General features: G+C 34.7%; 1 protein-coding gene and 1 long non-coding RNA gene across 2 annotated transcripts; both read right to left on the bottom strand.

Moving 5' to 3' along the window:
• Nucleotides 1–9,994: 9,994 nt before the first annotated feature.
• On the bottom strand, nucleotides 9,995–81,604 carry LOC132741590 (uncharacterized). Its single transcript, XM_060729798.1, has 7 exons — nucleotides 81,440–81,604; nucleotides 57,214–57,382; nucleotides 54,143–54,224; nucleotides 49,966–50,096; nucleotides 31,714–33,212; nucleotides 22,625–22,746; nucleotides 9,995–10,958 (listed from the first exon to the last, which is right to left on the bottom strand). Exons 2-7 carry the CDS (start codon nucleotides 57,315–57,317, stop codon nucleotides 10,824–10,826), a joined length of 2,073 nt encoding a protein of 690 aa, XP_060585781.1. The 5' UTR covers nucleotides 57,318–57,382; nucleotides 81,440–81,604; the 3' UTR covers nucleotides 9,995–10,823.
• Nucleotides 81,605–87,470: 5,866 nt separating this feature from the next.
• On the bottom strand, nucleotides 87,471–95,400 carry LOC132741586 (uncharacterized). Its single transcript, XR_009627296.1, has 3 exons — nucleotides 95,009–95,400; nucleotides 94,026–94,194; nucleotides 87,471–93,253 (listed from the first exon to the last, which is right to left on the bottom strand). It is a non-coding gene; the product is annotated as an uncharacterized LOC132741586 (long non-coding RNA).
• Between the last annotated feature and the right edge of the window lie 13,313 nt (nucleotides 95,401–108,713).

The following is a 108,713-nucleotide window of genomic DNA, read 5'->3' as shown; positions in this document are numbered from 1 at the left end:
AAGTAGCACGGAAACGATTATTGCTTTCTGGTTGTATACTGAATAAGTTATCAAGGGCCATAACTCAAATTAAAATGTCTGACCCGAACAAGGGCGACGATATGCGCATCTCCTCTTGGTATTGAAGGTTCCAATAAGTTTCATTGAATTCCAGCCAGTAGTTGCAGAGAAGTAGCGCAGAAACAAATATTTTTCTAATATGCATACTGCATAAGACTAATCAAGGGCCATAACTCTGAGTTAAAATGTCATGACCCCAACAAGGCAATGATATGTGCATCTTCTCTTGGTATTGAAGGTTCCCATAAAGTTTTGTTGAATTCCAACCAGAAGTCTGCAGAGAAAGTAGCGCGGAAACGATTTTTTTGCTCTATTATGCATACTGGCCATAACTAAATCAAGAGCCAAACTCTTGAGTTAAAGTGTTCGACCAAACAAGGTAATGATAAAATGCGGTCTCCTCTCACTTGCGTATTGAAAATTTCCCATAAAAGTTTTGTTGAATTCCGAGCCAGTAGTTAGCAGAGTAGTAGGGCGGAACATGGAGTTTTTTGCTCTATATGCATACTGCATAATAAATCGAAGGGCCCAATAAACTCTGAGTAAAAGTGTCTGACCCTAAACAAGGGCGAGAATATGCCGCATTTTCCCTCTTGGTATAAAGGGTTCCCATAAAGTTTTGGTTGAATTCCCCAGCCAGTAGTTGCAGAGAAAGTAGGCGCGGGAAACAATTTTTACTCTATATGCATACTGCATAACTAATCAAGGGCTATAACTCTGAGTTAAAGGTCTGACCAGAACAAAGGGGCGACGATATGCCCCATCCCCCCTTGGATTAAAGGGTTTCCCATAAAATTTCGTTAAATTTCCCCCGGGGCAGTAATTTGGGCCAAGGAAAAAAGTAGGGGGGAACCCCTTTTTTTACTTTTTAGGGGAAAAATTGCAAAATTTAACCCCAAGGGCCCATAAATTCTGATTTTAAAGGGGGTGTGGGGACCGAAACAAGGCAACGATATTGCGCATCTCCTTTTAAATTTTGATGATTCCAAAATTTTTGTTAAATTCCAGCAGTAGTTGCGAGAACTTACCTTCCCGGGGGGAAAACAAAATTCGGGGGGAAAAAAGGGGAAACGGGCCCGGAAAAAAAAAAAACCCCGCCAAATAAAAATAATCCCCCCTCCCGATTTCCCAAAATTTGGAAAAAAGGGATTAAAAATATCAAAAAAAATTATTTTTATTGAAAAAATTCAAAAGAAATTGTTTTGGGGAAAAAGGTTTTTGTAAATTGAAAAAAAAAAGGTTTAAATAAAAATTATTTATTCCCCTTGGTTAACGTTTCGAAACCCCCGGGTCAAATTCCAAAACTTTAATTAACACTTCGGGAGAAAAAAAAAATGTTTTTAAAAAGCCCCTTAAAAAGTTTTGAAGCCCAAAACCCAATTTAAAAAATTTATTTATTTTTAATGGAATTTCTATGAAAAATTTTTGAAAAACAAAATTTTTAAAATTGGTTTAAAAAGGTTTTCATTTTTGCTCGGGGCCGCCATTTTTGGCCAGCATTCTAATTAAAAGGGACCCCCCCCAACAACCCCAAATTTAAGGTTTTTTTTATTTTTAAATTTGACAAAGCCCCAATTGAGGGGTGTCAGGCCCCAAACAATTGCCCCTTTGTTTAAGGGAATTAATGTCCAAGTTTTTGGGGAGAAAATTTGTTTTCAGGGAAGAAAAAGAAATGTCGGATTGACAACATATTTGCCCCACTTTCTAGCCCCCCTTTGACCGTACTTTTGGAAAAAATTTTTATAAAAATGCCTAAAATTTTTAACCATGGAAGATTTTCAGTTAGGAAAAAAAAATTTAAAAATTTACCTTTTTAGGGTTTTTGGGAAACCGAATAAAACGGTTCATTACAAATAAACGGTTTTTTCCATTTTTGCCCCATTAAAATAATTAAAATTTAATTGGCCCCCCTTTTAACGCCCCAAAATGAAAGGCCCCGCCCACCCAATTTTGGGGTAACAATCAAAGTGAAATTTAAGGGACTGTGTTTTGAGAAACCACAAAAATTAATGAATAACCCCACCCCAAACCCCCCAGGGGAAATTACCCAAAAAATTAAGAAAATTTCAATTGTGAAAAAAAACAAAAAACTTTTGTTAATAAAACCCCTTTTCAATGGGTTTTAGGGGAAAACCCAGTTGACATTTAAGGGCCCCTGTGACCTTTGACCTTTGAAAACTAGTTGACACAAAATTCAATAGGGGTCACCTACCTACATATAAAGAGCCAATCAATATATGTGAAATATGAAGACTTTGTGATAAAAATTGTTTTCAAAATAATAAAGCTGAAACACAACCTGACATTCAAAGGCCCCTGTGAACCTTCGAACTTTGACCAGTGACACTGAAATCGATATGGGTTTCCATCTACTAGTTAGCATGTGAAATGTGCAAGTGAAGAAAATATGGATATTTTAAAAGTAATTGTACATTTAAAATGGTATGAATGTAAAAGTTATGAAAATCTATCAAAGAAAAATGAAATTCTTTTTGGGTTGATTTTGTATGATCTTTGACGGAAAATTGGGAAAATAAATGGAGGACTGCTAACGTGATGCACATTTTCTGTAACAGAAATATGCCTTATATGTCAATCAAATCAGTCATTTATTAGTATTTTCTATAAAAACATAAAAGTATTTATGGCAAAAGCATATAACCGGTAACAGGATCTACTTTTTGTATAAATCTTCAATATAAAGACTCAAATTTCACCACACTTTGAATCCCTGGGGCGAGCCAATTTTGAACCCAGGGCTAAAATTTGAACAATCTTGGTAGAGGTCCACGACACAATGTTTCATGCAAAACAACTAACTTCTGGCCTTTGTCAATTCAGAACAGATGATTTTTCAAAGTTTTTACTATATAAATAAAAGGAAAACCTATGACCCCACCCTCCCTCTGGGGCAGGGCAAATTTTTTTATCAGAAGATGTTTCATGCTTAATATTTATAATATCTAAGTTCTAGTTCTTTGGGTCTTTTAAAAGAAGATTTACTTAAAGTTTTTACAATATATGTATTTATTCTTGGTAGAGCTATTAAGTTACGCTGTAATATATAGTAATTGTGTAAAGATTGTGTTGCACGAGATTTTCGTGCATCAACTAAGCGTATCAGATTTCTATATAAAGTATCGAAAGGTATTTTTTCAAATCACTCGAGGGTAATTGCATTGCTTTTTCGCATGTTTATTTTCCCATCCCATCCCTCCCACCCCTACAATTTGATTGAGTACACTGGGTTCATATCAGGTTATTGTTTAAAAGAAAAATAAGCTCATTTCGATGGTTATTCATGTTCTGTTTATATTCAACAGGTGATGCTTTCATTCAAGTATGGAGTGAGAAGAGGCAAACTTCAATTAATGATTTATATTTGAATTTATTTCTGTATTTCTGATATAATAAAAGCAATGCAATTGGCCAATCCTAATTATGTCTTGTTGTGTATTATGCTTAATAGCTTTTAAAGAGAATAAATAATTTATTTTCGTTTGAGCAAGCGAATTAGAAAATAAATATCATATATGTACTTATTAGAAAAATCAATGACCCCCTCGGACGGGTCCAATTTTGATCCCAGGGCTTTATTTGAGTAAACTTGGTAGATACCCACTAAAAGAAGTTCCATGCTAAATATCTAAGCTCTAGCCCATTGGGTTTTTTACAAAAAAAATTATTTATTGTTTTTATTTTATACAATCAAAATAAATTACGCCCAGGGTGGTGACAATTTTGACCCCAGGGCTTTTACTGAACAAATTTGGTAGACACTAGAAAATGTTTCATGCCAAATGCTCTATGGGTTTTTTAAAAGATGATTTTTTTTAAAGTTTTTCCTTTCCATTACCATGGCAACCAGAGTGCTGCATTGTACAAATTTTAAAAGTGACCAGCAAAGTAACATTAATGTGAAGTTTGGATAAAATTGGCTTAGCAGTTAATGAGAAGATGTAATTCAAAGTAAAAGTTCAGGAACAGATACCAGACGGACACCAGACGAATTGTGATCACAAACAAGAGGGTCATGATGGCCCGGAAATCGCTCACCTGTATATAGGCCATTGGGGCCGGGCTAATTTTTTACCCCAGGGGCTTTTCTTTTAACTAACTTGGTAGACACCCATTAGAAGATGCTTCATGATAAATATCTAAGCTCTAGCACTTTGGGATTTTTAAAACAAGATTTTTTAAGTTTTTACTACAGTGGAAATTCTGAAAACCGAACACCCATGGGACTTGTCAAAAAGTTCGGATTTCAGAGGTTTCCGGAAATCAGAGATTTAGGATAATGTGGACAAGACTAAGCCACTAGATGTCACTGAATGTCAAGAAAAATGTAGCCATTACTGTAATATCATATATAATAGTCTTTTAATCAAGATAATGATGTGAAGGAAAAGAAAACATTTATATTTGACACTTTATTTAATACTTAATTATAATGCAAATTTCTAAAAAGACCATTATTTAAAGATTGTTCTGTCTTCATTTTAATCAATGTTGTTAATTGCATAAACTTACATATTGTTGTGCTAGTTAATTCATTAGTACAACAAATGCAATAAAATCCCTAAAGTCCCAATTAATTGTCATTTAATCCGCTAATAAACACTTCAAATTAACTGACCGCCATAAATTACTTTAATTAATCGCATCACTTCAAACATACCATTTCACAGTTTGTGATTTTAACGTGTGTCAAATTACACGATCACCGCTAAAAAGTAAACAATCGATAGGAGATTAAATCTTCCTGCAGGGTAAACATTCTCGATTTACAATGTATTTCACTCCTTTGGATATTTCCGGATTTTGGAGGTAAAATTGCATTGATTTGACTCTAATTTTACGAAATATCGTCTGTAATTCAGAATTTAGAAGTTCCGGAATTTAGAAGTATTATATTAATAGAAAATAGAAGGGAAAAAATCGGGACCGAAAAAATTGTTCGGTTTTTAGAAGTTTCCGGATTTCAGAAGTTCCGGAATTCGGAAGTTACACTGTATAGACATATACTGAAAATCAGACCCCCTGGGCCAATTTAACCCTGTAGCTTTTACTTGTACAAATTCGTAGACACTCACTAGAAGATGTTTCATGCTTAATATCTAAGCTCTAGCTCTATGGGTTATTTAAAAGAAGATTTTTTAAGTTTTTACAACAGACATACCGTTACTTGAGGTTTTTTTAAAAAAAGATTTTTTTTAAGTTTTCACTATAAACATAATAAGGAAAATTAATAAGATCAAGGGGCTGAGCAAATTTTTGACCCCTGGGCTAGTATTTATACAAACTTGGTAGACACTCACAAGAAGATGTTTAATGCTAAATATCTAAGCTCTAGCTCTATGGGTTTTTAAAAAGATGATTTTTTGTTTTGTTTTTACTATATATATAATGAAAATCAATGACCCCCTAGAGCAGGGCCAATTCTGACCCCAGAGCTTTTATTTGAACAAACTTGGTAATCACTTAGTAGAAGATGTTTCATGCTTAATATCTAAGCTCTGTTTTTTGTTGTTGTTCTTTTTTAATTTTTACTACACTTAACGAAACTTATAAGTACCCCAAAAACAAACTTGCATTAAACACGTGTTATTTTAAAAATATGCACATTAGATAATGATTATATGTAATGCCCCAATTTGTCGTCTGCTCAAAATGAATTTATGCAAAATTAACCATGCAAAACCATACTTTGAGAGTGGTCGTTGAAAATCGAAAACGAGCACTTCGTGCAACTGACCATAATGTGCCTAACATAAAAACACAAAACATGGCTCGTATGTCATTGCAAGAACGTGCAATCGCTATTGGACTTTAAGAAGCCGGATCGTCTCATGAGCAGGTATGTGGTTCAATACCCATTGTTCGTTTTATTGCATTTCAGTGCATGCATTCTACGACAAGCCTGTTGCATATCAGTATTATGAACCTTGTAATCCTTTGTTTTTTTTCTAGGTTGCCCGAAGAATGCGTGTTACAAAGAAGTCTATTACTAGACTGGCCTCAAAGTACAGACGTACCGGAAGTGTCGCCAATCTTCCGAGGAGACCACGTGGTAGAGTGACAACACGCAGACAAGACCGGTTTATGGTTTTATCGCACCTCCGCCAGCGGAAGCGAACAGCAGTAGAAACAGCAAGGGCAACATTTGGGACTCATGGACGGCCAATCAGCAGCAACACAGTCCGATCGCGCCTCAGATCCGTTGGTATTCGTGCCAGATGGCCGTATCGGGGAATTGTACTGCGTGGACACCACAGTCGTGCACGTGTCCGCTGGGCGAGGACTCATCTGAGATTCACACGTGCGGACTGGGCACAAGTCTTGTTTACCGATGAGTCCCGTTTCAATGTTCAGGGAAATGATGGGAGAACCCGTGTGTACCGCAGACATGGTGAGCATTATGCGTCGTAGAAAGAGATCAGTTCGGCGGCGGCTCCGTAATGATATGGGCTGGAATTTCACTCCACGTGAAAACACCACTTGTTGCAATTCAAGGGAACTTAGATGCAGCTTGTTACCAGAACGAAATTATTCGCCCCGTTGCCATTCCCATTATTCAACAGAACAGGGGCATGACAGTAATGCAAGACGGGGCAACGAGCCACACTGCACGCACAACACGGCACTCTTGCAACAGCAGAATGTCAACGTACTGCCCTGGCCATCAAAGTCGCCCGATCTCAACCCGATTGAGAACATATGGGATGAATCTGGCCGGCGTGTCTACAGAGGCCCGAATGCACCCACCAACCAAAGAGAACTACACAACCGACTAATGCAAGAATGGGCTAATATTCCAGTGGCTTATTTTAGAAATTTCATTATGTCAATGTGATCACGGTGCTTAGCAGTAACGCAAACGGTTGACATACGCGATATTGACTTCATAAGACTCTGGTGCGAATTTGTGTTCTGGTAGTGATCTCGGTTTATGATCTTTTTTGTTAAGTTTGAGTTGTTTATAAATGAATTTTTTGTTATGAAATGTTAAAAATATGATTAAACTTTACACAACATAAGTTTTCAATATTTGCGTTAATCATATCATAATTTATGCTGAAAACTATAACTGGGGTAAGTTTCGTTAAGTATATATACACATAAGGAAAATCAATGACCCCTGCCAGGGTGGGGCCAATTTTGACCCCAGGGCCTTTATTTGAACAAACTTGGTAAACAGACACTAGAAGTTGTTTTATGCTCAACATATAAGCTCTAGCTCTTTGGCTTTTTCAAAAGAAGATTTTTTTGTTTTTACTATATATGTATAAAGGGCTTTTATTTAGCAATCTTGGTAGACACTTACTACAAGACCTTACATGCTTAATATCTAGCTATTTTGGTTTTTTAAAAGAACATTTTTTTTAGTTTTACTATTTACATAAAAAATTATAAGGAAAATATCAATGACCCCCCCCCCACTCCCCAACTTTGCAACTTTGACCCCAGGAATTCTATTTGAACAAACTTAGTAGACACTGACCAGACAATGTTTCATGCCAAATATCTAAGATCTAGCTCTTTGGGTTTTTTAAAAGAGGAGTTACTAAGTTTTTTCTTTTGGTTGCCATGGCAACCAGAGTTCTGCATGGAATTAAATTCTTTGAACAATTTTTAAAGTTGACTATCAAAGGAACATTCCTGTGAAGTTTGGATGAAATTGGCTTAGTGGTTTATGAGGAGATGTTGTATAAAGTAAAAGTTTACGGACATGAAAACGATCACAAAAGCTCAAACCAAAGGAACATTCCTGTGAAGTTTGGATGAAATTGGCTCAGCATTTATAAAAGCTCACCAAGTCACTGTGACAGGTGAGCTAAAAAGAAAGTTAAGTATCCTATTGTTCCTCTAGCCATGTAGGTATATACAAATGTTAGCTCAGAAGGACTAACCAACTGCAGTTCAATTTACTTTATAAAAGTTATCGCTCACCTGTATATAGGCCCCCCAAACCTCCCCCCCCCCCCCAACAGGGCCAATTTAACCCAAGGGCTTTTATTTGCACAAACTTGGCAGACACCTATAAGAAGATGTTTCATGCTAAACATCTAAGCTCTAGCTCATTGGGCTTTTTAAAAGACGATTTTTTTAAAGATTTTACTATACACATATAGTTAAAAACAATGACACCCCTGGGGCCAGGCCAGTTTTGACCCCAGGGCTTTTATTTGAACAAACTTTGTAGACACTTACTAGAAGATGTTTCATGCTTAATATCTAAACTCTAGCTATTTGGGTTTTTTCAAAGAAGATTTTAAGTTTTTGCTATACACATATAAAGAAAATCAATGACGGGGCGGGGCAAATTTTGACCCCAGGTCTTTTATTTAACAAACTTTGTAGACACTCACAAAAAGATGTTTCATGCTTAATATCTTAACTCTAGCAATTTGGGTTTTTTTCAAAGAAGATTTTTTAAGTTTTTGCCATACACATATAAGGAAAATCAATGACCCCCGGGGCGGTGCCAATTTTGACCCCAGGGCTTTTATTTGAACAAACTTGGTAGACACCTATTAGAACATGTTTGATGCTAAATATCTTAGCCATAGCTCTTTGAGTTCTTTAAAAGAAGATTTTTTAAGTTTTTACTATATCAGATAGGGAAAATCAATGACCCCTGGGGCGAGGACAATTTTGACCCCAGGGCTTTTATTTGAACAAACTTGGTAGACACTTATTAGAGAACATGTTTCATGCTAAATATCTTAGCTCTAACTCTTTTGGTTCTTTAAAAGAAGATTTTTTAAGTTTTTACTATATGCATATAGGGAAAATCAATGACCCCCCTGGGACGGGGCCAATTTTGACCCCAGGGCTTTTATTTGAACAAACTTGGTAGACACCTATTAGAACATGTTTGATGCTCAATATCTTAGCCATAGCTCTTTGAGTTCTTTAAAAGAAGATTTTTTAAGTTTTTACTATATGCATATAGGGAAAATCAATGACCCCCCCGGGCGGGGCCAATTTTGACCCCAGGGCTTTTATGTGAACAAACTTGGTAGACATCCATTAGAAGATGTTTCATGCTAAATATCTTAGCTCTAGCTCTTTGGGTTCTTTAAAAGAAGATTTTTTAAGTTTTTGCTATACACATTTAAGGAAAATCAATGACCCCCGGGGCGGTGCCAATTTTGACCCAAGGGCTTTTATTTCAACAAACTTGGTAGACACCTATTAGAACATGTTTGATGCTAAATATCTTAGCCATAGCTTTTTGAGTTCTTTAAAAGAAGATTTTTTAAGTTTTTACTATATGCATATAGGGAAAATCAATGACCCCCCGGGGCGGGGCCAATTTTGACCCCAGGGCTTTTATTTGAACAAACTTGGTAGACACTTATAAGAACATGTTTCATGCTAAATATCTTAGCTCTAACTCTTTTGGTTCTTTAAAAGAAGATTTTTTAAGTTTTTACTATATGCATATAGGGAAAATCAATGACCCCCTGGGCGGGGCCAATTTTGACCCCAGGGCTTTTATTTGAACAAACTTGGTAGACACCTATTAGAACATGTTTGATGCTCAATATCTTAGCCATAGCTCTTTGAGTTCTTTAAAAGAAGATTTTTTAAGTTTTTACTATATATATGCATATAGGGAAAATTAATGACCCCCCGGGGCGGGGCCAATTTTGACCCCAGGGCTTTTATTTGAACAAACTTGGTAGACACCTATTAGAAGATGTTTCATGCTAAATATCTTAGCTCTAGCTCTTTGGGTTCTTTAAAAGAAGTTTTTTAAGTTTTTACTATATGCATATAGGGAAAATCAATGACCCCCCGGGGCGGGGCCAATTTTGACCCCAGGGCTTTTATTTGAACAAACTTGGTAGACACTCACTAGAAGATGATTCATGCCAAATATCTAAGCTCTAGCTCTTATGGTTTTTTAAAAGAAGATATTTAAAAGTTTTTCTTTCGGTTGCCATGGCAACCAGAGTTCTGCATGGAATTAAATTCTTTGAACAATTTTTAAAGGTGACCACCAAAGGAACATTCCTGTGAAGTTTGGATGAAATTGGCTTAGTGGTTTATGAGGAGATGTCATTTAAAGTAAAAGTTTACGGACGGACGACGGACGGACGGACGCCGGACGGACGCCGGACGAAAAGCGATCACAAAAGCTCACCCTGTCACTTTGTGACAGGTGAGCTAAAAAGTACTCATGTACATTTGGAATAATGCTCAGGATCTTGTTTAAAGTAAATCTTATAAAAGGGAATAACTCTAAAAGAAGGTATGGTACAGTTATTGTTCTTGCACACTGCACTTTCTACCAAATTGCTCTGTCAGTGTATGAATGTATCATGTACTTTTGGAGTTATGCTCCTGACAAACTTTTTCAAGTAAATCTGATAAAGGGGAATAACTCTTAAAGTAGGCAAGAAAAAGTAATTGTTCTTACACACTGCACTTCCTACCAAAGTACTATGTCAGTGTATTAAATTTGAAGAAATTCTCTAGTACTTTTTGACTTATGCTTCGGACAAAGTTTTCATGTAAACCTGATAGAGGGAAATAACTGTAAAAGAAGACAAGGTATAGATAAAATTGCACACTGAACTTCCATCCGATGTGCTCTGAAGTTTGTAATTTTGGAGTTATGCTCTGGACAAATTTGGATCGACGCACTAACGCATGGATGCACTAATGCACAGACAGAGACCATTTCTAATACCCCCTTTGCCTTCTGCACACAAGTCTATGACTATATGCCATTGCAAATGGTGTTAATGTTCTTAAACATCCATTAGCAGTTCACAAATATAAAACAATTTACCATTTATTTTAGTCTTGTAGTCTGTGGTCTGAGTATCTGTGACATCAGGCTGAGCATGCCGTCTCACTGTTCCATCTCCAGAACTACCATCAACCTAACAAATATATACACAAACAAGAGGGCCATGATGGCCCTGAAATCGCTCATCCATATACAGGCCCCTGGGCCAAGGCCAATCTTAACCCATGGGCCTTTAAATGAACAAACTTGGGAGACACCCATTAGAAGATGTTTCATGCTTAATATCTTAGCTCTAGCTCTTTGGGGTTTTTAAAGAAGATCTTTTAAGTTTTTAAATAAAAAGGAAAAACAATGACCCCCTGGGGCGGGCCAATTTTTACCCCAAGGCTTATATTTGAACAAACTTGGTAGACACCCACTAGAAGATGTTTCATGCTTAATATCTAAGCTCTAGCTCTTTCAGTTTTTTAAAAGATTTTTTTAAGCTTTTACTATATACAAATAAGGCTATCATTGACCCCAAGGGCGGGGTCAATTTTGACCCCAGGGCATTTATTTGAACAAACTTGGTAGACACTGGCTAGATGATGTTTCATGCCAAATATTTTAGCTCTAGCTCTTTCAGTTTTCTAAAAGAAGATATTATAAGTTTTTCTTTCGGTTGCCATGGCAACCAGAGTTCTGCTTGGAATTAAAGTCTTTGAACAATACTTAAAAATGACTAAATAAGGAACATTCCTGTAAAGTTTGGATGAAATTGGCTAAGCAGTTTATGAGGAGATGTTGTTTAAAGTAAAAGTTTACGGACGGACAGGCGCCGGCCGAAAAGCCATCACAAAAGCTCACCATGTCACTTTGTGACTGGTGAGCTTAAAAAAAAAACACACACAAAAAAAAACACATATCAATGGAAGAAAATATAACATGTAAAAACAATAATTAAATGGTAATCACAATTTAAACATATATCTTAACACACAAACTTAACATTCAAACAATTCATTTTATCAATAACTATCATTAAAACATCATTTCAATCTGCAATTTACAACGTAAATCAAAGCACAGAAGGGGCTGAATTGTTTGGGTCTCAGAATATTAGAAACATCAAGGTTATAATAATAATAATAATTATAATAATAATAACAAGAAATGTCCAACGACACATATGGCCCCCTTTCTAGCTCTTGACTCACATTATTGGTTATTTTGTTATAGAAACTTGCCATAAATGGGTACATGGAAAAGTTCAGTTATGGAAAAAAGAAAAATATGAAGACTTTGTGACAAATAGTTTTCAAGATAATGAGCGGCAACATTTCTGACATTTAAGGGCCCTGTGACCTTGACCTTTGAACTAGTGACCCAAAATCAATAGGGGTCATCTAATAGTTATGACCAATGAATATTAGAAATATGAAATACCGAAAAACAGAATCCCTATAGAAAGCCCAACACGGCAAGATTGTTGCAGGCTCGGTTTGATTGAGCCTGTTCATGGGAGGGTCCAGAAAAGTGCAAGTTACCGTCCACGCCCTCTAGCACCGGCTTAGCTAGCACCGGCTTAAGCAGAATTCAACATTTAAACACGAAAATGGTGAAATTATGATTTTAGAAACATCCGCAGATGTGTTCATACAGCGGTTATCATGGAAACTTCGATGTGACACAGTAGTGTCATTCCATGAAAAGAGGGGTATGGTCCCTAAGTAAAAGAATGCGTGTGCCCTAAACAAGAAAACAATGGGCGGAACTACATAAAATGGAATTTTGACAGGGGATCTGAGGTTATGAAGCCTGCATATCACAGACAAGACGTCAAAAGACAAATTTAACAAGAGCACCGCTAGGCGAAGCATTATATGCCCTAAAGTGTTTAATTTTTGTTAGTAAGGATAAAACATTTGTAAGACATGGTAATTAAATACAGTATTACCTCCTTCAACAAGAGCTGTCGGTAGAACAGCAACGCTCGACTATTCTTAGTGCTTGATAGTAAAAAAAAGATGCTTGATACAGTTACCTCCTCCTGTTTACAGGTTGGGGTAATGATGGTGAACAAGTGTGCAAAGTTTCAAAGCCATATGTCAATGAACTTTGAAAATATTTGAGGTATTACAAAAACTTTAACATAAATTCTAAGTCGAAAAAGGGGCATAATTCTGTCAAAATGCTTGATAGAGTTACCTCCTCCTGTCTACAAGTTGGGGTCATGATGGTGAACAAGTGTGCAAAGTTTCAAAGCCATATGTCAATGGACTTGGAAAATGTTTAAGGTATTACAAAAACTTTAACATAAATTCTAAGTCGAAAAAGGGGCATAATTTTGTCAAAATGCTTGATAGAGTTACCTCCTCCTGTCTACAAGTTGGGGTCATGATGGTGAACAAGTGTGCAAAGTTTCAAAGCCATATGTCAATGGACTTTGAAAATATTTGAACTATTACAAAAACTTTAACATAAGTGGTTACGCCGACGCAGACGCCGACGCTCGGGTGACTGCAATAGCTCTACTTATTCTTATCGACTAGTCGAGCTAAAAAGCAATCCTCCTTTATAGCTGAAGAACCTTCATATATATACAGTTGCTGTTTTCAAAACACCACCATCAAGTTGTAGTTATGCTCCAGAACCACAACTTTCAGTGTAAAGATCATTGTGACCCTGACCTTCGACCTTATGACCCAAAAATCAATAGGGGTCATGTATTGAACATGGCTGCTCTGATAATCGTAATAAATTTTACAGCTGTAGGTTAATAAATACTTAAGTTATTGAGCGGAATCTGTTTTCAGTTTTAAGGTAAAAGTGACCTTGACCTTTGACCTTGTGACCCCAAAATCAATAGGGGTCTTCTACCCAATATGGACAATCATCCTATGAAGTCTGAATACTGTGGGCCAAACAGAACTTAGGTAATGCTCCAGAAACCATTTTCAGTTTCAAAGTAATAGTGACCTTGACCTTTGACCTTGTGACCCCAAAATCTATAAGGGTCTTCTACCCAATATGGACAATCATCCTATGAAGTCTGAATACTGTGTGCCAAATAGAACTTAAGTAATGCTCCAGAAACCATTTTCAGTTTCAAAGTAATAGTGACCTTGACCTTTGACCTTGTGACCCCAAAATCAATAGGGGTCTTCTACCCAATATGGACAACCATCCTATGAAGTTTGAATACTGTGGGCCGAATGGAACTTAAGTTATGCTCCGGAAACCATTTTCAGTTTTAAGGTAATAGTGACCTTGACCTTTGACCTTGTGACCCCAAAATCAATAGGAGTCTTCTACCCAATATGGACAATCATCCTACGAAGTTTGAATACTGTGGGCCAAATAGAACTTAAGTTATGCTCCGGAAACCATTTTCAGTATAAATATATAAATACACATACTAAGTATTTCTTGAACTTATTTTTAAATACTGTATTCCTAGAAATTATTTTGCGATTTTTAGTATGGGCTTTTTTGCGGTTGATACATTTCTGAAAATTTTTGAAGGAGTTGCCTGTAACAAATCCGCAAACATTTGAAGCTCTAACCACATAGATTTTCATTATGTCATTATGAAGTACTCTGATAAAGTATACATAACTTTAACCTATGCTTAACTGATACACATTTCAAGTTTAAAGTTCTGTAGCCATTATTTATAGATTAAATTAGATCATATAATACATGTTATTTACAGTTTGCATACTTTGAATGAAAGTTATTTTACTTGCTTAAAAGGAATGTGTTATTGTGTACAAGTACAATAGCAAATAATACCAATATGAATAAATGTTTTCTGTTTATTTTTAACTGTTAAAATTTATATAATTCAAACAATAAATTTGTTTTCAGAAAGTAGGTTATTATAAATCATATGATTATTTAACTCGATGTTCAGTTTTACATGCAAATATAACTGTTGTCATCTGAATGCATTTTTATTTTTCTGGTATCCGAGAATTATGTCAAAATTGAATTCCATATACATGTAGATTGTTTATAAGTAAAATTTAAATATTTAGTCAATATCGTATGCTTTTAGTCTTGTCTTGCAGGTTTAGACAAATACTGAAACCTAATAGTGATATTAGTAATATATGCTCCAGTGACTTAATATTCGCGAAATTTGCGGTCACTATGATTGTGCAAGAGTTTATCCCCGGGGAAAGTCCCGGACATAAGGTGTCTGTCCTGGAGGTGTTCCGGAGATGTTTTATGTCCCAGTATTTAAAAATCTAAAATAATCTACTTTGTAGCCAGAAATTTTAAATTTTCATATAATCTTATTGTCCTGTTTTTATAAACTATTCTAGAACGCTAATGACGAACGATTATCCCCTTACAGCATTACAATGGTGACACTAATCCTTTGATTGGTATTTATCTATGTGCCCCTTCCAACAAACAATTATCGGCAATAATTTTGATCAATTAAAAAATTAATTGTTTACTCCCTGTGGCTTCCTGAGCGTAGGTGTCATACACTGTAATCAACAACTGGCAAGTATAATTTTAATCTGCCTGCAGGCAGTATTAGTGGTCAAACACCGTGAAGATTACCGCTAAATATAAGGTATGAAATCTTTAGGATTCAGCGAATATTTCAAGTAAACGACATGGCCAATTGTCCTTACTTAACATGGCTTAATTCTATTCTGTGACTGATTGAATTTACAATGCCTAAATACTTAAAACAAGAGGGCCATGATGGCCCTGAAGTCGCTCACCTGTATATAGGCCCCTGGAGCTGGGCCAGTTTAAACCCCAGGGCTTTTATTTGAACAAACTTGGTAGACACCCATTAGAAGATGTTTCATGCTAAACATCTAAGGTCTAGCTCGTTGGGTTTTTTAAAAGAAGATTTTTCAAGTTTTTTCTTTACACATAAAGATAAAAACAATGACACAGCTGGGGAGGGCCAGTTTTGACCCCAGGGCTTTTATTTGAACAATCTTTGTAGACACTTACTAGAAAATGTTTCATGCTTAATATCTAAACTCTAGCTATTCGGGTTTTTTCAAAGAAGATTTTTAAGTTTTTGCTATTCACATATAAGGAAAATTAATGTCCCCCGGGACGGGGCCAATTTTAACCTCAGGGCTTTTATTTGAACAAACTTGGTAGACATTCACTAGAAGATGCTTCGTGCTTAATATCTTAAGTCTAGCTATTTGAGTTTTTTCAAAGAAGATTTTTTAAGTTTTTGTTATACACATATAAGGAAAATGAATGACCCCCAGGGCGGGGCCAATTTTGACCCCAGGGCTTTTATTTGAACAAATTTGGTAGACACTCACTAGAAGATGTTTCATGCTTAGTATCTAAACTCTAGCTATTTGGTTTTTTTTTCAAAAAAGCTTTTTAAGTTTTTGCTATACACATATAAGGAAAATCAATGACCCCGGGGCGGGGCCAATTTTGACCCCAGGGCTCATATTTGAACAAACTTGGTAGACATCCATTAGAACATGTTACATGCTAAATATCTTAGCTCTAGCTCTTTCGGTTCTTTAAAAGAAGATTTTTTAAGTTTTTGTTATACACATATAAGGAAAATCAATGACCCCAGGGCTTTTATTTGAACAAACTTGGTAGACACTCACTAGAAAATGTTTCATGCTTAGTATCTAAACTCTAGCTATTTGGTTTTTTTTTCAAAAAAGTTTTTTATGTTTTTGCTATACACATATAAGGAAAATCAATGACCCCCCGGGCGGGGCCAATTTTGACCCCAGGGCTCATATTTGAACAAACTTGGTAGACATCCATTAAAACATGTTTCATGATAAATATCTTAGCTCTAGCTCTTTCAGTTCTTTAAAAGAAGATTTTTTAAGTTTTTACAATATGCATATAGGGAAAATCAATGACCCCCTGGGGCTGGGCCAATTTTGACCCCAGGGCTTTTATTTGAACAAACTTGGTAGACACCCATTAGAAGATGTTTCATGCCAAATATCTAAGCTCTAGCTCTTAGGGTTGTTTAAAAGAAGATATTTAAAGATTTTTCTTTCGGTGCCATGGCAACCAGAGTTCTGCATGGAATTAAATTCTTTGAACAATTTTTAAAGGTGACCACCAAAGGAACATTCCTGTGAAGTTTGGATGAAATTGGCTCAGTGGTTTATGTCATTTAAAGCAAAAGTTTACGGACGGACGACGGACGGACGCCGGATGAAAAGCGATCACAAAAGCTCACCCTGTCACTTTGTGATAGGTGAGCTAAAAATGACCCATTTCTAAAAATAGGAAAAAATGACCCAATTTCTAAAAATAGAATCTAAAAATGAAAAAAAAATGACGCAATTTCTAAAAATAGAAAAAAATGACGCAATTTCTAAAAATAGCAACAATGACGCAATTTCTAAAAATAGAAAAAAAAATGACGCAATTTCTAAAAAAAATGACGCAATTTCTAAAAATAGAAAAAAATGACTCAATTTCTAAAAATAGCAACAATGACGCAATTTATATATATATATATATATATATGTGTGTGTGTGTATTTATATATATATGCATATATATATATTTTATATATATATATATATATATATATATATATATATATATATATATATATTTACACACACACACACACATTTATATATATATATATATATATAATACATATACTATACATACACACACACCAATAATGCACAATCTGAGAAAATTCAGTAATAAATGCACAATCTGAGAAAATTCAGTAATATAACCTTCAAGGTCAAGGTCATTAAAGAGCCCAAGCAAATTTGGGTTTGATAACAACAAGGTCTGGTCCTTAAGAATGTTCTGTTATAATATGAAGTCGATCCCTTCAATAATAGCAAAGTTACAGTCAGTTACCGCTAAAACAATGAAAATTTCAATAATTTGACCTTCAAAGACAATGTCATTAATGAGTGAAGGTCAAGGTCTTTCGGTATATTTTTAACAGTTATCTTTGAAGATTATTATGTTCAAGTTTGAAGACAATCCATTCAAAAATAACAAAGTTACAGCCAATAACAGCCAAAAAAATGAAAATTTCAATAATTTGACATTCAAAGTCAAGGTCATTGATGAGTGAAGGTCAAGGTCTGACTGGTTATTTTTAAGGGATATCCTTGAAGATTATTATGTTCAAGTTTGAAGACAATCCATTCAAAAATAACAAAGTTACAGCCAATAACATCATGAACAAGCAAAAATTGGACTTTTAACCTTGAAGGTCAAGGTCATTTATGGATGAAGGTCAAGGTTAGTGTGGTCTACTGAAAGGTCTTGTCCCAAGGGTTGTTGTGGCCAAGTATGAAGACAATACACCAAGAAATAAAAAAGTTATGATCCAGGTACAAGTTTTCGGACGGCAACGGCAACGGCAAAGGCAACGGCAACGCCGACCTGACTATAACAATACCTCTACTTTTTTTATCAAAAAAAAAAAAGTCGAGCTAAAAATAGAAAAAATGACGCAATTTCCAAAAATAGCAACAATGGCGCAATTTCTAAAAATAGAAAAAATGACGCAATTTCTAAAAATAGCAACAATGATGCAATTTCCAAAAAATAGAAAAAATGACGCAATTTCTAAAAATAGAAAAAATGACGCAATTTCTAAAAATAGCAACAATGATGCAATTTCTTAAAATAGAAAAAATGACGCAATTTCTAAAAATAGAAAAAATGACACAATTTCTAAAAAAAGAAACAATGACGCAATTTCTAAAAATAGCAACAATGACGCAATTTCTAAAAATAGAAACAATGAGGCAATTTCTAAAAATAGAAAGAATGATGCAATTTCTATAAATAGAAAGAATGACGCAATTCTTTAAATAGAAACAATGACCCAATTCTATAAATAGAAACAATGACCCAATTCTATAAATAGAAACAATGATGCAATTCTAGTTGTTGTTGTTGTTGTAAATATATATATATATAGACACACACACACACACACACCAATAAATATATAATTATGGTCATTTAATGCACAAATCTGAGAAAATTCAGTAATTTAACCTTCAAGGTCAAGGTCATTAAAGAGCCCAAGCAAATTTGGGTTTGATAAACAACAAGGTCTGGTCCTTAAGAATGTTCTCTTATAATATGAAGTCGATCCCTTCAATAATAGCAAAGTTACAGTCAGTTACCGCCAAAACAATGAAAATTTCAATAATTTGACCTTCAAAGACAATGTCATTAATGAGTGAAGGTCAAGGTCTTTTGGTATATTTTTAACAGTAATCTTTGAAGATTATTATGTTCAAGTTTCAAGACAATCCATTCAAAAATAACAAAGTTACAGCCAATAAAAGCCAAAAAAATGAAAATTTCAATAATTTGACATTCAAAGTCAAGGTCATTTATGAGTGAAGGTCAAGGTCTGGCTGGTTATTTTTAAGGGATATCCTTAAAGATTATTATGTTCAAGTTTGAAGACAATCCATTCAAAAATAACAAAGTTACAGCCAATAACAGCATGAACAAGCAAAAATTGGACTTTTAACCTTGAAGGTCAAGGTCATTTATGGATGAAGGTCAAGGTTAGTGTGGTCTACTGAAAGGTCTTGTCCCAAGGGTTGTTGTGGCCAAGTATGAAGACAATACACCAAGAAATAAAAAAGTTATGATCCAGGTACAAGTTTGCGGACGGCAACGGCAACGCCGACCTGACTATAACAATACCTCTAATTTTTTTTTCAAAAAAAAAAAGTCGAGCTAAAAATGGTATGCATTACACCCCAGGCGGTACAAATGCAATATTAACCAGGGTTTCCACTTAAGGCTGCTATATACTAAGTTTGATTACAATACCTAATTTCAAACTCTAGTTATCATCCGGAAACCATGATTTGGACCGCCCGATGGACGGATTGACCAACTGACAAGCTGACACCTATATACCCCTCTAAACTTCATTTGTGGGCGTATAATGACATCAAAGAAAAAGCAGTTACCTAATGTTCCTATAGTCCCCTAAGTACACTAATGTATGCACAGACTGATGGACAGCCGACAGAGAAGTGATCCCTTTATGTCACTGCAACTCTGTAACAGGCTACACAAAAATAACAATAACTCAAGTAGGGTTCAAACCCAGATTAAAAGGTAAACACTGTGCCATCTCTATTACAGTTAAACTCCGTTTGCTCGAATACCTCCCTTTGCTCGAACTCATCGCCAAGTCCCGGAATAGTAGAATTTTCGTCATTTGAGCTTGCTTGTAACCATTCATATAAATTTTAAGTTTCAAGTAAATAGCTGTTCTGGTTTAAGAAATATTATAGTAAAGAAATTTAAAGACATAAAAATGGACTTAACTATGTTAAAATACAATACAAAGTTATCCCCCCCCCACACTTTTTTTACTTATGAAACATGACCTGCATATCTTACTTGCGTATATATTTCAAGTTTCAAATGAATTTCTGTTCTAGTTTTAGAAATATTCAAGTACATGTTAAAATTTCAGAACATTTTCTAAGTCAATTTTTGACCTTTAATATCTTGACCTTAAGCCGGCAAAAGTGTAACATGGGTTCTGCACAATATCTTGTTGAGCCAAGATTGAAGAAAATCATTCAATAAGTGTAGGACTTACAGAGCCAACACAACATACTGTCTTATATTTGACTGTTTGATATTTGACCTTCAATTGTGACCTTGACCTTGAGCTGACATATGGGAAACATGGGTTCTGCACATCCCCTTGTTGAGGTGAACATTTGAGCCAAGTTTGAAGAAGATCCTTCCACTGGTATAGGATTTATAGAGCGGACACAATAATGGAGACAGATGGATGGACGGACGCGACAAAGGGAATCCATTATAGCCCCCCCCCCCCCATTTTGTGGTGGGGGTATAATCAATACAAAATTAGAAATGTTGTAATCAATTTGTTTGTTATGATAATATTGTTTAATATTGCCGTTTTAAGAAACGATAAAAAAAAAATATCTTGTGACATAAGTGAAATGTGCAAATGTAAATAAATAAATAAATGATGTTTACACTGACGGTTTAAGTTACAGCCGTGAAGCATGTAACGTGTTATCTTTTTATAGAATGATATTGTATGTGTGTTAATTTTAGTAAATGACTTCAAATAGATGCTGCTGTAAATTTTTTTTAAATATTTTATTGATCTTTAAAATAAAATTTATCCTATAACATATTGTTCAACAAGTTTGGAAAACTATTGCCCAATGGAACTCAACCAATTACAAAATGGATTGATTAACACAGTGTACCATTTATTAATACTCATTCGTAAACACTGGAATAATAATTCTTAACATTTAAAAGAATTGACATATTCGACAAACTGATAAACAATTGTAGCGACATATTTATCAATCGACTGATGTAAGCTGGAAAACGTTTAGCCTTTGTCCAACGTGATAATAGTTCAACCTCGGTTTAAGCGCGAACTACCGATCTCTCGAAAAAAATTGCACAGGCCCTCAGAGTTTGAGCAAATGAAGTTTGACTGTATATAATGACTATAACAAGCAAATTCGTTGAATTTATATCCCCCGCCGAGTACTGGTTATTATTAACACAAAAATTAAAGACATAAGGCTTTATTTATATATTAATCATGGCATAAACTGTAAAATTCTTTGAACTTGAAGCCTTGTACCTTCAAACAAGAAGAGTTTTTAAGTTTTCACTATATACATATAAGGAAAATCTATGACCCCTGGAGTGGGGCCAATTTTGACCCCAGGGCTAAAATTTGAACAATTTTGGCAGAGGACCTAAATGTTATATCATATACCAAATATCAAAGCTCTAGGCCTTGTACTGTCAGACAAGATTTTTTAATTTTGCATTTTTGAAACTCCTTTTCTGGCCCCGTGTGACTGATGATTGTGATTGAAAATTACAAAATTTTACTAAGTCAAGGGCAATAACTCTAAAAATACTAAAAATATCCAGGCGAAAATACCCAGGTGCACAACTACACATACTGATCAACATTCCTGTAAAGTTTCATGACTCTAGGTAAAATACTTTTTGAGTTACATGCGACACAAGTTGAAAATTACAAAATTTTACTAACTCAAGGGCAATAACTCTAAAAATACTAAAAATATCCAGACGAAAATACCCAGGTGCACAACTACACATACTGATCAACATTCCTGTAAAGTTTAATGACTCTAGGTCAAATACTTTTTGAGTTACATACGACACAAGTTGAAAATTACAAAATTTTACTAAGTCAAGGGCAATAACTCTAAAAATACTAAAAATATCCAGACGAAAATACCCAGGTGCACAACTTCACATGCTGATCAACATTCCCATAAAGTTTCGTTGAATTCCAGCCATTAGTTGCAGAGAACTACTCCGGAAACGAAATTCGGACAAAATTTTACTGAGTCAAGGGCAATAACTCTAAAAATACTAAAAATATCCAGACGAAAATACCCAGGTGCACAACTTCACATGCTGATCAACATTCCCATAAAGTTTCGTTGAATTCCAGCCATTAGTTGCAGAGAACTACTCCGGAAACGAAATTCGGACAAAATTTTACTGAGTCAAGGGCAATAACTCTAAAAATACTAAAAATATCCAGACGAAAATACCCAGGTGCACAACTTCACATGCTGATCAACATTCCCATAAAGTTTCGTTGAATTCCAGCCATTAGTTGCAGAGAACTACTCCGGAAACGAAATTCGGACGGACGGATGGACGGACGGACGGAAGGACGGACGGACAACGCCAAAACTATATCCCCCTCCCGATTCCATCGGCGGGGGATAACAAAACAATGTTTGTAATGAATAAATAACATACTGTTGCGTATAAATTGTCCACTTCTGATACATATTCGTATGTATTACTTGCTGCTCGTGCATTCATACTAGCCAATGATTCCCGTACACTTAACTTGTTATAAGGTGGCTCTTTCTTTGAACCTAAGTAAAATAAAAACATCATGATCATTATAGAAATGTAATTGTTTGCATTTTTGATCATTAACTGTAAGGCCTTACAACAAGTAAGCAGACATACTGCCATCAACCAAATTGTCTGGAAGAAACAAAGAGCAACAACCCCAAGTTTCAAAACTGTGCTAAAAAGATGTTATAAAAATGTACTAAAAGCGATTCAACCCCCCCCCCCCCCCCCCACCATTTGAACTCGACCATCAATAATTATTACAATTAATTGCCATGTTAAAAGAGTATAATCATCTTTTTCCCGTTGTTTTTGTAAAAGAAGGAGAGAGGTAGAAAAAGTGTGATAAATATGTAGAAAAATTAGCAGAATTTGAATTAAACCTGTTAATAATTATGTAACATTTATGTAAAAAAAAAATATAACAATCCATGGTTAATTTACCCCAAACCAATATGCTTTGTTTGTTTTGAATTTTTTTGCATAATACATTATCATAGATAATTGTTATACTTATTATATGAAAATTGATTGAATGTTTAAATATAATGTATATTGTAATTATAACTTTTATAGATGAAAAAATACAAAACAAAACAAAACAATCCATGGTATCATTATAATATATTTTATATTAAGAGCCACCTCGATGCCAGGGGGGGGGGGGGGGCAACACTCAATTATTTTTTATTTAAACAAATCTTGAAAAAAAAAAATTATGGAAAAAAAAAAATCAGTTTTTCCTTTTTTTTTTAAATTTTAATGTAGGTCTAGTCAAACTTGTTGTTATGAAACAATGTCATAATGTTCAGTTTTAAATCTGAAACTGCACATGGTCCAAATTATGAGCTGTACAACAAAGGAAAAGAAAGTAGGTCACTTAGTCAAATTATCTAGGTCAGCAGATATCAAAGTTCAATTTTTAGATGTTAAACAGTTCACATGGTTCACATTTCATACCTGTACATAAAAGGACAAGATAGTACATGTAGGTCAGTTGGTAAAATTATCTACACAGCTGATAACAATGTTCAATTTTAGGTGTCAAACTATACACATGGTCTGAATTTTATAGCTGTACATCAAAGGACAAGAAAATAGCTGCCCTTGGGCAGGGCAAAATTTTGACCCAAAGGCTTTAATTTAAGCAATGTTTCATGTTGAAAATTAAGCTATAGCTTTATCCTATTCAAAAACTTTTTTTTTTTAGTTTCTGTTTTTACTATATGCACATAATGAAAATCAACAACCTACTTCTTGGGCGTGGCTAATTTTGAACCCAAGGCTATAATTTGAGAAATCTTAAAAGAGGTCCATTACATAATGTGCTGAATATCTAACCTCTAGCCTTTGTCAATTCAGAAAAGAAGGTTTTTTATGTTTTTTACTGTATAAATATAAGGAAAACCTATGACCTATGACCTGATATTTTATAATACGTATGCACATTTATAACGTCGGTTTTCAGTGGATAATCGTGACGTATATATAGTTTTATATACACGGCTGCTGTCGATTTATAAAGAAATCTCCCTTTATTCCTCTAAAAATGATGCTTGCTGTATTATAAATTCGTTATAAAGATATTTGACAGGTTATATGACCGTATATAAGCGGTTGTTTGCAATATAACCCTCGCCTAGCGGCTCAGGTAATATTTACAAACAGGCGTTTATATAGGGCCATATAACCTGTCAACAATCTTTATAACTAATAATATACCAAATATCAAAGCAGCTCTAAGACTTGTACCTTCAGACAAGAAGTTTTTAAGTGTTTAGAAAACCTATGACCCCCTGGGGCGGGTTTAATTTTGACACTTGGGACAAAATCTGAACAACTTTTGCAGAAGACCTACAGATGATATCATTTACTATGTATCAAAGACTTTTTAAGTTTAAACTACATACATGTAAGGAAAACCTATGACCCCCCAGGGCGGGGACAATTTTGACCCTAGGACTATAACTTGAATAACATTGGTAGAGGAACTTTAGGTGATATCATATACAAAATGTCTAAGCTCTAAGCCTTGTACATTCAGACGAGAAGATTTTTTAAAGTTTTTTATATATATACATAAAGGAAAACCAATGACCCTCAGGGGCTTGCCAATTTTGAGACTAGGGACAAAATTTGGACAACTCTGGTATAGGACCTTATCCTATTTGATATGATATATCAAATATCAAAGCTCTGGGCCTTGTACTTTCAGACAAAAAGATTTTGCATTTTTGAAACTCCTTTTCTGGCCCTGTGACCTATTTATGCAACAGACAAGAACCATTTGAACAACTTTGAAAGGGGACAACCTAAGGATCATTCCTGTAAAGTTTGGTTACTGTGCAATCATTGGTTTCAGAGGAGATGTTGTTAAAACAAGATTGTGAATAATGCTATGCCACCCGCATTTATACAACACTAAACAGACTTTTTTCTATACAATTGAACATTGCCATAATGTATAAATCCTTGATCTATCTAATTCTTATTATCAGATAAGTGGATACAACAAAAATTTCACCACAACCTATTTGTCAACAAAAGAGCACATGTCAATGTTTGTGGTTAAATCTACTGTTATTCTAACCAGAAATGTGTCCATAGGACACAGGTGCTCCCACACTCCACTGTTTTGTCAATCTTATGACTCTAGGTCAAATATTTTTGGGCTACATGTGCCACAAGTTGAAAACTAAAAATCTTTAACTAAGTAAAGGGAAAGAACTTTACAAATACTGAATATACCCACAAGCGAACCCCAAGGTGCATAAATACACATGCTGACCATTCTTGTAAGTTTTCAGGCCTACAGGTCAAATACTTTTTGAGTTATGCATGAACAAGCTGAAAATTGCAAATTTACTAAGTCAAGGGCAGTAACTCTAACAAAACTGAAAAAAATCAACATGCAAAAATCCCAGGTGCATTGCTTCAAACTGATGTTGATCATTATTCCTGCAAAGTTGACTGATTCTAACTCAACCACTCAAGGAACAAATAACACAACATAATGAAACGGTTTTTACTAAGTCAAGGGCAATAACTCTACAAATACTGGATAAATCCACAAGCAAAATCCAAGGTATACAACTACATATGCTGATCAACAAGTTTCATGACTAGATTACATACATTTTGAGGTACGCATGACACAAATTGAAAATTGTAAATAAAGGGCAATAACTCATCAAAGGACAAAACATATCAATTAGCAAGCGAAACCCCTGATGCAACACGTCACATGCTGATCAACATTCCTGTAAAGTTTCATGACCCTATGTCAAATACTTTTTGAGCTACATGTGACACAAGTTGAAAATTGCAAATTTTTACTAAGTCAAGAGCAATAACTCTAAAAATACTAAATAAATCTAAACGAAGATACCCAGGTGCATAACTACACATGATGATCAACATTCCTGTAAAGTTTCATGGCTCTAGGTCAAATACGTGTTGAATTACATGCGACACAAGTTGAAAATTGCGATTTTTTTACTAAATCAAGGGCAATAACTCTAAAAATACTTAATATATCCACAGGAAAATACCCCGGTGCACAACAACACATGCTCATCAACATATCTGTAAGGTTTCATGACTCTAGGTCAAATACTTTTGAGCTAATTTTTTTTTTTTGTGCGACATAAAAGAGAATGGACGGACAGATGGACGGACGTACTTACGAAATGGTACTTAGGTGACTTTTCCTTTGATCTTTTCAGCCATTTTTAGTCCCACAAGGCCCAAAAAAAGACACACAAGTAAAAACAGGATCAAAGGAAATGTTCCGTTACCCATTGTTCTCCAAGTCACACAAGTACCTCTTGGTTTGTACGGAGGGACAAGGGTAAATCTAAATGCCCCCCTAAAGAGGGTGCACAATAAAAGGTCAGAGTAGGGATCTATCATTAACAAAAGAACAAAATTGATAGATCCCTAATCTGACCTTTTATTTGAATAACAATACATTTAACCACAAACATTGACATGTGCTCTTTTGTTAACAAATGGGTTGTGGTGAAATTGTTATTGTATCCACTTATCTGATAATAAGAATTAGATTAGATATGATCTATGCATGCAGTTGAGTCTATTGAATTTGGTGGTGAAGGTCATATTTCACATGGCCTAAATTTCATTACTGTACACCAAAGGACAACACAGTAAAACACTTTGTTAAAATTTACTGATTTCAAAGTTTAATTTACATCTTAATCTGTGCACATGGTTCACATGGTTCAAATTTCATAGCTGTACATCAATGACAAGAAAGTAGGTCACATCATCAAAATCTAGGTCATCTGATATCAAAGTGGTCCAAATTTCATGGACAAGAAAGAAGGTCAATGTCCCCTTGGGCAGGGCAAAATTTTTACCCAAGGGTTTAATTCAAACAATCTCAGACCCACTAAACAATGTTTCATGTCAAATATCTAAGCTGTAGCTTTCTCCTATTCAGACAAGAATTTGAAACAGAGTTACCAACGTCCCCCGCCTCGGGGAAGTTTTATATGAAGCATAAAATTGTGCTATTTCAAAAGAATGAGGTATGGATTTCAGGACTTTCAGTCCAAAATTATGATCAATGCTAGATCTGCAAATGCAACAATAAATTTATTAAAGAAATACCCTGTAATAGACTACGTTAACATTTGTCCTCCAAGTGTGACCTTGACCTTGGAGGTAGGTGACCGGTTGTTGCGCATGACACATCGTCTCATTATTGTGAACAATTGTGGCAAGTATTTACAAAATCCCTTCAAAGATAAGAAAGTTATGGACCGGACACGACATATACCATCAAATAGACAATGTTGACCTTGAATGAGCAAGTGCGACCTTGACCTTGGAGGTAGGGGTCTGGTTGTTGCGCATGACACATCGTCTTATTATAACAAAGATTTGTGCCAAGTTATTTCAGATTCCTTTGATAATTGACAAAATTATGGACTGGACACTAAAGTGTGACGGACGGACGGACAGACGGACATACCAACTTTTGATGTTTATGAGGCAAATCAGCTCATAAACACCACCTGGACCAACGTCCATAAGCAAAATAAGCTCATAAAAAAAAAAAAAAATAGCTCTTAATTTGAATTTTATGAGTTTTTGTTCTTTATTTAACTACGGAATGAAGCTCATAATAATCAAATGTTTGCTTGGATGGACAGACGGACGGACGTACCAACTTTTGATGTTTATGAGGCAAATCAGCTCATAAACACCACCTGGACCAACTTCCGTAAGCAAAATAAGCTCATAAAAAAAAAAAAAAATAGCTCTTAATTTGAATTTTATGAGTTTTTGTTCTTTATTTAACTACGGAATGAAGCTCATAATAATCAAATGTTTGCTCGGACAGACGGACGGAGCCTATTTCTATATCCCCTTTTTTCTTCGAAAAGGCGGGGGACAAAAACATTTGTTTTAGTTTCTGTTTTACTATGTGTACATAATGAAAATCAATGCCCCCCGGGCAGGGCCAATTTTCACACCAGGGGCAAAATTTAAACAACATTGGTAGAGAACCTATAGATGATATCATATACAAAATATCAAAGCTCTAAGCCTTCAGACAAGAAGATATTTTACGTTTTTACTATATGTACATTATTATATTTAAGTGATTACCAATGACCCTACAGTGGGACCAATTTTGACCCCATGGTTATAATTTGAACAATCTCCTTAGAGGTTCACTAAGCAATGTCTTATGCAAAATATCTTGGCTTTGTCAATTCAGAAAAGAGGATTTTTCAAGTTTTTACTATATACATATAAGGAAAACTATCACCCCCAGGGGCGGTGCTAATTTTCACACTAGAGACAAAATTTGAACATTTTTGGTACAGTACCTATAGATGATATCATATACCAAATATCAAAGCTCTAAGCCTTGTACCTTCAGACAAGAAGGTATTTTAAGTTTTTACTGTACATACATAGTAAAAATCAATGACCCCCGGGGAGGGGCCAATTTTGACCTCAGGGCTATCATTTGAAAAATCTTGGTAGAGGTTCATTACACAATTTTTCATGCAAAATATCTATGCTCTAGGCCTTGTGGGTTTTTACAAGAAGATTTTTTAAAATTTATTCTTATAATTCCTTTTGGTTGCCATGGCAACAAGATTTCTGCATGGAATGAAATTCTTTGAACAACTTTGGAAGCCCTAAAAATATACAATATACACTGTAATATACAATAAAGCCAACATGGAGATGTAAGTCATGTAAGTCATGTAAACAGCACCACTTTTGTCTTTGAAAAGCAGAGCTAATATTCTCTCCATTACAAAAAAATACATACATGTATAATTATGCTTCGTCTATTTTGAGATCTTAACAAAGAAAATTTAAGTTAAATTCATATTGAAACTTAAAATTCAATGTATTTAAACTAATATACTACTCCATGGGCCACTGTTTTCTCTGTTGATAGACAGCCTTGCCAATAAGATGAGCAGGGACATAATCTAAACCCCAAAAATATTATAGCCATGGAAGAGATTTATTGATTTGTACAAGTATGATGACAGATGAAGCTTTTGACAGCATGTATACTGCGTGTACAATTGTCTGAATTTCTGGACTCTTTGTGTAAGCATTCAATACAATGATTCAAAATCCAAGATGGCAGCTTACACTTGATAAATAGGGGAGAAGGTTTTTTGCAGACTGGTATTTCTTAGAGGCAGGTTACCCATAGTGTTGTTCAACTAATGTGAAATCATATACTTTTTATGGGCACCTTGACAGCAGGAGGTATTTCACAAGTTTGTTGACGTACATCTAGGTGTGCATTGCGGGTTTTATTCTAATGCAGGACATTTTTATGCTGGCACGCCTCACTACCTAAGACCTTGCAAGCTCTTGCTTTGGCCTGCCAGATTCCCAGAGCTTTATCAGATTTAAAAAGTGTGACACATGCTTCAGAGGGCCATTCCTTGTCCCCTTGTGCAGCCTGTCTCTCATGCAGAACTTCATGCTGCCTTACAAGAGGAGTGGAACAGAATTCTACAATCAAAAATGAGTCAGGGGTTGAGGGTGAATTCCCTTAATTATCAGTCCAAGGTAGTTCCTGATCAAATGGTCCATTACAGCATGCCAGGTTGTTATATAATGCCTGTGGACACTGTACAAGATACTGAAACTAATATTCCAAGCAGTCTTGATATAATCACTTTTACAAATTTCCAGAAATTTATGAATTTTCAAGTTTTCTAATTTTACACTCCTGTTTCAGTTCAATAATTCAACTCAGATGACTAATTCATACATTTTATCATATGAATAAAGAATACAAACAAACAAAATTAATGTGTTCCATGTGTTAACCTAAATAATAATAATAATTAAAGACTACAAAAGTGGCCCTTATCAAAAAGTAGTATAGATTAATTCACAGTTGTGTGCATGTCATATCGAAATTGAACATTTTCTTATGAAAAATTAGTTTCAAATTCAATGTTTATGAAAACAACATAATCAAAACAAGATATGTTTGTAAAACATGTATGCCCCCTATCAGCAGCCAATTAGTCATGTGATAAGGTTATTATGCATGACTTCTGACCCAGTGATCAAACAATTAAAAAGGATTATCAAGTATCTACTGGTCATGACCTTAACCTTTGACCCCTTGACCCAAAACTCAATAGGGGTCATCTGCTGGTCACGACCAATCATCATACAAAGTTTGAAGTTCCTAGGCCTAAGTTTTTAGTTAATTGATCGGAAACCGTTTTTCCTACAAGGTCAATGTGACCTTGACCTTTGACCCCTTGACCCCAAAATCAAAAGGTCATCTGCTGGTCATGACCAATCACCATACCAAGTTTGAAGTTCCTAGACCTAAGGGTTCTTAAGTTATTGATTGGAAAGCATTTTTACCTACAAGGTCAATGTGACCTTGCCCTTTGACCCCTTAACCCCAATATCAATAGGGGTCATCTGCTGGTCATGACCAATCACCATACCAAGTTTGAAGTTCCTAGGCCTAAGGGTTCTTTAAGTATTGATCGGAAACCGTTTTTACCTATGAGGTCAATGTGACCTTGACCTTTGACCCCTTGAACCCAAAATCAATAGGGGTCATCTACTGATCATGACCAATCATCATATCAAGTTTGAAGTCCCTAGGCCTTAGGGTTCTTTTGTTATTGATCGGAAACCGTTTTTACCCAAGAGGTCAATGTGACCTTGAACTTTGACCCCTTAACCCCAAAATCAATAGGGGTCATCTGCTGGTCATAACCAATCACCATACAAGTTTGAAGTTCCTAGGCCTAAAAGTTCTTTAGTTATTGATCGGAAACCGTTTTTGCTTACAAGGTCAATGTGACCTTGACCTTTGACCCTTGACCCCAAAATCAATAGGGTCATCTACTGATCATGACCAATCACCATACCAAGTTTGAAGTTCCTAGGCCTTAAAGTTCTTTAGTTATTGATCGGAAACCATTTTTCCTTACAAGGTCAATGTGACCTTGACCTTTGACCCCTTGACCCCAAATCAATAGGGGTCTTCTACTGATCATAACCAATCACCATACCAAGTTTGAAGTTCCTAGGCCTTAAGGTTCTTTAGTTATTGATCGGAAACTGTTTTTCCTTACAAGGTCAATGTGACCTTGACCTTTGACCCCTTGACCCCAAAATCAATAGGGGTCATCTACTGATCATGAACAATCACCATACCAAGTTTGAAGTTCCTAGGCCTTAAGGTTCTTTAGTTATTGATCGGAAACCGTTTTTGCCTACAAGGTCAATGTGACCTTGACCTTTGACCCCTTGACCCCAAAATCAATAGGGGTCATCTACTGGTCATGACCAATCACCATACCAAGTTTGAAGTTCCTAGGCCTAAGGGCTCTTTAGTTATCACTCGGAAACCATTTGGTCTACGGACCGACGGACCGACAAGTGCAAAGCAATATACCCCCTTTTCTTCGAAATGGGGGCATAATAATGTTTACCTTGTGAATTAGTCGACACCTCTCTAGAAACTAATGATACTATGTTATAATGATCGCCATCTGTATCCCTCGACTCATCATAATCTCTAGGAGGCTCTGGAGGTGTTAATGCACTAGCACCACTTGTGTTTGCTATCTCTGTAGGAACAATACTCCCTTGTGATATCACATTAACTGTATTAGTAATACCTTCACCTGTGGAAATGCTAGCACCAGCAGATGAATTTCCAGCACTTAATTTCCTCACTTTTACAACTGTAGCATATTCATCCTGAATAATTTCTTCTCTTGGAGAGGGTGGAGTGTGTGTCATTTGTCCACTATCACAATTGTTCAATTTACCTGATTTGTTCACTTTGGCATACTCAACCTCCCCTGCTTTGTTCACTGTGGCATAATCGTCATCCCCATATTCAGGTATAGGATTAATATTTCTAATACTTTCATTTACATCAACATCTTCCACAACCTTATTATATGGATCATCAAGTTCACTTTCTGTATCACCAACTCTAGCATATGGGTCAGTCTGATTTGACACATTTCTTTCTTCATCTAAAACCATAGCATAAGGATCATAAACTTGTCCTTTAAAACTAGTGCTTCTTGGTTTCTTTCTCCCACTTGACCTTGCACTACCTGACCCATCATTGACTGTATTATAAGGGTCAAGGTCATCTAAATCATCTTTTACAGTATTATATGGATCATCTACTTTTATCTTATTATATGGATCATCTTTAATCTTATTATACGGTTGGTCACTTTCTTTAATCTTATTATATGGAGGATCATCTTTGATCCTGTTATATGGTGTATCATCTCCTTTAATTTTGTTGTAGGGATCTTCAAAGCTATTTGTCTCAGTCACTTTGTGTGTTGGTGATTTTTGTAAGCTTTTATTGTGAGAGGTACATGATGGTTTAGATACTGGTATAACCATGACATCTTGTGTAACTTGCTCATACATTTCATTGTTTTTCACTTCTGCATAATCATTTTCATTGAGTTTATCTTTGGATAACAATATTTTCTTTTCACCACCTTCAATCACTACATGATCATAATCTGATCTTGGGCGAACTTTTTTCTTAGTTGCTTCCTCAATGTGATCATAATCATCCATTCCACTTAACTTTTCTCTCATTGTTTTACTGGAATCTATTGACTTTGCAATATTTTCATTCTCTCTATGAACTACTGGTGAAGAACTTAAACTACCATGGGTGGTTACTGGAATATCTGGCAATTGTGAATGAGAATGTGCTCCTTTTCTTTGAGGTTCTAAAGAGTTAACAGGATTTCTCAAATTTGGTACATCTGGTAATGTAGAGTGATCTCCCTTTTGATGGCTTTCAGTATATGCTGGTATTTCTGGTAATGCAGAGTGATGGCGATTTTCTTTGGTCTTGTGTATTGGAATGTCAGGAAGTTCTCGACTTAAAGTTGTTGGACGAGGGGAAGATCCAGAGCTTGTACCACTTCTCCTGTCTGCTTTACTGTAATTGTAGACAAAAATAACAATACTAATTTGTCCTTTAATCAATTATTAGATGGTGTATAATGCTACTCTTTTGTAAAATAACTTCTAGACATATGCACCAGAAGCCAAAATTATGATAAGAACATGTTTAACCTTTTCACTGCAAATGAAGGCCATGGTTATATGTATATAATACCTGTATATAATATTAGTATGATTGCAAAACACATGAGCCACTGCTGAGTGGGAGCAACACTACATTTTTTTTACTTTTTCTAAAAGCAAAGAAATAAAAGGTTTAACCAAATCTGTAAAAAATAAATAAAGACAAAAATCAGACTTGTTGTTTTGTCCAAGTATTTTACATCTTAAACTGTGCACATGGTCCTAATTTCATAGTTGTACATCAAAGGACAATAAAGTAGGTCACTTTTCCTCAAAATCCAATTCAGCTGATAGCTCCAAGTTGACCTAAAAGGGCCATAACTCGGACAAAAATCATTGAACCAGAAATGTTGATGACATGCACAGACTAGCCTCAATACTGACCATTCCTGTAAAGTTTGGATGAAATTGCACCAGCAGTTTTTGAAAAGTAGTCCAGACAAATGTTTTGACAGACAGATAGACAGATTACATAGAGGTGATCAATATGTCACTGCTACTTTGTAACAGGCAAAACAACAAGAACTGTCGGAGGACACCGACGCTCGACTATTCGAAAAAGTTGTCACAAGGGTGTTTCATTGACTATAATAATGCTTAACAATATGAATACCGTAAAATTCCTATTAAACGCCCCCGGGGGCTAAACATTTTCCAAAAGGGGGGCTATTATTACAACACAGTTTTTCCTAAATCCAAAAATCATTGTAAATACATTTAGTGTTAGCAAGTGTTGGTAATAACATTAAAAAGTGTTAAGATTTTAAAGTTCATACTATAAAATAAAATGGATTCTGAATGATTTGAATGAAATTATGGATTTACTCATGAGTTCAGCACTGATGAGTAGATTGTTTTTCTTATCAAAAGGCCTGGGGGCCTTTATTAGGGGAGGGGCGTTTATTAGGAATTTTACGGTACATAAAATTGTCCGAAAAGGTACAAAGGCTTGTTATTAAGATGTTTTATTGAGTAAATCACTGCTTTATTATTATGAATGCATAAAATTGTACCAAAAAAGGCACAAACCCTTCAGTAGTTATGGAGATACCTGCTTACATACAAAAATTTAACCAAGGATTTCTAAGTTGAAAAAAGGGCATAATTATGCAAAAAAAGCAAATCAGAGTTATGGGACTTGTGCCAATCATGTAAGATAATCACAGAGAACAAGTGTGTGAAGTTTCAATCCATTCCCTTCAGTAGCTATGGAGATACCTGCTTACATACAAAAACTTAACCAAGGATTTCTAAGTTGAAAAGGGGCATAATTATGCAAAAAAAGCAAATCAGAGTTATGGGACTTGTGCCAATCATGTAAGATAATCACAGAGAACAAGTGTGTGAAGTTTCAATCCATTCCCTTCAGTAGTTATGGAGATACTTGCTTACACACAAAAACTTAATCAATAATTTCTTAGTTGAAAAAGGGGCATAATTATGCAAAAAAGCAAATCAGAGTTATGGGACTTGTGCAAATCATGTTAGATAATAAAAAAAAAACAAGCGTGTGAAGTTTCAAACCGTTCCCTTCAGTAGTTATTGAGATACTTGCTTACACCTAAAAACTTAACCGAAGGGACGCCGACAAATGGGTGACTGCATTAGCTTGATTATTCTGTTCTGCGAATAGTCGCGCTAAAAATGTAACAAGAACACCATAAAGGCTGGGGAATATATGCCCGAATTTAAATTTGTTTGAGTTATCAAAAGTAAACTTTCAATTAGGGTAAAGACCAAATCAAGAATCTTGTCTGATAAATGATTTATCATAAATATCCTAACTTTTAAACTATCTGACCTTCAAGTTGGAGGCATTTTTCACACTAAATGCATGATTCATAAAACTTTTATAGAGGTCATCTAGGCAATGTTATATGCATAGTGACACGTGGTGGTGGTGACACGTGGTGATGGTGACACGTGGTGGGTGGTGACACGTGGTGGTGGTGACACGTGGTTGTGGTGACATGTGGTTGTGGTGACATGTGGTGGTGGTGACATGTGGTGGTGGTGACACATGGTGGTGGTGACACGTTGTGATGGTGACATGTGGTGATGGTGACACATGGTTGTGGTGGTGACACTGGTTGTGGTGGTGACACGTGATTGTGGTGACATGTGGTGGTGGTGACACATGGTGATGGTGACAAGTGGTGATGGTGACACGTGGTGGTGGTGACACATGGTGGTGTCACATGGTGGTGACATGTGGTGTCATGTGGTGGTGACACGTGGTGGTGACATGTGGTGGTGACATGTGGTGGTGTGGTGACATGTGGTGTCATGTGGTGGTGACACTTGGTGGTGACATGTGGTGGTGACATGTGGTGTCATGTGGTGGTGACACGTGGTGGTGACATGTGGTGGTGACATGTGGTGGTGACATGTGGTGGTGGTGGTGACATGTGGTGGTGACATGTGGTGGTGACATGTGGTGGTGACATGTGGTGGTGACATGTGGTGGTGGTGACATGTGGTGGTGGTGACATGTGGTGACACATGGTGGTGACTCATGGTGGTGACACGTGGTGGTGACACGTGGTGGTGGTGACACGTGGTGGTGATGACACATGGTGGTGATGACACATGGTGTTGGTGGTGACACGTGGTGGTGGTGACACGTGGTGGTGATGACACGTGGTGGTGATGACACATGGTGTTGGTGGTGACACTTGTTGTTGTTGCTGCTGTTTGATAAACAACCAGGTCTTGTCCTTAAGTATGTTCTGTTATAATATGAAGTTGATCCCTTCAATAATAGCAAAGTTACAGCCAGTTACAGCCAAAACAAAAATTTCAATAATTTGAACTTCAAAGTCAAGGTCATAAATGAGTGAAGGTCAAGGTCTGTCTGGTTATTTTTAAGGGTTATCCTTGAAGATTATTATGTTCAAGTTTGAAAACAATCCATTCAAAAATAACAAAGTTACAGCCAATAATAGCCAAAAAATTGAAAATTTCAATAATTAGACCTTCAAAGTCAAGGTCATTTATGAGTGAAGGTCAAGGTCCGTCTGGTTATTTTTAAGGGATATCCTTGAAGATTATTACATTTTGTATGTTCAAGTTTGAAGACAATCCATTCAAAAATAACAAAGTTACAGCCAATAACAAGCAAAATTTGGACTTTTAACCTTGAAGGTCAAGGTCATTTATGGATGAAGGTCAAGGTTAGTGTGGTCTACTGAAAGGTCTTGTCCCAAGGGTTGTTGTGGCCAAGTATGAAGACAATACACCAAGAAATAAACAAGACGATCAGTGATCACATGTGTCGCCTCATGATGGCCAATTTCATGTTGGGACAAGTTTTGTGACAGACGGACAGACAGACAGACAGTGCACAACTAGACTTGGTACTGATCATTCCTGTAAAGTTTAGATAAAATTGCACCAGTAGTTTATGAGGAGTAGTCCGGACAAGCTTTTGTGTATCTGGCAACACACAGAAAACAAGCAATTATCATAGTATTGCAAGCAATCCATAAGTCCCCTACCGGTTAGAACCCCATCAACATTCTGAAGGGCATTGGCCATTCACTTATGTTTCAATTTTTCTCTATTTTAAGTAAACTTGTTGGAAAAGTTCTTTAAAAGTGATCACAGGAAACAGTTTTTATGAACAGACAGACAGACGGACTGAGGGACACTCTAAAGTTAATATTTGAAACATCCCTGTTACCAAAATATAACATTTTAAAAGCAAAATTCTTAAATAGGAGATAACTCTTGACTTAAAGATGCAATTTCATAAAATTTTCAGCTCTTTTTGACTTATCACAAATATTGTTATATTTCCCATGTATTAAGCCTATTTGTTGCCAAGGCAACTGATATTTTTTCAAAAAAGGAAGAACAGATAAGACATGCATAATATCAAGACTGCTATCTACCCATATGTCAAGTTTCATAAAAATATTTCCAGTACTTTTTGAGTTATCACTGGATTCAGTTTATGTGTAAAATTTGCCATATTTTCAGTATATGTGTTGCCATAGCAACCAGAATTTTCAACATAGGAAGAACATAAAAAGACGTGCATAATCTCAAGACTGCCATCTACCCATATGTCAAGTTTCATAAAAATATTTCCAGTACTTTTTGCTTTATCACTGGATCCAGTTTATGTGTAAAATTTGCCATATTTTCAGCCTATTTGTTGCCATAGCAACCAGAATTTTCAACATAGGAAGAACAGAAAAAGTCATGCATAATTCCAAGACTGCCATCTACCCATATGTCAAGTTTCATAAAAATATTTCCAGTACTTTTTGGGTTATCACTGGATCCAGTTTATGTGTAAAATTTGCCATATTTTTAGCCTATTTGTTGCCATAGCAACCAGAATTTTCAACATAGAAAGAAAAGAAAAAGACGTGCATAATTCCAAGACTGCCATCTACCCATATGTCAAGTTTCATAAAAATATTTCCAGTACTTTTTGCGTTATCACTGGATCCAGTTTATGTGTAAAATTTGCCATATTTTTAGCCTATTTGTTGCCATAGCAACCAGAATTTTCAACATAGGAAGAAAAGAAAAAGACGTGCATAATCTCCATACTGCCATCTATCCATATACCAAGTTTCATAAAACTATTTTCAGTACTTCTCAAGTTATCGCGGGATCCAGTTTTGTGGACGGACGGACTGACTGACGGACAGACAGACGGACGGACGGACGGACGGACAGACGGACGGAGGGTAAACCTAAAGTCCCCTCCGGTAAACCGGTAGGGGACTAAAAACACCTTTTTATCAAAGGGCCATAACTGGGCCAAAAATTTATCAACCGAAAACCCTCATTCCTCTTAAGTTTCATGACTCAAGGTCAAATACTTTTTGAGTTACGTGCCGCACAAAAGAGAACGGATGGACAGAAGAACGGACGGACAGACAAGGGTAAATCTAAATGCCCCAACCTAAAGTTGGGGCACAAAAATCACAATACCTCTCCTTTTTTTATTAAAAAAAAAAGTTGAGCTAAAAAGGGGGGGGATAAACACAATACAACAAAAGAAAATTAGGCAGCATGAAATTTCAGAAAGACCAGTAATGTAACATATTTATTTTCTATTACTACATATCATAACTAAGCTTAAATAAATGACACAGATAAGCTGTTCATTGATCATAATTTATGACCACAAATATATATATGAAGTTTCAAGTTTGTATCTTTAATAGTTTCAGAGATATGCAAAACTTGCATGTTAAACTTAACCAAGAAAAAGGAGATTTTTTTAGTACAAAAGGGAGCATAATTCAGTCAAAATACATGGCAGAATAATGAATTTTGAGATATGACCTTCAATTATGACCCTTACTACATGTTTAAAGTTTCAAGTAAATATCTTTGATAGTTCTTAAGACCTTTAACCAAATTTTCTAAGTTTCAAAGGGGCATAATTCTGCAAATATTGCAGGCAGAGTTATGCAACTTTGCAAACTGATGTACATTGTTACTATAAAAAAGTATTGTAAATTTTTCAATTGAATATTTCAAGCAATAATTGAGATATTTGACTTTACAAAGAACTTTAGCCAAAATTTCTAAGATCAGTGATCACATGTGTCGCCTCATGATGGCCAATTTCATGTTGGGACAAGTTTTGTGACAGACAGACAGACAGACGGACAGTGCACAACTAGACTTGGTACTGATCATTCCTGTAAAGTTTGGATAAAATTGCACCAGTAGTTTATGAGGAGTAGTCCGGACAAGCTTTGGTGTATCTGGCAACACACAGAGAAAAACACCTTTTTATCAAAGGGCCATAACTCGGCCAAAAATCATTCAACCGGAAAACCCGTGCAATATGCGCAAGAACTTGAGCTACAGATCAATCCTGTAAAAGTTCATTGAAATTGCATTAGTGGTATAAGAGAATTAGTCCGGACAAACTTTAAAAATAAAAATTATTTAAGGGCCATAACTCGGCCAAAAATCATTCAACTGGAAAACCCAACTAGACTTGGTACTGATCATTCCTGTAAAGTTTGGATGAAATTGCACCAGTAGTTTATGAGGAGTAGTCCGGACAAGTTTTGTGACGGACGGACAGACGGAGAGACAGACAGACGACGGAGAAGTGATCCCTATATGTCGCCACTACTCCGTAGAGGCGACACAAAAAGTTATGATCCAGGTACAAGTTTGGGGACGGCAACGGCAATGCCGCCTCGACTATAGCAATACCTCTACTGTTTATTTTTTTTAAAAAAAAAAAGTCGAGCTAAAAAATCACTATTTTGCACTGTTTTTTTCCCATCAAAACTGATTTCAAAGTGCTGCAACTTCTCAAAGGATTGAGATAAAGTAAAAGGCTTTTCAGCGTTGGTTACTAGTTAGCCTAAGATCAACCTGAGGCCATTTTTAGCCTGTCACATGTCCAAAATTTTCTTGGCGATGAGGGGGACTTCAACACCCCCCACCCCCAAACATTTCTGGCAACCCCTTGATGCACCATTTTGATGGGGGGGGGTGCCAAAAAAGTGACAACATATCTGAAACAAAAAGGGCGGGGGTTGGGGTGGGGGAAAGCCGTCAAAACACGTCTATGTGAGGTAATGGGTTAAGTGAAGGGCAATTACTAAATAAATCCACACGAAAATGTGCACAATTACACATGCTGATCAACATTCCAGTAAAGTTTCATGATCCTAGGTCCAATACTTTTTGAGTGAAGATACAAGTTAAAAATTGCAATTTTTTATTCAGTCAAGGGCAATAACTCTTAACAAAACAAAATTAATCCACAAGCTGAAACCCAGGTGCTTAATTTTACATGCTGATCAACATTCCTGTAAAGTTTCATGACCCTAGGTCAAATACTTTTTGACTTATGCGAGTACACATGTTAAAAATTGTCAATTTTTACTAAGTCAAGGGCAATAACTCTAAAAATACTAAATATATCCACATGAAAATACCCAGGTGCACAGCTACACATGCCGATCAACATTCCTGTACAGTTTCATGACTGTAGGTCAAATACTTTTTGAGTTACGTGTGACACAAGTTGAAAATTGCAAATTTTTACTAAGTCAAGGGCAATAACTCTAAAAATACTTTATTAATCCACACAAAATACCCAGGTGCATAACTTCACTGAGGAAAATTCCTGTAAGGTTTCATGACTGTAGGTCAAAAACTTTTTGAGCTACATGTGACACAAAATGAGAACAGACGGACAAGTGTAAATGTAAATGCCCCCCCCCCCCCCCCTAAAGTGAGGGCACAATAAGACACACAAGTAAAAACGGAATGAATAGGGTCAAAGAGAATTTACTGTTACTTATATTGTTCTCCAAGTCACACAAGTACCTCTGGGTTTGTACGGACAGACGGATGGACAGACAGACGGCAAAGGCAAAAACAATGTGTCTCAAAAAAATTTGGGAGACATAATTATAAGTCTGAGATGTTTATAACATGTCTATTACTTTTAAAAGTGACTTTGTTTTTAGTGTAGGTTTTTGCATATTAGTGTGTTATAGCTCATACACAACTTGAGCCAATTGAAAACAACAACATATATATACGTTACAATTTTATTTGCCCTTTCATTTTCAAAGGAGGGCTTGTCATGTTTGTATGGGAGGGATTTTGTCCCTAAGAGCTTAAGTCAGTTTCCCCTCAGACAGACATGGGGTCAACAAGCAAATTCGTTGAATTTATATCCCCCGCCGAGTACTGGTTATTACTAACACAACAAATGAAGACATAAGGCTTTATTTATATATTTATCATGGCATAAACAGTAATATTCTTTGAACTTGATAAATATTCAGGGCAATAACAGAGCCATAACTCTGTGTTAAATAGTAATATCTGGAAATGCCAATGAGATGTATGCATACTGCATAACTAATCAAGGGCCATAAATCTGAGTTATAAGTGTCTGACCGGAACAAGGCGACTATATGCACATCTCCTCTTCGTATCCCATAAAGTTTCATTGAATTCCAGCCAGTAGTTACAGAGAAGTAGCACGGAAACGATTATTGCTCTGGTTGTATACTGCATAAGTTATCAAGGGCCATAACTCTAAGTTAAAATGTCTGACCCGAACAAGGCGACGATATGCCCATCTCCTCTTGGTATTGAAGGTTCCAATAAAGTTTCATTGAATTCCAGCCAGTAGTTGCAGAGAAGTAGCGCAGAAACGAATATTTTTCTATATGCATACTGCATAACTAATCAAGGGCCATAACTCTATATGCATACTGCATAACTAATCAAGGGCCATAACTCTGAGTTAAAATGTCTGACCCCAACAAGGCAAATGATATGCGCATCTTCTCTTGGTATTGAAGGTTCCCATAAAGTTTTGTTGAATTCCAGACAGTAGTTGCAGAGAAGTAGCGCGGAAACGATTTTTGCTCTATATGCATACTGCATAACTAATCAAGAGTGATAACTCTGAGTTAAAGTGTCTGACCGGAACAAGGCGATGATATGCCCATCTCCTCTTGGTATTGAAGGTTCCCATAAAGTTTCATTGAATTCCAGCCTGTAGTTGCAGAGAAGTAGCACGGAAACAATTTTTACTCTATATGCATACTGCATAACTAATCAAGGGCCATAACTCTGAGTTAAAGTGTCGGACCGGAACAAGCGGACAATATGCGCATCCCCTCTTGGTATTGAAGGTTCCCAAAAAGTTTCGTTGAATTCCAGCCAGTAGTTGCAGAGAAGTAGCGCGGAAACGATTTTTACTCTATATGCATACTGCATAACTAATCAAGGGCCATAACTCTGAGTTAAAGTGACGGACCGGAACAAGCCGACGATATGCGCATCTCCTCTTGGTATTGAAGGTTCCCATAAAGTTTCGTTGAATTCCAGCCAGTAGTTGCAGAGAACTAGTCCAGAAACGAAATTCGGACGGATGGATGGACAGAAGGACGGACGGACGAACAAAGCCAAAACTATATCCCCCTCCCGATTCCATCGGCGGGGGATAATTACTTGAACAAGTGGGCTAAGATGGCCCTGGATTGCTCACCTGACCCATCAAACTCATCTGGGCAATTACCAGGCAAGCGGGGAGCGGTGGCCTAGTGGTTAAGGTGTCTGCCTCTAAACCTAGAGATCATGGGTTTGAGCCCTACTTGGGTCACGACCATGTTTCTTCATATGACACCAGTAGTGGTTGGTTCCAGGAAGCGGACTCGAAGTGATTAATATAAGTTGCAAGAACTTGTTTTGCAATCAAGCTTAAGTAAATACAATGTATGTTTATACCTATACAAGTATCCTGAAAAAGTTTGATGATGATTGAGGAAAAAATGTGACTACTAGAGTGTCAACAAGGTTTTTCCATATTTGGATAGTGTGACCTAGTTTTTGACCCCAGGTGACCTATATTCCAACTTGACCTAGAAATTATCAAAACAAACTTTCAGACCAATTTCAAGGATATTCGGATCAAGAACAAGATTTTAAACAGTCTTACGATATGTTAAATCGATTAGACAAGGCAGGTTGTGTTAATTATGTTAAACACTTACTTTATCAAAACAGATTTGGCTTTGTTTGAATTGCAAACAAAGTAGGCAATCAAGCGTTTTTTCTCGGAACATTCAAACAGAGACTAAAGAATTGTGCATACAAGAACATTTTTAGTGAGATCGAGAACTCAACACATGCAAAAAACACATGCTGGCTAATTTTCCTTGTTCAAGTCATACACTCATGATAGAAAAGGGAATACACTTAGGTCTTGATAAAGATTATAAGTTTTGTACATATTGCCGTTTATTCTATTGAAAACGAAGTAAAGTCCATTGTACAGTGCTATAAGTAATAGAAAGAGCATCGAAACACAAGGCTATCTGATTTGTACGAGGGGGGTAGCCCTCGAGTATTAACCAGATTGCCGAGTGTTTTGATGATCTTTCTCTTTTATATCATAGTCAAACATAAAAACACTTTCCCTGTTGTCACAATTTGAAACCCCGGCAAAAAGGAACCAATGAACGAACATCTGAATTTCTGTCGCTTTCCCTTTCTCTGCAGTCACAATATGTAAACCCCAGCAAAAATGAGCCAATCAATGGGCATGCTCTGGAGTGCGGGTAACTAATACCTGCACTCCAGTTAACGCACTGTGCATGTATATGTATACGATTTAACTCTGACACATTTTCAACAGAAAGGTCCCCAAACTATGATACAAGAGAAACTTATTTTAAAGCAGAATGGTTAGCTGCTCCAGTAACTAATGAGTTATTTACCCGTATTATGAGTGATAATGAAACTGACAGCATTTTTTCAATAACAAGATTTTTAATGAAAGCTTTTGAATTGAGAGAATCATTTAATTCAAACAAACCTACATATACACCAATAATCTTCCTAATTAAAACACATGGATATGGATTTTTCTATATATGATATGTACATTTTCTATATAATATGTATGATATGATGTTGATTTAAAACGAGAGGGCCATGATGGCCCTGGATCGCTCCCCTGACCCATCAACCGCATCCAAGCAATGTCTTAGACAAGCATCCTAGCCAAGTTTGATGACAATTGAGTCAAAAATGTGACCTCTATTGTGTTAAAAAGGTTTTCCATATTTGGGCAATGTGACCTAATTTTTGACTGGAGACGACCCATATTCAAACTTGACCTAGAAATCATCAAAACAACCTTCCTGACTAATTTCCAGGATATTTGGATCAAAACTGCAGCCACTAGTGTTAAAAACATTTTTCTATTTTTAGCTTCTGTGACCTAGTTTTTGACCGAAGATGACCCATCTTCGAACTTGACCTAGAAATCATTATAACAACCTTCCTGACAAATTTCCAGAACATTTGGATCAAAACTGCAGCCACTAGAGTGTTAACAAGCTTTTTCTATTTTTAGCTCCTGTGACCTAGTTTTTGACCAGAGATGACCCATCTTTGAACTGGACCTAGAAATCATCAAAACAACCTTCCTGACAAATTTTCAGAATATTTGGATCAAAACCGCAGCCACTAGAGTGTTAACAAGCTTTTTCTATTTTTAGCTCCTGTGACCTAGTTTTTGACCGGAGATAACCCATCTTCAAACTTGACCTAGAAATTATCAAAACAACCTTCCTGACAAATTTCCAGAATATTTGGATCAAAACTGCAGCCACTAGAGTGTTAACAAACTTTTTCTATTTTTAGCTCCTGTGACCTATTTTTTGACTGGAGATAACCCACCTTCGAACTTGACCTAGAAATCATCAAAACAACCTTCCTGACAAATGTCCAGAATATTTGAATCAAAACTGCAGCCAGTAGAGTGTTAACAAGGTTTTTCTATTTTTAGCTCCTGTGACCTAGTTTTTGACCGGAGATAACCCATCTTCAAACTTGACCTAGAAATTATCAAAACAACCTTCCTGACAAATTTCCAGAATATTTGGATCAAAACTGCAGCCACTAGAGTGTTAACAAACTTTTTCTATTTTTAGCTCCTGTGACCTAGTTTTTGACCGGAGATAACCCATCTTCGAACTTGACCTAGAAATCATCAAAACAACCTTCCTGACAAATTTCCAGAATATCTTGATTAAAACTGCAGTCACTAGAGGGTTAACAAGCTTTTTCTATTTTTAGCTCCTGTGACCTAGTTTTTGACCGGAGATAACCCATCTTCGAACTTGACCTAGAAATTATCAAAACAACTTTCCTGACAAATTACCAGAATATTTGGATGAAAACTGCAGCTACTAGAGTGTTAACAAGGTTTTTCTATTTTTAGCTCCTGTGACCTAGTTTTTGACCGGAGATGACCCATCTTCGAACTTGACCTAGAAATCATCAAAACAACCTTACTGACAAATTTCTAGAAGATTTGGATCAAAACTGCAGCTACTAACAAGGTTTTTCTATTTTTAGCTCCTGTGACCTAGTTTTTGACCGGAGATGATCCATCTTCAAACTTGACCTAGAAATCATCACAACAACCTTCCTGACAAAATTTCAGAATATTTGGATCAAAACTGCAGCCACTAGAGTGTTAACAAGGTTTTTCTATTTTTAGCTCCTGTGACCTAGTTTTTGACTCGAGATAACCCATCTTTGAACTCGATCTGTATTTCATTGAGACAAACATTCTGACAAAGTTTGACAATGATCCAATCAAAACTGTGACTGCTAGACTGTTAACAACCCAATTGTTGACGACGCACGACGCACTACGCACAACGACGGACAAAGCCCCATCACTATACCTCACCTTGACCACTTCGTTGTCAGGTGAGCTATCAAGAGCTGTCGGTAGGACAGCGCGCTCGACTATTCTAATTGCTTGATAGTAAAAGAGCCTTGATAATGTTAAATTTTTTAAGTTCACAAAAGGGCTAATTTTTTTTATAAATTCATGTTATAGGCCTTAGAGGGAGTCTAATTATACAGTATTGGCTTGACTATTCAGAAGGTAATGTCACAAGGGTGTTTTATTGAGTATAATAATACTAATGACCTATGAATACATAAATTTGACAGAAAAGGTACAAAGGCTTGTTATTAAGATGTTTTATCAAGTAAATCACTGCTTTATTATTATGAATGCATAAAATTGTCCCAAAAAAGGCACAAACTCTTCAGTAGTTATGGAGATAACAGCTAACAAGCAAAACTTTACCATGAATTTCTAAGTTGAAAAAGGGGAGAAAAATCAGTCTAAATGCAAGATAGAATTATGGATTTTTGTCAGTGACCTACAATTATGACCCTAAATGCATATGTGAAGTTTTAAATAAATATCTTAAATAGTTATTGAGATATGTAAAACTTGCATGTAAACATTAACCAAGAGACTAAGTAGAAAAGGGGATATGAATCAGCCTTAATGCAAGATAGAGTTATGGAACTTGGTCAGTGACATACAATTATGACCCTCCAATTATGACCCTAAGTGCATGTGTAAAGTTTCAAGTAAATATCTTTGAAGACCTTTAACCTTTCACCAAAATTTTTAAGTTTCAAAGGGGCAAATAATTCTGCAAATATCGCAGGCAGAGTTATGCAATTTTGCAAACTGATGTACTTTGTTACTATAAAAAAGTATTTTAAATTTCAATTGAATATCTCAAGCAATAATTGAGATATTTGACTTTACAAAAAAACTTTAACCAAAATTTCTAAGTTAAAAAGGGGCATAATTCTGTCAATATTGTAGGCAGAGTTATCCAACTTGTCAATCTGATGTACCTTGTTACTATAAATAAGTATTGTAAGTTTCAATTGAATATGTCAAGCAATAATTGAGATATTTGACTTTACAAAAAACTTTAACCAAAATTTCTAAGTTAAAAAGGGGCATAATTCTGTCAATATTGTAGGCAGAGTTATCCAACTTGTCAATCTGATGTACCTTGTTACTATAAATAAGTATTGTAAGTTTCATTGAATATCTCAAGTAATAATTGAGATATTTGACTTTACAAAAAACTTTTACCAACGCAGACGCCGACGCGGACGCTGACGCCGACGCCGGGGCGACTACAATAGCTCTCATATTTTCGAATAGTCGAGCTAAAAATGAATAAAAACGCTACTCTATAACTAAAGTTGATGCCATTTTGATTGTAATTTAAGCTGGAGGCCTTATAATGCAATAAAACGTTGTCGTTGTAAATTTTTATAATTTACTTCAAGTGAATGATAAACAAGGCAGTCTGAAGGACTGCTAAATCCCCTTCCACAGAGGATATGTACTTCTTGACCTTCCATAAAGTCAAACAGTTATAGAGAACATATAACCTTGACCTTAGGGGTAGCAACTTGAATATTTACTTGAGGGTAGCAACCGTGATGTTGTGCTCTGCAGATTGTGTCATGGTGGGGATCATTTGTGATAATTAATTGATAAACCTTTGAATTGCCAATAAGTTATAGAGCAGGGCATGAAAAATAGATGATTTTACATTGAACCTTTGACACGGGGTTGGAACCCCATATGGATCTCAAAAATGAGCATCAGTAAAAAGTTTTAGTGAATTTCTGCTGCACTAGATGTGAAGCATAGCACCAGATAAGACAGTGAAATCAGGTCAATCGCAGGGTTAGTTTTCAACTTTTTAAACAGTTATATAAAATTTAAACCCTTTTTTAAGAAAATCGAAATTTGATTCTACCCTCCTGACTCTCCTCTTTATTACCCATTTTTGTATTGAAATTCTAAGCAGTCTTTATCGTGATATCCTTTCTGTCGTAGGTTCTGGTGTGGCCAAAACATGCAATGCATATGAAGAGAACTAAATGGACTCAAAATACAAATATTTTACGGATCTCACCACAGACTGAAACTTAACATTTGTGTCTTTAATCATTTCAATTGCAGGGCTTACTAGCTTATGCTGGCATTAGAAAAGCATATTCTTTTATTCCGGGAATACACATATTCTTTTTACAGATGCTCAATTTTGAGATCCATATGGGGATCCACCCCCCTGTTAGTGTGACCCTGACCTTGAGGGTAGTGATTGATTGTTGTGCTCTGCACATGGTGTCATAATGGTGATAATTTCTGCCAAGTTATCTTAAAAACATTGCAGCGGTTTAAATGTTATGGAGCGGACACAAAATTTAGACTTTTAACATTTGACCTTTAAGTGTCACCTTGACCTTGGTAGCAATCAATTATTGCGCTCTGCACATCATCTCATAATGGTGATCACTTGTGCAAAGTTATTTCAATTTTTTTCAGCAGTTTAGAAGTTATGGAGTGGATACAAATTAATGTAGCCTTTTAAACACTTGGCCTTTAAGTGTGACCTTGACCTTGGGGGTACCTACCCAGTTATTGCACCCTTCCTATGGTTTCGTGCACTTAAGTATGACGCAATCTCCAAGGACTGCACGCTCCGCACACATCCGAATGCTATTCAAGTAAAATTAGAAGTTTGCGTTCTTCCATTTTCTGTTTGGTCACGTGACTGAAACACTGCCAAATTAACTTTTTATATAGGTCACTTAGGTGTTAGCTCTTTTTGGTTCTTCTTAACATTGTTGTGTTCTTATATAATAGTTATATTATAAAAGTTCTGTGTTTATTGTTATTTTCCTTCTTTCTTTTCAACTCTTTCATTACTCTATACTAGATGGACCTAAACTTCACTATTTCCACTTGTGCCCATGTCAGACAGGGTCTCATTTAAGCCTCATTCTGGTCAACCTATGAGAATGCACGAAACCATAGGAAACGTTCAGTTGAGTCAGACTATTTACATAGCATTGTATAGAGGTCATAAACTATGACAATTAGTCGTACAAACATCAAACCAACTGTAAAGAAGTTGAGAGCACATATTTTCTCAACTATATGAGGTACAACACTCCCCCACTGTTAGTGTTTCATATGTATAGACAGTCATCAAACTGTAAGTGCACGAAACCATAGGAAAACAGGCAACAATTATATAAGGATTTTGAATGAGTCAGTGTGACCTTGACCTGAGGTACCCAAAACTGCGCTCTGCAAATCATCTCAGTAATATAAATATTTCTGCCAAATACATTTAATTTCATGCTATTGATTTAAAAGAAACAGAGCAAACACAAAATTTTGAAATTGATACAAAATGACTGTGACCTTGTTTTGAGGAAAGTCAAACCTGCACTCTGCATATTGTCTCATTATGGTTAACATTTCTGCCAAATAGTTTCAATTTCTTTCCACAGGTTCAAAAGATACAGACCGGACACATTAAAAACTCCTATGTAAGTCTATATAATGAATTAATCCTGTAGCTGGGCCAATGTTGATCTTAGGAAGTCCAAAGTTGTGTTCTGCACACCGTGAGTCTTAATATAAGTTATAATCCTGCCAAAAAGTTTTCATTTCTTTCCATCGGTTCAAAAGTTACAAAGCTGACACAAAATTTTGATATTGCTACAAAATGAGTAAGTGTGACCTTGACTTTAACCTGAGAAAGGTCAAACTTGTGCTCTGCACATCTTCATTATAGTTTACACTTCTGCCAAGTAGTTTCAATTTCCTTCCACCAGTTCAAAAGATAAGGACCAGACACAAAATCTCCTATATAAGTCTATATAAATCATTTAAAGCCCTGGGCAGGCCATCTTTAATCATAGAAAGTCAGAACTTGTGTTTTTTGCACACAGTCCCAATGTAAGATATATTTCTGACAAAAAACTTTAATTTCTTTCTTTCAGTTCAACTTTAATTTCTTTCTTTCAGTTCAAAAGATACAGAGCAGACACTAAAATTTGAAACTTAAACAAAATGACTGTGACCTTGACCTCTGAAAGATCAAACCTGCGCTCTGTACATTGTCTCATTATGGTTAACATTTCTGCCAACTAGTTTCAATTCCTTCCACCGGTTCAAAAGATACAGACCGGACAAGAAAACCTGCTAACAGACTGATAGACGGACAACCAGGTGCATAACAATATTCGCCAAAATAAAAAGTACAGACTACAGTTAACTATTGTCCATATCACCACATTAGTTACCTCTCATAAATGTGGCAGATAGACCATATGCTCAAGGGAATAAAAAGAGAAGTTATCAAGGAATTATAGCAAATATTATGCACAAGGTGGCATTTGATTTTAGTAAAACAGAATAAGGATATATTTACTTGAGATCAACTGAGTTGCCTCGACTGTGCAAGGTGCCATTATGTGACCCGATAGATATGTTGAGTGGAGTTACACTTGTTTCTACATCAACATGCCCACCTCCACCACTTATATCTGTTTGTTCTGACATCTGAAATAGAAGGAAATTTTAGTGATTATTACACTCACACTAATGAGGTATTAAACAAGAGGGCCATTTCTGAATGAAAAAAAAACAAAACATGAGGAAGTTACAATTAAGTACTTACAAATCAATTATTAAAGTAGATGGCAAACTAAAATTTTGAATGATTTGAGTGATAGAGTTTAGCATCAATTATATTTTATATACTATAAATACAAGTGAATACAAAAAAATTCTGTTGTCATGTTAGGTTAGGACGTCACAAATATCTTCAAGCCTGACTTGCCTTGCAAGAACTTTGCACACAACTTTACTCATTCAGTTAGTGAAATGATTAAATGGCATTATCATAAAATTATGTCTTCTGTCAAATTGTTGGCAATGTTGGTATGACTACTATCTTGTATGACTTACAAACTTATATCTTGTATGACTTACAAACTTATATCTTGTATGACTTACAAACTTATATTTTGTATGACTAACAAACTTAAATCTTGTATAACTTACAAACTTATATCTAGTATGACTTACAAACTAATACATTACAGCCTCATTATAATACTCATGTTGGGGTCCAATGTGATTATGTCTCAACACCGCGTTCTAACGAGGCTCTCATTAGAATGCTCATTGCAAAATTACCGCATTACCCCACCCACCGACTATACATAACGCTGACGATTTTTACTTACTGTTCAATGAATATCAACATTATCTTTTTCTAAAACAATTCAATGATGTAAACATATATTATATTCACAAATAATACTAATTATATTTAAAAGAAACAAAAAACTTTCGAAAGAAAAACATAAATCATGAATGTAGTGTAAACAGTTGGCCATTACAGTCCAGCTTTAGTTGTGTCCCCTAGTTAATCAAACGCCATTTACTTCCTGTCTCGGCCGTTCTATATACAGTGCAGGATTTTAAATTGATTTTGGGCTTGTGTGGGTTATTTAATTCAGCAAGGTTTGCATGTCACAGATATGTGTGTGAATTTTAGTTTATTTATACTCACCACCGGTTGCCCATGTCACAGTTATGATATGAATTTGAGATTTTGGAAACAATTTGATGCCTAAATGGTGGACAGGTAAAACAACAAAAGAGCGGATAAACGCTAACCTGTGCCTATTTTTCACACCTTTGGCGCCAGTAAATGTCCTAATTACAATTGTTTATTGTACTTGAATGTCAAATTGAAGAAGCATTATAGCGGATATGGCGCCCTAGAAATCTAGAACTACATGAATTTTTTTGGGGGGGGGGGGGAGCCAAGGTCTATGAGCGCTATACTGAGATTAGCATTATAACTTTTATCTTAATCAACTATTTTTTTTTTGAAAAAAACAACAACATTTTTTGTTCACTTTCGTTTCTTTGTGCAATTTCATACACAAAAAATTGTGCCAGTCATTGTCAAGAACCGAAAAATTTTACAATTGTATTTCCGAAATGACACAGTCTTCCTTTCTGATGATATTACGAAATTAATGGAAAAATCCATTATTGAATGGGGAAATCAACTTCACTGTAGCTCTCAAATTTGTGCTATTCTGATCGACTCTGTTTTGAATTAACATTCACATTCAACAAACTTTTCATCCTTCTTATGCTTTAAAAGAAAAATCTTCATAACACTGTCTGTTGAGACAAAAATTACAAGATACACTGTCTCAATTTATCCATACAAAGAAAGTCTATATAACCTTGCAATAAAAAAAACCCTTTAACTCCCAAAATAGAGACCAATTTTCAGCTTTAGCCCATAATTTGAATATACTTTGTAGGAACTAACAAGCTAATGCCTTGTGAGAAATATCTAAGCTCTAGCCCTTTCCATTTTGAAGTATAAGAACTTTTAAGTTTTTTCTTTTAGTTGCCATAGCAACCGGAGTTTAGCATGGAATGGCATTCTTTGAACAATCTTGATAGAGCTTCATACAATGAGTATTTCTGCCAAGTTTCATTAATATTGGCCAAGTGGTATTGTAGAAGATGTTGTTTGAATAAAATGTGGACGGACACCGGACGACAGACGCATTTGACAGCTCACCTGCACTTTGTGCAAGGTGAGCTAAAAATCCACATGCAAAGTCCCAGGTGCATAGCTTCACAGTGATGTGAATCATTATTCCTGTAATTTAGTGATGTTGATCATTATTCCTGTAAAGTTGGTTGATTCTAACTCGAGTCAAATACTTTTTGAGTTACATGCGACACAAGTTGAAAATTGCAAAATTTTAATACATCAAGGGCAATAACTCTAAAAATACTAAAAATATCCAGACGAAAATACCCAGGTGCACAACTACACATGCTGATCAACATTCCTGTAAAGTTTCATGACTCTAAGTCAAATACTTTTTGAGTTACATGCGACACAAGTTGAAAATTGCAAAATTTTATTATGTCAAGGGCAATAACTCTAAAAATACTTAACATATCAAGACGAAAATACCCAGGTGCACAACTACACATGCTGATCAACATTCCTGTAAAGTTTCACGACTCTAGGTCAAATACTTTTTGAGTTACATGCGACACAATTTGAAAATTGCAAAATTTTACTACGTCAAGGGCAATAACTCTAAAAATACTAAAAATATCCAGACGAAAATACCCAGGTGCACAACTACACATGCTGATCAACATTCCTGTAAAGTTTCATGACTCTAGGTCAAATACTTTTTGAGTTACATGCGACACAAAAGAGAACGGACGGACGGAAGGACAAGGGTAAATCTAAATGCCCGCCACTAAAGTGGGGGCACAAAAACAAGAATCTGTGTTTGATAAACACAAATGCCCCCGCGCTCACTGTTGTCAATAATTTAACTTTAGTGAGTGAAGTAGCTAATTTGTATGGAAGACCTTGACCCAACTGACCCCTAACTCCATCCAAAGGAAGAATATCATGCAACTTATTTTCCTACCAAATATAATACAAATCTGTCAATAAATAAGGGTGTATGAGAAAAGTGTAAAAATCTATTTTTAGCACTGGTGACCTTGACCCAACTGACCCCTACAATGAGAATACCTCAATTTTATGTTCCTACAAAATATACAAAACATCTGTCGATAGAATAAGGTTAATACATCTGTAAAAGTGTAAAAAAATATGTTTTTGACATTGGTGACCTTGACCCAAATGACCCCTTACTAAAGGAAAAGGAAGAGGACCTCCCTTGGTATGACTATTATAAACATGAAAGACATTAACTTAAAAATAAAGGCTGTATGAGCAGAAATGTTTAGATTTATTTTTTTACACAAGTGACCTTGACCTAGAGACGCCTAACGCCACAAAATTAGAGGACCGTTAAAGGTATCCACCTACCAAATATGAAAGATATCATAAAATAAATTAAGTGATTAGGTAAATTTTTTTGATAAATCCAACTTGGCGGAATAGGTTAACCATACTATTTTCAAAGTGATAAAAAGGGAAATTACTGGGAAAATGGATGGCACATTTATATAACTTGGCAATATCATGTACATTGTATTGATAAGTAAGTGTGAAAATTATTAAGCCATTAGTTCAGATAGAACATAAGATATTTCCAACTTGCCGGTTTAGGTTAACCATTATTCATTTGCTAAGTGCTGAAAAGGGCCATAACTTGGTGCAAATGGAAGCCATAGTTATGTAACTTGCCCAGATCATATTTGTATGGATTAGTAAGTGTGTAAATTATGAAGCCATTGGTACAGGTAGAACTTAAGAAAAATCCAACTTGCCGTTCTAGGTTAACCTCGTACGGACAGACGGACGGACAGACAGTTCAATTACTATATGCCCGGGGGCATAAAAATAATATTTTTCAAGGAAAATTCAAGGGGAGATAATTCTGAAAATATTGCTTCTAGAGTTATGACACTTATCACAGACGCCGGGGTGAAAAGGTCAGCTCTCCATATTCTTTGTATAGTCGGGCCAAAAAAAGGAATTTAAATATTGAAGATTCAAATCGGAATATTTGGCATATTTTTTATTAGTCATATATTCATTCCCATCCCTACAAATAATAAAGGCAGACCTTGCACAAAGTGTCAGCATCCAGATATGTAGAAGCATGTTTAGACTGTGCTTGTGTCAGCTTTGGTTCAGAGTTATCTTTCCTGAAATATATATGAATTATTTTTCTTTAATAAGTTATTTCCTGAAATATAAACAGTACACTCTTGTTATCTCAAAGTCATCAGGACCGTTCAAAAAATATTGTGATAACGAAATGTCGAGATAAACGTATATGGGTTTGAACAAGGCAGTAACTGATTTTTACAAATGTATGTGCATACCTCCTTAAGTATGATACCTCCATGCCTTGTTTTCTTGAGCCTAATATCCTAAAGTCAATATTTAACAAAGGTGAATTAGCGGATGGTTACCAGCGGAAATACAGGAGTCTGTGATAAAAACACATAGTGAGGTTTACTCAGTAATACACCACTATAGTGAAGACGTTTTCAGCTTGGTCGAGCTAGATATCCTCCTGGGTTGGTTATCTTCCCTTTTTGAGATTGTTCGACTGCTGATTGATATTTTTTTTCCAATGTTTCGAAACAATATTGCAACGATAATGTTTCTATACTTTCACTATTTCATTTGCATCTAAAGTCATAATGAGTTTAATAGTTTTCAAATATTTTATAAATAACGGAAGATTCACTCATTTCAGACATAAGTCAATCAACACGTTAATTAGATAAACTTTTATAACAAGCAATTATCATAGTATTGCAAGCAATCCATAAGTCCCCTACCGGTTAGAACCCCAGCAACATTCTGAAGGGCCATTGGCCATTCACTTATGTTTCTATTTTAAGTAAATTTGTTGAAAAAATTCTTTAAAAGTGATCACAAGAAACAGTTTTTATGTACAGACAGACAGACAGACTAAAGGACACTGAAGGAGTTTGAAGAAAATCCTATAATGGTTGAAGAATTTGGAGTAAAAATTACCAATTTCTCGAAAAAAAAGTTCAAAAGGGGCATAGTTCTGGAAAAAGTCTTGCTAGAGTATTAACCTTTCTCACAAATGTTGAGTGATAATAAGAAACATATATTTGAAGTTTGAAGTAGATACATTCAGAAAAAAAGAAGTTATTAAAAAAACAATATTTTTTTCATGAAAATTTTAAGTTCCAGGGAGGTAATTCTGATAAATTTTGTGCTAGAGTTGTAAACCTTGTCACATATGATGTGGTTGATGACTAGCAACTTATATTTAAAGTTTGAAGAAAATACCTTTAGAAATAAAGAACTTATAGTGAAAAAACTTAAAAACTAGAATCAGAAATCTTGAAATTCAGTCTATTTGATGCCATAGCAACCAAAATTTTCAACAAAGGAAGATAAGAAAAGGATGAGCATAATTTCCAGACTGCCATCTACCCATATGTCAAGTTTCATAAAAGTATTTTCAGTAATTTTTGCTTTATCACTGGATCCAGGTTATGTGTAAAATTTGCCATATTTTCAGTCTATTTGTTGCCATAGCAACCAGAATTTTCAGCATAGGAAAAAAAGAAAAAGACGTGCATAATCTCCATACTGCCATCTATCCATATGTCAAGTTTCATAAAAATATTTTCTGTACTTTTTGCGTTATCGCGGGATCCAGGTTATTTGTAAAATTTGCCATATTTTCAGTCTATTTGATGCCATAGCAACCAGAAATTTCAACATAGGAAGAAAAGAAAAAGACGTGCATAATCTCCATACTGCTTAAAATATTTTCTGTACTTTTTGCGTTATCGCGGGATCCAGGTTATTTGTAAAATTTGCCATATTTTCAGTCTATTTGTTGCCATAGCAACCAGAAATTTCAACATAGGAAGAAAAGAAAAAGACGTGCATAATCTCCATACTGCCATCTATCCATATATCAAGTTTCATAAAAATATTTTCAGTACTTTTTGCGTTATCGCGGGATCCAGTTTTGTGGACGGACTGACGGACGGACAGATGGACGGACGGACGGACGTTCTCACAGGACAGTAATTATGTGGCTACTCTATTGTTCTCTCTATTGTTCATTTAGCCACGCAAAAGAAAAATAGCCACATAAAAGCATTACGGAATGAATGACATCAAAGAGAACCTATTGTCCCTCTAGCCACATAATTACTCTCCTGTGAGTGCGGACAGACAGACAGACGGACGGAGGGTAAACCTAAAGTCCCCTCCGGTAAACCGGTAGGGGACTAAAAACAGCTGGACTTGTTACAAACATAATCATCATTATGACACATGCTATTAAGCGATAATTGTCTGGTTTGTGTTTCCCACACATCTGTCCAGGAGAGACGAAAAATTATCAGTCGAGATAAACAAAGGATAATAGCGTGAAAATGACTGTTGGGCCTGAAATTTTACTTCAAGATACTGAAAGTATCGAGATAAAAATATCAAGATAAACAAATATTTCCAATAAAGAGAAAGAAGGAAGAAAATCGGGACTTTCAAAATTTCATCAAGATAATGAAATATATGAAATATCGAGAAAAGCGATGTCGATATAAAGATCGTTGACTGTAGATGTAAAGGGGCAAAAGTTCTAGAATTGTGTGGTAACTATCCAGTTAGCTTAAAGTTGGTGGTCGCTCATTAAATACACATCAGAGTGTCTTCCTCCACCAGGTACCATATGACCATTACTGTGTCATCTGTGAGACTTAAAACAACAAGAACAATGCAGCTGTCTCCTGAAATAATGTTAACTAATTCCCAACATTCACTACAAGAGGGCCTCACTAGACTGTAAACATTCCAAGGTCAACTTATATCAAAGTTCAAATCTGCATCAAAATCAATGCCAAGCTTTCTGAACCTTGGGTAGTGAACTTAATTTATGGTCACAAAGTCATGTATTTACATTCAAATGAATACCTTCAGTACTTTCAAAGATTAATGTTACATGCAAAACTTAAACAAGATCACAAAACGCTATAATTCAGTCAAAATCCATGCTAAAGTACCGGCTTTCTATAGCATCTGGCAAAAGGAATTATGATCCAGCAGACTAGTACTTCAGTTGAACATGCTGAAATAGATTAACCATATGGACAACTGAATTTCTATATGATGGGGGCATAAAAAACTTACCTTTTCCCACAAACGCACTGTAACAGAACAATCACCACTGCAACCAGGATTACTATGGAGACAAGAAGAACAGGAAGTGATATCAAATATTCTGCTGACATCATCCTTCTTATATGTACATGTATGTTTGATTCCTTTCACTATAATTATACAAATCTTAGGTCACGATCTGAAATGTTTATAAAGTACATTGTATTATTGTCATGTTTCTTTTTATTTGTAAGTTTAAACTAAATAAACAATTAAAAAGAAGTTTTTTTTAAATGTTTGTAAGAAATCCTACTTGAATGTTATACCAACCGCCATATCATCTTTATTTCTTTGTATTTTGGTATTTTCTTTTCTTTTTTTTTCATGGTAAAATTTCTCTAAATTTCTACTTTTTTTCATCTACATAATCTAGTTATTTATTTGCCTCAATATCCATATTATCTAGTATGCATACATGGATGTAAAGAAACAAAACTGCTTTCGTTAATTGCAATGCCACCTTCGCACAAAATATACCGTAAAATTCCTATTAAACGCCCCCGGGGGCTAAACATTTTCCAAAAGGGGGGCTATTATTACAATACAGTTTTTCCTAAATCCAAAAATCACTGTAAATACATTTAGTGTTAGCAAGTGTTGGTAATAACATTAAAAAGTGTTATTAGGGCATTTATTAGGAATTTTACGGTATATCACTTCACAATGATCAATGTCTAATTAAATTTGAGGTAAACATTATGTGAAATAATACATCATTATTATTTGTGTGAATTAATTTTCATGGATTTCATGGTTCAGGTCAACCGCTTATTAACCAAATTTTACTCAATATGAAATTAAGTCCAAACAATCAAATTTTGTCCAAGATGAAATTAAGTCCAAATGACCATGCAAAATTGTGTCTAAACACAGACAAGCTGTGTGATTATCTGTGGCTTTTGTGTACTTTAATATGGAAGTTCAATGAACTCGCAAACAACGAACTTTAATTTTATTTAAATGATTTAACAAATTTATAATAATCTTAGAATGTTACAATATACATAATTTGTATTATGCATTGCATTAACACATGATAAAATTTAACAGGCTTGGAAATTTAACTAGTAGCTGGTGTTTATATGAACTTCATTTCCAAATATACAAGTCATACCTTAAGGCTTAATCAATAATAAAGTATGACATTAATGACAATGGTTAAATAAGGTTCAAGGTCAAATTTCAGCATATCAAATGATGAGGTTGCTGGGTGAGGCCAGCAGGAAGTTTGCTTGATGAGGCCAGAAGGAAGTGATGATCTATCTTAATCTGGACAACATAAGAATGTAAATAATTTATGTCCCTATATAATGAAGATATTTTTAGCTAAATTAAGTTATCAAAAGTAACAAGATCTACCTCTGGGCGGGCAACGCTCGACTTTTTACTTTTTTTAACAGCAAACAAATAAACGGTTTAAACAAATCTTAGGGAAAAAAGTTATATTTTCATTTCTATAATTTATTAAGGGCTGTCAAGTCACACTAGTTTTGTCAAAGTATGAATCCTTTCCATAAATAAATAACAATGTTAAGAAAATATAATCAAAATTCAATCATTTGACGGTCAAGAATATAAATACACCAAAATTTAAAAAGTTATGATCAAGGTACAAGTTTGCGGACATCAACAGTAACGCTGCAAGGACTAAAACAATACCTTTACTTTTTTTTTAAAAAAGTCTAGCTAAAAAAGGTTTATTAGTTTGACCTACAGAACCCTGGGGTGAGGCCAATTTAAGGGCCAATTTAAGGGCCATGCTTTCAACAAACTTGGTAGGGGCCCACCGGGGATTTGCTTCTTGCAAAATAACAAAGCCACACCCAGTAGCCATCATTAGAAAAATTTGGTTTATCCCGACACACTGACATAATTATTGAGCACAAATGGCAGCCTAAACCTGTATTTATATAGCCATAGTAATACCACATCTCCTCTTGGTATTGAAGGTTCCCATAAAGTTTTGTTGAATTCCAGCCAGTAGTTGCAGAGAAGAAGCGCGGAAATGATTATTGCTCTTTACTGCATAACTTATCAAGGGCCATAACTCTGAGTTAAAAAGTCTGACTGGAACAAGTCGACGATATACACATCTCCTCTTGATATTGATGATTCCCATAAATTTTCATTGAATTCTAGTTAGTAGTTGCAGAGAACTAGCGGGGGAAACGAAATTCGGATAGATGTTCCTACTGAGTTGACATTATGTTTTTTTTTCTTTGATCTCTAAAACCCCATAAGCAACGTATTTGTACCCCATAAGCAACCTTTTCCCCACAAGTACAGTCTGTACGGAATGAACATGGATATTCACCCAATAACGTCACTTGAGGTCGTACGGACAGACGGAAGGAAGGATGGACGGACAACGCCAAAACAATATCCCCCTCCCGATTTCATCGGCGGGGGATAATTAAGTTAAAAAGAGGCATAACTCCTTATTAGAGGGCCAATGATGGCCCTGAATTCCTCATCTGAGATACACAGCTAAAAAAGGTCACAATTTCATAAATGACGTCATATTTTTTTAATCATTCTTTACCAAAGCATCATAATTTTTAAAATATTTGTGAAGTTGACTCTCATTATAACCAAATTTGTATAAATTTTCATCCATTACAGAGAATAATTTACATCTTCTTAATCTTTATTATTTTTTTATACATTTTTGCAACTTCTTTTTTGATTAACATAACAATTTTTGATATCATGTATACATGTATCTGTAAAATTTCTCGTGTCAAACATGGTCTCTGAAAATCTCACAAAAATGTGATAATAAATCCTTGGTACAGATATTTAGTGTATGACATCATAGCTTCCTCTACATTTAAATATAGCTCTGTGTTAAAAGTAGAAGTAAAAGTAGAAGTAACACTGTTAACTTATGGTATTTTCCAGCAGTATTCTAACTTTTTCAAAAATAATAGGCACGGGTATATAGGAGCAACAAAATTTAATGGCTTTTTATTATGTGTATGATGGTTGCCCTTTATAAAGACTGATATCTGTGTAATATCAGTTTGTAAAATCAGTCGCTCTTGCAGCAGATATATTGTGACTAGGAATTGTTGGACAGGTACCTATCTGCATTCTTTTAAAGTTTTTTACTCATCCATTGACAGATTCTTATTTATTTGTTAACTTCTTCTCAGAGCATGCACAGCGCTGAGAAGGCACAAGGCATCGGCAGGACATTTGAAGACTTGGGATGGCAAAAAAAACAACAGAACTTTAGCTCAGGACCAGCTGCCCTTGTTTGACTCATGCCAATGGGAGTGGCCCTACAAAGTAGAGCTGTCATTGATTCAGTGCAAAATATACCAACAATATATCCATATCGGATGACAAATATCAACAATACATCGATATCTATAACTACCATAATAACTTGTTTGTCATTCACTTTCATACCTGTTTAAATGACTTCAAAATGACTTTAAAAACATGTTCTGGTCACTTTCTTGTTTATAAAAACCCATTGCATGATTTTTTTCCAGACCATATTTTTTATGTTATTTAATTGCTGTGAAATATTTCCACTTTATAACAACAGCATAATGTTAGACATAGATAACTGATTCTGCATAAGTTTTGGGTGAATTTTCATAATTTCTTGACACTTAATTAATAAGTCAAAATTATCGATTTTTAAAAATGTTTGTGTTTTGTGAAAAATGCTGCACCACGCATTAATACAGATTTTTTACAGATTAATACAAACAGATTTTTTTTGTTTCTATACAATTGAAGATTGACATAATGCATAGATCCCTGACCTATCTTATTCTTATTATCAGATTAGCGGTTAAATCTATTGTTATTCAAATAAAGATCAGAGTAGGAATATATCAATGCAGTTGTGTCTAGTGAATTTGGTGGTGATGGTCATAGTTCACAAAGCCTAAATTTCATGACTACATCAAAGCCTGAAGGACAACAAGAGTAAGACACTTTGTCAAAATCAAGGTCAGCTGATATCAAAGTTCACTTTACATCTTAATCTGTGCACATGGTTCAAATTTCATAGCTGTACATCAAAGGACAAGAAAGTAGGTCACTGTCCCCTTGGGCAAGGCAAAATTTTGACCCAAGGGTTTAATTCAAAACAATCTTGATACAGGTCCACCAAACAACATTTCATGTCAAATATCCAAGCTGTAGCTTTCTCCAATTCAGAAAACATTTGTTTAAGTTTCTGTTTTTATTTGTTTGGGTCGTCAGACCAAACAAATAATGGTAGCGAAATTTCAGAGTCTAATGTCGTTAATTGCAAATGCCGAAAGTAGTCCACTTTTTTGAAGCGGTTACTTCCCTTTTGTATGTACACTAACGCCGAAAAATTCAGGGGAGATCACTGCGTAAAGATGGTCAAAGACAGGCGCGTTAATTTTCAAGCAAAGTGATTCCCGAATGGTCGAAGATTTCTAATATTGTTTTATTGTATTTTCTGATCGAAAATAAGTAAATACAAAGCGGACATTCAATCTCTGACACAGAAGTTTACGACAAACCTAACAACAAGTAGTTCTCAAAACAGCTAAAAACTAGCGATTTAAAAGAAAGAAATATTTTATTTTGTTACAAGTATCCAACAAATTACAACGCATTCAAAGTTAAACAATGGCATTGGCTTATAGAATTGTCAATAAATGCACAATCACAAATTACGCGGATGAATATGATTTTATCAATGATAATATTATTTTTAGCGATGTGGATTACCGAATACTACACAAACCGAGTAGTGGAATATATAGATTCTACATGTCGGACTGTTTGGGCGAGAAGATTTTCGCTAAAATATTTACTTCAATTTTAAACAACAGGTTTATCCTGAACAAAATACCTCGAAATTAATAAGGATTACAAACCCGAAATGCAATAGAAGTTCTAAAGTTAGAATGACTTGATGTTATTCAGTCTGTGTGTGTATAACTTCTCCGTGGTATAGTGGTAACGCGCTCGCTTAGAGAGTGAGAGGTCTTGAGTTCGAATCCCAGTCGAGGAAACTTTTTTTTTGTTAAATTCTTTTTTAAGTGTCTTTGTTAAGGAAGTAGCCATGATATGCAAGGATAAAGTGTGACTGTCGTAAAAAATGAACATAAATGATTTTTTGATGCAACTCTAGTTATGCAGAATTCCGTATGTATCAAACTCTGGTGCCTTGCAAAATGAATTATAATACATAAAAATAAACTTATACAGGAAAATGCATACAGATATACAGTACGATTTAGATTGCAAAGATCAGAAAATACCACAGGACTTGCAGCCCTTTGATTCTTTATAAATATACATGCTTATAGTAAGCTCCAGGATTATTTACATCTGTGTTAAACAACAGTTTAAGTCGTTACAAGCCCTAATTTAGAATTATATGGTTTTCTTCAGGCTGTTCACATATAAATTCACCGTGGCTCTCGCTTACGAAGCGAGAGGTCTGGAGTTCAAATCCAAGTAAAGGTAACTCATTTTTTTTCAAATTGTTAAAGTCAAATAAACATTGGATTGAATATCAGTGTTGAAATTAGTCTTATAGCCAATTTACTACAATTAAAACGCTGGAAAGCATTGGTGGCACTATACATATAATCTCACAACCTGCAATTTTCTTACATTCTGAGACCCAAACAAATTCAGCGCCTTCTGTGCTTTGATTACTATGTGTACATAATGAGAATCAATGCCCCCAGGCAGGGCCAATTTTGACACCAGGGGAAAATTTGAACAACTTTGGTAGAGGACCTATAAATGATATTATATAGAAAACTCTAAATTATATATCAAAGCTCTATGCCTTGTACATGTACCTTCAGACAAAAAGATTTTTTATTTTCTTACTATATGTACATAATGAAAATCAATGACCCCCCTGGGTGGAGCCAATTTTGACCCCAGGGCTATAGTTTGAACAATCTTGGTAGAGGTTCACTTCGCAAAATCTCATGCCAAATATTTAACCTTAGCCTTTGTCAATTCAGAGAAGAAGATTTTTCAAGTTTTTACTTTATACATATAAGGAAAACTATCGCCTCTGGGGCAGGGCAATTTTAACACTAGGGGCATCATTAAAACAACTTTAGTAGAGGACCCATAGATGATATTATATACCAAATATCAAAGCTCTAAGCCTTGTACCTTCAGACAAGAAGATTTTAATTTTTTACTATATGTACATAGTGAAAATCTATGACCCCGGGGGTGGGGCCAATTTTGACCCCAGGGCTATAATTTGTACAATCTTGCTAGAGGTTCACTACACAATGTTTCATGCAAAATATCTAACCTCTAGCCTTTATCAATTTAGAGAAGATGATTTTTTAAGTTTTTACTATATACATATAAGGAAAACCTATGACCCCCGGGGCGGGGCTAATTTTGTCACTAGAGGCAAAATTTGAACAACTTTGGTAGAGTACCTATGGATGATATCATATATGAAATATTTAAGCTCTAAGACTTGTACCTTTAGACAATAAGATTTTTTTATTTTTTACTATATGTACATATTGAAAATTAATGACCCCCGGGGCTGGGCCAATTTTGACCCCAGGGCTTTGATTTGAACAATCTTGGTAGAGGTTCACTGCACAATGTTTCATACAAAATATCTAACCTCTAGTATTTGTCAATTGCTAGAAGAAATTTTTTTAAAGTTTTTACTATATACATATAAGGAAAACCTATGACTCCCGGGGCGGGGCTGATTTTGACACTAAAGGCAAAATTTGAACATCTTTGGTAGAGTATCTATAGATAAAAACACATACTAAATATCAAACCTCTAAGCCTTGTACCTTCAGACAAGAAGGTATTTTAAGTTTTTAATATGTACATATAGTGAAAAACTATGACCCCCGGGCCGATTTTGACCCCAGGGCTATAATTTGAACAATCTTGGTAGAGGTCTACCAGACAATGCCTTATGCAAAATATTTAAGCTCTCGGCCTTTTAGGTCTTTACAAGAAGATTTTTTAATTTATTCGTATAATTCCTTTTGGTTGCCATGGCAACCAGATTTCTGCATGGAATGAAATTCTTTGAACAGCTTTGGAAGCCCTTCACCCAAGGATCAATCCTGCCAAGTTTGGTTTAAATTGGGAGTAGTGAAAAAATTTTATACTTATATACGCCCGTTTAAAAAACGGGTTGTATTATAGTTTCCCCCCTGGCGGGTGTGTGGGCTGTTGGGCCGCCCAGCCGGCAAGTGTCGCATGCAAAATTTAGGTCCCTGCAACCAAGGTCAAGGTCACAAAGTTCAGATAAAAAATATGAAAATGTGTATAGGGACCATCAATTTTAGTCATCATTAATTGAGGTATTGAAACACAAGTGGTCATTATCATGACTACTGGTGTGAAACATGTAATTTAGGTTAATATATGCAAGGTCAAGGTCACTAAAGATGATTGTCAAGGTCACAGGGGAGAGGGGGGATTTTTATCAAAATGTGAGAATTTATAACATTTGTTGATCTTTTTCCTTCTTTCTCTTTGTAAAATTTTCCCCCTGCCTCTGAAAATATAGGGGGGAATTCTCAAACAAGAGGGCCCTGAAATCGTTAACCTGTATATAGGCCCTTGGGGCGGGGCCAATTTTAACCCAGAGGCTTTTTTTAACCAACTTGGTAGACACCCATAAGAAGATATTTCATGATAAATATCTAAGCTCTAGCTCCTTAAGGGGTTTAAAAAGAAGATTTTTACTATAAACATATTAGGAAAATCAGACCCCCGGGGCGGGGCCAATTTAACCCTGGGGCTTTTATTTGCTCAATTTTGGTAGACACTCACCAGAACATGTTTCATGCTTAATATCTAAGCTCTAACTCTTTGGGTTTTTAAAAGAAGATTTTTTAAGTTTTTACTATATACATAAAAGAAAAAGCAATGACCCCCCGGGGAGGGCCAATTTTGACCCCAGGTCTTTTATTTGAACAAACTTGATAGACACTCACAAGAAGATGTTTCATGCCAAATATTTTAGCTCTAGCTCTTTCGGTTTTTAAAAGAAGATATTTTAAGTTTTTTCTTTCGGTTGCCATGGCAACCAGAGTTCTGCATGAAATTAAATTCTTTGAACAATTCTTAAAGGTGATCACCAATGGACCATTCCTGTGAAGTTTGGAGGAAATTGGCTTAGTTGTTTATGAGGAGATGTCGTTTAAAGTAAAAGTTTACAGATGGACGGACGGACGACGGATGAAAAGTGATCACAAAAGCTCACCATGTCACTTTGTGACAGGTGAGCCAAAAATATGGATGAATCCCCCCATCCCCCCTCCTAGAATAGACACTGAAAATATAGCAATTTTGTCCAGAGCATATCTCCTACAAATACGGAGGGATTCTTATGAAACTTTAAACCAATGTTCACCACTATGAGAAGCCATGTGGCGCTCATGCACCAGGCTTCTAGGTCAAAGGTCAAAATCACACTAAGAGGTCATAGAAAAACGCTTGTCCGGAGCAAAACTTCTACATGCATAGAGGGATTTCAATATAACTTGGCACAAATGTTCATTATTGTGAGGCTGAATGTCACATGCAAAATTTAGGTCCCTGCGACCAAGGTCAAGCATAGGGGTCAAAGTTCAGATAAAAAAGATCACTAAAGATGATATATCCAGATATTTTCCGGATATTGCCCAGAGAATATCTCCTATATGCATATCTATAATGCCCACATCTCTGTCAAAAGCCTCTGTGACGGGTGTATATTGTGACAATGTTGCCCTTGTTTAATCATAATATAGGCCTGAAAGTAACACCTTTCCTCTAACTTTTATTCAAAATTTCATAGCAGTTTTTCAGACCTTTTTTATTTTGAATATAATTCAGTACCAGTAAGAAATATTAAGATGATTTCATCAAAGAAATAGAACTACCCAACCTTTTGCATGTCGTCTGCAAATATATTGTTTAAAGCTATTGATTTATCTTGAATTGGGTCTAAGTTATTGCCCATGTGCGTTCAACTAGATTTGAACGATCAGTACCAACGCATTTACCTTTCAATAAGCTAGGTTTGTATACATTCTAGGTTTAATGAGGGTCCATCCTCCCTTTCAGGCACTGAGAGTACGGACCCCAGACATGTCATCATTCATGTCCTTAAATGTTATTATCTACCAAAATACCTATAAATTTTGAATTCAGTAATTCACTGAATGAGTTATGAATAAGTATGCAAGTCAATTTTCGTGATGATACAATTTTGATGCACGGGTGGCCAATGAATCATGGAGAACAAGAGCCATGTCAACATGGCCATCCCCCGCCGAATGTGTTTGCTCATTGGAAGAATGTATATGTAGTAGAGCAGAATAATTCCATTTTAAGAGGTCTTTTGGTAATGAAAACTGATGGCTATAGTGATTACAGATTTGAAACCTATGTGAATACTGATGGCTGAAAATAACAAAGGGCAATAAGTGAAAAATAATGCAGGGTAGGTTATCATTCTTGTGTGCTGCATCCCTCCTCAGTAAAATCTATCCACCTATGAAGTTTCAAGTTGATACCTCAAATACTTTTTGAGAAAAAAATTGAATTGAAAAATTAAGTATGAAAAATAACAAAGGGCAATAACTCAAAAATTATAAAAGGTAGAGTTATCATTCTTGTGCACTGCACACCTGAGTGAGATCTATGCACCTATGAAGTTTCATAATGATATCTCAAAGGCCTTTTGAGTTATGCTCTGGACAAAAATTAATTTTGAAAAATAAAAAAAGGGCAATAACTCAAAAAAAATGCAGGGTAGAGTTATCATTCTTGTGCAATGCACTCCTCCTCAATGAGATCCATCCACCTATGAAGTTTCAAGTTGATGAAAATTTTTGAGATAAGCTCCGGACAAAATAGCATGAAAAAGAACAAAGGGCAATAACTCAAAAATTATGCAGGGTAGAGTTATCATTCTTGTGCACTGCACTCCTCCTCAATGTGGTCTATCCACCTATGAAGTTTCAAGTTGATAACTCAAATACTTTTAGAGATATGCTCCGGACAAAAAATGTCGGACGGAAGGACGGACAGACGGAAGGACGGAGACTATTTCCTTTTCGGCGGGGGATAAAAATGAATCATGAGCTTGACTGACTGATAAGATTATGCAACTCAGACTGATACCGACACATATTTTCCGTATGTATGACCGACATGCACGGGCATTCTTTCCAGGTTTTTAAAAGTGAATTTGCCAAAAATTGGTTTCTTTTTCAATATGTATAATAATAATAATGAGAATATCCCAAAACTGGTGAAATATTAAATACATAAAAGCACATAGTTAGTTTCAGCAAATGATAGAGAGCAGATCATTTTTATACTTTTTTGCCTTTTTATTGAGGGTAGCTTTAGTAAAAGGTGGTCTTGACTCAATTCTATATCATTCTTCGCAGACAATATGAAGTTGGCTCATATGACTATATTTGTTGAGTTGGTGGCCAGGTATCTTTCATATTCTTAGGAATATATCTCATATGGGGTTGTGATGTGAAAGGACTGTATTTTTTGGTTTAATGGCCTTGGCTTGTCCAACTTTTTGTTAAGTTGGCTCATATGGGACCTGTAGGGCTTTATATGAAATTATGTATTGGTCTGTAGGCATACTTAAGGGCCTTAAAGTGTCCAACCTCATATTATCCCTTAGCTTCTTCCTACAAAATTAAAAGTAAACTTTAAATTACAACAAGAGCCCGGTTTGAGCTGGGTGATGCTCCCCGAATAGGTTTTGGACACAGGAAAGTACACCTCTTGTAGTTTCAGAGTTATGTCCCTGGAAAAAGTTCAAAGTGCAATAATTCCAAAATAAGGCAAGGCAGAGTTATTGTTCTTTGCACTGCACTTCTAATCAATGTGATCTATCAACCTACAAAGTTTCTTGTTGATATGTCTTATGGTTTCAGAGTTATGTCCCGGACAACTTCAAAAAGTAAAAATAAACAAAGGGCAATAACTCCAGAATTAGGCAAGGCAGAGTTATGATTCTTGTGCACTGCACACTTACCCATTGAGATACATGTATATTTACCTACAAAGTTTCATGTTGATATCTCTTATAGTTTTACAGCTATGTCCTGGACAAGATTTTTCTAAAAGGGGAGATAATTCAAAAATGAGGCTCAACAGAGTTATTGTTCTTTTGCAATGCACTTCTACTCAATGAGATCTATCTACCTACAATGTTTCATCTTGATATCTCTTATAGTTTTAGAGTTATGTTACAGACAAAGTTCAAAGTGTTAAAATTAACAAAGGGCAATAACTCCAAAATTAGGACAAAAAGAGTTATTGTTCTTATGCACTGCACATCTACTCATTGAGATCTATTCACCTACAAAGTTTCATATATCTCTTATAGTTTTAGAGTTATGTCCCGGACAAGATTTTTTTATAAGGGGAGATAATTCAAAAACCGGGCAAAATAGAGTTATGGTTCTTTGACGCTGCACTCCCCCTCAATGCCCTCTACCACTGTATGAAGTTTAAACAAATTATCTCCAAGGGTTTTCAAGTTATGCTCCGGACAAGACAACGGATGGACAGAAGGACGGACAGACGGACAAGGCCCCGACTATATGCTCCCCCGAAATTTTTCGGGGAGCATAAAAAGCATGTTATTTTGGGTTGTAAATGTTTTCATCTAAAGAGTAAATTACATGTACTTATTCCAAATGATAAACTAGACTGACAGAGTATCATGCTATAACATAGGAAAACAACAAGCTACTGAATGAATAAAATAAAATATAAAACTCATGATCCCGTGTCAGCCTTTTACACCAAAATGACTATCATCTCTGCCTGTTAGCCATCCTGGTGCATTATTTCACTATAAATATTTTTAAGTAAATTGAATATGTTTTTTAGCTAATTACTGGTGAAATATTATTCAACAGTCTCCCAAGCATGCAAGATTATAAGAAAAAGAAAAAAAAAGAAGAAAAAAAGAGGAAAAAAACAAAAACAAAACAAGAACACCGCTAGGCGGAGCATTATATGCCCGAAAGTGTTTTTTTTTTTAGTAAGGATGAAGCATTTGTAAGACATGGGAATTAGCTGTTGATCCTATAAAATTTTACAGATGTAGGTTGATTAATACTTAAGTTATTAATAATGACCTTAACCTTTGACCTTGTGACCCTAAAATCAATAGGGGTCTTCTACCTTATATGGACAATCATCCTAAGGAGTTTGAATATTGTGGGCCAAATGGAACTTCAGTTATGCTCCGGAAACTGTTTTCAATTTTAAGGTGACCTTTGACCTTTTGACCCCAAAATCAATAGGGGTCTTCCACCCAATATGGACAAACATCCAATGAAGTTTGAACATTGTTGGTCAAATGGAACTTAAGTTATGCTTCGGAAACTGTTTTCAGTATCAAGGTAAAAGTGACCTTGACCTTTGACCTTTTGACCCCAAAATCAATAGGGGTCTTCTACCCAATATGGACAATCCTCCTATGAAGTTTGAACATTGTGGGCCAAACGGAACTTAAGTTATGCTCCGGAAACCAAATTGCTAACGGACAAATTGCTAACGGACGGAAACTGTTTTCAGTATCAAGGTAATAGTGACCTTGACCTTTGACCTTTTGACCCCAAAATCAATATGGGTCTTGTACCCAATATGGACAATCATCCTATGAAGTTTGAACATTGTGGGTCAAAAGGAACTTAAGTTATGCTCTGGAAACTGTTTTTAGTTTTAAGGTAATAGTGACCTTGACCTTTGACCTTTTGACCCCAAAATCAATAGGGGTCTTCTACCCAATATGGACAATCCTCCTATGAAGTTTGAACATTGTGGGCCAAACGGAACTTAAGTTATGCTCCGGAAACCAAATTGCTAATGGACAAATTGCTAACGGATGGAAACTGTTTTCAGTATCAAGGTAAAAGTGACCTTGACCTTTTGATCCCAAAATCAATAGGGGTCTTCTACCCAATATTGTCAATCATCCTATGAAGTTTGAACATTGTGGGTCAAATGGAACTTAAGTTATGCTCCGGAAACTGTTTTCAGTTTTAAGGTAATAGTGACCTTGACCTTTGACCTTTTGACCCCAAAATCAATAGGGGTCTTCTACCCAACATGGACAATCATCCTATGAAGTTTGAACTTTGTGGGCCAAATGGAACTTAAGTTATGCTCCCGGAAACCAAATTGCTAACGGACGGAAACTGTTTTCAGTATCAAGGTAATAGTGACCTTGACCTTTGACCTTTTGACCCCAAAATCAATAGGGATCTTCTACCTAATATGGACACATCATCCTATGAAGTTTTGAACATTGTGGGGCCAAATGGAACTTTAAGTTATGCTCCGGAAACCAAATTGCTAACGGACAAATTGCTAACGGACAGAAACTGTTTTTCAGTATCAAGGTTATAGTGACCTTGACCTTTGACCTTTTGATCCCAAAAATCAATAGGGATCTTCTACCCAATATGGACAATCATCCTATGAAGTTTGAACATTGTGGTCAAATGGAACTTAAGTTATGCTCCGGAAAACCAAATTGCTAACAGACGGCATGGACGGACGACGGACGGACAGACGCCAGGGGGTATAACATAATATGCCCTTTCGGGCATATAAAAAAGAAGACAAGAGGGCCATGATGGCCCTGAGGTCGCTCACCTGTATATAGCCCCCCACCAACCCCTTCCCCCCCCCCAACGTTGCAGGGCCAATTTAACCCAAGGGCTTTTATTTGCACAAACTTGGTAGACACCCATAAGAAGATGTTTCATGCTAAACATCTAAGCTCTAGCTCATTGGGCTCTTTAAAAGAAGATTTTTTTTTAAGTTACACTATACACATATAGTTAAAAACAATGACACCCCTGGGGCCGGGCCAGTTTTGACCACAGGGCTTTTATTTGAACAAACTTTGTAGACACTTACTAATAGATGTTTCATGCTTAATATCTAAACTCTAGCTATTTGGGTTTTTCAAAGAAGATTTTAAGTTTTTGCTATACACATATAAAGAAAATCAATGACCCCCGGGGCGGGGCCAATTTTGACCCCAGGTCTTTTATTTGAACAAACTTTGTAGACACTCACTAAAAGATGTTTCATGCTTAATATCTTAACTCTAGCTATTTGGGTTTTTTCAAAGAAGATTTTTTAAGTTTTTGCTATACACATATAAGGAAAATCAATGACCCCCGGGGCGGTGCCAATTTTGACCCCAGGGCTTTTATTTGAACAAACTTGGTAGACACCTATTAGAACATGTTTGATGCAAAATATCTTAGCCATAGCTCTTTGAGTTCTTTAAAAGAAGATTTTTTAAGTTTTTACTAATTATGCATATAGGGAAAATCAATGACCCCCGGGGCTGGGCCAATTTTGACCCCAGGGCTTTTATTTGAACAAACTTGGTAGACACTTATTAGAACATGTTTCATGCTAAATATCTTAGCTCTAACTCTTTTGGTTCTTTAAAAGAAGATTTTTTAAGTTTTTACTATATGCATATAGGGAAAATCAATGACCCCCCGGGGCGGGGCCAATTTTGACCCCAGGGCTTTTATTTGAACAAACTTGGTAGACACCTATTAGAACATGTTTGATGCTCAATATCTTAGCCATAGCTCTTTGAGTTCTTTAAAAGAAGATTTTTTAAGTTTTTACTATATGCATATAGGGAAAATCAATGACCCCCCGGGGCGGGGCCAATTTTGACCCCAGGGCTTTTATTTGAACAAACTTGGTAGACACTCACTAGAAGATGTTTCATGCCAAATATCTAAGCTATAGCTCTTATGGTTTTTTAAAAGACGATATTTAAAGTTTTTTCTTTCGGTTGCCATGGCAACCAGAGTTCTGCATGGAATTAAATTCTTTGAACAATTTTTAAAGGTGACCACCAAAGGAACATTCCTGTGAAGTTTGGATGAAATTGGCTTAGTGGTTTATGAGGAGATGTCATTTAAAGTAAAAGTTTACGGACGGACGGACGAAAAGCGATCACAAAAGCTCACCCTGTCACTTTGTGACAGGTGAGCTAAAAAAACACATACAAATATTTATAGGAAAATGTAGGGTGACTTTAACCATAAAAACATCTTAGTAATGAGCTTTATTTCACTCAAACATGCACTTCAGATCACATTACCTGCAGAAATATAATTGTTGTTATAAAGTAAAAAAATTGTAAATAATATATAACAGGGGTTCACTAGCCATGAAATCCTGGAGTCATTTTGACTAAGTTTTACCAACTACAAAGCCAAATCCCTATGATTTTAACAAAATTTGACCCCCAGTAAACCTGAGGGTCAAATCAGGCCTTTTGGAAATTTGAAGAGTCAAAGAGTCATTTCAAGGGTCAAGCGGACACCCTGTATAATGTATTAAATCTGCAAGCCTCCAGATGAGCAAAAATATTTCGATAAAATCAAACCTGGGAAAATGTACTAAGATTTTAAAAATTCGAGTAAAAATTTACATGTTATGTGAGATTAATAACCGAATTTTTCAGTATGCAGTATTCCTACTGTGTTACTAACAGCAAGGGCTATTTTTGCATATTTTGACCTCTTTATAGTAATTTACATAGGTTGTAAGTGCTATTGATAATGTGTAAATTGCACTCTTTTGGTAACTTTACAATAATATACTGTTAAATACATTTTCAAATTTTCAAGAAAATTAACATGAATCTGGAGGTGTGCTGCTTTAAGCCAATCTTTTAAACTATTTCTTAGTATGCTGAAACCGGCCCGAAAGCGAAAAATTTTAAGAAATAACTTTTAATAATTGTGAAAATAATGTACTACTTGTGCTTCGCATTATGAATTGTGATATTTATTTGCTGTTTTTTATGTGCTATAAGTACAAAGCGGGATATTTCTTTGGATTTGTAACCTGAAATGGTTTATTATGAAGTATACAAAGTACCCACCACCTTTTTCACTATGAACTACTTTGATAACAATAACAACACATCTAGCTACTATGTATATGTTAGTGTTTATCGTGCTGTTCTACAGAAATTAGACACTTCGACAGGAGCGATAGCGACAGAAGAATGTTTCTAATTTCTGTAAAACTGCTACGGATGAACACTAACATATTTAGTGTCATGCTTTATTTGGCCCTTGATTACGTCACTACGCGGTTTTATGAAACACTATGAAAAATAGAAGGCGACTATGAACAGATTTCAATATAGTATTGACTTTTTTCTTCTATGAAAATTAACACACATAATTTTTTAGAAATACAGCATTTTCATTGGATGACAAATAAAGCTGGACACTAAAACTGAATATATACAGACATGCACTTGTAACATAAAAACTATATCATAAAAGTAACAACAGTTTATTAGTATGTACAAATCAGTCTCATTTAACTACTATGATTGAGATGGGCGCATTGTTTTCTGTTTTAAGAGTATGGGCTCTACTGCAGTCTGATGGACATAATATGTCATCGTAATTCATACTCGTTCTTATATGTTAAGTATTCTTGTTTGATTTGATGTAATCAGTCGGTTGATTGAGATGTGCGTACATGTTCTTGTTTGATTACGAGTATGGGCTGTACTGCAGTCTGAAGGACACAATATGACATCGTAATTCATACTCGTTCTTATATGTTAAGTATTCTTGTTTCATTTGATGTAAGTAGTTGGTGGGCCAAGCGCCGCATCCCTTGTAGGGTGTCTACCGACAAAGTATTTAATATAATTTATTTTCATTGTATTGTTAGTAGTATTGTAGTTCTCAGTCAGTGAATTAAGCGTTACATCACTAGAGGGGTGGCTACTTTATTTACATTAGGAATTAAAAAAAGTTTATACAGCAGGGCTCATCCGGAAGGGCGATTCAGGCGAAAACTTTGCCGTGTATATTTCCATTTCGCTCTCCCAATTGATCAAAGTCAACATCGTCGATAAAATCTTAATTCCAATAGAGTAATTACTTGGCGATGTAAAGAGCAGAGATTGTATCCGCCCATATGACGACTGCTAATTATCATTATCCAATCAGAGTGTCGCTTTATACTACCCTTCTACCTGTATGCAAAGCGATAGACCGCCTACTCTCAACAGTAAATAATGAGAGCATCGGCCCGAAACGGGTATATATTGTGTGACAGTTTTGCGAGTTTGGCGATAATTATAGATTGTTTTTTCCCCGATCATCTAAACACGGGCAAATCTTCCCTAATTGATATACATGCGGTGTTTTAACCTGAGTAAAGGCGATGTGCAATGGGGTTTTCACGGTTATCACTAAACTGTTAGTCAATTAAAAATAATCAATTTCATTAATGATCAGCGACCGGATTAAAAACTTAATCATAGTTTTGAATGATTTCAGTCCGTCAACATCAATTAAAAATTGTCATGTCGCTCACGTCATGGCTACAGGGCGAAATGCCCAAACCTAGCTGTAAAAGAAAGTTACTGATTCTGATACACCTACGCGAAAATTTAAGAAAGCCAATTCGCAAAAATCTTACGATTGGTATGTTTGACAGTGCGAGTGTTTGGCATTGTTATCTTTGTAGAAATGCCAAATTTGACACAGCTTACGCATGTGGGCACGACATCCCGGAAGAAACTACGAATCATGATCGGCATGCTACATATCGGGCATGCTACATATCGGTCGTATATCATGTGTACATGTATGAAAATTTGTCAGGAAAGAAGTGTTCTTATTGTTTCAATATATATATTTGTTTTAATGTCATAAATATGATGCTCAGTTTAATATTTATCAATATTGAAAATTTCAAAAAGCATTATTTATAAAGATATTACCGAGTTTAACATTTCATGAAAATAAAGGGCGGTAATTAGAAATTTATTTTCTATAATTTCTCAGTCAAATTTTTCAATAAGAAATGAATGTATATGATTTTAGTGATCAAATATAATGTGCACAAATGTTTGCAGTACATATTTTACATATTCTTCGATGTTTGAAAATTGTTTTATAAGCATAATTATATGCATATAAATTTGACATTACAACATGCATAATCTATCAGGGGTCCGTACTCGACAGCGAAAGCTGCTTTTTGTGCCCGGAAGGGAGGATGGACCCTCATTAAGCATTAACATACATATGCATAATCTATAATTTCCATTAACAATTTTGGCACTCCTTTGTGTATGTATCTGATCAAATTAGACTTATAATAACTAGCCACATTGAATTGGGGAAATACATTCCTGACACTGCTTAAAAAAGACTTTCTTTCTCTCTATTAAACATAGTATATTATAATAGTTGACCTGTTATAAGAGACGGTGCTTTTTATAAACGTCTCGGCCCTTTTAACCTTAAGTAATTTAAACATGCTGTTCATTTTTTAAAAACACGTCATTTTAACTTAGTATGGGAGCAATCCCATCTTATTCCTATCATGGGTTGCGTACTGTTATACGAACTTGTGATAGGAATTATGGCACACACGTAAACACATGTACCGATAAAACTATAGCTTAATTAAATTAGTTCCCATATAAATAAAGTAAGTTTTAAATGAAGTATGTGCTCTCCCATATGGTTCATTCCGGTGGCGAGGGTAAATAAACCAAACACGCACACATAATCAAAACAGCTAGGATAGGCAGATTTTATTAATCAATATCCAATGAAACTTAATCTTCTAGTAAAAGTGAGAAAGTAAAAATATTAAATTAATCTGGGACATAAGATAACTCTTATGTCCCAGAATTAATTTATTCATCATATTTTTTCGTACACATTATTATCAATAAATCTACATGAAAATATATAAACAAATATTTAGAGAAAGCTTATAAATAGCTGATAAATAGATTAAAGATCCTGTATGTTTTGTAATTGAGATTGCATACCACTCTTCATTGAATAATATATGTATGTAATTATTTAAATTTGTCAATTTTCAAACATGGAAGAATATGTAAAATATGTATTGCAAATATTTGTACATATTTAAGGTAATCATTAAATTATATGCATTCATTTCTTATTGGAAAAATTGACTTAGAATTTATAGAAAACTAAATTCTAATTACCTCCCTTTATTTACATGAAATATTAAATTCGGTAATATCTTACCACAAATCTTTTGTTATCAAGACACCCATAAAAATATGTACATTAGTTATAAAAACATGTTTATTTAAAAAAAAAATACTAAACATTAAACATAAATATAAACAAGGTTTATGTTTTTATTCTTTGGATGAGTATTTTTATTTGTTTGGGTCGTCAGACCAAACAAATAATGGTAGCGAAATTTCAGAGTCTAATGTTCTTAATTGCAAATGCCGAAAGTAGTCCACTTTTTTGAAGCGGTTACTTCCCTTTTGTATGTACACTAAAGCCGAAAAATTCAGGGGAGATCACTGCGTAAAGATGGTCAAAGACAGGCGCATCAATTTTCAAGCAAAGTAATTCCCGAATGGTCGAAGATTTCTAATATTGTTTTCTGGTATTTTCTGATCGAAAATAACTAAATACAAAGCGGACATTCAATCTCTGACACAGAAGTTTATGACAAACCTAACAACAAGTAGTTCTCAAAACAGCTTAAAACTAGCGATTTAAAAGAAAGAAATATTTTATTTTGTTACAAGTATCCAACAAATTACAACGCATTTAAAGTTAAACAATAGCGTTGGCTTATTGAATTGTCAATAAATGCACAATCACAAATTACGCGGATGAATATGATTTTATCAATGAAAATACTATTTTTAGCCATGTAGATTACCGAATACTACACAAACCGAGTAGTGGAATATATAGATTCTACATGTCGGACTGTTTTGGCGAGAGGATTTTCGCTAAAATATTTACTTCAATTTTAAACAACAGGTTTACCCTGAACAAAATACCTCGAAATTAATAAGGATTACAAACCTGAATGTAATGGAAGTTCTAAATTTAGAATGACTTGATATTATTCAGACATTCTGTGTATAACTCTCCGTGGTACAGTGGTAACGCGCTCGCTTAGTGAGTGAGAGGTCTCGAGTTCGAATCCCAGTCGAGGAAATTTTTTTTTTGTTAAATTCTTTTTTTAATTGTTTTTGTTAAGGAAGTAGCCATGATTTACAAGGATAAAGTGTGGCTGTCGTAAAAAAAGTACATATATGATTTTTTGATGCAACTCTAGTTATGCAGAATTCCGTATGTGCCTTACAAAATGAATTATAATACATAAAAATAAACTTATACAGGAACATGCATACAGATATACAGTACGATTTAGATTGCAAAGATCAGAAAATACCAAAGAACTTGAAGCCCTTTGATTCTTTATAAATATACATGCTTATAGTAAGCTTCAGGATTATTTACATCTGTGTTAAACAACAGTTTAAAGTCGTTACAAGCCCTAATTTAGAATAATATGGTTTTCTTCAGGCCGTTCACATATAAATTTAACCGTGGCTGAAGGGTTTTCGGGCTCGCTTAGGAAGCGAGAGGTCTGGAGTTCAAATCCCAGTAAAGGTAACTCATTTTTTTAAATTGTTAAAGTCAAATAAACATTGGATTGAATATCAGTGTTGCAATTAGTCTTATAGCCAATTTACTACAATTAAAACGCTGGAAAGCATTGGTGGCACTAAACATATAATCTCACAACCTGCACCTTTCTTACATTCTGAGACCCAAACAAATTCAGCGCCTTCTGTGCTTTGATTTGTTTTGTTTTTTGAAACCAATTACTTCCTAGCTCAGCATCATGGTACATTAACCAGCAAATTGTATTTAGGTAAACTTCATATAATTTATACTCAAATCGTATTTTTCTCGATTTTAAGTGTGTGAGAAACAGTGAATGTATAAAAAAGAATTAGATTGCGATCCACGATCTCTGGGCTTACGAATATTCAAACTCGATTTTTCACTTTGATTCGTGATTATCCGAGTACTCGGATACTCGCCCCAGCACTAAATACTCCCTAGATATTACATGGAGATAAATAAATTATCACCACTTTGTGCTTCAAAATCATGACTAGTCCTATAAAAACCATAACAAGCCTGTTACGTCTAATATATTGGACTAAATCATGACTGGTGACATGTCCAGAGTCCATACTCATTACTCGACAGCTGCGTTTTATGCACTTGCGTCTTGCGGGCAGATGGACCCTCATTAAACATAGAATACATACATACATATTTCATTTGTATAGAAATGTGATTTACGGTTGAGAATTGCTAGAAAACCAGAATCTAAAAAATTAACACTGACATGGGTACTGGTTGGGGACCACCAAAACCGGACAACCACCAAACCCGGACGGCCCTGAAAATGCTTAAATTAGTATTTTCTTTGTTCAGTGCTTGTCAGTCACTATTTTATCAACAATAAGTTCATGTTTCTTTTAAAATTATGTAAATAAATTTATTTCAACCTCTGTAAATGGTAATATTTTAATGTCTATTTCAAGATGTCGATGTTGAAATTCGGGGGTCAAGAAAGCAATGCCTGGCCTCATATACCAGCTATAATCATTTGCAGAGTGAATAATAGAATATCCAAAACTTCAGCATTTGTTGCTGACATATTGTATATCATGTTACAAATCAAAAATCAAAACACCCAAGCTTTTATCTGAATTAAATCACATCATGTACATATCTGTCCGGACACATGGTACTGTAGTGTAGACAATTTAGGTAATTTTGATACCCTCCTTGTCGAGCCTCAGATATAAGTGTCAATACAATCAGAAATAAACAAATAAGTTTGTTAGTTAGGAGAAGAACCTAGCTGAACTGTGTCAATTGTTTTGGTCGCTAGGTTGAAAATTATGAAATCTGTACAGAAAAATGTTCCAAAAGTGTCCGGTTGATGGTCTCCGACCAGTAGGGTTGGATATTGTTCTTCACGAAACGGTCCGATACCGATACCGGTACTGACGAAACGATACGGGTATTTTATCGATACTGATACTGATACTTTTACAATACCAAACCCTTTGCTGCAAGTATAAGAACTGAAGAGATATAACATGTTAATTGTAAAATACTTTTACTTTTTCATCAAAAGAACATGACATAATTTAAACACAGAAAAATATCTTATGCAGGACAGCGGTCTGCAGCTGAGAAGTCTACAAATTATTGTTTTAATCTTGATATCTCTACATAAGAATTTAAGATAGTTGATTATTTATTATTTTCTTAAAGCTATTATTATTACTGTGTAGAAATTTTATTCTGATGCTGATATTCTTTTTTAAATCAAATTATTGTTTACTGTAATAAATCAGGGTCTTTCAAATAGATTTGAATGACCCTGAATAAATGAAATCACTGGATTGGTTGGCTTACTTTGCAATTTGGAATTACATGTAATAAATTTCGTAAGATGTTTTTTCAAAGTCACTTATGTTTCCAGTCAGTTCTACTACAACAGCACAAACATATTTTCCACCAGTATTTAACTTAGAAATTTTGAAATACATGTATATGCACAGTCAGCACAGACTGTTTCCATTTTCATGTTAACCTAATATTAGTCCTTGTAGAAGTCATATGCTTTACAAATAATAAGGATTTGGTATTTATTAATATTGAATTTACCTTTCAAATTTAAACATCTTTTATTTTTCAATAGCATGCACCGTTGAACATCTTGCTACAGAAAAAAGGGTATTGTCCTTACCAAATTGCATAATTCCATACTGCTCAAATACGCAAAAATACTAACCAACATTTGCAAAAAAATCCTACAAAACACTATATGAAATATGTTTCAGTTGTTTAAAGTATCACAGATCTAAATGTGTAATACACACAAGTTGACCTTTGACAGGTGCATAATAGGCTATTCAAAAGAATATGCCTCCCTTTGATGTTGTTACTTTATCACCATCAAAGAGCCGCCGACATTTTTTGATTGAAGTTCTGTCAGCATTCTTTTGTTAAGAAAATGTGTACATGTTTAATAATAGTTCAGTGTTACACCAAAAACAAAAGGAGGCATATTTTGTTGCAATATTTCGGCCTCATTTATGTTCAAATCGTAATTCACGTGTGGATTTGTACATGTGGTAATGGATGAAAAGAACCTGGAAACATTAAATATGTATTCATTATGAGTGTTTAGTGACTAAACTGAAAAAAGGATTTAATTATTTTTTAAAAGCATTGTTTGAATAAACAATTGTCAGATGTTGGATTAACATTGTCATTACGGCAAAAGCTGTGTGCGATGTGTTTGGAAGGACTGTGTGCGATGTGCCGATGATCACTCAAGTATTTGATTTGTTTTCTCGTTGTTTCTTTGACATTTAAAACTTACAAACTTTTACCAAAATCAGTTCAAATAATTATATTTTCCTGCCGAGAACAAAAATATTATTATCTTGAACATAAGCGGCACAATTTTACAAAAATATCGCCGCGTCACAAACTTCAACTTTGCCGCGAAAGCCGTACTCGCCGCATGATAATAGTAATTCATAGTTTGTTTTACGTGTTTGTAGGCTGTTTTTATTTTAAAAATCTTCTTATTTTTTTGACATATTGACTATTAAATTATTTTTTTACAAAGTTACAAAAGTATCAAATCCAGTACCGGTATTTTACGAAACGGTATATACCGGTAATTTACGAAGTTACAATTCGGTACAGTCAAAATATATTGACGTGACAAAGCTTGATTCTGAGATATTTTCGTTCTAGGGCAGAATCTCGCTTTAAGAGGCGAGATATTGCCCAGACACGAAAATAGCACAATATCTCGTCGCGCAGTACAATTAGTTGGACTACAATTCGGTATAGGACCGATACCGGGAACCGGTGTCCAACCCTAGACATTGGCCGTGCCTAGCCCAACAAATTGTGCGCTTTAGGGCTTTTTATTATATAGATGATAGTCGCCCTTCTATGAAAAAAATCAGATTATAAAATCGGGCTTCACATAATGGAAGTTTGGGAGTAATTTACTCTTGTGACTTCCACAATATAATGCTTTTCCTTCTTTAACTATATAAAGTGACTTCCAATGTCAGACAATTTTCAGTCTCTGACTTCCAAATTTTGAAACCTAATGGAAGCCCTGGTCGGTCTTGCAATCGAAATATTGAGACTAGGGCCGTGCCCGTCTATAACCGACCCGTCTATAACATGTCTATGAAACTAGAAGGTTCCACTTACAAATATCAATTGTAATCATAAAAATACCAACTTACCACATGTAAAAATCATTTTTTCCCATTCAAACAACTTCTCTTTTGTTCTGCTGAAACAAATATAGATAAATTATCAATCGCAAATTATTCGCGATATTTACTATTTACCCGGAAGTACAATTAATTGGAGTTGGGTCAGACTATTACCTCCCTTTCCACACGTTTCGTCCCCGACTGTTCTCTCCCCGTTATGGTGAGAACTGTCCGAATATGTGCAGACTTTTTATTTTTATTATAATACATTGTATAATTGATTAATTAATATTATTATAAAAAAAATCATATAAATTAGACAAAAAGAATATATTAAATCAGTTTAAGTAAATTAATGATTGAACAATTTTGAATTTAATTTATTATGCTACTACAGTGCAGTACTGAGTAGTAAGTTTCATTTTTCATTTCATGCTTCTTTCCTTTTCTCAGTTGTTTATAAATTATATAATAATTATATATATTCAAAAAAAATAAAACTTCATTAAATTTAAATTTGGCGGTAATTTTAATTACACCAATACAATACAATACAATTTTAAATACACAATTGTGATAATGAATGATTATAGAAACATCAATTATTATGTTAGAATGTATGCAAATATTCAAATGTGATAAAAGGAGTAAATAAACAAAGAAATATCGTTATTATACCAGATCTATCATCCTATGAAGTTTCATGTCCATAGCTTTCATACTTGAGGAGAAATGGCCTGGACAAATATAAAGTATGAAAATTAACAAAGGGCAATAACTGTAAAAATAAGAAATGCAGAGTACCGGTTCTTGTGCACCGCACTTCTTCTTAATGAGATCTATCATCCTATGAAGTTTCAAGTCAATAGCTTTTATTCTTTCTGAGAAATGGCCCGGACAAAAATAAAGTATGAAAATTAACAAAGGGCAATAACTCAAAAAATAAGAAATGTAGAGTACCGGTTCTTGTGCAATGCACTTCTTCTTAATGAGATCTATCATCCTATGAAGTTTCAAGTCCATAGCTTTTATACTTTCCGAGAAATGGCTCAGACAAAAATAAAGTATGAAAATTAGCAAAGGGCAATAACTCAAAAAATAAGAAATGCTGAGTACCGGTTTTTGTGCACTGCACTTCTTCTTAATGAGATCTATCATCCTATAAAGTTTCAAGTCCATAGCTTTTATATATTAGGAGAAATGACCCGAACAAAAATAAAGTATGAAAATTAACAAAGGGCAATAACTCAAAAATTAGGTAGTGCAGAGTACCGGTTCATGTGCACTGCACTTTTTCTTAATGAGATCTATCATCCTATGAAGTTTCAAGTCCATAGCTTTTATAGTTGAAGAGAAATGGCCCGGACAAACTTAAAGTATGAAAATTTACAAAGGGCAATAACTCAAAAATTAAGAAGTGCAGAGTTCTGGTTCTTGTGCACTGCACTTCGGGTTTTTGAAAGAAGCATGCATACCAAGTTTGAAGTCAATCCGACTTAAAGTAACTGAGTTATGCACCGGACAAGCTTTAGGGGACGCCGACGCAGACAACGACAACGACGCCGCTGACAAAAGTAACCCCTATATGTCGCCTTTTGAAGGCGACACAAAAATCTTGAAAGAAGCATGCATACCAAGTTTGAAGTCAATCCGACTTATAGTGACTGAGTTATGCTCCGGACAAGCTTTAGGGGACGCAGACGCCGACAACGCCGCCGCCGATCACCGCCGACAAAAGTAATCCCATATGTCGCCTTTTGAAGGCGACACAAAAATCTTGTCCAGCCTTCACAGGTCAAACTACTGGTGGGATTTCAAGAGTGATCAGTACCATTCCTAGTTGTGCACAATACCGGCACGTTCCGCTTCGGTGCACAAAAAGGCCGCCATAACTATAAACAGAAAAATCTTGTCCGGCAAAAACTACTTGTGGGATTTCAACCAAACTTTATAAGAGTGATCAGTACCATCCCTAGTTATGCACATCACTGGCACGTTCCGCTTCACTGCACAAAATGGCCGCCAGAGCTAAAAATAGGAAAATATTGTCCGGCCTTCACAGGTCAAACTACTGGTGGGATGTCAACCAAATTTTTTACAGGAGTGATCAGTACCATCCCTTGTTGTGCACATCCATGGCATATTCCGCTTCGCTGCACAAAATGGCCGCCAGAGCTAAAAATAGAAAAATCATGTCCGGCCTTCACAGATCAACAACTGGTTGGATTTCAACCAAACTTTACAGGAGTGATCATTTTCATCCCTAGTTGTGCACAATACCGGCACGTTCCGCTTCGCTGCACAAAATGGCCACCAGAGCTAAACATAGAAAAATCTTGTCCGGCCTTCACAGGTCAAACTACTGGTGGGATTTCAACCAAACTTTACAGGAGTGATCATTACCATCCCTAGTTCTGCACAATACCGGCACGTTCCGCTTCGCTGCACAAAATGGCCACCAGAGCTAAAAATAGAGAAATCTTGTCTGGCTTTCACAGGTCATACTGCTGGTGGGATACCAAACTTTACAGGAGTGATCAGTACCATCCCTCGTGGTGCACATCATTGGCATGTTAGGCTTCGCTGCACAAAATGGCCATCAGAGCTATAAATAGAAAACAAAATTTGTCCGGCCTTCACATGTCAAACTACTGATGGGATTTCAACCAAACTTTACAGGAGTAATCAGTACCATCGCTAGTTGTGCACAATACAGCTTTGTTGCACAAAATGACCATCAGAGCTATAAATAGAAAAATCTTGTCGGATTTCATGAGTGACCATCGATAGTTTTGGGAGACATATGCTTTTGTGACAAAAACTCTTATAGTTGTACAAAGTTTTACAGTTCATTGCCCAGAGTATATTAATATTCCAATGACAACAAAACTTTCTACACTGGTGATAAAAGAAAACCTGTTCCGTGTCATTGCCGTGTTTCTTGTTTCTTTTTCCGATTTGTCCATCTCAATGGTAATTTTCGTTTAGGTTGAAACGGAGAATGCGCATAACAATGTTTCATTGAAATTTTCTGCTGATCACAGGACTGACAAACTTTTTATAAATGCACAAATTATAATAGAGACTTGTTAAATATTTCGTTTTCTTAAGAGCACAATATAGTGTTAGTTTCTAAATTAGTTTTCATACTTAGAAATTCCCATTTTCATCCAATCTCCTCATAATCTTACGGTTTTCCCTGCACTTTTTTCAGCCAATCGCTGGCCTTGGGAAAGCCTGACCTAAAGGGAATATCAAATGTTTAATATTATGATATCTTATAATAAATGAAGTCGCATTTACAATTACCAATTATATGGATGCATTTCACCACTCTTTAGTCGTTTAAAACAATTTGAAGTTCTTTTTTCTAACAAGCTCTATTATATGCCGTATTTCGAATATTCTGAAAATTAATGTTAGCATGTGATTTTCATACATCAGTCATTATTCTGAAGCTAATTTTGTAACAACTTCTATAGAAGCACTCAGATAGCAAAAATACTCTGTTTTCAGTACAGAAGTGCTTTATAATACATAATTTGTATCAAAAGGATGCAGCAGGGAGCAATTTCATCTCCCCACCCATAAAATATAAGTGATTCTCACCCAAATTTTAACACTTTTGTTACCAAAAAAAACTTCCTGAATGAAGATTAAGCTATACAAACATGCTATAAATAACTACTGTATGGTGGCCTGATCATGCATTACACACTATTAATTTGTACACAAGTAACATTTTGGTTGTAACAAAAATGCCACAAATCATTTATAAATATTGTTTTTCCTCTTTCATGGATATTAAAAAAATGCCATAAATGAAAACTCTAAGTTCCTCTAGACTTAACAACACAGTAATATCCTAAAATTTGAATTCTAAGCCCATTTTTGGGCAATTTTTGCATTCATTTGCAGCCAAATATGACACTGAAACCAACTTTCATGTGTTTTACCATGTAAATCACATCTTTAGACCAAAATGTACTTAGACTGGAAAGTATTTGTGTATTTTCTCCACAATGAGGTAACCAGAAACTAGAATTTAAGCACTTATCTAAGTTTCTAAATAAACAATAAAGGGTCCTAAGGTAATTCACTGAACTTGTGCATTATGATCCCCTTTGTGTAGATTTATCAACCTGAATATGGTATACACATTCGAAACATTAAAGCTGTGCTATAATTGTACCAAATATGCTTGTGAAAAACCAGATCAACTTTTGCATATCAAAAAACTTTTTCTACAAAATAATTCTACCTTTCGCCATTATAATGCACATTCAAAATATGCATTAAACAGACATACAGTCTAAAAAGTATGACATTATACACTGTAAATGTGTAAATGTTGATTACCAAATAGAAAACAATCAATTATTAACACTTTTTGCACCTAAACCACATGATAGGAGGCTATTCAGAAGGAACTGAACTGCAATAAGCTACATTTTAATGCATTTCAATCTCTAATAAGTAAGTGTTGATATTCAAGCCCTGAAACCAAGTCAGTTTTAAGACAGAAGCCTTAAAATACAACTTATTTGAAGCGTTCATGTTATCTATGCATGTAAATGATAACACATGGCATTCTTATATGCGAAACAGACATAGAAGATATTTACTTGTGACATTCTTAGTTAATATTCGAGCAAAATGGGAAACATTAAGTGCCAAGCGAAGACATTTCCGTCCCTAAACATAGTCGAAAAGATAATCGAAACAACATCCTAAATTATTTTAAGTATATATATATATTAACTTGGAACCTGACATTTATGCATTTGTAGTGATTTACCTCTAACACCCATCAAAAATGGCCAAAGTGCTTACATCAGGTCCTGTCAGGTTAACAGCGGAAAATAAACCTTTTCAAGGATAAACCTTTTCAAGGATAAAAAGATAAGATTCACCTTTGCCAGTATAAACTTTAAGGGGTGCAGTGTTGCACTTTCTTTTTTGATGACTATACCGTGATGTATTTCTTTCTCCGCACGTTGACAGTCATGTAGACCAAAAGTAATGTGTAATACACTTTACTTCTGATGACTTTTTTACATTCAAATTATTTACGTTTCCCATTCCAGTTCATAGTTTAGTTTATGCTTTGTTATACGTCTATACACCAAGCAGAGCTATTCAAAAAGTGTCTTCTTACGTCTGTAAGAAGACACTTTTAAATAACCGTTACTTTATACAGCTGAAATGTATGGTGTCCTGCTTGGGCCAGTTAAAGGACTCTTCTTGGAATGTTATATTTCTTTCCTATAGTCTTGCCCCGCCTTTCTGTACTTTTATAGATAAAGTACATTCTCGCAATAAACTTTTCGCGCCATTCAACGTTGAATTTGTCTCATGCTTGTACTTTCTCATACTTTAATCCTCGTGCGAATAAAAAATAAAACTTGGCGATGATTATGTTTAATTTCCGCATGTTTTTGCCTGAACTGTGACCTATGTCTATAGTGAAAGTTCTTCGCAAGAGAATGTTAAATCTCGCTACTTATCTATTAACAAGAGCCAGTGCGCTCGACTGTTCTTAGTGCTTGATAGTAAAACAAGAGCCTAAATAATGCATACTTTTTTAAGTTCAAAGGGCCATAGTTCTGTCAAAATTCATATTTACAATAGCTCTTCTACTTTTTCGAATAGTCGAGCGTAAAGTCAAGCTTAAATCGTAACAGGGATATTTTAACTGCCGCAAACAGGACACCATAGAAACTGACTGAAAGTTGTAGCAATGAATCAAATCAATTGGATGACCATTTCCAGGAACAAATTTACTGTTGATTTTAGCATTGACGAAACTAAAATGATGCTAAAACTCTATCATTTTTTTGGGTATATCGTCTGACATTATAAATCAAAGTGCTGAAAGCACTGATGGGGCCGCAAAATGTTGCATACAAAACTTTAAAGTTCGAGATTTGTAGAGCAATCTATTTCAGGTGTTCCAAGCTGATATCATTCCTATTTTCAAAGTAGTATAAGTGCCCACTTTGTATACAATATAAAAGTATTGCCTCCAAACTCTTGTCAAAATTGAAAATCATGTACCAACAGCATACTTACAAGCCGTGGCTAAATGCATAATTGATATCATATTATATAATGAATAAACATTTCAAAATATGACATTGGAATTTGTTGGGAAACTATAGTTGTTCAAGTTTATCTAAATTTTTCTTTCAACCAATTTTCATTTGAAGGACTTCCATATGTGAGTGTATAACACATAAATCAGTGCACTTACTATATTTATTTCAAGAAATGATTATGCAAATAGAAAATAAACAGAAAATTTAACTGTCTATGAAATATTTCTAAAATAAAACCAGAACTGTAAGAACAAACTTATTTTTTGTAGAAACCTTTCAAGCGCAATAAATAATACATGTGAGAATGTAAATTGGAATGGATACGTATAATGTAGTTGGCATTGAAAACAAGAGCCACTACCTAGCTTGGGCCATGCTCTGCTTTTTCTTATATAGAAAGTCAAACACATCAGTTTGAGAATATTGTAGTACCTATACGAGTACTCCTAGAAAACATAATATAAATGTATAAAGTAAATTTCAAATTTGAATTTGACTGTCAACACATTTAAGTAAATGTCATAGTTGAATAATAAATGTTCTTTTGTCAAAGAATGAATCAAATCATAGACAAAAAGCAGTTATGACAATGTGAGCAAAATAAATTGTTTAACCTTGGAGGTAATAGTCAGTTAAAGGTCAAAGTTTTATCAGAATAATTCAACATGTTGGTTTTGTGTTTGTTTGTCCAAGCATGAATCAAATCTGTAAAAAAATAACAAAGTAATGACAATTCTAGCTAATTTCAAAGATTTTTTATCAAATAAAGGTAAAGGCCATATAATATATGGACTTGAAGGGTTTTTGTCACAAAAACATATGTCTTCTAAAACTGTGTATGGTTCGGATCACTCCTTTGAATTTGGCAGAAATCCAGCAGGCAATTTGACATGTGATAAGATATTTCTATTTTTAACCCTAGGGGCCATTTTGTGCAGTGAAGCGGAACATGCCGGCAATGTGCACAACTAGGGATGGAACTGTTCACTCCTGTGAAGTTTCATTGAAATCTAACCCACAGTTCTATCTGTGAAAGCCAGACAAGATTTTTATATTTATAGCTCTGAGAGCCATTTTGTGCAGCAAAGTTAAACTTGCTAAAAGTGTCTGTGACAGAGTGGTCAAGGTTGTTGACTCTACCAGTCATGCTGGACAGTAACCATATTATGACCTTCACTGTGCCGATGCATTGTAAAAATCAAAGCAAAAAAAAAAAATTTTAAACATTTAAGAGTCAATGAGATATTGAGTTTGATTTTCTTTTATGTCTTAGCCTACAAGTTTGAAGAAAATAAAAATTCAAAATCAAAGTTTATACATTTGAACTTGAAGGTCAATATACATGTAATTCATGAATCAATGTCAACTTCAGTCTGGTCTTCTTAATGGTCTTGTCCAAAGAATTGTTGTGTCCAAGAATGAAGACAATCCGTTAAAAAATAATGGCTAAGTTTAAAGTTTCTGGTAAGCAACATGTGCAGGAACAGCAACTTGACTGTAGTAATAGCTCGAAATTCTGTTTTTAGCTAAACACATGCCCTAATTCATATCAGCTGCCTATATGTTTCACCTTTTTCAACAAAATTTGTTTTCAATAAAACAGGCAGAAGTGTTATAACAAGAGGGCCATGATGGCCCTGAGGTCGCTCACCTGTATAAAGGCACCCGGAGCGGGGCCAGTTTAAACCCCAGGGCTTTTATTTGAACAAACTTGGAAGACACCCATTAGAAGATGTTTCACAATGTTAAGTTTTTACTACACACATATAATGAAAAACAATGATCTACTGCCCCCCCCCCCCCTCCCGTTAGGGCCAATTTTAATCCAGGGGCTTTTATTTGACCAAACTTGGTAGACACCAATAAGAAGATGTTTCATGCTAAACATCTAAGCTCTAGCTCATTGGGTTTTTTAAAAGACGATTTTTTAAGTTTGTACTATACACATATAAGGAAAATCAATGACACCCGGGGCCGGGCCAATTTTGACCCCAGGGCTTTTATTTGAACAAGCTTTGTAGACATTCACTAGAAGATGTTTCATGCTTAATATCTAAACTCTAGCTATTTGGGTTTTTTCAAAGAAGATTTTTAAGTTTTTGCTATACACAAATAAGGAAAATCAATGACCCCCAGGGCGGGGCCAATTTTGACCCCAGGGCTTTTATTTGAACAAACTTGGTAGACACCCATTAGAACATGTTTCATGCTAAATATCTTAGCTCTAGCTCTTTGGGTTCTTTAAAAGAAGATTTTTTAAGTTTTTACTATATGCATATAGGGAAAATCAAAGACCCCCTGGGGCGGGGCCAATTTTGACCCCAGGGCTTTTATTTGAACAAACTTTGTAGACACTCACTAGAAGATGTTTCATGCTTAATATCTAAACTCTAGCTATTTGGGTTTTTTTCAAAGAAGATTTTTAAGTTTTTGCTATACACATATAAGGAAAATCAATGGCCCCCGGCGGGGCCAATTTTGACCCCAGGGCTTTTATTTGAACAAACTTTGTAGACAATCACTAGAAGATGTTTCATGCTTAATATCTAAACTCTAGCTATTTGGGTTTTTTCAAAGAAGATTTTTAAGTTTTTGCTATACACATATAAGGAAAATCAATGACCCCCTGGAGCAGGGCCAATTTTGACCCCAGGGATTTTATTTGAACAAACTTTGTAGACACTTACTAGAAGATGTTTCATGCTAATATCTAAACTCTAGCTATATGGGTTTTTTCAAAGAAGAATTTTTAAGTTTTTGCTATACACATATAAGGAAAATCAATGACCCCCGGGGCGGGGCCAATTTTGACCCTAGGGCTTTTATTTGAACAAACTTGGTAGACACCCATTAGAACATGTTTCATGCTAAATATCTTAGTTCTAGCTCTTTGGGTTCTTTAAAAGAAGATTTTTTAAGCTTTTACTATATGCATATAGGGAAAATCAATGACCCCCTGGGGAGGGGCCAATTTTGACCCAAGGGCTTTTATTTGAACAAACTTGGTAGACACTCATTAGATGATGTTTCATGCTAAATATCTTAGCTCTAGCTCTTTGGGTTCTTTAAAAGAATTTTTTTAAAGTTTTTACTATATGCATATAAGGAAAATCAATGACCCCCTGGGGCGGGGCCAATTTTGACCCTAGGGCTTTTATTTGAACAAACTTGGTAGACATCCATTAGAACATGTTTCATGCCAAATATCTTAGCTCTAGCTCTTTTGGTTTTTTAGAAGAAGATATTTTAAGTTTTTACTATATGCATATAGGGAAAATCAATGACCCCCTGGGGCGGGGCCAATTTTGACCCCAGGGCTTTTATTTGAACAATCTTGGTAGACACTCATTAGAAGATGTTTCATGCTAAATATCTTAGCTCTAGCTCTTTGGGTTCTTTAAAAGAAGATTTTTTTAAGTTTTTACTTTATGCATATAGGGAAAATCAATGACCCCCTGGGGCGGGGCCAATTTTGACCCCAGGGCTTTTATTTGAACAATCTTGGTAGACACTCACTAGAAGATGTTCCATGACAAATATCTAAGCTCTAGCTCTTTGGGTTTTTTAGAAGAAGATGTTTAAAGTTTTTTCTTTTGGTTGCCATGGAAACCAGAATTCTGCATGGAATGGAATTCTTTGAACAACTTTGTTAAGGCTTCACACAAGGAACATCCCTGTGGAGTTTCATTATGATCTGCCTTATGGTTTCAGAGGAGATGTCGTTTGAAAAGTGTGAACGGACAACGTACGACAGACGAAGAGTGATCCTAATAGCTCACCCTGAGCATATGCTCAGGTGAGCTAATAAAACTATGCAACTAGTAACTATCATACTAATGAATGAATTAACAATTATCAATAAGCATGTAACACAATTTGCCAAAAGTTTGATCAGAGCTACATTAATTACAGATTTTTGTTATGTCAAAAAAATTGTATGCAAAGGAACCAAATATTTATTTCCAAAGCAGTTTAAAATGATGGTGTCACACTGTATAAGTTATCATACTATTAACATAAACCTTTGTAGAAATCAAAAGTAGGCATTCATAGAAAATTCTCATATCATATTCGGTGCATTTATGGGCAATTATAATTTTTTCTAAATGAATAAATATCAATGAAACTTTTTGTGAGATTTGAAAAAGAGTCAAATTTATGCCCTTTCAATTTTAAGGGTTGTTTTCGCTTAACATCATAATTTCTATGCAGTTTTAGTCCTAACATTTTTCAAATAAATCTTCTATCCACTGGACAAGCCTAACAAAGATTTAACAAACTATTCCATATTTTTCAACTTAAAGATACATTTTCAAACAGTAACAAAAAACTAAAATTGTGATCAAACAACAATTTCTCTATGAAACAATTACATTTAGAATTAAAGCTACATGACTCCAGATATGCCAAAAGCAAATCAAACTTGATAAAAAAGGTATTAAGAAAAGTAAAAAGTGCAATAAAAACCTTACATTATGTGCCATTAATGACTGATTTTGCAATATTCAAATGATCACCATATTTCTACTGTGTGACTAACCCCAGGCTATTTTTGCATATTTTGGCGTCTTTTTGGTAAATTATATGGATTGTGTCATTAGCAATATGTACAATAGTCATTACTTTCTTTGTTAACTTCACAATATTTTACTTAAAATTACATTTTCAAAATTATCATAAAAAATAACAATAACCTGGAGGCATGCTGCTTCAAGATAAAAAAAACATCCTATTATATACATGTATAACATACTTGAGTATCTTTATAGGCTAGAAAAGCTACCAACAGCAATGAACTGAGAGTTATGGTATCAAACCCCAGGCCAGTGGGGCCATTTTCTCTTTAAGTTTAAACATTACTTTTGTACTTTTAGATTAGTTTAAGATAGAATACATTATCAATTTTAATTCTATACTTATTATAGGTATTCATTGGATTGAATAATAAATCATTCATTATTCAAAATTAAATGAAAGAGCATGGAAAAAATATTTTCAAGATCTAGTAAAAATCTAAATGTTTTTAAAATCTAGTAAAATCAAAACTATACAATAAGTATATTAATAAATATACTATAGGTACATTACATGTATTTTGGATAATACACTCTAAGCTGAAATATTTTAAATGGGTGTGGTAGTATAAATGTTTGTAAATATTGTAAGTTATCTAATCAATATGTCTGTTCTTAATAAAAGAAACTTGAGCTTGATATTTTTCTGTACAAACAAATTTCAAACATTGATAAGTTAGCTCATCTTCTTGGTGATGAACTGGCATCTCTATATACAAATGTGGTTCTGTTCAATCATAGGTTATCTCATGTTCTTTGTGATAAACTCTCACCTTGAAGTTTATAAAGTTCTGTTCATACATATTTCAAAAATAGATAAGTGGTGAAGTACTGGTGGCTCATTATAGTTCTATACATATTGTGATATTTCAAATATTGGAAAGTTATCTCACATTTTTAGTGAAAGACTGGTGACTAGTTTTCTCCTGAATGTCATTTCTTTTTCTAATTAGATTAAGTCAATGTACTATATTCATGAGGCTTTCGACATCATCCTATTATCCACTATTGCAAAGGGCAGGCAGTCCCCTGGTATTCCAATTTCTTTTCAGTTTTGAAAACCCAAATACCGGTATTTCGATTTCTCTAGTGTTTCCGACATTAAGACACATCTATCTTCCCTCATCACTCCTGCTATTACTGTTCTATCATACAAGCGCCCCTGTTTCCTGAAAAGTGAATTGCAGAATTAAAATTTCATTTTTTTTTTCCGAAGGGGTGGGGGGGGGGTGGCGGTACACTTTAAAGCACAGGTTATATGCCAAATTTCCAGCTTTGCTGGTTGAGGAAGACCTCGGGTGCCCCTATGTTGTGTATGATTTCAAGCACTAAACAGCATCCGAGTACAACCATCAATGTTCCATAAATGAGCTTGATAGCTTTCTCACATGAAAGAATCCATAAACCTTTGCAGAGCTCAAACCTACAGCAGTAAAAAGGCAGTTGGTTTAATGTCAAGAAACTAAACCAATCTGCCACAGACACCCCAAGTAATTTTATCTATTTGCTAAGCAGCAATTTTTACAAAATTATTTAAATTTATAAATGTGAGTGATTCTGATAAACTATAGACAGCTAAGTCAAGATAAGATTATCATATATGTCAGACAGCTTACTGTGAATATTCAATATTTTAATATGAATTGCCTCGAGGTGAAAAGGAAAGGAAAGCTGAATTCCTTGTCACAATTCTTCTTGGTACCTACTTTTGTTCCTAATTGCTAGTATAAGATGTTGTTTAATTAAACTGTAATTCTTTTTTTATTAATTTGACTTTTTGTGACAATAGACTATCCAGTGACAGAAGCTCACTGACTTAAAATAAACTGTCCTGCGTCGGCCTTTAAACAAGTCAAGAATAAAAAAGCTATTAGAATATAATTATTAAGAATATAATTATTAAGAAATATCATATACAAATACTTCTAAATAATAATGTACCTCTTCCTTAAATGCCCATGCTGTTGAAAGAAACATTTTTCCATTTATTCATTTTAAGGTTAGTCAGATTGACAGTCTCACATTTTAGCCTTTATCTCTCTTGATTCCATCCTCATTGACCCTATATCCTGTCCTTCACATTCACAAATCTGACATGTAGGTTTACCTTCTGAAACAGAAAGTTGGAAAGATAAAATATAATTAACCTATATAGCTCTTCAGCGCTTCTTATGTAAAATTCTTCCAAGTATAATTTCCAATAACCGTAAATTATACCATACCCAGACTATGGTATAATTTTCAGTTTTGAAGATCGAAGGAGTAAGTGTTTCTGGGCGGAGCTATAGGTTAAAACAGATACACCATTGGTGCGTTGGCGATTTCTGGGTTTGCGTAAATTATACCATAATCACGTGACCTTTCTTATGCCTTAACCTCACGAGACGAAGTCGAGTGAGGTTGCATAAGAAACCCAGAAATCGTCAACGCAGCAATGGTATATCTATTACTTATCATGAGATATACATATAGTATCCCAATAATTAGTTCATATCAAATAGATAATTTAAGAAACCATTTGTTTAAAATTGCCCAAGTACAAAGATTTTTAAACCAAATCTATGATATAATAAATACATTCTTTATTTACATGTAAGCTATAATTCAATTTACCAAGTCTTAGGACAGGTCTAGTATAGTAATTATAGTGTATATACAGTATGTACTATATGTCTTTACAATCTTCTATACTGTCCTGAAATTTTACATCCATTTCTCAGAAGTTGCAAAACCAAGTAAATGAAATTGTTCTGGGTTTGTATCATTCTGCACAACTTCTGATCACAAAAGCTTCAAGGACATTTATGAGTGAATCAGGTCCTATCCTGAAAGACTGTTGTGTTCAAGTTTAAAGACATTAATTCAAAAATAACAGAGTTATAGCCACTAATAGCAAAAAATCAAGCAAAATTTAGACATTTTACCTTGAATGTTAACATGAAGGTCAAGTTTAGTCTGGTCTACTTGAAGGGTTGTTGTGACCAAGAATGAGGACAATACACCAAGATCTGAAATAGTTATGAACAAGGTTTAAGTTTGTTGACAGCAATGGGAAAGCCGTCATGACTGTAACAATATATTTTGGTACGTCTACCCTATACGCACTGTTGAGCCTAGCCGTTCTGTATTTTTTCAATAATAAATAAATGTAATGATGAAGTCAGTAACTTGCAAGTCTTCTTACATTTTTACAAAGAATTAACATATAAAATTTATATTGTTTCTTAATAATTCTATGATGATGTTCAGCCATAATTTATATTATAACAAGATATCCAAAAGATCTATCAGAAATAACTTTAATGTCAATTATAGAGCTCTTGTATCATAGTTTGGGTACCTTTCTGTAGAAAAAGTGTCAGAGTTAAATCGTATACATATACATGCACAGTGCGGTAACTGGAGTGCAGGTATCAGTTACCCGCACTCCAGATAATGCCCGTGGATTGGTTCATTTTTGCCGGGGTTTACATATTGTGACGGCAGAGAAAGGGAAAGGGGCAGAACTATTATATTCAAATGCTCGTTCATTGGTTAATTTTTTCTGGGGTTTCATATTATGACAACAGGGAACGTGCTGTCATGTTTGACTATGATACAAAAGAGAAAGAACACCAAAACACTCGGCAATCTGATTTATACTCGGGGGCTACGCCCCCTCGTACAAATCAGATAGCCTCGTGTTTCGGTGCTCTTTCTATTACTTATCGCCCATTCTCAATAAAATAAAGCATTTGAGGTTGAAAAATATTAAAAATTTGATGTTGTCATTGTGTCATTTTTTATCGCTGAAGTAAAAGTTTAGGTTATTTTGCAAGTTTGCCAGAAATATTTTTAACAAGAAGCTATAATATAACAGGATGGCATTTATTTCGGTAATGACACTGTATTTCCTCGGTAACGTAGATTTCAGATCTAATAATGTAACATATTGGCTGCATATGAATAACAAATGTCTGTAAAATATATCAAAATCTGTAAATTCTCTATCTAGAGGAACTTCTAACCCAGGAAAATTTAAGGAAGTTGGGTACCTTGCTAATTTTCAGTTAATTTCTTCAAAGTTAAATATTCGTAGAAAGCAAAAAGAGTCAATTTTGGAAATGATTATTTTATGTCTTCATTCAAAGGATATAGAATCTATATCATATATAATATATGAGAGGTCGAATGCATACACAAATGTTGTATTTAGCATTTTCTTTTCAAAACATTCAACTTTCCACTTTCTTCATGTATGGAAAATTTATTGCTAAACAGTTCTATATTTATCCCCATATCCTTTCGACGGCCATAGCGTAATAAAACGTACCGAAAAATCGACTTCTCAAAAGCCGGTCGCTATAGTCATAAGAAGGCTATAACGTAATAAACCGGTATAAAATTTTAGCTTCCTGAAAGCCACTACTGTTTGTCGTAGGAAGGCCACCAAAATTTAGTTTTAAATGACTAAATTCTTGAAGTTTACCTTTCATTTATTTCATTCTGTTAAATGTTGTTCAAATAAAAACACCAAATATGTTAATTGTATAGTGCCCTTTATTGACAGATATAGTAAATGTTTAGATATACAGTACACTTTTTAATTAATGTGGTAATCAAATCGATATCCAAATTAATTGAAGAAAATCTTCTAAATGGTATAGTATTTTAAAATGCATTTATTGATACATCAAACGAAGTTTCTGTAAGCAGTTCTCTTATTTGAAACAAAAATGAGTTGAACTTACAAAATTCACGTTGAAAAGCATAGTATCAATCACCCTTCCTGAGAAAAATTGATTTTCATTGATTTTCAATAATTACGTTTTAAAACGTTGTGGACGTTTTACTCAACATGGTATTCTAATGGGCTATATAGGTAAATAACGTAAAATTTACCGTTTTAAAACGTTCAGAACTTGTTTTAAAAAACAAGATTGTGAGTCTGTTTATTGCAGTTGAACGTAATATTAACAGTGTTATACGGTATGGCTTTGTTGTTTATTGTATGCAGTTGAACAGCCATAGCGTAATATTTCGATTTTCATAAATACATTAAAAAACCAGAATGTACGAAAACGAGGTTTTTACTGGGTTGCATGAAACAAAATTCAAGTTTTACGCTGATTTACGCTACGGTTTCTAGAAAGGTATATTTTTGATACGTTTAACTACGCTATAGACGTCTGTCGTAATATAAGACTGGCTTTCAGAAATGTAAAAATTCGATACGTTTTCTTACGCTTTGGCCGTCCTACGGGTATAGCGGATGGCCGTCGAAAGGATATAGGATGTCACGTATGTTTCATTTTATTTAAATACAAGTAAAGGTTACGAAAACAAATTTAATCTTTGTAAAATAATTTATATTTATGGATATTATTTTAACATTATTATATATAGAATGAAATACGGCCAGTAAGCTCTTTGCAGATCGAATCAGTTGTTGCTGAGAACTTCAATGTCTTGTAACATATTTTTAATATTTCTGCTGGTACATCAACATATTATTAACATATCTTTCCTTTGCAAAAACACTTTTGTACCTTCTTACATCTAAAACAAGGCAACCGTTACTAACAGGCATGCTAATCCCAATTTTATCTTTAATTTTCAAAAATTGTTTAATTGTAAGTTGGAGTAACGTATGTTTCACACTGGCTTATTTATGAACTTAATAACGGAATTGAAACTTACATGTAAAATCGACTGTTTTATTTAGGAATCAAATGTACATCATTCTATTGTCATAAAAATGCGATTTTATGTTTTTATATGTGCATGTGTAAACAATATAAAGTCTGTTTGATAAAAGTAACGTTTGTTTCACTGTGGTTACTTAAACAAGTTAAAACTCGACCAAAGTTAACAAAATTTACTTACTAATGTCAAATTGAAGTTTGTGTTGCTGTTATACTTGCTTTCTGACTTCAATTTCCCTTTTGATAAAATTACTTTAAAAAGTTGGCAACGTATGTTTCTTTAACGTATGTTTCATTTTTAAATTGAAAGTGGGTTGAAAAATGATGCAAAAGCGTATAACCCGCCATAATTTGTGGTTTATATATCAGAGTTACACACAGGTTAATTTTCTTTCTTGTTTGGAGTCTTCTTTGAATGGATTACCTCTTAAACAATGGTAACGACTATGTTTCTTTTTAAAATGCTGTTGAAAAAATTTGAATAAAAAATGAAAAATTCCGAAAATAGAATGATATTTGAGAGGCTGCAAGCTTATTTTTACTTATAATTACATATACGCTGTATTATTAAGCATGCATCGATTCAATTATGTAATTTCTGTTTCACTTCTAACTGTTTTAGGTTTGTCACTATTTATTTATATGCATTTGGCGACATTTGATCATCCATTATATCAATGAGATTTTAACAGTCAAATTTGATTTTTACCAATAATCAAAGTGCATATACACGCAGCAATGACTAATTGCACATGTTTCGTTTATTCTGGAACTTATTTTTCTGAAACACAATTTCAAAGTTGAAAATTCTAGGTGGCGACAGTAAAGTATGTTACATTTTAGGGAATTAATGGTACTTGTAAAAGAAAAATAACAAATAGAAATGTTAAACTGAGAGAGTCCCTATTAGACAAAGTGGCAGCCACCTTTCTAACGACATTTTGACCTCAAGAAAAACCTTCGTATACATGTAGGAGCTACCCAGTGGAACATCAAATGCTGTGTTTTATTGAGAATGAGTGTTATGCAAAATGTAATGGTAAGCAAACATCCGGCATGAAATTTTCAAGTAGCTAAAAGTTAAATTATTAAAAATACTTTGTCATAATCCAACTACAGCTGGAAATTGACCCACATGTTTGATTACAAATGTTTTACATCAATATTCATTATTGTCCATAGAAATGATTTAATAATTTTAAGTCTATATTTCTCTTTGCGTTTTCACACAGACTTAAACTAGTCATTCACGCCATGATTTTCAGAAGGAAAAAAATCTTCTGATCATCAAACACTAAAAATTAATATACCAACTGTAAATTGTATATGATATTCAATAAAATCTTTTAGAAAAACAAGCTTGCGAATAATTGTTTTAGGCAACTCATTTTTAAAATGCTGTAAGGCTAGCCTCAACAGCAAGTATATGCTTGTCGTATGTGACTCCTGTACAGCCAGCACTTTTGTCAAACAATACTAGTTTATACTGCTAGCCGCTGCCATTGTAAATTATTCCTTCCTCTACCAACTCACATACTTTCATCAACAAAAATTATGAATATAATAATCATATAGATGTTAGACAATAAATGTAATGATGACTAAAATAAATATGATGTATGTAAAATTCCGCTGCTAAAGACAAGTTGTTTTTATTGATTCAATGTTTGTATCAACAAAGGTAATTAGGTAAGTTTCATCACCGTATGATGACTTTTAAATTTTTGTTTAAAGTGAAAATTGATAGTCATCAAATTATTCTGAATATAACATACTGTTATATTTAATAATATAATCAGTAATCTTATTATTATTGACCTGTGGTTTTGAATACAACTACTATTTTCATATAAATGTCTATAACTTTACAAATAAAAAATCTATAAAATTATGGACTGACCATAAATATCATGAAATCCTACATCTGATGAAGGCAAAACTGTGGAAATCAGATCTACATGTATGAAATATTAAGTAGATATGAACTTTAGTCATATTGTATAACAATTGTAATTATTACCAGTCCTCTAAAATTTTGGGACGAGTTAAACAAGTGCCGAGTCTGTTGAAACGGACTTCTTTCACATGATTTTATGCATTATTAATCACTAAAGGGAAATACAAAGGGATAAAGTAATTGTTATACCAGATTGCAATTATTTTTCAAGGTAAAGTGAAATATAAACAATGAATATCATACAGTCATATTCAACAGTGAACAAAATTTTGCAATGTTTACCTGCTTATCTTGTCAACATGGTGATTACACAAATACGGGAAAATTTAACGTACATGAGAAAATAGTATGTATTCATATTTCATTCGCATTATACAAAGTTCTTACAATATATTTGCACTTTTGAAGCATTTCAAAGCTTATCGATTTGAAAAAAAAACCCAACATATTGCAATATTTTGTTAGTTGTTGCGTTTTATGATAGTCAGTTCACTTATGACTAAATAATGTTGGTACTATATAATGCACGTTCTTTGACTCTAATTGATAGGATTTAACTCATTACAGGACTTGGACATAGTCTCAATATTTCGACGGCAAGACAGACCGATTTTATAATCTGATATTTCATAGATGTCTGTCTTTACGAAGGGCGACCATCGTCTATATAAAAAAGCCCTAAAGCGCACAATTTGTTGGGCTAGACTTGGACAGTACCTCCAGTCACTTGCAAAAATCATGATCACAAAATAGAAAACTATCATTTTTCGCCGATTATTATATTTTTCCTGTATACCATTGGCAAAGTTTTGGACCTATATATTTTGTCCAGCTTAGATAGCTAATAGAGATGTGTTCAAAAGGTAGTTAAGCTGCAGCTGCATCCCCAAAAATGTAATAATAATTTAAGAAAATATCTTTCCATATTTATGAATAATCCAGATATTATTCAGTTCACTTAATTAAGTGGTTTCAACAAGAAAGAGTGATAAAACAAACCAATATATCAATAAATTGAAAAGTGGACCGAGTTAGAAAAGGGCCGAGCTGAATCGAGCTAGGTTTTCGAATTCGTGACTACTAAATTTTGCATCAATAATAATCAAGCGAAATATATCAACAGCTTCACCAGATTGGGAAGAAAACTTGATTCTACATACGGAATAGATTGCACCTAAAATATCAACGTAATAGCCAAATATAGCTAGGTCGTTTTCCTGACGATTTTGCTAGATCTACTGATAAATGCAAGAAAAAGCAACGAAGTTACTAAACATTTATGTATACAGGAGATTAAGTGTTCGTATAATAAAACTTACAACTCTTTTAAACATCTGGGACTTCCTAATCGATAGCATTAAATCTTCTCAATCTTTCTGGGAAAATGACGTCAGAGAGAAATAGTCCGTATTCATACGCATACATTTTTTTCTCTGACATTCACACTTTTTAAGCATTTTAAGCTTAAAGTTTTCTAATTTGAAAATCGTATTCCATTTTATCCTGAATTATTGTGTTCTCTGGTAGTTTAACTTATGATTTGAAAAAATTTGGCACTAAATTTATGTACGTATTCTGGCTTTCATGCATCGGGAACCAGAAGGTAGAAAAAATAAACTGGTTCTCGACTGCTGGCGTAGTAATATTCAAATCGCGTAAAGCAATGATATATGTAATTTTGTGATAAAAGGACTTAAAATTTAGTAATAAAATGACCAGTCAATTTTGAAATAGATAAGGTGTTATGATTATATGAATATTATAGCAAAATATTGGAACTATTTTTGCTCCGCACAGATAGCCTAAATGCGTTCAAACCATAGTAAGCTGAATTTATCGTAATTACACTGGGGGCTTGCGCCCCCAAAGTTGAATGCCTCGCCCACATTAAGCATGTTCATGATGTTGGTATAACAGATTCGCCAACTTGAACAATAGAATAATACTCTCTAAAAAATGGCTTCTCAGTGATGTTTTTTATTTTAATTTGCTCATATTTGTGCTTATATTCCCTTTTCTTATACATTGTAATTGAATTTTTGATTTTGTATAAACGCATACTCGGTAACATCCTAAGCATACATATAGAATCAATAAGCTGCTACAAATATGTTGATCGATCTACGCCAAAATCATTGATTTTATTCTCTTTTTTTTCGAAACTCTTTTTCTTTTTATACGGTGTCGGCCTGGTGAATTTTGGTATTCTTTGTTCTATAGTAAATCAGTCACATTTGAGGCATCATTCTGGATTCCACTGTTCTTGATGAATTATATATACTGTCTTCAACTTTAAACATCAACACTATCCAAGTCAAATGAGACCCAAAATATAATAGGTTAGCCATATATTTTTGTCAGAAATCTTCATTCTGTTATAACACAGTTTAAATTCACCTCTTTAAAAACTCCTGACTGCTGGTGGGTGGTACATCTTTAATTCTTCCGCCAACAAATGAGTTCCTGGAGAATACACAAAAAACAACTTTTAAAGTCATCATATAACACACAAAAACTACACACATGCAATATATATACTTTTATTATGACCAATCTAACTAGAGATGACTTAAATTTGGCCACTTCAAAATTTTAAAGAACTACTAATTCCGTACCGGGTTGAGACCATACGCCCGTGCGTATTGGCGTATCGGTAGGTACGCCACTGGCAGTCGTGTTTATAAATATATAAACTTTATAATACTGCATGTTTGTTAAGTATTTTTTTCATTGGAAAATCGAGACGTTTATTTAATTATAGAGATTTTTTGGTTTATTTGTAACTTTATTTTCTGATTTTGCACACATGTACAAGTATTATAAAGAATTACGAAAGTTATTAATATATACGACCATATAACCTGTTGTATTTATTTATAACGAACTCATAATACATCAAGCATTTTTGTTAGCAAAAATGAGATAATTTCATAAATTGACGGCAGCCATGTATTCAAAAAGTACATTGTATATATATAAACGTCACGATTATCCAATGAAAAGTGACGTAACAAACGTGCAGTATTATAAACACATACACGCAAAATTAAGGAGGTTCAATACAATTATGTTCTTTAAATTAAGCATGATGCTAGAATATGATAACATAAACATTTCGAGCGGAAAAAAACTTAGGGGTCACTGATCTCATTTCCTGTACGTGAATTTGATTTTTTCCTTAATTGTGGTCATATAACTTAAATGTAAGTCTGAAAAATCTTTTTTCCCCGCTTGTTATGTTCTTCACTATATTTGTGTACATTTTCAAAGAAAGACTAAATTCCATAAAATATTTCTATTACCTCTTTTTTTAAATTTCATTTCATACTTTAAAATTCTTTAAACATATACCATACAAATGTATTTGAAACCATTTTTTTTCGATAAATGTCACAATTTAAGAAAAAGAAGAAAAACTAAAGCTATTAAACGCGTAGGTCTTTACAAAAAAGTAATAGAGAAAACTTTTCCTGAAATAACTCTTACGCTGTAAACATAAAATTTATTTAAATTGGTGTTCTCAGTATATGGTAATATAACACAGTGACATTAAAAACTGAGGTTGTTTTTCGTATTCAAGAAGCATGTTCTGTTAATCTTTACGAGTATCTCTTATATGTCTGTATGACAAAAAAATGTTGAACCTGGAACTTACGGTCTTTTTAAGTCCAAGGTTGAACGTGAATTATTCTATGATAATTATGGCTGAAGTAATTTTCAATGGAAGGAAAATGAAAGTGGACCTCGGACATATATTTGTACAAAAATTAGACAAAAGTGTCGTCCCCTCATCAAACTGTACAGAAGCACTGAATTTCACCGTGTGCGTGTAATAGGTTGAAAGAGTACATATGTGGGCTCCAGTCTCACTGTGTGTTTCAAGGAAAACATTAAAACATAAAACAAAATTCAGTCATATACTTACCGACAACTGCAAACGGCCATATTTTATCCACCGCTTCTGCGATGAATACTCCACCGCCGCTGCGATGGACCCACCGCTCCTGCGAAAGCTATGGCCAGTGTGAGCTTGTAAATAAGGAAACTTACCAAATTTGGGATCCAAAACGTTATCCATTTAACATTGACGCAAAACATGTTCAGAGACGGTTTCAATGTTGAATGACTTAATTAATGTCACTCATGAAGGCAGGCATTTCATGAATAAAAGTGAATTATGTCCGATTGAAATAAGTGCACGAAAATTCCGTGCGCTACACCTTTCACTGCCCTAAGCTTAAAGGCCATGCAAATATTTTCTATTGTTTTATATTTTCAACGTTAACATACATTAAATTTCAGTTAGATTTATTTATAATTAAATGCGTTTATTAATTTATCTTTTCTTTACACTTAAACATCGTATAAGTCGGATACAGTTACTCGTATTTTCTTCGAAAATGTCTTCTTACAGACGTAAAGAACACAGTTCGCTAGGACAAACAACAATTTATCCTCGGCTTCGCCTCGGACAATTTGTTTCTCTCTTACGTCTGTAATTAGACAATTTCGAAGAAAAACTCGTACTGTATCCATTACATAAGTGTTGATACATATCTTTATTACATTGCACGGTTTTCACGTGTTTTGTTTCGTGTGTAAGTATACATGTATATTCGGTGCTACGAGGCAGAATACACGTTTAATTTAGAATAGTATGTCGCGGGAAAATCCGCCAGCACGTGCAAACTTTTCTACAGTTCCGAGCCGAATTGAAGGAGTATTTTGATGACAAATTTAGTTCGCTTCAACGTGATTTGAAACGTGATGCTGAGTGGACTGTTTCTTCATCGACAAATAAGGTAAAAAAAAAAGATTATTTAATTTAATTTACAGGAAACAGTTCGAGTTCAATATCACTGTTTAACAGGTCTAGGATTTCATGATAATTACGAACTGTCCGTAAATTCATAGATGGTCTAGAATTTTAAAGATTTTTCAATCCATAAATTAACAGATATTCAATGTGAAATTTGCTGTTTTTAGTTTTAAACTAAAATACGCAGCTTAAGACAAGTTGTTTTATTGATTGTTTATATTTACAAAGGTAATGGGGTGAGTTTCATCTTTGTATGATGATTTTGAAATTTTTGTTAAAAGTGAAAATAGAAAGTCATCGTATTGTTCTGAATCTTACCATACTGTTACATTTATTCATGTAATAAGTTACCTTAGCCATTTTTACCTGCGGTTTTGAATTTTAATGCAACTTCTACTATTTTTTTAGTTCATGTCTGTAAATTTACAGATTAAAAAATCTGTAAAATTATGGATCGTCCAAAAATTTACAGACTGTCCATAAATATCATGAAATCCTAGACCTGTTTAAGACTTGACAATATTGACATGACAGTTTCTTACAGAGAAGCGTCTAAAGCTAAGGACTTTCTATTGAAGCTAAGGATGCTTTTTTACTCATAGAAATAAATTTTGTTTCCAGTGCCATCAAGGGATTTTTATGCCGCCTTGAAAAACGCGACATATAGTGGTTACTTTTGTCGTCGTCATTGGCGTCGTTGTCGGCGTCCCCTCTGGCTTGTCCGGGGCATGACTCAGTCACTGTATTTTTGGATTGACTCCAAACTTGGTATGCATGCTTCTTTCAATGACAAGAATCACAAGAATTGTTGCTCTGCACTTCTTATTTTTTTAGTTATTGCCCTTTGCTAATTTTCATACTTTATTTTTGTCCGGCCATTTCACCTAAACTATAAAAGCTATGGACTTGAAACTTCATAGGATGATAGATCTTATTGAGATGTGCAGTGCACAAGAACCGGCACTCTGTACTTCATTTGCCCTTTGTTCATTTTTAGCAAGAATAAGAAGAGCTATTGTAGTCTCCCGTCGGTGTCGGCGTAACCACTTACGTTAAAGTTTTGTTATACCCCAAATATTTTCAAAGTCCATTGACATATGGCTTTGAAACTTTGCACACTTGATCACCATCATGACCCCAACCTGTAGACAGGAGGAGGTAACTCTATCAAGCATTTTGACAGAATTATGCCCCTTTTTCGACTAAGAATTTACGTTAAAGTTTTTGTAATACCCCAAATATTTTCAAAGTCCATTGACATATGGCTTTGAAACTTTGCACACTTGTTCATCATCATGACCCCAACCTGTAGACAGGAGGAGGTAACTGTATAAAGCATTTGGCAGAATAATGCCCCTTTTATCGACTTAGTATTTACCTTAAAGTTTTTGTAATATCTCAACTATTTTCAAAGTCCATTGACATATGCTTTGAAACTTTGCACACTTGTTCACCATCATCAACCGGTAGATAGGAGGAGGTAACTGTATCAAGCATTTTGACAGAATTATGCCCCTTTTCCGACTAAGAATTTACGTTAAAGTTTTTGTTATACCTCAAATATTTTCAAAGTCCATTGACATATGGCTTTGAAACTTTGCACACTTGTTCACCATGGTGACCACAACCTGTAGACAGGAGGAGGTAACTGTATCAAGCATTTTGACAGAATTATACCCTTTTATTACGGAGGCTATTCGTTGCCAAAAATCCAGCCTTGTTGATCTGAGTTGAACAGTTTGTTTACGGACAAAATACATTGTTTTTCTTTTTTATGTAAACTCCAATGTTCAGGGCTGGGAATCAAAACTGCGTCGTATCCTACAAAATGTAAACAAACAAACATCTTGGAACGAAAAAGGTATGTTTTTGCTTAAAACTCTTTTTGTTGGAAATGACTGAAAACCAAATATATGTATTAACACGCACCACTTTTTTCCGCTTCGTTCGGTATATGTTGTTTTGCACAACTATTTTGTATAACAAAAGTTATAGCGAACTTGCAACTCGAAGCGGATCAGAATTTTTATGAAGTTTTGTGGATACGACGCAGTTCATATTGCTTTATCTATCGTTTTTTTCCTTCAAATTAATTATATACTCATTTCAGAATTCACCATAAACTTCAAAATATAATTTTGCATCATGTACTAAAATTTCATTAAAAAGAAATGTTTATTTTCCAAGAAAACAATAATTTATACGAAATGATACGACGCAGTTGAAAATAAAATATGAAACGATGCAGTTGTATTTTCATTGCAGGCTGCATATTGGTTCAAGTATGCTAGTAAAGTCCAACAACATTTCTTGTTTTCGAATTTTTGATCATTATGAATGCGCACAAGTGACCTATACAACTTTAGTCGAGAGCAGAAGTCACTCATTGGCCCCACGAAAATGGAAAATTCTATTAAGTTTTCATTTTTCGGTCGCATTTTTAGCACCTGTCATAAGCATCTACAAATTCCGAAAAAAGTGTATCAAGTACATTGAAGCACGTGATCGCACACCCATATTACAACGTACGTGTTTAAGTGCTGCCTTAGCATGCCTATAAACTTGTTCCCATGAGTTCGAAACTAATGGGGTTTGTTACATTTTTCATATGCGCAAATTGCATGGCTTCCTTTGTATAATTTAGAACAATTTGCGACAATTCCGTTATTACTTATAATATCTTTTACGCGCCGATTTTATTGAATTAATTTTCTTAATAACCAATGAGAACAGATGAGCTTTATTATTTGAAACTTAAATCGGTATTTGAAATAAAGTATTATTCCTCTTTCAATACATGATCAGGAAAAATGGTCATTTATTCTGAACGATATTTTTTTTAAATTATAAATGGCTTAGCCACGATATATTTTTACAAGTACTGCATGAGTTTCGTTCAATTATTTTCATGTTCAGCGCCGTTGAACTTTAGCGTTGATTTTGAAGTATTACATTTCTTTATCGACGATGAAAACAGGTCTATGGAATGTATTTTCTGGATTCGCACCATAGTGTCATTCTTCTTCATTAATAAACTTTAAATGTTTTGAATCGGGTTACAAAAGATAAAACAAAAAGTTATTTTGTAAAGTAGCTAGGTGTCCGTTTTGCAAAGGTATTTTATATGATGCTTTGCACCGATAAATTTGATACAGATATATGCACGACATGATTGAAGAAGTTTTCCTATATTAGATTAAAGCCAGGATGAGAAAACTTAGGTCAGACTATCGCACTGAATTTTCCACAGACTAAAAGAGAATGCATCTTAACGTACATACCTTTATACTAAAGTGTGATTTTTATTTGATAATGAATTGCCTGACACATAAAACATTTTCTTTCTTCAGAAAATGTCTTCAAAGAGGATTACACCCTGTTTACATTGAAAAAATTCTTTTCTATTCACGCCACTGACACATCCTTTTTTAAACGAAATGTCAAAGTAAAAAGTGATCTTAAACAGTAGGGAAATATTTCATTTTAACAAGAAATTCAAATTTTATTCACTTTATAATTAATTTAAATACTTGTAATCTTCAAGCTTCATGCCAGAAGTTTATTAAAAAGCTGCTTACTTGTACGGCTGCCATTTAAGACCATGGTTAACATTTGTTGGAAAAAATCAAAGAGGTGTGTCCGACCAAGGTCAAGCTGTTTATGTTTACTGGCTTCAAATCACTTGCACTTAACTGCTGCGAATTTGAAAACTTCTAGGGACTTCTGATTCTTTCGTAAGCTAATGGTTCTCTGCAGGCGTAACATTTTGCCTGAAATAATGCACAAAGGCGCACCTGAGGTCCTTACCCCCAGTAAAACTAAAGTGTAGAGTGAAAGTTTGAAATAAAAACCACAAAAAACAGTCATCACCTAGAACGTTTACTAAGAGCGTGGCTAGCCAAAAAATGAATTTTGTGATTCAAGTTCATAGACTTCTATATTTTTTGCCAACAAAAAATACGGATAATATTGAACATATAGAAAATATAAGAAATATTATTTCAGATAGTATGAGAAAGAAAGTAACATGTTCATGTTTAAACTAAAAAAGTAGCTTCTTCAATGTAAATTGGACATGACACAATGCTTTCTAAATAATCAAAAGCATCAGAACATTGCTATAATTAAACTGCGAATGATCTTATTTAGGTTGTTTTTGTGCCCCCCCT

Source organism: Ruditapes philippinarum, unplaced genomic scaffold (genome assembly GCF_026571515.1).
Source record: "Ruditapes philippinarum isolate M1 unplaced genomic scaffold, ASM2657151v2 ctg4431_1_1_1_1, whole genome shotgun sequence".
Lineage (NCBI taxonomy): Eukaryota > Metazoa > Mollusca > Bivalvia > Venerida > Veneridae > Ruditapes > Ruditapes philippinarum.
The sequence above is the reverse complement of the archived record's forward strand: the minus strand, read 5'-3'. Positions and strand labels throughout refer to the sequence as shown.

Coding starts and splice junctions, on each gene's coding strand:
- LOC132741590 (XM_060729798.1), bottom strand. CDS start 57,317: ATGATGTCAGCAGAATATTTGATATCACTTCCTGTTCTTCTTGTCTCC. Junction 54,225..57,213: donor CAGTGCGTTTGTGGGAAAAG/GTAAGTTTTTTA, acceptor TATATATTTCAG/GAAAGATAACTCTGAACCAA. Junction 50,097..54,142: donor ATGCTGACACTTTGTGCAAG/GTCTGCCTTTAT, acceptor CTTCTATTTCAG/ATGTCAGAACAAACAGATAT.